Source organism: Phallusia mammillata, chromosome 4, assembly GCF_965637545.1.
Source record: "Phallusia mammillata chromosome 4, kaPhaMamm4.hap1.1, whole genome shotgun sequence".
Classification (NCBI taxonomy): Eukaryota; Metazoa; Chordata; class Ascidiacea; order Phlebobranchia; family Ascidiidae; genus Phallusia; species Phallusia mammillata.
Genome location: NC_137255.1, coordinates 2,024,714 through 2,156,685, shown reverse-complemented (window position 1 = coordinate 2,156,685; position 131,972 = coordinate 2,024,714). Strand labels below are relative to the sequence as shown.

Here is a 131,972-nt window from a genome sequence, read left to right as displayed (position 1 = left end):
GGTCCCCCCACACACATATATTTTGAGTTTGTAACAGGAAGAATGGCGCATGCATAAGCTAGGTAAGAATTTGAATTACACAGATGATATTTGACGTATTTTATTAAATCTTTATAAACTTTTGTTTTGTAACAGTCACAGATTTGTTTTTTTGAATTATGATTTTTAATCCGCACATAGCGTTCCCATGCACCATTAATTTTCTACATATCAACAATACGATTGCTTAGCTGGGTTTTTATGTCCAAAACCTGTTCTGAAACAGTTTTATTAACGTATTATTATTATCTTTCAGTTTGAGAAGTCATGGTACACAGGTGTAACAAATCGTGCTGCGTTGTTGCTCTTCGTTTCAAAACACGAACAAGTAAAGCCGTTAAAAATTTTCAGGATTTGGGGGCTGTGGTGAACCGAAGGATCAAACAGGATCAAAACTCGCATGGGACCATCTTTAGACCAATATCTATAATGTGTGTAAATTTGAAAAAGTTTGAAGTTTAATAAGTTTACACCACAATACTAGAAGGGTGGCTTAGCACATTTTGTCATTGCCTATACACTATAACCTATTTTAAAACATTCATATATTTCCTCTGCTTATTTTATATTGGGTCCCACATTATCCAGCGTCTTTTATAACCTTAGTTGTTTCTGCAGGCAAAAACTCATGGGTCCCCACACATGCAAAGTTAAAAATAATGCATTTCAAGAGATAACCATGAGAAAGTCGGGTGTTGTAAGGTAAAACACAGTGATCAGCACTGGGCTTAAATAATAATACTATGAAACCACAATAATTCAATCAATAGTACTACAAAATTTGAGCCCAATCCGCCAATGTTTAAAGGTTTGACCACTAGAGGTGTTTTGAGCAACAACCATTAATGCTTCTGACTACATAAGGCTGTTAACAACACCCTAACTGCCATGCCACAAAAACGTTCAACAAGCAACCCACAAACACAAGTAACACACAACTGGTGGCCCTTGTAACACTATTGGGCCACATAAATCTTTCGTTTGTGGTGCCCAATAACATACAAATACGTTTTACACTTTGGGGGCTAGTGGGGTGAATGTTGGGGATACAGGGTTGAACACAACAATCAACACCTATAAATGGCCTCTTCTTCAAGCTATCAAAATTTCAGCCCATTCCGACACTGTTTAAAACCTCACCCATTTTAAGGGGTTAACAGGGTAAATACTGGGGTTATCAACACAAACAAAGTGGGAAGCACATCTACATAACTATCTTTACCATATGTGTAAGTTTCATCCGAATCCATTCAACATTTGATGGCAAAAGGAGGCGGACAAACTTTGTGGGGTAAAAAAACATTTTAGGGGGCTAGCGGGGTAAGTACTGGGGTTATCAACACAAACAAAGTGGGATGCACATCTACATAACTATATCTACCATCTGCGCAAATTTCACCCAAATCCATCATACATTTGATGGAAAAAAGAGTCGGACAAACTATGGGTGAAAAAAAAAACATTTTAGGGGGCTAGCGGGATAAATAGTGGGGTTATCATCACAAACCAAGTGGGATGCACATCTACATAACTACATCTACCATCTGTGCAAATTTCACCCAAATCCATTAAACATTTGTTGGAAAAACGAGTCGGACAAACTTTGGGTGAAAAAAAAACATTTTAGGGGGCTAGCGGGGTAAATAGTGGGGTTATCAACACAAACAAAGTGGGATGCACATCTACATAACTATACCTACCATCTGTGTAAGTTTCATCTAAATTCATTAAACATTTGATGGCAAAACGAGTCGGACAAACTTTGGGGTAAAAGGGGGCTAGCGGGGTAAATACTGGGGTTATCAACAAAAACATAGTGGGATGCACATCTACATAACTATATCTACCATCTGTGTAAATTTCATCGAAATCCACCAAACATTTCATGGAAAAACGAGTCGGACAAACTTTGGGGAGAAAAAAAAGAAGAAAAAAAACAAAAAAAAACAAAAACAATTTGAGTAAAATCAATATGTGTCCCCTTCAGGGAAGGGGACCCATAATAATAATTGAGGCAATTTTCGTTGGTAATAAGCAGAAAAAACACGCTTAACGCTTTAAATGTGCGTTCGTAAAAGATTCGGTTTCGGCCGAATCGCAACAAATTATTCGGCCAAAACCGAATCTTTGGAAAAGTGGCTGATTTGGCCGAATAAATCGGTACATCTCTATTAAAAACCCCTAACTGCATGGCGCAAAACGTTCACCAAGCAACCCACATACAAGAGTGACATACAACTGGTTGCCCTTGTAACACCATTGCACAACAGAATTCTTTCGTTTGTGGTGCCCAGTAACATACAAATACGTTTTACACTTTGAGGGCTACTGGGGTAAATAATGGGGTTAACAGGGCTGAACACAACAATCGACACATACAAATGGCATATTCTACAAGCTATCCAAGTTTCCAATTCCATCACTGTTTCAATACTCACCCATTTTAAGGGGTTAACGGAGTAAATAATTGGGTTAACAAGACAAACAAAGTGGGATGTACATCTACATAACTATATCTACCATCTGAGTAAGTTTAATCTAAGTCCATCAAACATTTGATGGCAAAAGAAGTCGGACAAACTTTGGGAAGAAAATTTTTTTTAGGGGGCTAGCGAGGTAAATACTCGAGTTATCATGACAAACAAAGTGGTAAGCACATCTACATAACTATATCTACCATCTGAGTAAGTTTTGGCCAAATCCATCAAACATTTGATGGCAAAACGAGTCAGACAAACTTTGGGAAGAAAAAAAAACAATTTAGGGGGCTAGCGGATTAAATACCGGGGTTATCAAGACAAACAAAGTGGGGTGTACATATACATAACTATATCTACCATCTGCTTAAGTTTCGGCCAAATCCAACAAACATTTGATGGCAAAACAAGTCTGACAAACTTTGAGAAGGAGCAAAAAGAAAAAAAACACATTTTGGTAAAATCAATATGTGTCCCATTCAGAGAAGGGGACCCTCAATTAATCACCGACAAGACATTGCAAAACACATTATATAAAGAAAATCGCTAATGCATAGCAAACGCTGTTAAAGCACTTTCTGACAAGTTTGACACTGATGCCCAAACTGAAAATAAACATGTGAATGTAATACAACATGTTAAATTGCCGGCAACGCATTTCTAACCACTGAAAAGACCACCCAGTACAACATGTGTTCTTGCCCAGTGGTTCCAAACCTTTTTACACTGAGGGAATGGTAAAATGTTTCAAAAAATTCCACAGAACGGCAACAAAAGATCGCAGTGAATACAACAGATATTTGTAAGCTTTTTGTTCACCAAAGTTGTCGTTGCGCAACATAATGCAAGATTTAGTCATAGCTTTATGTATCTATGACAAAAATTACAACCAAACCACAGTCAACTCTAAACGCCAATCCATTTACATACAATATCAATGTTAGTGCGATGTTTGCTGTTGTTTTACTCCCAGTATCAATCTCATCTCAAAAGTGAAGAATAGCTATGTTTTACAAAAAAATGTTGAATGCTGGATGCAGTTTATGACAAAACAATCATAAATGCCCCAAAAGCTTTATAAAACAATTTTCCTGATATCAACGCTGGAGAGGGACCCCAGCTTTACAGCCAAGGTATAATGAGTTACGCAGGTACCAATAACTTTGCAATAGGCCTACTTATCATTCCAATTTTTAAAAGTAGCTTGGAATAAATATGTATTTGGCGACCGGCAAAAGATTTACATGGACCAGCACTGGTGGGTTGAAAACCACTGTTCTAGCCTTCTACCAGAGACCATCCACTCTACATTGAATTGCACAATCCTAAACCAGTAAATCACTCCCTTGGGACTTCTGTGCAAAAGTATTGCTGTAAGGTTTAGTTAGCGTACACTAATTATTGAGTTAAAATTATAAATACTAAACAAGGAACCCACTACAAACAGTAGTACCATTTAAAACTTTCATGTTTTAGGGGCTGTGGATCAACCACTGGGTCATTCGAGGTAAAACTAGGTAGGATCAAAATAGGATAAGTAACTAACAAGTGTGTAAATTTGAATAAGTTTACATCACTCTGCTTGTAGACAAAATGCATCAAACAAACCAGCAGCAGACAAAACAAAATATGGACAAAACAATATGCGGAGCATATTTCGTTCAAACACTATTTATTACTACAAACAACTTACTTGTGAATGGATTCGACCTTTGCTACCAGGACATTCCCCACATATTTTTTTCCAAATCCTTCAATAAGTCCTGGTAAAAAAACAAGAATATGGTTAATTTGCAAATCTCTAACATACTGAGTTTACTTTAAACATCTCCAGTAATTATTTTAATTGACACAGAGTGTTTAATAGAAGCTGATGTTTTGCATTATTTTAACAAAACAATCAGTTTTGACTAGCCCCCTATGTGACAGACAAAAACATTTTCACAATATAGAACAATTTTTCAGCATTGAGCATCCCCATCTCCCCACTAATGTGTTAAATTGAATTGTGATTGAAGAAACAAAAAACGGCTGCAATAAATATTTGAATCTATAAAAAAAATGGGATCATATGCAAGACTATCGATATACTACAGCAGGGGTTGACAATCTTTTTCATGCATCATGCTAACTTAATCAAAAATCTGTTTGATTGCCAACTTTTTTGTGTTTAACATAAGATCTTATTTTAGCCCTAGAGACTTTTTGATACTGCAGTTTCATTGGGTTATCCTAAGGTTGTCATTTTGGTTTTAGAGGCTGGAAACCGCATTACCTAAAAGAGCTAATCAAGTTACATGTATAAAAATGTGTTTCTATGAGTAACATACAAATTCTTTCACTTAATAATGTGATTTTTTAAATTCAAGACCAACCAATTTAAAGTGTCTCTAATTACCCGTCTAATTTTTATTAATTTCTTGGATACATTTATGGTCCTCTGTAAGTAAGAAAGTAAATGTTTTGCTGCTTTCGTTAGACACTGGATAAAAAACCGTGGGGTTAAATTACTGTAAATAAACATAAATGTGTAACAGTCTGCACTAGATCAAGTCGGAGCAACAACACCTGTTATCAACAGTTACTACATTTATCAGTCACATTTTTTACCAGACCATAAACATGGACAAATCATACAACAGTCAGCCAGTCCTTTAGAAACTCAGCTTCAGCCATCTTAAAAAGTGACCCGAAGGTCTCAGACAACTTCTGCATAAGCCTCACCAGACTGACACATATACACAAAAAGTTATGTTTACAACAGTCAGCTGACAAGGATTAGAACAAGTTGGGTTCCAAATGTGACAAAGCCACAATATTTTGGGTAACCTTTCCTTGACTGCACCAGGCCAGCAACAGAATTGGCTAACAATACAATCATCAGCTAAATGTCACAGGGTCATTGCTCGTCTTAATAAGTCCTCCGAGAAGTTCAGCCAAGGTCTGTCCCTGCAACATCAACTGACACAAGCATTATGCATCACAACAATACATGCCTCCTCCAATCAGCCAACAAGAAATGTAAACTTAGCATCAACCAAGAAAAGCGTCCTTTTTCAGGGTCTTAACTAAGCCACACTCAAGTTGACATCAAACCCGAATTGCAACAATGGGGCAAACCAACCACAATTATTCACATCAGCATGCATACCTCATGCACCACTACACAAGCAGGCGTAAGAGCAGACTATCTTAGTCTAACACAGATTATTGACCAAAAAAAGAAAAAAAATGGGAAGACAAGCATTGTCAGAATGAAACCAAGTTCTTGATGTCCTTCTTCCATATATGTTTCTGTAACAAACAAAAAAACGCTGTATGTTTTGTCAAAAAGGGCAGGATGTCATGTGCTTTTGCACCATCTCGGTTTTCTCGGATGGGAACAAAAACATTGAGGCTTGCCATTGTTAAACATAAACAAAAACCATGCATTTCAAAATGGACAACTGACATATTTTTTCTCATAACTCTTGTAATGTTTTTTCGCATGTATTCTCTTTTTAGAGTGTAAAAGAGAATCGTATGCAAGCCGGCAAGAGGATATTAGTGCCTCTATTTAGCTGTGTATGGCATTTGTTATATGTTAGGTTTAGGATTGGTTGCATTAAAAGTGAGCATAGACTAACAGATTACCAAGCCTTTGTTGATGCCCTGTGTTTGTATAGTCATAAATGTGTTGTAATCAGATAGTCTGCCATTTTTGCCCTGTGTGTTATATCGTTACTCATTTATCAAAATTAGATGGTAGTGTGTAAATAGGTTGTATGCATTTGGAGGTATTGCCCTGCTAAAATTGTTTAACTTTAATTTAAACTGAAACTAGAAGGGTGACTTAGCACATATTGCCCTTGTTTCAGCCAAAATAAGCAAACATTTGATGGCAAAACAAGTCGGACAAACTTTGGGAAGAAAAATACCCATTTTAGGGGACTGGCGGGGTAAATACAGGGGTCATCAACAAAAACAAAAGGGGGTGCACATCTACATAACAGTATCTACCATCTGTGTAAATTTCCTCCAAATCCATTAAACATTTGATGGCGAAACATTTAAGGACAAACTTCGGGGGAAAAATACCCTGGGCCTAGCAGGGTAAATATTGGGGTTATCAACAAAAACAAAGTGGGATGCACATCTACATAACTACATCTACCATCTGTGTAAATTTCAGCCAAATCCATCAAACATTTGATGGAAAAACGAGTCAGACAAACTTTGGGAAGAAAAAAAAACAAAGAAAAAAACAAAACGATTTGAGTAAAATCAATATGTGTCCCCTTCAGGGAAGGGGACCCATAATTTACCAATTCTTGGGGTCGAGTGGGGTATATAATATTGTGGCAAAATCAACAAACTGTTTTTTTTACAAATTTACCTATTTTAGGGGGCTAACAGGGTAAATACAAGAGCTACAGAGTCGAACCAAACAAAATGGCAAATCTATATGACCATAAGTCCAACAAACATTTCATGCCAAACGTGCATGGACAAACTTTAGGAGGAAAAAGGAAACCCATAGTTGCAACATTGTTTCATTAACAACAATAAAATGTTTGTGACAAAAAAACGAAAGTTGGATGTCTCATTTAACAATTTATAAACTAGAAGCGTAGTTTAGCATATATTGCCATTGCAGATACACTGTGACCCATATCTTAAATGGGTCCCACATTTTGCATTGCACATGCACTATACCCTATTTTAAAACATTAATATATTTCCTATGCTTATTTTATTTTGGGTCCCATATCGTTTTTTATAACCTTAGTTGTTTCAGGCAGAAACTCATGGGTCCCCACACATGCAAAGTTGAAAATAATGCATTTCAAGAGATAACCATGAGAAAGTCAGATGTTGTAATGTAAAACAAAGTGATCAGCACTGGGCTTAAATAATAATACTATGTAGAATACAAACTACACAAACCAGATTCACCCCAGATATTGTTTTGAAGTAAGTCTTATTTAAGTTCTTTTTTAAAGAAACGAGCAAATAGTGGCATAACGGAATAAAACAAAAATATACACACCTATGAATAGCAAATCTAGCTGTCCAATTTTTATTTAATTTGAACATTGTTAAAAGAGTCGAATATTTTAAGGGCCAGTTGTTTAAATTGTGGTGCTACAGGGAAAAAAACAACTATTGAGGACTTAAAATAGTATGTTCAATAAACTTGGCAAATTTCATTTAATTCCGACGTTTTTATTAAATTCACTTATTTTAGGGGACTGGTGGAGAAAATGTTGGACCTACAGGGTAAAACACATCAATCGAAACCTCAAATAGCATAATCTACATGCTACCCACATTTTAGCCAATTCTGAAACTGTTTGAAAACTCACCCATTTAAGGGTCTAGCGGGGTAAAGACTGGGGTTATTAGAACAAACAAGGTGGGATGCACAATAACATAACTTAATTTACCATCTGTGTAAGTTTCAGCCAAATCTATCAAACATTTGATGGAAAACGAGTCGGACAAACTTTTAGGAAAAAACATTTTAGGGGGCTAGCGGGGTAAATACTGGGGTTATCAACACAAACAAAGGGGGGTGCACATATACATAACTATATGTACCAAGTATATCTAGCATCTGTGTAAGTTTTATCCTAATCCATCAAACATTTAATAGCAAAACAAGTGGGACAAACTTTGGAGAAAAAAGCAAAAGCAAATTTGAGTAAAATCAATGTGTGTCCACTTCAGGGAAGGGGACCCATAATGACATGTTCTACAAGCTGTTAAAACTTATATCCATTTCAGGGACTAATGGCGTAAATGTGGGTCATAAGGGGGTAAAACACAACAATACTAACAAAATGACAGAAAACCACAAGGCTTTTTGCTGACTCCTGTTATCACATCATACAATAATACATTAACTTTTGGGTTTAGGAAATCTACGTGAGATTTTTTAACAGGAACTTGAAACAGTGTTTGCTTATATTATTAGTTTAAACACTAGTTATTACGACAGACAACCTACTGCTAATGGATTCAACCTTTGCTACCAGGACTTTCACAACTTTCAGATTTTCACATTTTTCATATAGTCCTGTTGAAAAACAAATGATTTATTTACAAATCTCCAACATATTTTTGAATATATAGTGTAATCAACCCAGTAGTTGCTTTAATTAACACAGAGCAAGAAAAAATGTGACTGATAAATGTAGTAACTGTTGATAACAGGTGTTGTTGCTCCGACTTGATCTAGTGCAGACTGTTACACATTTATGTTTATTTACAGTAATTTAACCCCACGGTTTTTTATCCAGTGTCTAACGAAAGCAGCAAAACATTTACTTTCTTACTTACAGAGGACCATAAATGTATCCAAGAAATTAATAAAAATTAGACGGGTAATTAGAGACACTTTAAATTGGTTGGTCTTGAATTTAAAAAATCACATTATTAAGTGAAAGAATTTGTATGTTACTCATAGAAACACATTTTTATACATGTAACTTGATTAGCTCTTTTAGGTAATGCGGTTTCCAGCCTCTAAAACCAAAATGACAACCTTAGGATAACCCAATGAAACTGCAGTATCAAAAAGTCTCTAGGGCTAAAATAAGATCTTATGTTAAACACAAAAAAGTTGGCAATCAAACAGATTTTTGATTAAGTTAGCATGATGCATGAAAAAGATTGTCAACCCCTGCTGTAGTATATCGATAGTCTTGCATATGATCCCATTTTTTTTATAGATTCAAATATTTATTGCAGCCGTTTTTTGTTTCTTCAATCACAATTCAATTTAAGATACTCAGTATTTAAGAATACATATCCTAAATATTACCTGGATGATCTGAAAAATGCTTTTTATTTAGTTCATTATTCTTATGGAATGTTAAGATAAACACACTGATTTGAAAAGCTATGAAACATCTGATATTTAGCAAAAAAAAAATATACAAGTTTCAACAATCCATTTACTACTATTATATTACTCAATGCATGCATCAATCGGTAAAACTGCAAATGTTATTAAACTTATTATCACCAACTTGCACAAAGAAAAATCTGAAGCAACAAGCCACTCTCTCCAGTCCAGAAAGTTCGAGTGCAAAGCGCGCAAAATTGCCAACAAAACGTGCGGAGTCGTGACCAGATGTAACTCCCACACAGACATCTTAAAAAAGTGTGGAGATAATCTTTAACTCTAACAAATGATATTTTATATTCGGCACTTTTATTCTTAAATCAATTTTACGGAAAAATTCACTTCTTTTATATTTAACTACATTTGCGATCAATCTTTGAGACCTAGTAAACCAACATGAAACAAAAACGGCAACGTACAAACCCAGTTTGCTCTTGGTTGGTTACTTTAAATCTCTGTTTTCCAACCTTTATTCACGAATTTCTCACTTAACAATTCAAAACCTTTTCATTCCTAGCTTACATAGTAGATGCTAAACCTTAAAAAGATCATTCAGAATTGGGTCTTTTTATCAACATTACAGGTTCCACTCCCAGAGCCAATGCGCCTGCTTACAAACCACATGTTATAATTAATATAAAGTAAATACACTGCACAACTAATATATCTGGGCTGTTTACAACATATTTATGACGTAGCATCTTAGAGGCATAGTTTTTATTTCCTAGGGCGGCCATTTTTATCACTGATTTGAAGTAGTAGGCTATCTTATCAAGCATAACCAACAAAACTTAACTAGCAAAATTGTATTCTGTTTGAATTTGTATTGGCAAAAAGAACGGTGACACAAAAAACAAACAAAGGCAACACAAAAATAGGAATTTCATTCAATTTCGACATTGTTTAAAAATTCATGCATTTTAGTGGGCTAGTGGGCTGTTGAAGCTATAGAGTGAAACTTAACAATCGATACCTAAAAATGGCATAATCTACTAGCTGTCCAAACTTCATCCAATTTCGACATTGTTTACAAATTTCAACCAGTTTATGCAAGTTTTATTTAACCATTTTATGATTTACAAAGTAGATTTGTGTTGTTCATTCGTTGACAATTTGCGATAAATGTAAATTTGAAGGACCAAAAAAGGGAAATCGCCTGAAAGGTTTGAATTTAAAAACTGAAAGAAATGATTTTTCTAGTATAGCATGTAATATAAAACAATGCATATACGAGTATATTGATGAAATTATAAAGACATCATTAGAAGCATGATGTTAGCACACACAAAATTTTATTATTTTTTACTAGTGAGGTAAATAGCAATAGCTGTAAAGTAAAACTTATAGCTTGATATTTGTGGCACAATTTTTTTTTAAATAGCTTGATATCAGAATGATATTGGAACAAAAAATATTTAAATTGCAACAACAGTTGCCTCACAAACTGGTTTCTGAGTTTTAAAAGCAGTTGTCCAAACGTCTGCAGTTGAATCATAAACTTGAACAGAGTTCCGACTTTCTTCTCCACTAGACCTGAAAACAAATATGCTCAAAAAAAAATTGCTAAACAGAAAAAAGTCTTAAATAATTAGTCTTAAAAATTTGGAAACAACTAAAAATAGTAAAACAAAGAAGAACATGCAACAGGGGACTGGAGAAGCTTAATTGTTTGTTTGATTTTCTTAGCAAGCTAATACAAGCGTTTATTAGGATCCAGTAAAGTCCAATTGGAAAATGGTAATTATCAAATGTTGTCTTTTGTGGATCTGAAAAAAACGTTCCTGGATATTTGTAACTATGCTTATGATGTATTTTCATAATCTTGGGCTTTCTCTAATCTCACCCTCCGACCACAAAGATTTTGTTTCCAACCACACAAGCAGATGTAAGGTAGCGAGCATACTGAAGTGATGCAACATTCGCCCATCTGCCAATTGTTGGATTAAATCGCTCAACTGTTGTTCCACCACCATTACCACCTATTTCAATAGTATATGAGCATAATATATGTGATACAAAAGCATTTCATTTTAAACTCAACTCATTCCAGTATTCAAACTAAAGCTGGCTAGCTGTACCTATTTTCATACCTATTGCATAGATGTTTCCATCTAATTCAACACATGTCAAGCCCTTTCTTGCTTGATTGAGAGGTGCAATCTCATTCCAAACACCACTCCTCATATCATAACGTTCACAAGAAGATAATCGTTTGCTGCGCTGAGAACCTCCAATGCTGTATAGAAAACCTGCAGTAATGTGAACATGCTTTGCATGGACATAAATGTTTTACAGTTACTACTACAGCATGAGCTCAATTGTGACTTTGGCACATATTTATTAGATTTATTTGTTTATATTTATATACACATATTTATTTGAGTACATTGTAATATTATAGAAATAAATAACATAGTTTCAATCTTAGCCTTGCATTCCTATAACCACACTATTATTGTTGCATGATAATTATTAAAAAATACAAATTTTATTACACATTACGTGTTTTAAAAGTGTGACCCATGCCTTTTTGGTGGTCTTATGTATGGCGACAAACTGCTGTCAATAACTTAATGTCAATATATGAAATTCGGTTTGAAACAAATATATTTCATGTCAAAATGCTTGTTGCGTATTTTTCTAAAACATTCAAAAATAGAATGGGTTACAACACTTTTTTAGTTTGGCCGGTTGTCCATGACCCGAAACAAGTTGAGAACCACAGCAACATTACAAAAACTTATAATTTACCATTGCAAACAACAGTCCCATGTTCATCTCTGGCATTAATCATGTTCTCTATCTTTATCCACATGTTGTGGTGCACAGAAAACCTTTCACAACTAGATAATCTTCCACTGTTCCAACCACCAGTAACATAAATGTGATCTGAAAAAGTACATACAAACCGTTTCAAACTTCTTTTTGTGCTCGGACATGACTTTTGTTGGTTCTATTTTTAAAGGTTACGTTTGTTTATTCATGAAGCAAAGCATGACCTAAGAAATACCATATTTTGCTACTCTGTCCTACAGTCACTAAAATTTACTATTTAACAACATTAGATTTTTTTGCAGTTGAAAAGGTGTAAACATTGGTATTTTACTGCAAAACATGTCAGCTTTAAATATCGGTTATCAGCCTACTTGCCTACCAATAATAATCATAATCAGTGTCGGTATCTGTCTTAAAAACCGATACTGATCTAATTCTAATATTTACTTTTAAAATAACATGATGAACAACTTCCACGAGCTGTTAACATATTTGACATAAAACTCCATCTTGTTGGTTCATTTAAGTCCAACATTTCACAAGTTTCCACTGGGTAATCATCATACCCTCCCACTACATAAACTTTTCTTCCAACTTTCACTGAGGTTGCGTCACTTCGACCATGATTGAGATTCTATAAAGGTATTTCAGCATTAAAAAAAGTCATCAATCCATCTTTTATTTTATAACATTCGATCTTTTACCTGTAGATGCGCCTTATTGCTTGATAAAAATTAAGCACATTTTATGAAAACTGTTACAACGTATGTTTTGCAGACCATGTCTGCCTTCGCCTTTTAAGTCATGTAACACATACTATGTTGTATTAGGTATTATAGACATACAAAATAAAGACCAGAAGCTTTTTATGAATGTTTTGTCAGCTAAAAACATGAACGGCAAAGTTAATGGTCCCTACCACTAAAACAATGACAAGCAGCTTTTAACACAAGGTAAAGTTGTAAATATTGTAAGTCTAAGTCTATTATGCAGCAACAACCCAACGCTTACTGGCAAATATGTTTTTTGTTTGGTTATGACATCATAAACAATACAATCATCACTTGATTCCTGTCCACCAACAATCAGCAATTTGTCTGTGTAAGAACCTGAAACACAAAAGGTGAAAACTTGTGAAACTCAATAAATTACAAGTAGGGTTGGCCAGATACCTATTTTATTTATATCAGATACTAACACCCTATATTTCACACAAATGGTACCGCACTCCGATCCGACACATGATACTATATTGACTACATGCAATAATGCATTATTCAATTTAAATATCTCGTTCATTTATTTGGCAGGGCTTCTCGATCAACACAAAGAAAATTGTAATAAAAATTTTGTAACTAGTTTGTAATCAGATTCTTGAGCTGATGTTACAGCCACTTTTAAATGTTGTTGTGTAGGTTTGTATCAGCTATTGCAAAACAGTGTTTAGTGTTTGTATGGCACTGTTATGACCTTAACTTGTTCCAAGGTGGCTTCTGTTGAGATGCAATAACTTAACAAAACATAGGCTATGTCGGACAAGTAAATCGCTTATAGTTTTCTGTTTTAAATGTATATTTTTACAAAAATAGTTTAACAGCAATGGTTGTAAAACAGCTGATTCAAGAAATCATTTTTTCAGTGTGTCTCAGATGTCTCAGAGACAAACAGTAAACATCCTAACTAGATGAAGGTGTTTAAATGCAACTGAGTCAAAAGTCTGTATCAAGTGATGTTTTGGAAAACATTGTGCAGAATTGACAGACTCAAGCATGTTTTCGTTGTTTGTAAAGGTATCAGTGTTGAAAAAAAAACTAGCTAAAGTACAACATTTTGTTTACTAAGAATAGCAATTAACAAAAATGCCCAAACTAATTTTTAGCTCACCTATTGCATAATATTTTATGTAACTTTTAACCAATTCAGATAATTAATGTAAACTAATACATAGCATACTTACATGCTGAATGGGAAGAAGTTGGTGCATGCTGAAGATATTTCGGGGATAACACAGGGTTTGGCTGACTTGGTGAGGCAAAGCTCTGAAAAAAATAAAGTTTTCCGTTTAACAAAAGTAATTGGCAGCACTATTTTGCAAAACTGTTCCCAATAAACACAAATTTATTCTGATAATAGCACCCAATTTTTCTGAAAAAAAAACTATATAAAAACTAGAAGCATTCATTTATATTTGATTAAATATGATACGAATGGATGATTTTTCAAATATATATATGAAATAATGCCCTTCTGACAAATGTATTTCTTTCACCAATGTTTGAACGTCCTATTTAGGTTGCCTTCATGACACTCCCAAAGAAAAAAAAACTGCTCCAGAAGAAAAACTGCAATGTTTATGAACAAGAATGGGGTGTTGCCAACAGCAATGGCCAATCAGGCAACGTCACTAGGCCAAACAACAGATTATGACCTTCGGGAATTTAACTACACAAAAATAATATTTCTAGCATAGCATGTGCTCAGTTGCCTTTGCACACTAGTCAGAAACATGTGTGGGAATCATAGGTAATTGAGTAGAATACAGATGTTATCTCTCCATGGCTGTCTACCAAGAGTTTTATCTAAGTGCATTCAGCATATCATGTCAGTAGGAGCATAAAGTGAAAAAGCGTAAAATCATAATATGCCTCTTTAGGAAACGGACTTCCAAAACCAAAAACAACTAGCAAAAAGGTTAACTTTCCAACTAATAATTAAAGAGGCAACTGAATTCTGTTAGGGGCCATAGTAGTATGTTAAAGGGTTGATCTAAACCAGGGGTGGGCAAACTGCGGCCCGGCAAAGGATTTCATGCGGCCCGCCAAGTGTTGGGAAATTTTAGAGAATGTTAAATAAGAGAATGTTACCGAGCAACGCTGAATAGTATTATAACCACAGGCGTAGTTTTTAAAAACTACCGGGGTTGTTTACGTGCTTTAACCTGTTATTTCTGCCACGTTATCATGCACATATTCACTTAAAACAATTTCTTCGTTCGATAAAAGAAAAAGCTATTCACGTTTTTAAATGCAGCCCACTTTGCACTGTTGACGCCAAAATTTGGTCACTTTAGATCAAGTTTAGGTCGTTGCAGTACATTGCAAACAGACATTAAACACGGCTTTAGAATCGTTAACACAGACCACACCACACTTAAGAAGGATACTAAAAGCGGCTCACTTTGTTTAATGTTGGCGCAAGGAATTTATTAACAAAAAAACGTAGTGTAGCCTATGTTGCAATAAATGCTTGTTTATTTTGAAACAATTACAAATGTAACGTTTCAACCAATGTTTGTGCAAACAAAGTGACAACAAACGTATTTCCACATAGCTGAAAATATACTATGTTAATATTTTGGGGTAAATCAGGGGTGCACAACCTGCTGTACGGCCACATGCAGCTGCGGAGATGAGTTTGTGCGGCCGTGACAATGTATATTAAAATACATGTACAGGCTGCCATGACGTAACTAAATCTATATTGCCAAATATTTCGGTTTTCAAACAGCCAAAAACAGATTTCGTGAGACAAAAAAAGATTACCAGGCTAAGAACCACATACGTCAGGCTTTTTTAACCACTTATTGTGTGCAAACAATGCGAAAAAACAGGCACCACAATCGTCACAATACCGATCATGACGTCATAAACAACTAGCTCTGTTCAGCTAAACTTATGCACCAAGTTAGAAATTATTAATATGAGGATTTTAAACAGCTTTGAATCGTGTATATAGTGATATAAACCCAATTCTTTACACTAGTTATTTAAGAAAAACAAGCAAACAATTGGTGGCTGTTGGTAAAATACTATGCGGCCCAATAAGATTAGGAACTTTTGAATGCGGCCCTTTCACTGAAAAGTTTGCCCACCCCTGATCTAAACAATGATTTTATGACACTTAGTTTTGATCTTGTTATTTAAAATATGTAGAAAATACTTTATGGAAAAATGGGAACCTATTTTGAGCACATAGACTAAGTCAATACTTACTGAATAAGTAGGCAAGTCACTGTCTTGAACTGAACTCGAAATTTCACCTGCAGAAAAGAAAAATCATTGTGCACTCATAGTTATGGTGAGTTTATAATCAGGTTGGAAAGGTAGAATAGTCAATATGAGGTTAATTTGATCACTAGTGTGCAGTACAACAAACAATGTTTTGACAAGCCTGTAATTCTTACCACCAGTAGGAGAATCTAATCGAGTTTTTAACAAATTGTCCACAAGATAGTTGGAACAGACCACATTGTTCCTTACCAAACTCTGTAATAAACATTTTTTTTATTTCAACCAATGTTTTAAAATGTTGTGGAAAAAATGCTGGTAATATTTGTACGTGCAAGTACAAGTTTGTGGCAAAATTTTTATTTACTGCATATTGCCACTTATTAAAAAAATCAAAGTGAAAAGTAAAGGGTGACCGTTGATTATTCCACATACACTATGAGTCAGGGGTGAGAAACCTGCAGCCCAAAGGCCGCATACAGCCTTTTGGGGGTAGTAAGTGCGGCCTTTGATGTCAAATTCTCTTTAAAGACCTAAAAAATACAAAAGACCATTATGTAAACAAAACAGTTTGGAAACCACTATTTCAAATCTGAGAAATAGACAATATGACCTACACAAGTGTCGACAAAATGTTGGGTAGCCTTCATGAATCAAAAGGTTCCCCACCCCTGCTATAAGTCATTAAAAAATGGTTAAGATTTCAAGTTTAAAAATTTCTACCTCTTTGGATGCTTCAGTTAGAAACTGAGTGCTTGTCAAGGATAGATCAATTTGTAAGAAAAGATTTGCAAAAAATTCCTCACGTTGTAAAGGATTATGATTCACCCATTTCAAAATTCCAGTAAAAACAGCCTCCTCACACCCCTGCAATCATTTTTTATCTTTATTAAACAAATAGCCATAGCTAATGTTGTCCCTTGCAAGTAAAGCAACAAACATTGTGTCATATTTCCTAACTGTCATGAGTATGGGTTAAAAAGTTTATTTAACGCGCAAGTATAAACTAATTCTGACCAACGAAAAGCCTACAATTGTATACTGTAAAGCAAGCTTGTTTGTTACCCACTGTGCATTGAGCTGTAAATCAGTGAATCACTCCCCTGGGACCAGAGCAATATAGCGGTAAACTCCATCAGAAGATTTAGTAAACATTTTAACACATATTTGGGGCTGTATGGATGACCACTTGATAAATTTGGCTAACATTATATCAAACGAGTAACCCTCTGTTCAAAATTTCAGTACATTAGGTTATGGATTTCTGGCCTAAAACTAAAACTGATTATTTGTGGGTTTAAGGGTTGAATCCAATAAAAAGTTAGAAAATTCTTTAGAACACTTTACACTGCACCAACCGACAAAGCATGTCTCTTAGATTCTGAAACTCCTAGATTATGTTCTGTAGTCATTAGAGCCAATTCAATAAAAAATACGTTTTGGGAGCCTGTGGGTGAACTGCTGGGTCATTCGGGGTCAAACTTCAGAAGGATAAAATCTGGATTAATAACTAACATCTATCCAAATTTCAATAAATTTTAAGCAGTCTTTCTTGACCAAACTAGCGTTACAAACCAGCATTAGACAGGAAAAAAATAGGGACAAAAACAATATGTCCCTTTCGTGGCCCATAACTAGGGGGCCCATAACTAGCATACATGATGCCAGTTCGCTTGATTTATGCTTTCAACAGCATGACTTCACTACCATTTTGACACTTTCTTATTAAAAAATTGGTCAGTGCAATTGTCACATAGAGATTATCAAACTGGTGAACAAATTGCAATGCAATTATATAAGTGATGTAATTATCAGCATTCATCTATGTGGAGTTGGTTTTATATTTTCACATTTGATGATTGAGAAATGTCTTCTATTTAAATATCTACAAACAGACTTAGTTGCAAGACAAGACTTTTATAAAATCCATCATACCTTGTTTCTCAGCTTGGTAACAGCAGACACATCATCAGCATCAAGTTGCAAAAATTCTTCTTGTTGAACAACTTGTGCAAAGCATGTTGTAATTTTCTGGTTTGTTTCAACAAACACTTCATCCAAATTGTATCGTTCAGCATATGCTCGAAGTTTCAAGCAATTGTCAGCAGATACAAGTGCATGCAGAGCTGTTTTGCAAATTTCTTTCAGAGCTAAAAAGTAAAATGTAAATATCCTTGTCTGATATTACCTTTGACAACTTTTTCAAACCTTCTAGTTCGGTGTATTCTGCATCATCCAAGATGTCTGTAACATTTTTCTCAGTTATTTCAATTCTACCAGAGTAAATGAACTCAATAAGATTTGCCAGTCGCTGATGTGGAATCTGGAGCATCTTAACAATGCCTTCATATTTCTCTTTCATCTGAAAGGCAGGTAATTGCATTCAGTATACGTACATATTAAAGAAAGTTTTTTTTCACCTCAATAGTGAACATCTTTTTAAAATACTTTGAAACAAGCATCATAATGTTTTTGTGAACAGGAAATTTTTTTCCTCCAGATTCCAGCACTAAATCACAAGTAGATTCCTCTGAATTGCGATCCCTGAAAAGGCAATCATCAGGGAAAAGGCAATCAGAAAACTTACAGCAAATGTTGCTTTATGAATTCTTTAATTTTTTTGTTAAACTAATAACATAGTGCAAACATGGACAGTGTGTGGATATTCTGTGCCCTAACAACTAATTTGGAGTGATATTTTTTGGGCTAAGCCAATTAAATGCAGTATGAGATGTTAAGAAATAAACTTTAATAAACCGATATTGCCAGTGCATAAACATGTAAATACTATCTTACTCGCAAATTTGCTTATACTTGGTGACAGTCAAAGTTACATCAAGTCATCAAAGCTAGTTATGATGTCACAATATGTTTGTGATATGATGACTGCTGTGAACACTCATTAGTGGCAGGAAATGACGTTCGTGTGTGGGAGCGTTACTATATGTAATAAAGTGGAGTGGTTCATAAGGTAACATACCGCAAAACATGATTGTGGCTTTAACACTTAAACAAAGAATTATAAATTAATTTTACATGTTCAATTTTGCAAAAACAACAAATGGGCATTGTAGCATTGACAGGTAATATACACACAAGTGTTGCTGCTATAATTCAACGTTTCTGGCAGAAGGATATGAATCACTACATGTAACAATAAATTACAAACTTCCAATTAATTAATTAATTAAGTAAAATTCTACATTGATATGCCACAAGTTGCTTTGACCCAATAAACTTAAGTAAAATCAAAATGGGTTTCCCCATGCACTTTTGAAAAACAAAAAGATTTTCGCTTTGCTTGCTTTGCACCTGCTTAAATAAAAAAATACCCTTGTCACTAAAAGAACACACATCCGGAATTTACAAATTTGAAACTGTGTCAGAAAATATTGTGTGGCAGCATAGCTATTTTCAAATGGCTGCCATTACACAGGTTGTAAGCTTCACAGCAATGAGAAATGTAAACAAATTCAAAAAACTTACTCTGCAATGAGTTTTCCCAACCAAGCATAATGCTCCGTGGTTTCACCACCAGGTTTGGCCATCGTTTTATTAATTGAAAAAAAATCAAACCCTGACTCTTGTAAAATAAAATAAAAGATAGTTAAATTGTCTATGACAGTGTTTCTTAAAATAGGAGTCACAATACCATAACAGTCGAGTTAGTAAGCTTGAAAATTCTTTACTTAAAGCTACAACTAAGATGAATACAAGAAGGCAGGCAACAGTGATTGTAATCAGACTTTCGGCTGTTTCTCCACTGAGCCTGTGTAGCTCAGTTGGTAGAGCGTGAGTCCACGAAAGACTCCTATTGTGGGTTCGAATCCCACCGCAGGCTAGATTTTTCTAGCCTATGCTTTGCCATATGTCAATGCTTGGGAGACAGCTGATTCGGTATAATGCCTTCAATAGGCCTGGCGTACTGTGAACTTAATGCTACAACAAACATGTTACTTTTTCGACGTTTGTTTTTATAGCTCATTTTTCAGTTGTTAGTAAACTGACACTGTTACTTAACATAAACCTGATAGAACTAACAGTATTAATATTGTTGTGACTTTAATTTGATTGTTAGCTTCCAAGTGTTGTCAAAAAAAAAACAATCATTTATCAAACTAAGTAATTTTGATGAACACTGAGAATAGTAAATAACAATAACAACAAAGCAACATAATCAGGCTGGTTAAAATTGTCAGAAAAATATTTCAACACAGAACTAATGTTGACTCCATAAATCTGTTTTTCTTTTTCATACAACAAACAACATTATGAAGGCAGGATGCTGTTAAACATGACAGAGAAGCAATTACATGATTCAAACATCACATAAACATCACAAGTCAGCAATTACATGATTCAAACATCACATATTTGTATCATATATTAAAAAAGTGTTGTAACAGAATTTTGTCGGTGTTTGTAACAGAAAACCCGCTTAAATGCGCTGACGAGTTAAGGCCCGTTTACACTATGCGTATCGCGCTCGCTCAGACCTGCGTAAGTTTGTTTGTTTCATTTTTTCTGTCTGGTCTTGCGCTTGACTGATTTCGGGCGGTCAAGTCTCGTAGAAATGAGCGAGCGATCGCCTGCCGAGCGTTTTTCTGCGTATCAAGCTGCTTGAACCTGCGCAAACGGTTTGCGTTATCGCTGTGTGCGGGTTTGTGAATTGAAAAAGTTGGCTCATTTGCCAAAAATAAATGATGACACGCTATTTGCCTTCAATTTAAGTATTTATTACATGGTTATGATTGCATGTTATGTTTTATTGTGTTTAAATATTGTAATTAAGTGCATTTAAAATGTACATTTACCCTAGCACAGCGGACTACATGTCATAGAAACATGAAAATGAGATAAACATGCCACCAATCTATACAACAACATCCAGAACAATCCTGTATGATAAACAAGATGCAAAATCATGTTTACTAACAAAATATGATTTAATTTAGAATGATACAAAGCTTTTTCGATATAAAATAAGTAACAATAAATTTATGTTGTGATTTATAATCATCGACAGTGGCTGTGATCTAAAAAAGACGTCTAGTATATTATTTAGTAAGCTTAGGTACGCACCGATAATCGCAGTGTAAACGGAAGGGGTCGCAAGGTAAGGTTAGGTTAGGCGCCGCTAAACATAGTGTAAACGGGCCTTAACGTTACTAACTTAGAAAAATACTTACGTGCAGCATCTAAAGTGGCTAAACAAAAATAAGTCTGGTTGCGAATCCAGCAAACATTTAGCAACCTTTTTCGTAAACTTTGCTTATATTTTTCAAACAAAAATCAAATACAGCATTTTTGCTACTTCAGTTTGTTTGCAGTTATGTAAATAGAATTTTAATCTGCCCTTGAATCTTGATCCACAAAACATCTTTGTTTAGCGAAATTGGCGTCACAGCGCTCATTGGATTGCACGTTGGGAATCCCCTTCATAAAAATCGAATTCCTGCCGTACGATCGAAAATGCGTTCTTTCCAGTTTTGTAGCCAAAGCAACAAACTTGTATAAATTCAGTTTGTAAGCTACACTAATTAAAATTGTGTTTGACAAATTCAATTTAGCATTAAAATCACATAAACTACCGATTTATTCTTAGGTGCAAAAATGTTTTTCTTTTTATGAGTTTAATTTTGTCATTCTTTTCAAAATTGCTGTCTGGGACAGATTCTCACACCGTTGATGATCTTGAGTCTTTTGAAAGTCACTTTTGCACTTTTGTGATTATCCTGTAGTGCAGCGGTTCTTAACCTTTTTTTGTCCACGCCCCCCTAAGGTGTTTGTCGGGCACTTCACGCCCCCTTGAAACAGGCAAAAAACGACAGTATTTTCGAACACATGCAGCAATGGAACTTCCAGATATCTCCGTTGCCTATGTTGTAAACAAGGGATCACCTAATTACTGCCCAGGGGCGTTACATGTGCAAACATTCATTATACATTTCAGTAATAATTTTCCCTTGTCTAACAGGATTACAAGGCATAAGTCAGTGGTGGCCAAACTACAGCCCGCGGGCCGCATCCGGCCCCCAGTCCTGTTTCATCCGGCCCACCAAACACATTGCCTGGTTTTTTTGCAAGCACCATATTTACCACTGTGAACAAGCAGTGCAACAGCGCTGGCTGCTACGAGCACTAGCTTGTGGCAATCGTTGTTATTTTTGGAATAAATGCCCAAGATCGTGTTATTTAGGCCTACCATACGTCCTCTTTTTGGAGGACATGTCCTCCTTTTTCACAAAAAACAAGTTGTCCTCCGAAGAGAAGAAAAAGTGCCCAAATGTCCTACTTTTTAAGGAATTTCTGTATTACCGAATACAAAAGTAACAATCATGCCTTTGGAAACAGCCAAATGTACATCTTCAGCTGATTTTTTTAAATACAGGTGGATTTTGCATATTTTGGGAATAAAAGCTTTAAACTTTATTCAAACTTTAATTTAATATCATCTAATTTCTAAAGCTTTTATTTTTGGTGGGCCTTAAAGTATGTTTTCATGTCCTATTTAACAATGTGTCCTCCATTTGGGGGATGGAAATATGGTAGGCCTAGTGTTATTTATTGTTATTCTACTACAATAATATATATTTTAATAAAAATGGCAACCAGTTACGACAAATTTTTCGTAAATCTTATTTAATCCGGCCCTTCAGTGGCAATGGCTGTGCAATCCTCCACGCCTCAGCGACGTTCAACGACACCCATACAGGGTTTTTTAAGGTTTGGTTTGGGTGACCGCTAAGTAGTTTTAAGAGACCGCAAGTGTTTCATTTAAATTTGCAAGTCCAAATTTTGGGAAACCGCTGGAGAAATCAACACTGCCCTGTTGAACGTAAGTTCGCACCTAAAGTTTATGCGAGAACATATTAAAAATACACTGCTTCACGTGCACAAGAAACGTATCGTCAGAAAACAACGTAAGATTGCATTTCTCAGAATTACACAGACCACCAACATTTCGGGTTAGGCCTACGCTACAGTTGTTTAACGTGAGAAGCTAAACTTATTGTGTTTGTAACATAAAACTTTTGCAACATAACTTTGGGTTATAATACAGCTAAAGGGCGTTAATAATTAATATGCGAGAACATATTAAATTGTTGTATTTTGCTTTCAACTTCAAACCTTACTTTGCAAACACGACTTTTGGGATTGCAACGGATTTTGGAGAGTGCAACCAAGGGACGTTCTGGGGAATAAGCGATCGTCTTTATCAGGTTCAATGAAACGTTTCGTTCTTTTCTCTTCCACGGTCTGGTGGCAATCACTGTCATGTCACGTTACGTGGAAACTCGAGTTTCGTTGCAGGTGCAACTTATCTTGAGTTGTCAGTCGCCGTTGCGCTAGAGTTGAGAACAACAGAAAGTTGACACAGGTTAAAATTGGGTGTTTTTAGTGTTAGTAGTGTGCGATTTAACCTGAACCAGCAAAACAGAACATAACACAAATGTTGTGAGCATATAATAACGAATTAAAGATGAAGTATAGCCTAGGGCACAAAAACATAAAACTGATGTTAGAATATCCTTCAACGCAAAGTTTATTCCGGTGTGAATTAAGTGTCCTATAGAAAACGTTTTTTTTTACGATGAAAATTGTATGGCGATGAAAATAATTCCGTAATGAAAAAAATAAAATAAAAAAGCAATCTTCGGAGTCTCTCTGATTCTTAGGTTATAGAATTCACAAAAAATATGTTCCATGGTTGGAAACGCAGTAACAGTGTCTGAAAAACAAGGAAGTAAGTTTACGGTACTACCGGAGGTAAAAATCCAGGCTATTTACACTTGTACAAGTAAGTTTAAGTATTTAGGGCTGACAAATTAGGTAGTGTTAACACAAAGCATGCGTAATAGATTTTTTTCTTGACGGGGTTCGAACCCAGGACACTCCTGGAAACGGCTCCTGATCAGTTTTTTTCAATGTCTGTATATGGGTCAGGCGCGCCAGACAATTCGGCAATATATAGATGACATAGGGTATGAATTGTCGAAACTGCGAAAGCCAACTGGTAGAAGGTCATACGCTCCGGCAGACAAGACAAAGAGGGGCATGCCCCTTCTTGAAAGTTTAATGTCCTGCAAATTTAACAAAGGCTATTTTGGCGAAAAAACTTATGAAAAAAGGTGTCATGCTCTAGATCAGAGGCCACCTTACTTTTTTCACGGCGGAATAGATAACACTTAAAATGACACGCGTTTTTTTGCTAAATATTTGTAGTTTTTTAAGGCCGGTCCGTGATTAAATTTAAGGTTCAAAACCAGCCAACAGAGCAAAAAAGATTGCCGACCCTTGCTATTGGGTTACCAAACGTCGGAATTTTGACGTAAAGTCTGTAGCCGGAATGCTAGCGTCTTGTAACCTAACCCTCAGTGATTTTCACAATTCTTTTTCTTTTTTTCATGCGAGGCCCATAGCTTACATGCCCTTACGTAGCGACGTTTCAAAACTGTGGCCCGCAAAGCGCTTTTAGGAGACCAGCAAAAGTACAGCCTTATTCAGAGTCACACAGTACTGTTGTCAAATGGTAAAAATTGTGCAGAATATTAAAGAGTCTCCTTCACTGGCAATGCATATTTATGACCTTACAATTAACAAAAGAAAGGCATTTTTGCGCACAATAATGAAGGTTAGTCTTGTCTGTGATGTAACAAACTGTCTAAGGACCATTTTATGAGTCCTTTGAATTTAGGTGGACTTAATCCTAATGTTGTTACGGGAATACTTTGCAGTAAAGTAACTTTTATCGGGCTTTATTTTTTTAACTCAAGCTTTATTTTTAATATTTTATTTTTTTGAGATACCTATATGTTAAAACCAAATACTTTCGTGGGCCGTATGAAATAACGTCGCAGGACGGACCTATTCCGCGGGTGGTGGTTTAATGACCCCTCCTCCAAGTAACGGATCTCTAAACAAGCTAGTTATCTGCCTATTTACATATCTGGTGTTAATTCTACAACCTTTCCTGTTTTTCTATATGTTTAAAAAAAACATAATGCGTGATAGACGCGTGGCTACATGGTTTTTTTACATCGTAGATTTTAATTGTACAGTGTATAATGTATGCATATTTATACATTATTTTTTGATTTCGTAGGTATGTGTGAAAATTTTTTGCCCCAGGTTACGGGTAGCAATTGGGATCGAAAACTAATAATGTGAGATTGTCGAAATACAATGTCTAAGGCTAAGCAGTCAGGGGTCAAATTCATAAACCCGTTTGTAAGTCTGTGCTTATATCCTACGTGAGCACAAGCAAAACTCCACATTTTCATATATGGTGCCCTATAAAAAGGAAAACCTAGTTCATTGTGTTCACGCAAGTCAGTCTGCGGTTCAAATTTCGGTGCTAATTTTAACAATAGAGTATTAAAGCGCTGAGTAATATCAGACAAGGAAATACCAGCTAGGGTTTAGTTAACGTGGCAGTTAAACTCTAATCTCTTAAATAGTGCAACATGACACTTTCGTTCATTCCCAACGAGTTACTTGGTGTTTTTGCATCGTGAAAGGTGAAGAGTCCCTGTCTGTTAATAATGAAAAAAAGCAAGAAACCAGTATAGTTAAATTTGATTGTAAAGCTTAAGTATTTTTTTATTTTGAAACAAAATGTGTGCCTCTTCCACTATAATGATAATGCTTAATGACGATAATAACGGCCCAAACAAACGAAAGAGTCAGATGTCACTGATAACGGCATCAGCATTTAATAAAACATGCCGCTTTATACGTCTATGTAGGTCGTTATGTTCGTCATTAAACTTATGAACATATCCAGTATAGTGTTCCGATTGTAATGCTATTTCACAAAAAAATGGAGTTCCGTTGGGTAGACTGCAACAACATGTTATTAAACACAGTTTGATTGCGCCAATGCTGATTATTCAATGTGTCAAGGATTTTTACCTCATATGGGGTAACACTAAACAGCTTTTTGGTACACCAAGTATTTAACATATAACAGTAGAAAACCTTGTAATGTGTATGTGTTATTATAAACAAAAGTGTAGAACAGGCAGTTTGAAAATTGCAAGATGCAGAAAATGTGCTGATCAAAGGGACACTATTTTGCCAAATAACACATGAAATGGGTTCGAATTTAACAGACAAACAGAAAAGTATTGATTTTTCACTGAAAGCAAACATATTTGAGACTAACCTGTTTGTCATTTGGTTATCACCAATCCTTTGCAGGGAAGTATCAGTTTTTGGTCAAATCAAAATTCATCAGACTGAAAAGAAGCAAATCTAAAATCAGAATAAAAGTAAATTTATAACAAAACATCTGTTTTGAACAGTGGTGGCAACATAGAGTAGTTATGTTCTGCACCATAAAATAAAGAACTTTGATGTGACAGGCAATAACGAGAAGGCACCCTTAATATTAACACTATAGTCACAGATACTGATTTGCAAGAAAAAGTGTTAGAAAATTATCAAACCTCTGTTAATAAAAAAACATGGAGTATGATGGTGATGCAGCTTCACATACCGATAATGTTGATCTCAGCAATTCTATAAATGACAGTGAGTTACCATTTTTTATGGATTATTATTAACCAATAGAGTAAGTAAATTTATTACAAGTAATTACTTAAAAAGACAGACCAAATAAATGAAACAATCTGCAAAATGAAACACAACAAGGGTTTTATTACAGAACAAATATTTTTAAAGAAAGCAGAAACACATGGGTAAACACATTCTTTTAATTTGAATCAGTAGTACCTAGATATTAATATAGAAGTGACATGCTACAATTAAATAACAGGGGTCACAACATATGTACTTTTACTGTTTAAAATAAAAGGCCCCTTTTTGTTGTCATATTAAAAGTCATATTCAAGATATATCTCATAATTCGGTTGTTGCACTTAACATTGGCAGTGTTTGTCTATTTCATGACAGACTCTCGTCAAAACATATGCGCTCCAACAACATTAGTTGGTTTGAAACCATAATCAGATGAAACAGAGTTTAAGTAATTTGCCTCAGAGAATAGCTACATGTAAGATGTAATGAGTTTTCCCTCAAGCCTTTTGTCCATAGTTTAATGGGGTGACAAAATAACATTTTTTCTAAAAACCTGAAAAAATCAATGCCCATGGTAGTACTGTACCATTGATAATATGAGTTGAAAAAGCACTTCTTTAAAAAGCGAATTGTCATGTTGTATAAAAAAAAATAAAACAAGGTCTTTGCTTATCAAATTGATTACTTGATGTTAATATATTGTTAGGTTATCACCAGTGGTAGGATTCAATTTTTTTATCAGCTGGTTCTATCCCGAAAGTCGTATTTTTCAGCCAGTTAATGTTAACCAGTTCGCTGATCTCATAAAATTTCAGGAGACAGTTCTATAGATCAGGTGCGAACCGGCTGAATTCCACCTCTGGTTATAACTATAAATACTTGATTGACAAATAAACAAATGTTGGAGTTATGTTATTGAAAGGATATGGCACACAGCTTACTTTTTTTAAAAAAAAATATACAGATGTGATAATGAAGATCAATAAGCGCTGGACGGCAGCACTGGAAAAATTTGGCCTATACAAAAGCAAATTGAAAAATACAATAATGGAAGTGTTGCAAGTTTTGTTCGACTGCCACAAACAAGGAGCAACAGTTTTGGTAAACTAATTTTTATTTTCACAAAATGTTAATTAAATGCACCTTAGAAAAAACATTATAGTCAGTAGCATTTTTTCCTATTACATAATAAGTTGGCCTACAATTTTTTCTTAAAGGTAAAAAACAGAACCTTGATCCTACATATAAAAGCGACATAACATTTGTTTTTAGGAAGGATTAAATCGTTACGTTTTTCTGTTTGAATGCATTTATTTATACTATTACCACATTCGTTTTCTGTTAGATTTAACCTTAGATTGTTTTATGAGGTCGTACTTATCTTTTGATGCTTTTATAATACTTGTTTTACTTTTTCATCAACTGTTAACAAATCACAAAAGAAGCATTGGGTATTTTATATTCTTCATTATTTTTACAGACTGACAGCAAAATTATTGAGTTGTCATTGATCATGGTTTACAATTGTTCATGGACAGACAGCAATGAAACATACAACCAGCAGAACACCATTGAACCAGTAAAATGGTTCATCAAAAATGCGAAAAGAATGGTAAGGGTGCGAAAAAAAAGGTTTGTTTTTTGGGGAATAAACCACCAACAAATTACTAGTTTTTGTAGAAAATTCTCCTTGTTTCAAATATTATCATTAACAACATCAGCCTAAAACATATTTTCCAACTTAATGTAATGCACAAACTGTTACTAAAGCATGCTTCACCAAACAGCTAGAAATACACATGTCACTAAACTTTTGACTTAACTTATATTTGTAGATTGAAACAACTTTGTTGGTCACACTACCACATGCACTTGACAACATAGATGAAAGTCACATAGGTGAAGAAGAAATACTTTTTCTACTTACTGAGGTAAGAAGGACAACACAACAAGAAGTGACCTTTGAAACAATTTTAAATGTTTTGTTTAGATCATTACTGGGGCACTTTGCAATGATGATCTTGGACAAAATAACAGTTTTTCAGCAAAGGAACTTGTTTTTGATTTGACCAAACTCGCCAACAAGGACACAAACAGCAAACTTATCTTGCAAAGGGGAGCAGTGCCAAAACTGATGACACTAATCAAGACAGGTATCACCAGATGTGTTTTGATTAAACACAACAGCAGAGTTTAAAACATGTTGCAGTGACCTAAACCATTACATATTTTTCAACCAACCCTTTTTAATCAAACAGGCAATATGGAAGAACAGACCATAGCAGTGAACTGCATCTGGGCTTTGTCATTTGTTGAGAAGAATAAAGCAAAACTAAAAGAAGATGAAGAATTTATTAAGAAACTTGAAGCATTGACAAATCACAGTGACAAGTTTGTGTACCTAGTGATAGTAAAATAATCCTGTTTTTAATTTTAAAATCATTGAAAACTTATTTTTTAACTACTTCATTTCATCACATTACAATAATTGTTTTTAAAGAGAGCTTAAAAATGCTGCATCTGGTGCATCATGGCAGCTAGTAGAGGGGGACAAGAAAAAACAAAACTCGGTAATGAAAGTTACCTAGAACAAAAACTGGACATAATTGAAATAACTTTTTTGTATAGGAGAAAGAAGAACCAAGACATTTAATGTTGAGTTACACCTGGAAAAACCAACCCATGGTCTTAAAGGTGGGTTTAAAAATATACTTTAATAATGAATGATAATTAATAAATATGCACCATCAGAAGCAATATGGGACCATTAATATATATTAATAACTTGCAACTAACAACAGCATCTGAACATTTTACACACTAAAAGCCTTAATGCAGAACCAATGTAAGTTTCTCAAGCAAATGTATTATGCAAAGGCTTAATGACTCTTAATTGGACTGAGAATCAATCAATAGCAAAACTTAATGCCAGATTTACTAAAAAATTATCAAAACACAACATTACAACCAAATGCTGCACATTACAACATACAGTATTTCCAACTCAATCTCAGTGACTAAATACACATTCAGTTGAATCGGCATTTCTTTAGACCTGGTCTAATATTGAATATTCATGTCCATACTTCAAACGAATGCCAATATGACAACTAAACTGATTTTAACAATAAAGATCAACATGGAGTTGCAGTTCCATTGTTACAAAGTTTGGATTGACACTAAAGATATGTCAGGTGATATTATGCAGGCAATGGCTAAAGCAGTGGAACATGCAGGTGTTGTCATTATTTGCATGTCAAAGGCATATCAGGAAAGTAAATTCTGCAGGTAAGAGGATGTGTTTAAACATGTTAAAAATAGGGTAGTATAAAATAAATTTAGCGATCTAACTTATACAGCAAAATACAACTCAGGAACAACAGAAACAAACTCGAGTTCAATTAAAGTAATAAATCCTAAACACTGCAGTTTGCTTTTAATCATTATACAAATTCATTGGCCCTTTGAATACTAACAATGGTTGGCAAAAATATGTTCCTTTAAGCTAAAAGATGTATAAAACACAATATTTCGGAAGTTTTACTTTTACCTATGTATTTTTATTTAGATCAGAGGCAGAATATGCATTTAATTTGGGAAAACCAATTATCCCACTCAAAATGGAAGACTTTACACCTAGCGGTTGGCTGGGTAAGAATTATTTCACTGTTAACACATGGACCAACAATATTATGTTGCTGAAAAACCAATGATGGAAATTATCACATCAAGAATATATTCCTATTCAGGTTTCATCACAGCTGGAAAACTGTACATAAAATTCACCGACATGAATGAGTTCAAAGAGTCCATGCTAGAGCTTATCAAGGAAATAAAAACCAAAATTTAAAAATTGTGAAAAAAGCAGATGTAAAGGTAGAATAACGTCTTTTAACTTGGAAATAAAATATGTCAGGTAGTGTAAAATCCTAATAAAACTTGATTAACAGTCAATTACACAAAATACCGTTTATAACATTAATGGGAAATACAGAAACAACAAACTAAATGCATCTTTTATGTTGAATTGGTAATATCCTCTGTGTTTTCTTACTTCTATTTTGTTTAGTAATTATGCGGCAGTTTTTAAAGTGTACATGACTAAGCACATAATATTGCACTTTTTTGTTTCAGTTTTGGTCACTAATGAAGATCATTGAAGGTGAAACGTCCATTTTTCAATAAAAAATTGAAACTGCTTTTTACAAACACATTAGATAGTGTCTTAATTATCATCTGTAACATATTTGATATACGATATCACTAGTGTACATATACCTGATGCACAATAAACAAGAAAAAAATACAGTTTGTCTGGCAAACTTAACTAATCAACACCCAATCAGAACAGCACTTAACATGAAAAGGTTAAATGTGTTAGTTACAATAAAAGGAAAGTCACACTTTAAATCAACTTTCTTACCTTACTTATGACATCTCCGTTATGTCTAAGTCTAAATCAAACTTTATGTAACAGCACCAACACCATTGAATTTTTATTCACATTCATTCAACCTTTCAAACTACAGCTTCTAACTGCAGTAAGTTGAAAAACACACTGAGTTAATCAGGCCCTCTTTTAGGTTAAAACAGAAAAAGCGATGGTACTAAATACCACATTCCACTGAGTGTGACAACATGACATTGCACTTATACAGCACGTTATCAAATGGTAAGCAGTTTTAATGGACACAAATATTCTTTGCACAAATTATTTGTTTGCAGACATTAAAAGCACTGACAGATAGAGCTATTTGAGGTGTGATGAAGATTTGTAATTAAAGTTACACTATAATCTGGTCTCATTTACCCTTGTTGGGGCTTGTATTTACACACTCTACACCCCATGTGGTATACTAAGCGGTAGCGTGCGGTAACACGGCATATTTAGTACCACCATAGAAAAAGTGAGCACTGTTTTAACCCTTTCAAGGGATCTGTTAAGGTGATTCCAAACAATGAATTAATTCTACTACTATCCAAAGTCACATATCACAACACTGACCTGTTTTCCTGCCTAAGATTCTAATTGGCTCACGTAACCAGTACCAGTCTCAGACTGTTCGCAAGGAGTCAAGCACACACCATAAGAAACATGACTCAACAAAAAACTATTGGGGGGGGGGGAAACGTGATTAAGCAAAAACGATCTTGATAAAGCTAATTGGCTTGCAGGTTATCTGCTTATAAAACAATGCAAAATATTAGTTCTTTTAAATATGGCAACCACGCATTTAAAGACGTTTTATATATTTTTGATCTCTGCCAAAAAAGTGTTGCTCTGCAAATATTTCAAATTGTTTCCAAACTTTAACAGCGCTGTTTCATTTGTAATGAATGTCCAGGTGTAGCAGTTAATTTAATATTACAACACAATGTTTATGCAATGCCACAAACACTTTTGTTATTCAGGTTATTTGTTTGACATGTAAAGAATCGCTTCTGTTTTAGAGTTGGCTTTGTTTTGCTGACAAAGAATCGCGTTTGTTGTTTTTCGAGTTAAGGTTGTTTCGCTTACAATCGAATAACTGCAACAGAACAGGGCCACAATAACAAGGTACCGACAGAACAGCTGAATCGACGTCAGCAGTTTTAAAGAAACTTGTGCTTTTGAAGCCAGAAAACGAAAGCGCTGCGTCCCAACGGTCGAGCTTCTATAGAAGCACAAAGAGCCTGGGAGAATTCGCCCAGACTTGATGCATAGTTTCTATAAATATAGTACCCAAAGAACGTCGGTTGGACCAGTAATTACCAACACCCGGATAACAACCACTCCGGCGGGTGTCGCTAAAGGTACGCTGTATCCCAGCAACATACTGTACGGTCCGTTGCCCACAGGGATTTTATAAGGTTCAAACTGAAGTTAGCACATATTTATATCAGGTTGTAGGCAATCCAGGCATGCTGTAGTGATATGAGAAGATATCGTACTGCTGTGTGAACCATGTCCAACCCATCAGATGTTGTTAGTAGTTTATTTTGTGTGTTTTGTCAAATCGCAAAGATAAATTCAGCTTTTAATCAATATGGTATTTAGTTGCTAGACTTTGAAGCACACAAAATCTGCTGTGATGTTCAACGTGCAGAGGCGGGAAGGGGTGGATTTTGAAGAGTATTTGTTGGAAGACATGAAAATGGAGAATTTGTTGCAATTAAATGCTTTCCTGTGAATGGTGGTGAACAAGAACAAGCAACAATAAAAAAGTTGTATGTACCACGTAATGTTTTAAACCAGGGCTATATATTTTTCCTAAAGATTTAGATACTTATGCTAAAAGTTGTACAGGTCTTGTTTATGAACAACAAAATGCAATATATTTCAACAAATCAATGAGTAAACATGCATGTTTTTAAAATCACAAGAGTTTCTCTGTAATTTTTCTGACCAATTGCTATCAAAAAACTTATGTTGTAGTTGACTTGTAATTGAATAAAAATAATGAAAAAAAAATTTTGAAATAAAATTGTAGCAAGCCTCCATCTCTGTGAATAAACCTAAATTGTTTTGCAGAAGTCTGCATTCACCACCCTAAAAATGCAGATGTGACTGTTTTACTTTAAATACTATTAACCTCTGTTGTTAGGGTCCATCATGAATTTGACATGCTGCTTCGATCAAGTCATAAAAACATAGCCGATGTTTTAGGGCTTACAAAATGGCGTGGAGCTATGGGAATTGTAATGCGCTTTTACAAAGGCGGAAATCTGCGAGTGTTGGTTCTTAATGACTACATTCCTCTTGGACTACCCTTGATACTTCGAATGGCTCATGAAACAGTAACTGGGGTTGCTCACATTCACTATTGTGGATCAGACAAACGCTTAATTCATGGAGATATGAAACTAGAAAATATACTCCTCACAGAAGATTTGCACGTAAAAATCACAGACTTTGGTTGCGCTAAGTTGGCCAATTTTACTGGTTCAACTGCCACACAAAATAATGATCCACAAGAAAAACAACCAATGACATTGTATTATGCAGCTCCAGAAAAATTCCAGGGTGCAAAACCAAAGAAAGAGCAAGATGTGTTCAGTTGTGCAATTATTTTTTATGTAATGTTATGTCGTGATTTACCATATTCATCAGAGAGAATATTTTGGGAAATGATTCGAAATAGGATCCGTCCAAGTTGTGAAGCAATCCAGGAAATGAAAAACATATGCAGTGACAATGACAGAGCTATAGTTCAAGTGATGGAGAGAATGATGACTAGATGCTGGGAACAGGACCCAGGAAACCGACCAGACATACTTGTGGTTCAAGATGAATTTCAACAACATCTTGCCACACAAGACCCAGCAGTGATTTCACAACAAGTTACCGCTGCTGTTGAGAAAATGGTTATCAATGATCCTGAGACTGAACACAATCCAACTGTTCCACTTAACCAGTTCAACCTCATCACTGGAGAGTGTCACAATGAAAGCATCCAGCCACAGGTTCAGCCAGTGGGAAATCTGCAACATTATTTTCGGTCTCAACGTAAGCAGATATAAAATGTTTAGTAAGAAAGAAAATTACACGATTTTTTTGTAGATGTATTACTATTTGTTTTATAAAACAATATTCCCAGATTAAGCTGCTTTGGATTAGTGTGACAGATTGATAATGCAATCTATACAATATTAAAATCTTGTGCCAAGAAAGTAGACCAACAAGTCATTAAAACTTACTTATTTATGTCAGCAAAAGATTAGTTTTTAAAACCTCCATGAGAGTTGTAGGTTTTAGTCACATAATGGTATTAATCCGATCAAGCAACAATGGACATTTATTATAAAGTGGAGGCAACAAAAATGCATGAAAGGTTTTTTAAAATAACGCTGTAATTGTCTTTTCTGGTAAAAATTAACTTTTGCCATTGTTAAGTCAATGAGTGTCATTGTTTGCTTGTTTGCACAGCACAGCTGTTACTGTACCCTAGGTAAATATCTGGATTGTCAGCAACACACTTTCAGTTTAAAAGATCACACATGTACAATATATTTTGGTATATTTTCTTTTTTTGGCATACATTTTTTCATGCATTTTGATGTGTTATGCCTGTAACAAAAAAATGTAGTCTAATGTTATTATTTTTCAACATTGTTTAAACTAATTTCTGTCAATATTCTGTACAGAGCAAAGTTCCTCGACTAAACCAGCTTCCAGTCAGTCAAACATTACTGCACCAAAAACAGAGATTGATGGTAAGAGAAGTTAGTTAATTTTTGATGACCTCAATTTGACGAAGACTGGTCTTGGCTAATAACTATAGGCATTTAAATTGCTATTTTTAAGCTGAAGGGCCTGAAAGAATCCAACCACTCTGTGCTGAGCCGATAGAAAATCCATCAGAGCATTCACAACATCCAGGTAAGTTTAAACAAGATTGCAGAAGGCTTTAAACTTTTCCAGGTAAGTTTAAACAAGATTAAACAAAGGCTTTAAACTTTGACCGTACAAGTCACTTGTGTCGCTTTGTGACGAGAATACTTAAATATATGCATATATACCGGTAAAACCATAAAAATATATTTACATCAGGAAAAATACTTATGATTGGTGGAACTGGTTCGGAGCGTGATTGTGTGAAGTATGACATCACAACAAAAGAGCATCAACACTTACCAGTAAGAATAATTTGTCGAAGACTTGCCTTGTATGCCAATATTACCACAAGCAGTTGAAGCACCAATATTACCACAAGTAGTAAAACATTAACAGAGCAGTTGAAGTGTGTATACCATGTGTTCTTAATTTAATTGTAATAATCAATAACACAAGATATAAAACCCCTAAAAATAGTAACTTCTATGTGACAAAACTTTGCAGAAATTAAACATAGAAAGAACAGGATTTACTTCAGTGAAAGTTGGAGACATTGTTTATGCCTTTGGTGGAAATAATGAAGCTGCACGAAAAAGTTGTGAAATGTTGAACTCTGATGGACAGTGGCAGATGCTAGATGATATGTTGGAAGCTCGTGAGAATGCTGCATCAGCAGTTATTGGAAGTAAGTGGATTAGGGTCATCACAACCAATTAAATAGTCTTGTAAAAGTATTCTGCTGCAATTTTTAAAATTAGCTTGTTTAAGCCACTTTGCTATTCTACAGTTTTAAGCCATGTGAAAAATACATATGTTGCTGTAGCCTCACCAATCAAGCAACACAAACAAAAACTGTGTTCTGTTTTGTTTGGAGTTCTAGTGCAAAAGTAAGCAAACATGAATTTTTTAGACATCATTTATGTATCTGGTGGAAGAGGTAATGACCAACTTTCATCGTGTGAAGCTTACGATGTCAACACAAACCAGAGGTATAAAATTCCTGACATGTTGGAAATGAGATCAGACCATGGAATGTGTTCAATTGAAAGTAAGAATGTTACTTGTCACTGAACAAACAATAAATTAATAAAAAATGTAGCTTTTATACCATGTTACACAAATTTGCATTTTAACATCAATTTCACAATAATATTTCCCAATATAGGTTTGGGTTGTTACAAAATATGTCATGTGAACTATTTTTAATAATCTGAATTATCATTTTACACAATTATGTTCTTAGATTCACTTTATTGTGTCAGTGGGACAAACAACAAAATCTGTGAACATTTTGATACAAGAGCTGGAAAGTGGAATTTGATTCCACCAATGAATCATGGACCAACGCATGGTTTATCTTGTGTTGCATTGAATGGAAAGATTTATGTCACAGGTAATCATTTGCAAATGCTTAGGACCCTAGTTTGGTTTCTACAGAAGTAATTTTATCTTATTGGGACAAGTTTATTTTATTTAAAAAAAAAACTGTCAACAGGCGCTGATCTATGTGTTTACCATAAAAAAATTCAGTATCATTTTTGCAACAACCGACACAGAGTTTTTAAAATCTGTCTTTGAATGACAGATCATAGACAAACAAGTTTGTTAATGTCTATATATGAATGAACCAGTGTTTTAAACCGGAACCAAACAAAACAGAATGATATGATGATTTGTTTTATGTAACTTATTTATACCTTGAAATTTCAAGCGAGATAAAATAAAAATTTTGTTTTGTACTATTTTTTAGTTTTTATTTATTTTTTCAGCACTTTGTTTTAAATCAAAATTAATTTATTACATATCGGTATATTGGTCCGTTTTGGTGTGAAACTGTATTGGCAGTTAACTGCATGAACAAAATACTATTCAGGAGCAATAATGTTTTTCCAACAGGTGGAACAGTGACTCAGGCAGCACACCATGAATGCTTCGATCCAGCTGCCCAAAAATGGTTCACGCTTGAACCAATTAACAATGGCAGAGTATATCATGGCGCTTGTGTGGTCAATGGCAAGATTTATGTTGCCGGTGGAAACAATTTTCTGCGGTATGCTTTATGGAATTCTACCATCACTTAATTTTTGGCAGCCGAAGGACACTGCCTGCCTCACTAAACTGTAAATTGGCTAGTTAAATTTTGTTTATTTAGCTTTTTGAAAGCTTCTGCAATTGCCAACTCTGTCTCCTTAAACAATCAATATATTTCTTCAAATGTTTACTGAACAAAACCCAAACACATTAAAATATGTCATTTTATGCATTAGTTCGGCATTATTTTTTTTGGGATCCAACGTAACTATCTAGAAACACTCCCTCCCAATAATGAGTTCTTATGAAATCGCAACCTACCCCAGTTTCATTTGTATAAAGTTACCATCGTTATTACTTATGTATGCAGGATTATAATTTTTACATGAACATATTTTTCTATGTAGGACCCTCAACTCGGTCGAGGTTTATAGCCCAACACAAAATTCTTGGAGACATTCGTTCAAATTGGAAACACCTGTTCATTACCACACAGTTGTGGCTTTATGGACTCCAACAAACTAGATTCAAGGAAACGAAAACATTGACGAAACAAAGTTGGGCTGTGGCTCCTGAGAAAATCTAATCGTAATAATACAAAACTTAACATTTGCGAACTAGATGTCGAAAACGAGCCAAATTGGGCGAAAACCACCACCGTGGCAACACTGTGAATTTTACTTTTTGTGATTTGTGGTGCTTGAAGCTTTTGTTCAATCACTGAAGTTTGAACTAAACATATGCAATCGAACTATGCAGCGTAAGCACTATTTAGCTGAAATTGTGATTATTGTTGGAGTGTGAATAAATAGCAAACTGTGATTGTAGTGATATACACAGTTTTAGGTTAATATTTTTTTATGAAAATCTAATTTGAAATACTATGTTACAACCCACTTAAAAAGTGGATGTCTTACAAGTAGGTATAGATAAAAAAAAAGCTAAATACAAGGTATTGTTTGATTTTTTAACGCCCTTTTAGTCTAAAACTTTGATTGTACATTTTTATGATGGAAAAACATTTTGACATGGCCACGCGATTACACTAAACAATAACAAAGCTAGAAATAGCTGCACAAAAAAGTGCATGGCACAATTAGTGGATTATGACTGAAATAGTGGCATTTGTGATGTATTATGAAGCGTTATGTGATGGAAATGATAGACAAAAGTTTTAGAAGGCATGCAAAGGAAAAAGTGTAGAATGTTAGGAAAATGCTAACAGTTGGGGTTATTCTGGTTTAGGTGAGAATTTGTAATCAAAACGATATTGTGATCCGCTGTAGCTCAAAGAAGGTATATTAAGCAGTACCATGTAGTGTTTTGTACCACCCATCATAAGGGTCCTTGCAATACTTTGAACTTGTTCATTATTTTGCAGGTAGATTATGAAAACTAATTTTGATTTTGTGATTTGCTGCACACCAAAAAAAAAAACAGCAAGAGCTAAATCTACTACTTTTTGATTTACACTAAATAAACCAATATTTTTTGGGGTTGTGTTTGGGTTATTTTGAATCAAACACACTCACAAAAAAAACAATTGATCATTATTTAACAGAATTAGTGAACACAATTATCAAACACTTAAGTTTTATGATTTTTCAGAGCACATTTTCTGATTGCTAAGTGAGAAAATTTTCTGCAGTTTGTTCACAGGTAAGTATTTTGTTCATGATGTGCAGCAAAAATTCGACTGAAAGCACCACTTCGCACAAACTTTGAAGTCGCCACTATTGGCACAGGGGTTAAAACGGTTCATTCTTGAGCATCATTTCCTCTGCTACTTTCTGCAAATTGCGCTTTCTTTTAAAAATGTGGGGTTGTTGTCAAAGCTTTGACTACTTTATAAGCCACATACAAATTAAAATGTATTTCTACATCAACAACAATTGTTATCTGTATATGCTAGCAATCGCGCATTGAATAAAATTTACCATGCTTTTTAAGAAAAATTATTCACACAAATTCGGCGTTAAAGATGCTGAATTTACTACTCAATTGAAGAACCGAGTTTGGAGCTTAATAAGTCCTAGCAAATAATAATATTTGGGTTAGGTTAGAGCAGGGGTGTCCAACCCGTGGCCCGCAGGAAGGTTCTGAGTGGCCCGCGCGGTGTTTTCAAAACGACTTATTTTATCAACGTAATCGCCAACGTAATTTATGGCGAACTTTCATGCCGAAAAAATGGCATTTATTGTGTGCTTTATTTCTTTGTTAATACAGTAATACACAGCTGTAAAACTTACACTTTTATTGCATCACAATGCACATTGTTACGCATCCCAATTTCTACATTGTTACGTCACAATCTTACTCGTGCTTTAAAAGTCAGTCGTAATATTTTTTGATTTATTGGGGTACATCTGATATCAGAGGTTTGGCAAAACATGTTTAGCAGTGAATTATCTAGTCAAAAGAAACAGAATATTCATAGAAAGGTGGACATCCGACTTTAAATCCCCCTGTGCACGTAATCAGTAATTTCTGACAGCCAAATGAGAAACTCGCTTCCCATTGTTACATCGTCCATCTCACTGAATATTGTTAAACTTATTAGAGAAAAACAGTGCCAAACTTCACATGTAAATGTCGACGCATAGAAAAAACTTTGTTGACTTCACTATATCTTGGTGAGTTTATTGTTCTTATAATTGTAAAGATCTAAGATTAGAATTTCGGTGTGAGGATTTTAATTAGAAATTATAAGACACTCATTTGTAAGATTACAAATTAGCAGTAAACAGTCAAGTGGCCCGCGCAATCATTTGTAAACCGCATGTGGCCCTTTGGCCAAAAAGGTTGGACACCCCTGGGCTAGAGACATTTTTGCAGATCTATCAGCATGCTAAAAGCACCGTCAGCATACGTTTGTCTTTTTTATCGCCTTCGTGAGTGAGACGAGTTAGCCCGACAATTGCTCAGGATTTACCCGAAAAAATACCCTTTGTGAAGCAAAATTACATACAATGAAATAATGTTACGTCATTCTGCAGTTTCGCACATGCTTGGTTTAGTTGTTCACAAAGCATTCAACCTAGAAATTCCAGAACAATTGTTGGGCGAAAGTCCCTTGTCCTCTTATATTTTACCCCGATCCCGCAACGGCTTTAGTCGGCTTAGTTCGAGCAGCAAAGTCCCTTCGCACATCGACATGTCTAGCAGGCCTGTGTTAAATGAAGTTTGCCGTTACATTATTGCAGACTGACGACATGTTCATGTTACATTTCATTCGTTTCGTTGGTATGTTGAATTGTAACCTTTGCGCTTCATAACGTCTTAACGTTGCGCAGCTATTTCCGGCTTGGTGATTGTTTGAGTGCTATTGTGTCGTTACCTTTTCTTTCACCAAGCGAAATAAACTCAACTCAACCGCTTAATTAGGATCTCCTTGAATTAAGTTCAATGGCCTTTAAAATATTTGATTTGACAAAAAACACGGTACAAGATCATGAAGTCATGACATAATGGAACCATGACACATTAGGTAAGACAGTGCGTTTCGCCCTTTTGAGACCAAAACACAATCGCCGTGTTGGCAAGTGCTCATATTACGACATTCCGTTTTTTTGGTAACAGACTTAAAAGCCATGCTTTACTAAACATATTCGATTCAAAGACGCTATGCAACATCTTCACAACAATTCCGTTTAAGTTGAAACAAAAATTCGCAACACCATACATTATTGTAACAGGCACCGTGTTATTTAATGCTAATTCGTGCAGGTTCGCCTTTCGCTTTACAGCTACGCGTTTTCCTTTTACTCTCTGCGTTTTTATACGGCCTGGTGACCTCATAATCCCCATCGCGACACGAATGCGAAAAAATGTTCCTCTTTTCTTCAGTTGTAATGTGTAGGGGAAATCTTAGTATGGTTTTACTGTCTGTTCGACTTTTACTTGGGCAGTGATTTTCATTAACGCTGTAGATCAGAACAGATAGAATCTGCTATAAAAATCATGTTTTTCTGGCACTAAGTTTATGTCGAGTGTTAAACCGGACGCATATAACTTGGTGATAGTTTTATCCTAAAAATACAAAAAGGCGTGTTTGGTGCGCAGTAAAAAAACGTTTTTCTGAACAGTAAATATTAACAAACTTGACACACATATTTCTACGTTACATTTTGTACAGCAAAATACGAAAAGAAAACAACATTTTTTGCTGGTCTAAAGTCGAGACTGCCTTTAACTGCCGTAAGCAACCAAGAGCATTTAGCATAGACCAGCAAAGTACAAAAGGTGAGAATTTTATTATGGGGTAATTCCCAAACTGAAAAGGTCGTGATCAGTGTTGTTATGGTTGCAGTTTTCTCGCCCAAACCGGCTGGTTTCTGAACTCAAGTTGCGGGTTATAGGCGGGATGTCAAAAAAGTGATTTTTCGTTATTTAACATGCCTGGGTCACTGCAAGCGGTTGAATGGCGATAACATTGGAAACTGGCGGTTTTTAAAAATTTAAACTGACAATGCGGGTAGTGATGATTTTGCATTTACTCACGTCCACAACAAATAAACACTGCCAAACAAACGACATTTATTCAAAGTGTGCTAGACTTGTTACTAAAAATTTTCCTTAAATTACTGTTTACAGAGAAAGTTAATTGGATTCCATATGCCAAGACGATCAGCTGTGCGGTCCACTCCTTGGTCAGGCACCTTTCACATCGTAAGCAATCGTTGAACTTTAGTTTAATGGCAGGTTTAAAATGTCACTTAAAATCCAATATGATTTAGCTTCGGGATTATGAAGCCCACAAAATCTTGTGTGATGCTGTTCGAGCTGAAGCCGGCCGAGGTGGTTTTGGAAAAGTTTTCATTGGAAAGCATAAATCTGCAGGATTTGTTGCAATTAAGTGTTTTTGCGTGAATGGTGGTGAACAAGAACAAAGGGCAATAAAGAAAATGTAAGTTCCAGTTAAATAGAAGCCGAAACAATAATATCTCTGATGAATAAAACAAATAAAACTACCTAAGAACTTGTGCAAATAAAACACATAATAGTGCATACATTTCAACAATTACTGTTGTCTTCATCAATGAAGGTTGTCAACTAAACTTGAAATGGGGATTAAAAACGTAAATGCAAGATTTATAATGTTCCTGTTGTTATTTAGGGTTCACCGGGAATACGACTTGCTGCTTCAGTCGCGTCATGAAAACATTGCTGATGTTTTTGGACTCACAAAATGGCGTGGAGCGATTGGGATCGTAATGCGCTACTACGAAGGTGGAAGTTTAAGGTTTTTGCTTTTTAACCCCGACATTCTACTTGGCATGTCTCTGCTGCTTCGACTGGTACATGAAATATCAGCTGGGGTTACATACATTCACAATTGTGGGGCCAAAAAACGCTTAGTTCATGGAGATATGAAACCAGATAACATTCTCCTCACTGTTGATTTGCATGCCAAGATTGCAGACTTTGGTTGCGCTGCATTGGCCAATTTTACAACTTCAAACGCAGTACAGGAAGACAACCAACAGAAAACACAGGCAATGACTTTGTACTATGCTGCCCCAGAAAAGCTCTTTGGAGCTCTCCCGAAGAAGGAACATGATGTGTTCAGCTGTGGTGTGATTTACTATGTCACTTTATTTCGAGTCATTCCATATCCATCAGTAGGAAGCTTCTGGCACATGATCAAAAATGAGATTCGACCAAACTGTGAAGCAATCCAGGAAATAAAAAACAGATGCAGTGACAATGACAAGCCAATTGTTGAATTGATGGAAAGAATGATGACCAGATGCTGGGAGCAAAACCCAGCTCAACGTCCCAACATGCTGGATGTTCGAGATGAATTCCAACAACATCTTGCCACACAAGACCCAGCAGTGATTTTACGACAAGTTACTGATGCTGTCAAGGAAATGAAAATTAGGCATCCTGCAGCTGAACACAATCCAACTGTTCCACTTCACGGGCTTAATCCTGCCACTGGAGAGTTTCATAGTGTTCGTTTGGGAGAAAATCCTCGAGAATACCAAGGTGAACTTATTTTTTTGCACTGGGCTTAATTAACCCCAATCTATTTTTTAATGTCATTTTTTGCGAGTACTGTACATACAAATCAATGAATTATTTAGGGTTAAGTAGTGCAAGAAATAAATTATGTACAAGCTTAAATGCATCCAACCCGGAGAAGTAGTTGATTTAATCTATGCTCACATTTGTTTAGGGGAAAATTCCTCAGTTGAAGAAACCAGACAGTCAAACATCACTGCACCTCGAAGTAAAGAATCAGCTTCCGGCCAGTCAAACACCACTGAACCCAGAACTGAAGAACCAGCTTCCAGTCAGTCAAACATCGCTGCACCGCGAACTGAAGAACCAGCTTCCAGTCAGTCAAACATCACTGCACCGCAAACTAAAGAACCAGCTTCCAACCAGTCAAACATCACTGCACCGCGAAGAACAGAACCAGCTTCCAGTCAGTCAAACATCACTGCACCAAGGACTGAAGAACCAGCTTTCAGCCGGTCGAACATCACTGCACTGCGAACTAAAGAACCAGCTTCCGGCCAGTCAAACACCACTGCACCCAGAACTGAAGAACCAGCTTCCAGTCAGTCAAACATCGCTGCACCGCAAACTGAAGAACCAGTTTCCAGCCAGTCAAACATCACTGCACCGCGAAGTAGAGAACCAGCTTCCAGCCAGTCAAACATCACTGCACCGCGAAGTACAGAACCAGCTTCCAGTCAGTCAAACATCACTGCACCAAGGACTGAAGAACCAGCTTCCAGCCAGTCGAACATCACTGCACCGCAAAGTACAGAACCAGCTTCCAGCCAGTCAAACATCACGGCACCGCGAACCAAAAAACCAGCTTCCAGTCAGGCAAACATCACTGCACCAAGGACTGAAGAACCAGCTTCCAGCCAGTCGAACATCACTGCACTGCGAACTAAAGAACCAGCTTCCAGCCAGTCAAACATCACTGCACCAAGGACCGTAGAACCAGCTTCCAGCCAGTCAAACATCACTGCATCAAGAAGAGAAGAACCAGTTTCCAGCCAGTCGAACATCACTGCACCGCGAAGTACAGGACCACCATCCAACCAGTCAAACACCACTGCACCGCAAACTGAAGAACCAGCATCCAGCCAGTCAAACATCACTGCATCAAGAACTAAGAAAAGAAATGGTAACAAGTTTATTTTTTTTACAAACACAGTTTTGAAAAAATGCCTAAAGTTGCCAAAAATGTAGCAGTGGTATCATACATTAACGATCTTATTTTCTAATTACAGTTTCTAACATGGCCAAACCATCTCCCAAACCGATAGATGAAATCCTACCAGAGATTTTACAACATCAACGTAAGTTTAAACAAGTGCTCAGTTCCCTTATGTAAGTTTGTATAACACTAACAAAATTTGTTTTCTGAAACATTAGGTCTAAAATACCACAAAATACTTGTTATGGTGGAAAACATGCTGTTTCAATATTTAATCTTAAAAGATTATTGTGTATTTAAAGCCTGTCAATTGAGCTTTTTAAAACCGTTTTTTCTGGGTATTGCAGGGGCACAACCAAGCAGCAGTGCAAAGCAATGTGGTTCTACCCGAGGAAGGAAAGAAAGTTTCAAAAATATCCAAAAGTTTTGTAAGTCCAATCAATACACTTTCAAATGCCTAAACTAAAAGCCTTGTCATGCTTTTGTTTGTTCGCTAAAAAATAAACACATGTCAAAATTTACAGGGGAAAATCCATCACCTGAACCAGCTTCCAGTCAGTCAAACATCACTGCACTGCGCACTGATGAATCAGTTGCAAGCCAGTCAAACATCACTGCCAAAAAAACTTTGGAGAGAAAGGGTAAAATGGGTATTTTTTGGTACCATTCCAGTCACCTCTCAGCCAGCCCTGAATTGATGTAAAGCAGTGTTTATTTTTTCTACTTTAAAAGCCAGTTGATTAAAAAAAAAAACACTTGAAACACTAGGGGTCTTTCGGTTTACAAAGGCAACCTAATATTTTATATTTGTTACATTTTATGAATTTGGTACAGTAAAGGCTGCTATTGTTGTCCTAAAGGCGGCAGGTTTGTGTCTAGACTGGAACAAACTTATAATGAGATAATTAAGGATGGTGCCAAGATGCCATTTGATCTACATTAGGTTGTAGGTTTAAAGTGACAATGTTAACAAAACATTTAATCAAAACAATAACTTACATGGGCATTAATTGAAAAAATTTGCAAGGCAAGGGATTCAGCACCCACATTCAGAACTATGGTTGTTGGTATTGTAAAAAAGATAGGCTTTAAAACTTTGCTGTAAGCTTTTTAAGTTGATAAACAAGGGCATTAAGAAGCACTGCTTTATACTTTTAGTTTTTCGTTGTTTGATTGGCTAACATATACTAATACATACAGAGGAAAATCACTCACCTGGATCAGATTCCAGCCATTCAAACACCCCTGCAACAAAAATTGAGAAAAAAGGTATGGAAACCATTTTTTTCTTTATTTACAGAGTGACATAAAGTTATTTTCCATCTACAGTGAATAGAAGAATCCGAGTTCAGCAACAGGATCGTCAAAGAAAACATTCATCAGGGCATTCACAACGTCAAGGTGAGTTAAAAACTGAAAGTTGTGTAAGTCAAAATGTAAAATGAGTTTACTTTTACTGTTCAAACTTGGTTAACTATTTTTATTTGGTACAGAATGAAATACCAGAAATTTAGCACATTTTAGTTCAAACCTTTACCCCTCCCAAAGTCGTGTTTACCCACAATGCACCAACCTCACTTTCTTGTTGGCCCCAGTCAAATAATGCCTTATGATAGACGGTCTAGCTCCAGCGCGTTCAACCATTATGCACCAATTGTGCCCTTCACTGTTTAGTACTCCATAACGTTTTAACGTTGCGCAGCTATTTCGGTTTGGTGATTGTTTTAGTGCAATTGTGTCGCAATGCTCACCAAGTGAAATAAACTCCTATCATCTCACTTCCATTAAGTCCACCACAAAAACACACTGGATGTCCACTAATGGGGCAAGAGGTTGAAGAGCACTGATTTATACCCGGATGTTTTAACAGAGAAACTCCTTGTTATTGGTGGGGGAGATTCAGAAAAAGATTGTGTGAAGTATGATGTAACAGCAAAGAAATATCAACATTTGCCAGTAAGTTTGCAAATGTTAAAACAAGCTCACTGTGAAACGTTGGAACAAAAATACAATTGCCACGAGAGCTCTAGAAAGTTGATTATGGTGCCGGAATTATCTCTCAACAAATAAACATACCAATGATTTACTAGCAATTTTTAGACTTTTTTCACGACATTGTTTGTATTCAACACAACAGTACCATGAAAAGCTAATGTGCAATGAGCGGTGAATGTATACTTGTATAAGATGCTTACCCTGTTTGATAAAAACTTTACAGAAACTGAAGCATGGAAGATGGGGATTGGCCTCGGCAAAAGTTGGGGACAATATTTATGCCTATGGTGGGTTTAATAAAGCTGCAGAGAAAAGTTGTGAAATGTTAAATTTGGCAACAAATGAGGAATGGCAATTGGTGCAAAATATGATGGAAGCTCGATGGAATGCGGCATCAGCAGTTATTGGAAGTAAGTGGGTTTGGTCCAACACAACAAACTATATCATACATACACAAGCATCAGACAAACAAGTTAATGTGCAAAACTTCTCTTAAACGTGGTTATCTGCCTCAAAACAGTGTTTTGTGCGGAACTGTTTTAAACAAGATTACAAACATATTTAGCACACTTTGTACCACTTGTAACCAACTTTGAGCAGAAAAATATGTTTTTAGACAACATTTGTGTAACTGGTGGATGGAATAGTGGAGAACTTTCATCAGGTGAAGTTTATGATTCGAACAGAGACATATGGAACAAAATCTCAGACATGATAATGAAAAGATCAAGACATGGAATGTGTTCAATTGCAAGTAAGAAAGTTTTTCAAAAATTTTGTAAATAAACTTGCAGCTTATATGTATATCGCTACTTTAAACATGTAACTAAAGTGTATTTTATTGATTTTACAGGGAGTGTTTTTTGCTAAGGGTATTATTGGTTGTGTATTTTCATGTTTTTTATTTTATGTTTTAAAAATCACTGTCATCTATTTAATCTTAACCTTTTTTTAAAAGGTTATTTTTCAAATGCAAAATTCTGTGTGACATGAGACAAAATAAAACACACAAATCTCAAAATACAGATAAACTACAACAAATATTTCTTAAATGAACCCCAGATACACCCATGTGGATTTAATTCACAAAACATTTTTCTGTCAACTATACATGGAAGTTTGTACCAGTTTACTTCAGTATCTCACACAAACCTGTTTGTAGATTCACTTTACTGTGTTGGTGGGACTGAGGACAACTCCTGTGAGCATTTTGATGTAAGAAGCAGAAAGTGGAATTTGATTCCACCAATGATCCATCGTGTAACATATGGTTTATCTTGTGTTGCATTGAATGGAAAGATTTATGTCACAGGTAATCATGTTCAAATATTTATGACTTGAAGTCAACCCTATTTCTGTTTAAAGGAATAACAGTTTTAAAAAATGCCAGAATGAACAAAAACTGATGCACACAACATCATCACCATAAAATACCAAATTAACATTATCTCAAAAACTTTAATTTCACAAGAATAATTGAAATGTTTTCTCATAAAAACACATTTTAATGTGAGTTTTTCTATGTGTGCTTTTGTTTCCAATAGTGAAATACATAAACAAGTATGTTTGTGTGTATGTTCGAACACTATGACCCTAATTCGATTCCTGGTAATTTGTTTGGTCAGATTTTCCAACAGTGGAAGGAACACTAATGTTTAAATTCTTCACAGGAGGTGGTCAACATATTTTTTCACCAACACCATCAGCATATCATGAATGTTATGATCCAACTGCTCACAAATGGAGAACTGTGGCACCTTTGGCCACTGGACGTGCATATCATGGAGCTTGTGTGATTAATGAAAATATTTATGTTGCGGGTGGATCGAAATCTGGGTAATAGTTATAATAGGTTTTGAAATTGTGTCTCCACATTTGATTTTAAACAAAAAGCCCTACCAACCCCATCGAGTGGTCATTGGGATTGTTTAATGCCAAAACTAATTATGACCCAAGCAGCTGCTCCCCACCCCTCAAATCCAAATACAATTGCCTAAAAAAATTCTGCAATGTAATCCAAGGATTCAGTTGTTTTTTACCCTATGGTAGTCAGCCCATTACCCACTGCAGTTTGATTGATCCAGCTTATGTCATTTGGTTTCTCTGCATAGAGATATCATAACATTAAATAATTTGTGATACTCCAAACCCATATTCTTTGACATGAGCTGTATATGAAACAATAGAAGGGAGATTTAATGATGTTTCTATGTTTCTTGATGTTTCTAATTTTATATTTTACACTGGGTTTCACCATTTCAAATTTTTTTAACCGTGGTTAATCTTGCAGCCAGAAACATATGTGTCAAAACACTTGCTAAGTTACCAACTGTCTGATTTATAAGACACAAAAGAGGGAGCACCAGGGCTGTAGGGTCAGACAGAGAAATGATCTAATCTGAATTGAAAGAATACATATTGAGTGCTTATAGCAAACGGATGTACTTTTTGGTGTAATAGAGTGCCAACAAAGCCTAGTGATGCACCATGTTTTTATAAAACATTTGGGGCTGCATGAACAGGAATGCAAAATTGTAAAGTATAGGTATAGAAGGAGTTCTACTGGGTTAGACCGTATGCATATAGTAGGTGTTTTCTATGTCGCTTTCACATAAAGTTATTTTAGTTAACTTCTGCATTAAGTCTTTTTTTCAATTTTATAACATAAGGATGTTTTGTTGTACAGGGATGGTTTGAGTTCAGTTGAAGTTTACGACCCCACTGAGGATTCTTGGACACATTTGTTTGACTTAAAGAAACCTGTTCGTTACCACACAGTTGTTGCTTTGTAAACAACAACGGATACAACAGACCTTAACAAACTTGTCAACAAACTATTGACAAATAAACATAATTTTTAATGTGCGACCAAGTTCTTTTAACAGAGAAGTTTCCCACTGAAGCTCACTAAGGCTAGTGGTTTAACCAACATTGCCCTTTGTTTTGATTATCTCATGCTTAAACCTCACCCACTCATGTAAGAGCCAGCCACATAAAGTTTTTTTAGATGTAGTTGCAGGGCTTTTATCACAATGCACTATTTTATCCTGTACTTTGTTGCTTTTTGAATGTCGCATTGTTTAACAGTTATTTCCAGTTTGGTCGCAAAGGTTATACAGTTGTTTCTAGCTTGGTGAAATAAATTAACACAAGCAAATTAGAATTGTGAACATTATTGTACTTCTAGCAGTTTGATGTGCACTTCCAGTATGGGTTGGTACTATTACACTTTTTTGAATTTGTTTAAATGTCAAAATATTTTTTGGTCTCAATTGATTTGTAGGGACAGCAATGCACAACTTTAGTTACCTATTTATCATAAATGTAAACCTAAATCATAAAGGAAAAAGAGAAAACAACATGTACTAACTATAAAAAGGCAGACCTCGTACAAGTATAGATTTATTGTGGCCAACAGGATCAGATTTAACAAACTAGATGGTTGTAAAACTAACATGACTCAGAAAACTTAATACTCAACACATTTTTGTAGCACATGATTTGTTGTAGTGAACACAAAATCTAATCCCACCTCTTTGCTTGCATGCTACCAGTGCTCCTACACTTCCTCTAAGCCTCTTAGTCACTGTGTTGTTTTCCTGACATAACCTTTGGAAGAGGAAATGTAGCTTGTGTTGCTACTCTGCATCATTGGACATAGCATTTGTAAAAAAAATGTCTAGTGTCTGCTGACTGATCAGCTGATAATGTGTAACATAATTTTTAAAATAAAAAATAAAATAAAAGTAAAACAAACTTTTTGGGGCCATAGTTTTACTGAAGAACTTTTAAAACCTGGAAGTTAAAATGTATTGTTTGTTACATTAACGAATATCTGTAAGTTAATATAATATGGACAATAAAAGAAATGTACATTTCAGTGGTGAAAGTCAACAAACCAATACAGGTGATGTTGATCAAAAAACAATTGAAAGTAAGTTTCTGTTTTTGAATGATCTAAATGCATTTTATTGTTTTTGCAAAACAAAACACACTTTAATGCCATTAAAACTGACTAATTCCAATGTCTGGGAACTAACAGTAAGGAAGCTTGTTACAGTTATATGTATTAATTTGCTTCCATTGATATGATGTAACGTATATGTCCAGGTGGTTTCTATATTAATTAATGTTAACCCCTTTTCTATACTACACACAGGGGGAGGCCCATCACATCTGGCTTACATTGAGTTGAACGACACTGGAACAAAAGCTGTGGAAGAAAAAGGTGAAAACTTATCGATTGATCCCTTCTCAAAGATTTCAAACAAAGTGATTTTTTCTTACTATAGTTCTAAAGCGCATAACCTCGCTGTGTGCAGCTGAGTTAATAGCAAGTTAATAAATATTTTCAATTCTAACAACTGAAAAACATTTAAAACACTATAAACTTCTGCTAATTATTCTTAAAGCTGTGCCAGCGAATATCAAGAATTACTGGGAGATGGCACTGCAAGACTTAGACAAGGACAAACAGGAACACAAAATGGGGAAGACAATAAAAAAAGCATTACCAGCTTTACATGATTACTTTATACAACATGGAGTAACAGTAAGAAGAATAGTATTCATGTGCATTTCGATGATTTTTTGGATTCCCAAACCATGCAATTACCAGAGTTTCTTCCCGGGATATATCCAGAAAAATTGAATGCTTTTTTAGTTGCACTCTTCAACCAGGGGTGCGACATCCACAGAGTTTCCGTAAATTAAAGGGTTCCCCAAGGTTTCTTGTAACAACTCAAACAGGAATGATAAATAGTACTGTTGTTGCAAACAGTACAACAGTGTTAGAACCCACGTTATAGCTCTCCAGTTGGTAAAAATCTGGCAATTTGTAAAATGCCAAGATGACCGATTAGTTATAGCGCCATCGACTTGTGTCACAAGGTTGTGGGTTCTAATCCTATCTCGGTAACTTTGTTTCCCTGAGCAAGAAACTTGAGCGGCATTGCTCCAACCCAGTGGTTTATGATGGGTTGAACTAAATTGGACTCACCAACTAAATCGAAAACTGACTTCACTTTTGAAAAAGGTTTTTAATTTTATAAAAGAATTAACTAAAAAATATTCAATTAACTTATAACATAACAGGCAGCTCGACAGTGGCCTCATGAACATATTGCATTTATGCTTTGCCGGCCCACTAAAAATGAAACACACAAACTAATATTATAAATTTAACAAAAGTCGAATAAAATACTGAGATTTCCCGAGATTGAGGTTTTTTGTCCCGGAATCCCTGGATAAGCCAAAGTGGCAAATTTGAGAAACCCTAGTAATTACCCAGGTTAACACAGTGGTTCCCAAACTTTTTGCTGTTTGTATATTGCAGAAAAGAAAGGCACTTGGGGATTATTTGGCGATTAATAGTGCAACTGAGCTGATTAAAGTCTATCTTGAGATTTTCCAACAAGAGCTTGGGGAAGAAAATTTTAACCGGAAGTTAGTTTTTATAGTTCTTTCAACGAACTAAAAAATAGAAAGAAATTGTTTTTTTCAATCTAGAACTTCGATGGAGGACTTTGAACTACTTCTCTCAGTTGTAACAAGTGGTACAGATTCAAGCACAACTTTTTCGGAGGCATTAGCAAGTTGTGGAGTTTTGCAAATACTGACCAGTTTTCTCAAAACAACATTCAACAAAAACCCGATCACCATAGTAATTTCGTTGCTTATTGTTATGGCTATAACATGTTAAATCCTTCAAATCTGCATTGCAGGATTTTTAATCTTATGTTGCACACATGTAGAAATAATTGGTCAATTTTTTTGTGGTTTTTTAGTTGTCTTAAAGAATACAAAAAAGCAAACAAAGACATTTACAATATGTTTCACAAACTTTTATCAAGACCAGTCCACAATAGTTGAACAACTTTGTTACCTTTTGAAGTTTTTACTTTGGATTGAAGTTTGATGGCATTTAAACTTTTTTGGTCCACAGACTGAGGGTAAAATTGTTGAGTTACTGTTTGCCAACCTCTACAACTGTTCATGGTCAAGCAGCAACAAAATATACTACGAGCAAGAAACTGTCGAACTGGTTGGATGGTATGCAACAGAGGCAATAGAAATGGTAAAGCGAGCGAACTCTATTTACAATATACAATTACGTTTTTATACCAACAAGCTATATTTCACAAAACAAGATGTTGTAAACCAAATGTATTTTGTTACTGCCAGTAGTATGCTGATGTGCAAAAAAATTAATAACAAATGGTTTTTGACATTTTTTGACTTATTTCAGAACAACAAAAAGTCTACTTTTGCTTCACTCATATTAGCACATATCTATGAAGACAAAAATAATGCACCTAAAGCCGAAGAAGAAGTAATTTATCACCTAATTAAAGTACGGTGAATTTGTTTACAACAAATCATTTTTCTGTGGTGACTGGTGATGTTAATTCCACATAAAATACAAATCAGAAATACCAAACTTAGATACTGTCAGAGGCAATTGGTCAAGGTGGTTTTCATCGCAAAGATGGTTTTTCAGCTCGAGAATTGGCTAAGGGTTTGACTAAACTTGCCAACAATGACACAAACAGTCAGTTCATTCTGCAAAGTGGTGCACTGCCCGAACTGATAAAACTGATTGATGAAGGTAACAAATTATCTGCTTTTTTTAAACACCATGATATTTATTTTAAGTAACAGCAGCAGTATATTTAACAAAGATTTATAAATGTTTTTTTAACAGGTGATGTAGAAGAAAAAACTATTGCGGTGAATTGCATCTGGGCTTTGTCATTTGTCAAGGAAAACATTACAAAGATCAATAAACATACAGATGCCATTGAGAAACTGAAAGCTTTGACAGGCAACAGTAACAAGTTTGTGTGCTGTATAATTGTTTGTAAAACAATCACGACAAATACCAAACAAAATTGATTCCTAAATGTTAAGAAAAACACAAAAAATGATTTTAAATATTGAAATATTCGACTCTAATCACCATGTGTAGATATGATCCCCTAAATCAGTTGTCCTCAACTGGTGGTCTTTGTGGGTCCAAAAGGACGTCCACTATACTTGTTGATAAACTGGAGATAGCTTTATATTACACATTAAAAGATCAAAGTGTTAGCTGTGAATAATTTATGTCCGTTCTTAAAATTCCGTTTTGAACAAACATATTTTGGGTTAAAATGCTTGTTGTGTATGCTTACCTTACTCTAAACTGGGAAATGAAATGGTCCACAACATTCTTGTAATTAGGCTGGTGGTCCATGGCCTGAAATGAGTGCAGAACCACTGCCCTAATATAGCAACCCTAATTACAACACCAATATATTTTTAAAGAGATCTAAAAAAGGAGGCGGTGGGTGCATTGTGGCAGTTGAGAGAAGCTTACAACAACAAGCTAGATTTGGTGACAAAGGTTAAGATAAAAATACCAGACAATATTCTAATGGGTGTTTTTTTTTAGAAGAAAAATGTGAAACCACGACATATAATGTTGAGCTATAACTGGAAAAATAAATCGACCGTCATAAAGGTAGGATGATAAAAAAATAATTGTGCTTTTTAAAAGAATAAAAATATAAAATTGCGTGTTAAAATTATAACCACTAGACACTATTAGAATTTTTATGTCGACATGTTTTTCAGGTTATCACAAACTGTAGATTATTATTATTAGTCACAAGAAAAAGAATGGCAAGTTAAAATTACTTTGAAGCAAAATTGTCTCGACTGTTTGCAAAAATTGCAAAAGAACCATATTTAAATCTATGTAGTAAACCAAATGCTAAACAAAGTCTATGTAAACAAGTTTTTCAAGCCGTTGTTACAGGATATAGCCTTATGGACACCACTTTCTGTTCAAAATAATACAGCTTAAAATTTGGTGTAAAAAAATGTATAAAAAAATGTAATTTATAAATAGAAATATGCAGACCCACTGGTGGCTATTGGTGAAATAAAGACCTGCGGTCAGTCAAAAAAACCTGTGCTATAGTATAACCAGAACAATTATCGTTTCATAAACAAATTTACATCAGTTGACCTTTATATCCATATGGTTCATGAGAAGATTTACCCTCCAACTTTCAACTGAAAGTTTTAATGTGTAGTATTTGACCAATATTTGACAAGCATTTGACCAGTCAATTGACTAGCCTTTATTCAAATGGTCAAATACCCAACGCCACCTGCAACACAGCAACACAGCTAAAATATTAAAACAAACATATTTTCTGTAAAGATTAAAGATAGACTACAAGACCATGGATACAACGTTTGGATTGACATTGAAGATATGTCAGGTGATATTATGCAGGCCATGGCTGAAGCAGTGGAACAAGCAGGAATTGTGATCATTTGCATGTCGCAAGGATACAAGGAAAGTCAAAACTGCAAGTAAGTACATGTGCAATCAATGTTGATAAACTAGTAATCAAGTACAAAAGCTTACAAGAAGAACTTTTTAATAAGATATAATGTGTTTTGACCTATTGTCACACATAAAAAAATCGCAAATGTAACCAGTTTTAAGTTGCAGACAAAAATAACTATTTTGTAAGATTTTAAGTTAAATTTTTTTTTTGTAAGTTTAGATCAGAGGCCACATATGCCCGCGAGTTGAAAAAAACAATTGTCCCACTTAAAATGGAAGAATTTAGACCTGATGGTTGGCTTGGTAAGTAATTCTCAAACTGTGTATCATGGCAAACTAGTGCGACATTATAGGTTTCCTAGTGTGCAGCAAAATATTAGTGCTCAACTTTTAATTCATGGTTGAAATGCCCATGGACAAAATGTGGGTGTGAAAATACTATAACCTCATTTCAATGTGGTTGTTACCCAAATCAATATCACGGCATTGAGTTAAGTCATATGCTAGGCTTGTGAATCCTGCAACCAGGCAAACAGTGGTGTTACTACCACAAGAGGGTTGTGTTGCAATATGATCTAGTTCTGGGTTTTAAAGTTTCTTCTGCAATCGTGGGAGCCTGTAAAAGCATTACTGATCTTTTGTCTGTGATGGAACAAACTATGATTCTTAAAAATAATAGTGTATTAATAGCTTTTTAGCTCCAAGGATTCTGTTGTATAACAGAGAAGGCCTGCTTTATATGGAGTTGAGTGAGTAAAAGATTTGGTTTTGGCCAAACCACAACAAAATATTGAGCCAAAACTAAATCTTCTCAAAAAAGTGGATTCTGTTAAATAAATTACACAAGCCAAAGCTTTTGGTACACCACTACTAAACAACAGAAATCACAATATATCATTTAAAAAAAACATGTTTATATTTAGGCTTACTTGCAGCCGGGAAACTCTACATAAAATTTACTGACATCGATATGTTCGAAGAATCAATGCAAAATCTCATCAAGGAAATTAAGAACAGAATTTAAAAGCCTTAAAAAGGCAATCAAAAAAGTATCATAAAACTTTTTACCTTTACTGAAATGAGTTAGGTTAAAACAAATTGAATTAAAACATTGTTTGTATGAAGTCTGTTTGTCAAAATAGAGGAAAACTGGATATTTTCTTTGCTTAGTTCACATTTGACACCTCAAAACAAATAACCACAACAAACAGTGAAAATGTGATCATGTTGCTGTATTTCCAATAATATGTATAACTGTTCGAAGTTGAACTACAGAATCATGTTCACTAATGATTGCCTTTCTAAATTGTATTATACACTCCATACAAAACTATGTTTACCAAAACTATATTAAGTAGACGTCTGTCTATTTATAATTCTGCTGTGCACCCCTATTCACTCCACATTGCATGTTTTTGTTTAGGTCACAAATCAAAAGTATACATGGCAAAGCACCTTTTTCCTTCCATTAATGATATCCAATTTTTTTAACCATTACATCAGTGGTTTCCCAACTTTCCTAGTGGTATCCGAACACCCCACGCACACAAATCGCTTATTCTGACATAAATGATTATTACTTAAAACCGGGTTGCATATCACTTGCTATGCTGGTGCAAAATTAGGACACTTTTGTAAATGAAATGTTTTGTCTTGAATTATTTTGTCATAACTAAAATAAAAAGATTATGCGCTCACCATCAAACTAGTTTCCAGAGAATTAGGAGGTACTGCAAGTGCAAAAAGCACATTGAATGTATTAAATTTTTAATTTTTTTAGTACAAAGATGAAGCTAAAACATAATTTATGAAATATTGTGTCAAATGACACACTTTAATCCTTGCATTAAATAGATTGCCCATAAGTGTGCAGAGCTCTTCAGTGTACTACATTTTCAGAATGTAACAATTGTTTGATTTAAAATACTTATTTCTAAGCATGGGTAGTATGTGGTGATGTAACCTTAAAGTGGCACGCGACTACAGAAAGGTTGGGTATCACTGCATTATATTAAGAAGTACCGTTTTGTGTTTTAATCTGTAGATTTTTTGCCTATATAATTTGTTTTTTATTGTCATTAGTGCGTGTTGCATGACAAAATCTTATCTGTCACAGTAAGTGTTTTAATCAGTAGAAGTTTTTGTCATTATTATAATTATTGTAAGTTATCATCACCACTATACATAAACTCGTTGACATGTCACAATAAACAAGAACTTTTATACTTTGTTTAGCATACTCAATTAGTAAAGAACAAACCAAGGGTTACTAATAAACATAGGTTAATGCATTAGCCTTGTAAAAAGAGAAGGTGACAATTTAAACCATCACAACATCCTAAGTACTGTCATCTACGAAAGTCCTGTCAGCGCTAAAATTCATCCAGTACAAATTTAGGGATTCTAACAATTGAGCTATTACTGAGGCGAAGCAAAAATAACTCAGCAAAAATAACAAAAACATGACTCAGCAAAAAAACATTCTTTTTCAAAAAACGTCAGCAAGCTGCCTGGTGGACAGGTTTGCACTAAATAAGAACAATGGAATTGCAGAATTATAAACCTATACAATCACAAAGTTAACAACAAACAAAAAATGGATGAGCTTGTGTTGCAATAGTGTAAAAAACACACATTTGCAATACACATGTAATTTGACTGTTGCGAAATATGCGTAGTGCTATATACTGCTCTGTTTACTAATGTACACACGGTTCGAAACGAGTTAAAGCCAGTGTTGTTTAGCAAACAACATTACAAAATACAAGATTGCGATCAACATCTTCACAAACCAATGTCTTTTACCGCATCAATACCTTTTGCGAAAATTTTAGATTGTATTGAAACGGACACGTTAGAATAACATTATGACGTCATAACCCTCCTCCGCAACATAGCGTGACGTCACATGTGACAAAAATACCTGGCGCGTGCAATGGGAACAATGAAAAACGATCTTAGTCATGGAATCTGTTGATTTTCGGTCATTGATTCGACATTATTGTTGCCTTCCGTAGTGCGCGTGGCAAAAACAACAAAAACATAGAGAATCAATTTCTGGTTTCCTCGTAATTCGATTTATCTTTCATGGGTAAATAGTGTAGAGATGAAATATGTTGCTATATGTGCTTACTGCTTACTCTTGTTTTGAGGTTAAGTATTTGAACCGAATAAGTGTCAAAAGTAGTGATAAAAACACTTATAAGTTATGTGTCGATTGGTCGCCTTATGTATAACATACGACTTCATTTTGTCAAAAATTTGAAGTTGATCGTATAAGTAATGTCAGGTCAGGGCTCGAACCACCGAATTAGAAAACCAATAATTTCTTACGAATGTTGTTTTAACTTTAACTGTTGCAGTAACATAAAATGATGTTGGTTTAGCGTTTAGGCTACTCAGTGATTTGAAAGTTATTTTTAGAAAATTTTATTGGGGTCATGAAATAACATTAGTTTTTCTGCTACGGCCTTCCTTCATCCAGGTCAGTAGGAGATCTAATTAGGCCAAGCTATAGATTGCTGTATACATTAAATCTTTTGTAGCAATGGTTGTGTGGCTTTAGTTGTATAAGAACTGAATCTCTAGCAAGGAGATTAATATCATCTCAAAGTAAACTTTGGTGTGTGGGTTCCGTCTGGGGTTAACTAAACAGAAAACAAGCTCGGTTAGTTCGCTTTGGCTTGGAGCTATTTTAGAGGTTAGCAAATATTTTGGGTAGTTTTGTACAGAAAAACTGCCTAGTTTGTTGGGGTACCATTTCTTTAAGATAAGCTAGATTGATGCTAAAGCACGACGTTATATTTCAGTGATTAGTTCATTAACGACAACAAAATAAAACAAACTTACCAACTAAATTATTAAATAAAATTTTTAAACGCAGTGGTGGGATTCAGCCGGTTCGCACCAGTTCTATAGAACCGTCTCACGAAATTTTATGAGTTTAGCGAACCGGTTAGCATTTGCTGGACATTTTTGTAACATAACCGGCTGAAAAAAAACGGAATCCCACCACTGGTCAAACGTAATATAGCACTTTAAGGCATAACCCAGTTGTTTTCTAAAAACATAACTAAACAAACCGATTGAAAACGTGATGTTGCAATTTCGTGTATAGTGCAGTATCATGCAAGTTTGCACTTGTTAGCTAGAAAACGCTGTTAAACAAACGTAATAGGAAGGACAAATTGACACTTAGTTAATTATTGCTCGATAAATGTTTTGATTTCACATTCGACAAACTGTCAATTGGTAGCCCACTATGCCCATTGACAAAAGCTTAGTTTGTTGCGCAAGCAATATAAATCGCACTATCGTGTACATCGTCACCACGAAGTCAATCGCTGCGCAACATTGCAAAGTAGCATAGGCAGAACGTTATACAGGCATATTTAGATATTGAGGCTCACAAGTACTTTTTAAGTGTCTGATGTAACTTTACACCTAATTATTTATGTGCTGTTAATCGCAAATGATAATTGTAAAAGTTTTCTGATATAAACCACATAAAACACGATTTAAAATATTGGGTTTTTCTTAATGCACTTTGTTTAAAGGTCTTCGCTCTGGTATAAGGTTAGGTTTAAAGATAAAACTATCTGGTGTGTTTGAGTCGTCACCGGTACGGGCGGTCTGCTTCAGGTTCCGAATAAGCATATCTAAACTGAGCGATGAAAAACACTGCAGAGCCTGAGGGCTGATTTTGCTGATTAAAACTTTTCTCTCATGCGACTTAGCATCGGAAGTCGCTTACTTTGTTCTTGATTTTTGGAGTTGAACCAGAAAAGATTTAAATGTAAGAATTCTTGTTAAGTGAAAGAGCAGCAAATGATAGACTTCGTTTAAACAAGTTGGACTGCTTTGAAGAAAGGCCTACGTTATCAAATTCTCAAGTTTCATGTTCATTTGTGATATTTTGGTTATCTTATGGAGTGAAAACCTAAACGGGATTATGTTGTTTGTGTCAGACTGTGTTGATGTGAGATTGTTTGGAACAATTTTGCAGCCTAAAAAGCTCGTAGAATAACTGTGTGTTGGGAAAACAACATTTTCTACTTGCGTTTACATTTATTTATTTTTGCTACGCGAAAAAGCTACAAACTTGAAATAGTCAATAGAAATGAACCTCATAGTACGCCAGGCCTGTTAAAGGCGTTGTACCCAATCAGCTGGTCTCTCAAGCATTCCCAGATGGCAAGGCACAGGCTAGGAAATTCATCTCAAAAATGAACCTATCAGACAATATTTTACCGTTATGTTTCCGGTGGTAAAATTTATTGTTTAATTTGCCTATTGTTGCAAAGCCTGGGTCTACTTTTTCAAAGCAACGTTAGATTTTTTAGCCGACCACTGTGTCTCATACATTCTAGATCGTTTGTCAATCCACACGGCGAATCACCACTTTTACAGCCTCGTATAAAATCTGTCGAACAATTAAGATTCGCGACGTCTCTAATCTACCGGTCGCTTCTCCCGCATCACTTCAGTGACGTCACAATGGATAAGCGCGAGCGTCAAATCGATTAAAGTTGGACGGCGAAATTTTTGTCGAGCCACAAAGCCAGATTGTCGACTGAAGGACTTTTGTGCTCTGCTCGCTTTTGCCACTTGTGACGATTTTCGAGTGCCCCGTGACATAGAAAAGCGAAATTTCCCAACCCTTGGGCTTCGCTACTGTTCAATAGAGAGTTCGTGAGATAGCAGGCAGGTCAATGAGATTTAAGTTAGGTTCTACAAGTTTTTTGGAGCTAAAAGAAATTATTAAACTTCAAAGATTAAAGCAGATGTTCTCAAACTTTTTTCCTCGTTCTTGATAGATTTCGGAGATAAAAAATTAGCTCTTTAAGTTACTTTAAAATTTTATTTGCTTATATTTTTTGTTTCATTTTTATCCTCGGTTGGCGGGCAACGCCTAAATGCGTTATGCACACAATGAGTCCGCCATCGAGCTGCCTGTTTTATTGCAAGTCCGTTCATCACTTTTTATTTGTTTTTGTCATCTTAGGCAGTTGGTGACGTTAATTTGGTTTAACCCATCAGGAACCACTGGGTTGGAGCAATGCCGCTTAAGTTTCTTGCTCAGGGAAAACACAAGAGACCGAGATAGGATTAGAACACACTACCTTGTGAACACAAGGCGGTTACGCTAACCACTCGGCCATCTTGGCGATTTACGCGTAAAAAATATCGTTTGTGTGCAAGTTTATCAACGGCAAAGAACTTCTGATTTAAAGTTTAACATTTCAAAGCGTGCTATATGTTGGCTTTTATTAAGAGCAAAGATCCGCAAATACTTTTGGGTGCGACTTAACAAAAAGTATTCCGAAGGTTTCGTGGTCCAAACAACGCAACTAAGTGAAGCCACTTTTTTTAATTAAAACAAATATAAGAACTGCGTTTAACAAAAATCGCGTTCCAATTACGGAAAGCTAAACTTTCGCTGCCAATTTTTGCTGCAAACTCAGCAATCAGCACGCATTAAAATGGCATATACCATTCGCAAAATTCTGGGGACACAACAAACCTTCCCAAGCCAAAGTATGTTTTTGTGATGCAACCCACTATTTGCAGACCCTGGATTTCAGAGCAGCCGCCGTTATTTTATTACGCTTTCTTTAAGCTGAGAGCGCAACGAATTTGACAGTTGCCCTTGAACTCCTTGAGGGTTTCAAATAAAACCAGTTTAAACCGCGAAGTTTGATTGCTTAACGTTGAGGCGTAAAGGTTTTGAGTTGGTGTTTGTTTACAAACCTTAATTAAAACCAAATGCTTTGATCGATATACATTTAGTAAATTTAAGCATTTATTTTTGTTTTCCGGTATTAATTAGCAGTAAACTTATTGACATGTATTAACTTTGAATAGGGGAAAAAGATTCAACCGGAATTCTATTAATTTGTTGGAATAATTCTCACAAAAACGAGATAACTGAAATAAAAACTTTCTCGGGTTGCATTATTTGCTCAAGAGCAAGAATAAAGCTTCCCGCCCTTTTCACCACCAAGGTCAAGATGACCTCTAACCACACGCGGTTCTCACATTCGGTGAACAACCTTCGATTTTGCTCACGGGTCTCAGCACTAAAACAGGATCGCTCAAAAAGTCTCACGGTTGCAAATAGCAACCAGCAGAGGAGGAGCGCTTTTGCCAAGGCGACGAAGCCAGAGGGATCTGGTGGGAGGAGCATAAATCTGCCTCCCGTGGATGTAGGGAAGACTAACTCCTCAGTTGGAGGGAAGAACTGCTTTGCTGTCGATCTTCTGCAGCTGGCAAATGGATGCGAAAACCGAAAGTTTAGACCAGGAGGAGAAAGAACGGGAGGAGTGAGAGCAAGAGTGGGACAGAAATCAGGTAAAGGGTCTTTGCTGTGTAAACAAAAAATTGCAAACGTTAAGTGCATATGCGTTAGCTTTAAAATATCGGGTCAAAAAGCGACAGGAATTTAATAAGTTGATACACTTATCCTTAACAAGAGGTTAAAAGTCCTATCGTTGAAAAAATTCTTGACATACTTCAACCCTCTATATTTGTAAATACCCCCTGCCGAAAAAGTTGACACAAAACTTTTAAATTTAATCTCAAACGGAAAAAGACGCTTAACACAACTTTACACGAAACCCATTAACTGTTGAATGTTGTGTTTACACAGCGGGACATAGTTCTGACAGTTCATTCGGACGCCGAAGCCGACTTCCAAGGCCTTCATTCCAGGCTAGTGTCGCCAGTGCCCCTGAATCGTGTCGCAAACAATTGAACGCGACATCAAAGAACTTTCCGCGGCGAAAGAGCGACAAAATTCAAGAATCCGAAACCGATTTTGCAAAATCATGGCCTCTCGCGCCGCATGGAGGCGGTAAAGACAATGGGAGGTTGCCTCTGATTGGCGGAAACGACAGAAAGTTGTCCGACCAATATCTCATGAAGAGCAGGAACGAAGACCTTCTCGGAGGAATCGCAAAGTTTAATCAAGCAAAGGCTTTTCGGATGAGACAAAGCGAAAAAAGGCGGCAAGCAGATGAGACAAAGGTATAGACCCAAAAGGCCTAAATTTCTACCCGAAAAAATTAACCCAATCTTGATTTTAAAAAGCAATAATTTTAAAGAAAACGCTTTAAATTCCAGAATCCGGTTTAGCCGCGCGAACACTCTATGACGTCACAGTGTGTTTACACAAAAGATTAGTTCTCCGAGTTGGCTATTGTGTCGCGCGCTTTTTCGACTAACTTGTTATTGTGCAAAATCCGCGTTAAATTCGATCCGCCGCTTAAAGCAGTAGACTCCGTCGAAAGTTCTAACGCGAAGCGACGATTTGTCAATTTTAATCGGATGGCCTTGCTTCCCTTTTCTAAATCCTCATTCAAACTTTTTGTGCGTGCAAATTGGTGACAACTTTGCTGAGAGGGACTTTGCTGTGGTTTTAACTAGTGATGTGCTGAAACCGCCTTAAAAGGTCGGACCGGAGCCGAACATTCGGCCGAACCTATAAACACATTTCTGATGGATGTTTTAAACTATATAAGTTACCTTTATCATGCAGGTTAACTCATTCATGACACTTATTCCTCCACATCATAATACTTTTGCACAGCAATGAAAAATCGCAAGTTATAATGTACAGGAATTGCAATGAGGCATATATATCGACGTCCTCATTAAAAAATAAATACGAAGTTAGGTCTGGGGTTGAACATCCGCCATTTTTTGTCCGTTAAGAGTTTTATAAAACTTTAAAATATCACGTGTGCGGTGATAAATGTAGCGAACGATTTTCTGTTTTTTTTTCCTTAATATAACCGTATGTTCACCTTGTATTACGTTTTCTTTCCCTACTGCTGGTAAAGTCTGCGAGAGAATTAAACTACTGGAGTAGGCTACATGTCATATTTGTAAAGAAATTAAATAGCAAATACTTGCAATATAAGCTTTGCAAGGTAATACGTTTTACATGCAAAAAACAGTTGTTTGGGCATTGTCAGCCAGTTTTTCTGCCTTTATTGTCCAGTGGTGGTATCATTTAGGTTTGATTAGGCACGGCCATCTATTCGCTAACCTACGTTTAAAACAAAAAACGCCGTTTTCAGGCTAACTATCATACTTGTTTCAAATTTATTGATTGGGGACTTCTGTTTAACACAAACAAACATCATTGCAGAATCACGTGGATCGTAACCACAATGACGTCACTTCGTCACCGAGGGTCGTCATGGAAACGCTGACAGACCTAAAAATATCCGGAAGGGGAGGACTGGAAGTCGGCACCAGCGCTAATTTATCCCCAAACAAAGGACCACATGCAGAGTCGACAGACAGCTCATCGGATTTAACTACTGTCACGGCTGAAAGCACACGTGTCCATCCGGATGATGGCGCAGGAGAGCCGGGTGAAGAATCGGATGAGAGAGAGGAATTGGACCGAAAATGCATTCAGTGGCTGGAAGACGTTGCCAGGGAACGAACACAAAATCCTGAAAAAGTTTTTCTACCCCACTTGCTGATGTCATGATGATGCAGCAAATTCGCACCGGTTGCTATGATTGCAGAAGCACAGAAAGTTTGCTGTTCCAGTTTGGAGCGTTTACCAGAGGTCATAAAGTTCACGTTAATTGGGAAGAATGACTTTTGTTTATTTCACCAGTGTTGCCAAAAAAGTTCCACGATATCCTATCACTTTTTGCACTTAATTAAATCATTTTAAACAACAAGTTTTGCAACATTTTTGTCAAAAAAACTTGTGACAAAAAATGCGCGAAATGCATGTGTGTTTTTTGTGTGAACTTTTTTCCAATTTTGTACATTATGGTGGTTGTGCTTTTGTATTTATACTGTCATAGTTTCATTACTTTTTGTTTATGACATACACAAGTTACAGTATGAGCTGATGCCCATTGCAAAACTATTCGTCAAAAATGAATTTGTTTGCAAACAAGTCCTGATTTTAATTGCACTTCTCATAAAATCACACTTAAAATTGGAAACAGCAGCAACTGGCTCAATTAAAAAAATACAAATACTTGCAAAAACCAATAGACAAAAATCAAGTTTAGTACACAATATTATTAAAATATGCGTTTTTAAATTTCTCTAAAACAAAAATTTTACTTACTATAAAGTCGTCAGAGCAAATACAAATTACTTGAATTAGTACAAACCTTAATTTTTGCAACACTTTTCTGCCACATTGCCACATAATAACCGAGCAATTTCAAAAAATAATCTCAATCCCTGCCCACCATGTGGGTTTCTGCCGGTCGGTCAACCCTGTAAATACTTTCCGCTGGGTAATAATACCCCACATATTCAATTTCATCGGGGGTTATGTCCGTGTGGTAATGACCCCCTGATTTGTTAACCAAACTGTATCCGTGACTGTGTTCAACACGAAGATCAAGACCACAATCCTCTGTGATAAATGTCGACATACAAACAAAAGGTGCACTGAAAAAGAAAAAGCAGGTGTTAGTTAAAATAAGCTTTAAATTTTTTTAACCAGGACTGTAGTGCCCCCTTGTGTTAATTTCTTAACAGTAGACTAGCGATACACATACGGTCTTACAATGCCTATTTTAACAAAAGAACTGAGCACAAAAATGTTTTTAAACGAGAACAAAAACAGTTCAGAAGCCTTGTTCCAAACAGACAGACACAGATACTTGTTAAATTTGACTTAATTCGCCAGGCGAAATCTTAGCATCACAACTGCGCTAAAATATTCACCAGGCCGGAAATAGCTGCGCAATGTTTAGACGTTAAAAAGCACGGCAAAGTTGAGGGTACAGTTGGTGGAGGGATGGTAAAGGCGCTGCAGCTACATCAGGTATAATTCAATTTTTGAAATATGTGATGAAAAAGAAAAAAAATGTTCGCATTGAAGTGTTTAAACTTGCAGAATTTTACGTTCATGTTTACATTGAAATAACAGAGTTTAAAGCAAAAAACTCTCATATTATGCACTTACCCTACTTGGTAGAAATTGAGCCAGTTTTCGACATCCTTATCTGTCTCGAGTGGATTTTCACTGAAATCTGGCATCACATGAATTTTAATTTTTCCTTCCTTAACGAGAAATGTGCCTCCCAATCCAACTGGCTTATTTTGTCCATAATGAGCTTTCAGAGCATTTCTCATGCAACCAACGAGATCCTTTTGTCCTGAAAAACAACAACATCTTATGTATGTTACCAAAGTGAGTTTTTAACCTGGCTTCCTAATGTGTATGACGAATATGTATCATGAGTTTCCTCTAATAAATAAAAGCAAAAACATGCTTTGATTAATGGGTTAGAGGCATAAGGAGTTATGTGGATAATTCTTTCGGCAAGTAACCTAGGCATTTAATCGACCTACTGGCCAATACGAATAGCATATTTGTACGATGCTCTTTAGGTTAGTGCGCTTGTATTCGATTGCATGCTTTTTCTACCCTACAGTTTGTGCAACTTACAATCAATTAATTACAGTAGGCAAAATAAGGAGGTACACAATATCAGGTGAAATTCAAGCACCTTTTCTAGCCTTGGCATGCACCTCCAACACTTTGCCTTGCTTCCCTTCCGACGCATAGAGATTTGCCATCAAACAACATTCACTACTTGAATTGTGGTCATGTTCATAACTTTCCAACACATAATCACCATTTTGAGGGTTCACCTTTGCAATATGAGTAAGATTGTTCTTTTCATTACCACCACCTTTAAAACACACATAAAATCAGTTATTGGAGTATTACTTGTTAAAGTTTTATAATCCCATACATAACAGTATAAAACAAGTAATATAACCAATTTCAATAAAATAAACTATTCTGCTAAGTTTAATTAACAATCTGGTTATTTGCAAATTCTGTTTTAACCTGTTAGTTCACAAAACATCTTTTAATTAACATTTAGAAAAAGGCTTGGCAAGTTAGAGTTACTTTTATTCAGAATTATTTGAAATGGTAAAAATATAACAAAGCAATAATAAATAGTTTACCTTGCAATTTTGCATCAAAACGAACAGAAAAAAATAAGAGCATGTTATAAATATAAACATGCATAAATATATATACCTGTGCACCTTATGTTGGGAATTAATTCACAATTGACACCAACAACATGTTTCGAGCCGGCACCAGCACCAAGCAGAAGACCACCTGGAAGGTCAATTCTTTTCGAAATATTCTAAAAGGATTTACTATGGCTTTTTGTAAACAGTACTTATTTAGAGAACATAGCACACAGCATTTTTTTAAATGTGTCTTATTTTCAAACCTTTTTGATGCTTTGCTCAAAACACAACTTTTTAGGTAATCTTAAACAGAGAAAACAGATGCACTTGCTGTTAAGGTTTACAAAAAATAGCCCCACCCCATTAGGGTTTAAAGCAGGGGTGGGGAACCTACTTAGTACTGCGGGCCGCATGAATTGCACAACATTTTCGGGCGGGCCAAATATTTTTTTTTTCAAATTCCATGTAATAATACCCTAAGCACACAAGTGATTTTTTATTTCATCGCTCCAGATTTGATTTTTTCTTTGCTGTTACTTGTTTGTAACAAACAAGGCATACAGGTTTATCACTTAATTCGACTAAAATCTGTCCATTTCTTCTGGAACACCCTAGCTCCATTATACCGAATATATTTTATGTAACAATTTAAGGATCTACGCTAATAGCTCTAATCAATTTAAAACCAACACCACATGGCAAATGATTTGTTACAAGGGGAGACAATCGGAATCGAGTGACTGTTACGTCACAAATACAGCAAGTGGTTGAATATGTGGCAATTTTAATAAGTTTGGCGTCAAATGTGGAAATGTAGAAGTCTTTTCAAGTAAATATTTGTACATAAACATTTTATTTTTTATGCTGTACTTTAACAAAATTATGACGCGGGCCACATTAAAAAGGCAAGCGGGCCGCATGCGGCCCGCGGGCCGCAGGTTCCCCACCCCTGGTTTAAAGCGATACTGATAATTTTTAACAACATTCAATTCAAACTGGATCGAATGAAATTAGATGGTAACTACCTGCAATTCATAGACTTTATCCTTATATTGTGACAGAGGTATTAAATTCGGGACACCACCAACATCAGCTAATCTGGATTTGCCACATATTCCTGGAGCAGCCAGGCCATAAGGGGCTTTGCTGAGATCAGGACAATCCACAACTTGACAAGATGCCTCCTTGTAGTTCTCCTTTAGTCCTGTTGCAATAACTTCTGCAAGTTCTTCCAAAGGGGGAACGTGTAATGCCTGAGACTGAACGGGCATTGAACGAAGTGGGTCGCCTTTCATGTCACACATTTTTACAAAATATCTTCTACAAATGCTTAAAATCGACTTATCCCTGGTACGTTTTTACTAAATCGAATTCCGCATTGATTGACCTTTGACTTTTGCGACGATCGGCAATCTGCAAAAAACACGTGAAAAAAAATCAGTTTATCCAAAGCGTTGCTGTAAAAAAAACTATGTGACAACTACAAATGGTTGAAATCAACAATTTTCTTCTATTTCTTATGAGCATCTTGAAAATGTTTCAAACTTGTGCAAAGGTCTTGGTAAAATACTTTATAAAACAATGACTTACTTAGGTACACAAGACACGGACTTAATTAGTAGCTTTAGTAAAAAACAAATTGCCAGCGATACATTATATTTTACTGATAATGACAAATTTGTATGAAAGGCAATTTGTTTTTTACTAATGGTTTTTGAATATATTCTGTTAGCTTGTTGTGAATGCTTGCTTTATCCTTACTTAACAGTAGACTGGTCCACGATAGTCATTTAATTGAACTGGTGCTCCATGGCCTGAAACGAGTTGAGAACCACTGGACTGCCTGATGTGTTTGTCCTCAGGTAACCTCGGTTCCGCTTGACTGCCTGTCAAAACGTTCAGGAGTAACCGGAGTTGTTTGCTTGAGACAGCGCTGCAAGGAAAGAAGTACTTCGGCAAATAGGTTTTCCGCCGATCAAGAAAAAAGGCAGACACCAAGACTTACTCCCGTCAATTGTTTGTCAATCAAAGACTTCCAACAATTGTTTTGGGTGAATTCAAAGCGTAGGATTGGATGTAAATTATCTTGTTGAATTAAATTACAGTTAAAGTATAGTTCAAAGCGTATTTAATGATTTTGTAGTGAGTAGTATTGCGCAAGTCAATATGTTTGGATTTTGGCGTAGTTACTAGATGCAGATTTGCTTTTGTGTTGTATTTGGAGACTTAATATTTTATCAAACTATGATGTATTTAATAAAATGGTTTGCCTAGTAGTTTTGACAGTACTTTTAACACGGTTGCAACTCGATTCAACAAAACCATACAAGTGTATAGAATTATTACGAACATTTTGTTTAGGTTTCGTCAACGTTTTGTACAAACGTCACATTCTAGTGTGGAAGAATAATTTTATAATGAAGCTCAATGTCATAACGCTTGCCTTGGCACTGCTGATCGGTGTCTGCCGGAGTTCACCCATCGAAAGACCGCAAGAAAGCGAAGAAAATTCTGAGGTTTGTCTGAAAACGCCACAGTTGTTTATTTTACCAACGCTGTTCGCCCGTAAACCAAATAGACACTGCTAGCGTTGTAACGCAGGTTTAAAAACTTTACTTTAAGATTTAAATTTCCTCAATATTATTGTTTTCATAAAAATCTTATGTGATTTGTCAACAGCTTGAAAGACGGCATCACCACCACCATCACCATCGTCACGACGACGGCGCTTCTGTGGAAAATGTTCCGAGCGATTTAGACGCGGAGATTGCAAAATTAAGAAGATTGGATGCGATAATTGGAAAAGTGGAAGAGGCAGCAATGTCCAGCGTCGCATTGGATGTACCGCTTTCGTCCGATGACATTACGGAACTGACCCGGATAACTGCGGTAGATGAACCTTCGTTGGAAGAGTTTAGGTGCGTTTACGACATAAACGAGGACCTAACATTTTAGGGTTTTGTTAAGGGATTTTAATCATTATAATTTATAAGTCAATTCCACTTTTTAACCTAGAAGACTTGACGATTTTTTGAAGTAAACAGTTCTTTTCTACCAAAATGAGGAAAATAGGGGCTTGGTAATTCAAATTACGACAAGTTCCTTTGATATTAGAGGCCCGCTTTAGTGCATTGCTGCAAAATTCTTTTGTATAAATTTCCCCTGTACGTATTTATTTTTTTATTTGGAAAATGAACTTGCAAGTAAACAAATAAACCCGAAGAAATACTTCCACCATACAAGAGCCGCAGTGTTCTATATACTTAACATTTCAAACGACCATTTGAAAATCTTTTGTGTCAGAGGAATTGACATGTGTCATATGAAACGATATTTCAACACTGATATTGTTATTTCCAGACATGTTGCTCTTCCCTACAAATTCCGACGATACGACTTAAACAACGATGGTTTTGTGACGCCGCTTGAACTAGCTGACTCCACGGGAACCATGTTAGAAGACAGCGAGGAACCGTTCAACCGCGCAGATACCAACGGTAAAGTTATGTATAATAACTTTAGCTTGAATTGAGTTAATTTCGCTTGGTGGAAGACAACATGGCTACACAATTGCCTTAAAACAGTCAACAAGTCAAAAATAGCTGCAAAACGTTGAAACGTTATGGAGCGCAAACCGTTTGAATAGCGATTCACTATTGGCTTTTAGACGTGAAAAACAAAACGATATATTTTGCCCCTTAAACCACACAATTTGTGCTTTCTGTGAAAATGCTGACCTACCTTGAAGAAACAATGTTTTTACGTTACCAGTAAGTTATCGCGAACAGACAAGACAACATTTTTTGGTTGGATAATCACTTTACCGCGTTGAAACATAATTTTCCACGCACCTGTGTCACAAAATGTCACAGTCGACATTACGCCCTTATCGTCACACCGAGTGAAACAATTACAAGATATGATATCGTTATCGTAACGCTGCGGGGCTCATTGTGAGTGAATTTGACGTTTTAATGTTTTTTTGAAAATTTTGGTGAACACTGGTTTGAATGATAAAATGAAAACTTGTTCCGAAATATTTCACTCTGCTTTAAAAGCATTATTAGACTGCAATTTGTCAAAAGGTAGTGTTTCAATGCCCATTGGCAAGAAAATGAGTCGAAATTGTGGCGCAGGCCAAATTATAATTATGTTTACTTTCAAAATGCACACAATTTACTACAAGAACCTTTCTTGATGTCTATATTTGTGATAATACGAAGGAATAACTCAAAAAACGCATTTATCAATATGTACAGCACACAAAAGAATCAACGCAAGGCTCAAATTTACAAAACGTGCCTTAAATCAATATTTGAATTTGTTCGGTGCATTGTGCTTCACTCATGACCAGCCGAGCATGACGAGCATTCGAAAAACCACACAACAACAAGATTAGGCCGCAACTTTGGCCATAGGTCAAGTATTCACTGAACAAGTTTATCGATACAGACTTAACCTATAGCTTTCGCGTTTTAGCTGTTCATATTTGGCCACGATCGAAGTGCTTGTGGTATGTGCGCGTTTCCTCAAACCAAGTTCACTCCGAAAAAGGCGGCGATGTTACTGCCATTGATCGTGCATGTGGTTTTCCACCCTTGACTGTAAAAAACCCGGCTTGTGTGTTTTTAATACTTGGAAAATACTTATGTTAAATAGCTGATTTTGCAAGTAGTTTTGCAAGCTTATGTAAATGTCAAAAGTTGTTTCTTTAACAACAAAACACGAAAACGTTTTACCACAAAAACATTTAAAGTGGCTTGATAGAGTTGTGTTGTAAAGTACAAATGTGAGTTTAACTTTCGTGGAGATAAAAGCATAACCTAAATTTGTCCAAGGCTAAAGTTTTGCTGTTGCGTTATAAATAAGTTTATTTGCTAATTGTAAAGTTTGGCGCTGTCAAATTTATTTTAAAAAACAAACTTAATTTGTGTAAAATAACTGGAAAGCAAAATAGAGGAATAAAGACAAAACTGTACTGTAATGAATAACAAAAACACAAAATTTTACTTGTTGTTCCAACTAATAGTTAGACTCTTCGGTCAGGTGTAAGAAGTTCAACGCCAATGTAAACATTAAAGGGCACAATATTTATGCGGCATATTTCTCCCTCGTATTATTCCACCGCCTTATAGGGAATCGGTTCTTCAGTTTTGCGTCAACAAAGTTGGGCTGTGAGATTTTGTGCTGCGTCGGTCTAAGCCAGCTTTACAGACCCAGCGATGCGTAACGCACTTTGTGACGTCACGTTTCAAGCAATTATGTTCTGTTGTTGTTGTTGGTTGTTTTTGAAGTGAGTTGTGTGTTTGGATTGGTGATAAGATCAAGATCCGATGGCTGTCTGTTTGGATTTAAACGTGTTTGACCGTACAAAACTAATGACTTTGTTGTGTTCTGTGTGGTCAATTGAAAAGATTTTGGCTAAAATCTGAAACAGGACTTTAAACAATGGTTTTGGATACGATACTTTAAGAGTGGCTACAGTGGTCGCATTAAGCTGGTTAAGGTAGCTCGCTTAAAGTAGATGTTTGACTTGTTGATTCTCGATTGGTCTTTGCTCAATTTCATTTAGATTTTCTCATAAACCATCCAGTCCTGCGCTCTTTACGCATCTCCTGGCCTACGACGATTGAAAACGTGACATAAAAAACAACCAAATCGTGTACTTGGCAGTATCTGACGCAATGGAAGCAGTGGCGTAGCCAGGGAGGGGCCAAAGGGGCCATGGCCCCTCCCAAATTTTCAAAGTTGTACATTGATAAACTTTAATTTAGTGTAGTTTCGTCCCTCATCATTGTGGTTTCGTCTCTTAACTATCAAAGGAATATATAAATTACTAAAAATGACTTTTGTCACCAAATTGTAAGCCGAAATCCATGCTTTTCATAGTTATGCAGACATGAAATAAATAAAGCGTTTGGCTGTAGTTACGTGTTTGGTAAAAGCACGCCGAGCGTTAGCAAAAAGTTGTGTAAGACAACAAATTATTTGGCCCCTCCCAAAATTTTTGGCTGCCTACGTCACTGATTGGAAGCGCTGACTCAGAAATATCAGCTTAATTTACGCATACACAAATATGATGAGTCATTTTCTGGCAAGGTTAATGCAAAAAAACCTGTTGTTGCAAATGTTCGTCCATGAGACACCATCCGTCACACAGAACAACAATCGGCCACTGTGACGCACAATGCACCGCCTTGTGACATCACAGAAGGCGCTTGCGCGTGCGTTACCTCATTTTCGGAAATAGCGGTCAGTAAATAAACTTCACTATCCATAGGTTAAAGGAAAACCCCATAAATATGTTTACTTTGCCAGGAAGTTCAATCCTTCCTTGTTCTTGATATAACCCTCAAACCATTAGTCTCATAAAACCCAATATAACTTGATTTGTTCCCTTTTACAGTTTTAAAGTTATTGCCTGGTCCCCTTAATAATGGAAAAAAATCGTTTCACCTTTAAACCGAGACCCTTGCGGTGTAACAATTACCTGCTTGTGACGAAACAATGCCACCTTTGTTACGCAATGGCTTATAGTAAGGCCCACCCTGTTTATAGTAGATTACCAAAAATCCTTAGTTCGTAATGACCGGTGTTATTGCCTTTGCTGCTCAAGTAAATATTTCATTGTATTTCGCTGTCGTATAAACTTACTTTGACCTCTTGAAGTCTATTTATTTTGTAATTTATTCTTAGGACCATCGTAAAAAGCTTTTATTGCGTACTTTCAATCATTAAGTATGCTTAACAGGCAGGAAACACAAAATTTTGCCATTCCCATGCAATTTACAAAACATTTCCTTTGTAAATTGGTCCGTAAATGGTTGTTTATGGTCTTTGTACGGCGTATGAACTGCTGTTGTTTGTTTTCCCACAAGTTTGATAAAATCATGAGTCTCATAGGGCTTTGTATGTCTGGTAGTGCGTATAGTGTGTACATATACGTCAAGTTCAAAATAGGATTGCATTCCGTCGAAACAAACCTAAAATTTATGCATTAAGTTTCTTAAAAAGGCACCAAATATCGTTTCTTAAAAGTGGTGACAGTTTTGTAGAATGGTTTAGATTTTAAACTTCATTGCCCGTGTTGTTGCTTTTTTGAGTAATTCATGCTTTAAGTTATCCACCAGACTACCAGCCCTCCGTTTTTCAACTTGATTTGATCATTTGAACTTAATTGTCCAAGCGAAACACATCCAAAGTGCGGTTGCATGACACCAATACATACTAGTTAAAGGCGTCCGTTTCAATTCTCAACTCTGGCAGCATTCGCAGACAAACCGGACGTGAATAGCTGTCAGGAAGTTTTCCTCCAAGTTGCATAAGGCTTTGAAAGGAAACCGTGTCTCTGGTACTTGGCATTCAAATTTCCAGGATGTTTATGTATTGAACTGCGTGCGTTGCTTGCGTATTCACTGCTCCAACAAGTTTATGCTTTGATGGGGTTCATTAGTTCCCTAGAAAGTTTTCCTGGGATCCAAAACTGATTTCTAATAAACCTACACCCCAAAATGCCAACTTTTGCAGTTAAAATAATATGTATGCTTGCAATTACGTGGTAATTTTTAAGATACCAATTACCAGTGCTATGGTGATGTGTTGTAAATTTTTTTAAACAGACGAAATTTCTTCAGAACATACGGAAAGATAGTAACCGACTTTTAGCGTCTTGACTGTTGCCTGAAAACTAAGTCGTTATATTTTGCTTTGAAGTTCAGGTCTTGTGGTTTACAAAGCGCATTTTTGTGGCTTAGCTTTACTTAGAGGTCGTTTTAATGTCATTTGCCAAACGTTTTTAGAGGAAAAAATTCAAATTGCCGTCTATGGTGTATAAGATGTCGTTTTCCCCAGAGTAAATGGACATTTAAACTTAAATGCCGTTTAAAGCAAACATTAAGGTTAGGTCCAATTTACTCCAAAGATTTTGCGTTCGTTCTTGAAATCCAGAATTGTTCCATATATAGGATTTTTTACGTTGTAATATCGTTTAGTGCCTATCAAATAGATTTTCTAATTTTTCTTGAACCCTCTTTGCACACTATATTGTATAAACTGTGCGATTGGTGGTTTTATACTTTCCCTGAAGTAAATTTGCGTTGAAAAAGTCAAAAAATAGTCCGTTTTATCTGCAGACAGGGCACAATTATCGACTTTTTAAATGGTTTTGTCATTGAAGCTGCTCAATTTATACCATTCGGACGAAAAAAAATTTGGGAGGCTAGTTGGGTAAATGTTGGGGCTAGACCAAAGTTATTAAGCCGTATAGGGTATTATAGCCATCCAGTTTGTTCATTTTGTGTCCTGCTGCTGTTTCCGGTTTTTAAACAACGTATTACCACGCGCATTGTTATTGGTCAAATTTGGACTAAAATTGACGGGCGATTAACCCGAATGTATCTGTGTTTGAAATGAGCGTAACCCGTGGTCATCTCACGACCATCGTCCGTAAGCTTTTGTTTACGAAATTCGTTGTAGCGTTTCCGCGAAACCAGCTCACAAGGTTAAAGGTCACGAGCGCTGGACTTAAACTGCTCGTTCTACGAAAATGGTGATCGGTCGAAGTAATGACTTCAACTGACCAGGTCATCAGAAAATTAAAGTTTGTAAACTGTATGAAATTCACGTTTTTCACTTACATACATAGCATTGTAATGGTTTGGGCTGTTCTTCGCTTCGTTTTTTTTACATGTCACAAACACTAAAAAACGAAACAAACAGATTGTGTTTTTACCTACCACGTTCATTTTGGGGTAAAACGCAAGGTGTTGTGGAAAAAGTTTCTTTACATATTGTAACAAAGCATAATTTTATCATTTTGGTTCCCGTTAAACACTGTTAAAATAAAAACTAGCTTTGTTGTACGCATGTAAACTGCTTCTCAGATTGCAAACATTTTAACTTTGAAAACCGGAACTAATTCCTTTTTCATGGTTGACAAATAAAGTCTAAGATTTATTTGTCGTTAAGGTGGAGACAAAAAGCTTTTGTCTGTTTCCTAATCTACAGAAAATCTTTTACTTCTATCACAACCCCATCTATTCCGACCGCAGCGTTTGATTTCATTGTCGTAGATATAATCTGCGCTCACCCGATAGAAATACGATCGTGGATTTGTGTAAGCTTGACACAATGGGGGCCAAGTTACAACAGTAATGTAAAATGGTGCTGCTTTTAACCAAACCATATTTGGCAGAAATGAATATCAAAATAAAGAACCTAGACTACAATACTGCTAAATATGTACATGTCAGTTAAACCACATCACTAAACACTATTGAAACCAGTGTTTCATACCGGAACGGAACGTTGTACCGGAACGAAATAAATAATTTGTGGCTTAAATACCGGAACGAAATACCGAAATAAAAAATATTCAAAATACCGGAACGGAACGAAATACCGTTATTTTTTATTCCGGTATTTCGTTCTGGACATTTGACATGAAACAATTGCTGAAAATTTCGCGCCGTTAAGCTATGATAAAAAATTAGCCCCTGCAATTTACATCCGTTTGACCACCATTGACAAATGTTATGTGACGTAACAACTACCGACAATAATTCTTGTGTGTTGCAACTTTTTTTCTTTTTTCACTTAATAGTTGTAAAGACAACAAAGAAATGTTCTTTTATTAAGACCGAAAAACCGAAAAATACCGTTATAAATTTATTTCGGTCAGACCGGAACGAAATGAAAATATCGGTCCAGAACGAAATAAATAATTTGCTCAGAACGAATAACGTTATTTGGTTTCGTTCCGTTCTGGTATGAAACACTGATTAAAACAATAACTAGTATTGTTTTAAACTAAAGTTAAACTAAAGACTATATAAGTGTGCTTAAAATGCAATTCAATTCTTTGCGATGACTTAAAATATATATACATAATCATTTAGAACGCGTTTGTGTGCAGTTTTGAATGATTGTAGAATTATAGACCCCAATCGGACCTCATTCATTTGACAAGTACCATTTGTTTTTTGTCAATATAGTTGAAAACTAATGCAACCTGGTTCAACTTACTGTGATACAAAGCAAACGGCTGAATCACAGACCGCTGTACCTGTTTAAGATCGAGTTAGTACTTGTTGATGCAGGAGATTTCCGAAGTGCTTTTCTCCCATACAAATTACCCACATGTCAATCACTCTTACATTGGGCGCGTTTTAATGTTCACAACTCATGTAGTACTTCTTGGTTTGTAAGGTATGCTGTCATTTTAACCAACATATGTTTCCGTCGTAACTCGGATTTACGAAAAAGCGAAGGTGTGTCAGTGGATAAGTTGTTTAATAGGACGTGAACACATATGTGTTTTGAGTTAGTTTGCTTGGTGAAAGATAACATAGCGACACAATTGCACTAAAACAATCACCAAGCCTGAGCTTTTGCTACCTTAAAACGTTATGGAGCGAAAAAACAGTTTCGAAAAAATAATAAACAATTGTTCAAATATGGCTGTTTTGGGTCAATTGGGTTAAAATCACGCGCACAAATAGTCATCTGAATTAGTTTTTTTTCGCTGATTTTGTTTCCCTTAAAAGTTTGACTTTTAATCCGCAAATGACGTCAGCTTTTATGGCGTCATAATGCAATATCTTCCTGTGTAATTTAGTTGTCGCAGTTGCTGTAAAATTGACCTACATTTAAAAACTAGCATGTTTTGACTGATACGGCCTACCTTAGTAAACATGTTTTTACCAAGGACATTTGCATTCTCTGCGCCTAAACACGTTTTCTACGTCAGTATTACGTCACAGCAACACGTGTTTACATGCAGCTATAGCAAGGCCGCTTAATTTCATAGTAAACACAAACAAGGAAGTTTAGTGGTTTGGCATTTACGCCTGTTTTGGCTTTGCACATGTATAAAGCGGGATTAACTAGCTTTGCGTAATCAGCTGTTATAGTTGTTGCTAAAATGCTTAGCATGTCTTTAGGATCAATTTTTTTAGAAATCAGAAGTTTTGACATAACATATGAATTTTTTATATTGTTTTTAAACAATCTCTGTTTACGCTTAAAAGCGTTATGTCAATGTGGATTAATCTCAATGACGATGGTTTGTGAAAAGGTCACTAACATAGCACAAAATTTATTTGCCAAGAAAAACATAGGTCAAAATTTTACCTTCCAACCAAGCAAAATGGAGACCTTAGTATTATTACATCCATGAAGTTTAACAAGTTTCTGTCTTTACAAAAAGCCTCCTATTTTTAATAAACGTGGATGTTTTGACGCCAAGTAAACCGCAGTGACCTTGGGTAACCCCAAAATCGTGAAGTGCGTAAATTTAATGCGCACCAATGGCTTTTTTAATTTCTCCTTCTGCACTGGCAAATACCAAGTACCACCTTTGTACCACAAACATGAGTTCACTGGGAAACAGCTATAAACGAAATTTGTTGAGTAAATGTTAACTCACAACTAAGTGTAAATGTGGTCGATTTGATATTTACTATTGAAAAGGTTGAAGCGTTGGAATTTGTACCGAAATAAAATGACGGTGTACAAGTAGCTCTTAAAGTTTTAATAACAAAAGTTTTGGGCTACTTTTTAACATTTCTATTAAGTTTAGTCGAATACCAAATATGGTAAAAAAAACATTGCATATGTGCGCAGGTCTACTGCGCATGCGCAAACAGGGAGTGCAACTACAACTTAATAAAAACTTTATTTGTTTTAGACGATGGACTTTTAACGGAGGAAGAACTACATAATGCGCCTTGGGTTTTTGCGATGGGCCAAAACGCTCACTGAGGTCATCCTGGAACGGACCAATCAAGGCTTCGCATCTGGTCAGCTGACCTACCTTCACACCAAATCGCTCTTTGTAAAGCGCAAGGTCGCCCTCACGTGGAAATAAACTATTTTCATTTTTATGTCTATTTTTTGCGCTTTTAGCTGTTTATAGCCACCATGACGTCACTATTATGACGTTTTTTTGCGTTTTATGGTTCCTTTCTTAAGCCCAACCTATTGTTTTACCTTTCTAAGTTTCATAAGTGTTTTTCAGACTTGTCATAAAACGACGCCAATTTAAAATATGTTTGTAAGACCGTTGTCACATAGAGATATGTAATAGCAGTGTAGCTGCACCGTTCGACACATAAATGTTACAAAGCTATTTCCGACTTTTTAGTAGAAGATTTCGGTGCCATACATTTCCCATTCGTGGGTTTAAACAAACTAAGCAATAAAGACGAAATAGTGTTGCATATGGTCTTAAATTAGTAAAAAAGAAATTTCTGAGCAACTTGTGTCATTGCTATAATGGTTTTGGCACAATTCAGATGAAGTGACATATTTTTTTTGTCATGACGTCATAAAAAATTCGAGCATGACAACATTTGAAAATTTTTAAACCATGACAAAAAGATAGTGTTGGTCGACACATACATACACATCTACACCTACGTGTATATATTTATCTGTTTTGTTTTCACAACGCTTCCTGTCTTGCAATCATATTTCTGTGTGCTGCCAACAATTTTGTCAACATTTAAAATTTAAAAAATTCCAAAAACCAGTTTTAATGTTGAAAAGGTAACCAAAAGCAATCCTTCACTGGCACAAGAAACAACAAATATGAAATAAACTAAACTCATAATTTTCAAGTATCTTTGCGCCATTTTTTAGTTAAAGTGCTGTTTTCTCCCTTGCTTTCCCATTTGAAATGTAATAATAAACAGCGCCCATAGACTGCATTGTGAATTTCAGCAAAAGACCGTGTAAAGGATTGTCTGCAATCTCTAGCTCCCTCACGTGCTAACATTAATACAAATGTCCGAAAAAGGTGAAATTTTAATTGGCTGTACAGAAATCATAGGTACAAGTCACAGTTAAACAAAACTTCATATTTTGGGTGCCCACAGTTTCATTTATTGTAAATCTTAATTTTAGTGGGTGAACTAAATTGATTTGGCATGTGAAAAAAAAACAAAAATTGGGAAGAAAATATTAAATTAGTTAATCTGCATAATAATATGGTAACTTTATTAGGTAATTGCACAAAAACAAAATTTTCTAATCAATCAGTTTTGGAAACTAAAACGCCGCATTTGAACAACAAATCAATAAAAAAATCAAAATTTAGAAAGTAGCTTTTGCCAACAAATTCTATAATATTATTAGGCTGCATAAAAACAAAAAAGAGAAACATTTCTTCTGTATGTTTCATTGTTTTCAGTATTTGAAATCATTATTAAACAACAAATGTAAATTGAAACTTAATCATACTATTTCAAAATTTAATGAAACAATAAAACTTTTTATGAAACAACAAATATTTTGCAACACACACTTTTATCTAATACCTTGAGCTTGTTGAAAAGGGTTTTAACCTAAATGATGTACATTATACAAAGTCAAAATCCATAACCCAATGCTCAAATTGGGATTCCAAACAAGCTTTGTACAGTTAACTCCATCAAAACAAAATTGTTCCTTATATTTGACTGCACAAAGCCAGTTAGTTAACCCTAAAAGTCTATCAGACATCAATCGCTTTAAACCGAAATGGAGCCTTCTCTAAAGGATGTTTTGCCGATGAGCACATTAACTAATACAGGAAGTTTATCATTCTTAGCCACCTTCTGAGCTTTCTGCAAAGTCGAATCAATATCGTCACCTCTTCCCAGCAATAAGCCTTTACCACCATAACCGTCACCCACTGTGTGGTAATCTGCAAATTGAAAAATAAAATGTGAAACAAAATGTCATGTATGTTGTTAGTTAGCCCAATAAAGACAGTTTTTAAAAGGTAAATTTTTAAAATGCGAAACATATAGCCATGTATGTTGTTTGTTAACACAACATGGACCAGTCTAATCGTTATGGAAACAATATTTTAGGCCAAACTAATAAACACAAAAGTGCTTAAAAGCTGAAATTTCACAAAAAGAAACTTTTATGGCCAATGTTCTTCCATTGCCTGCTGTAACAAAGAAGTGAAAAGCAACCAAAATCCTATATTTCAACCAACTACAGTTTAGGCCAGGGGTGGGCAACCTTTGTCTCTGTGGGGCTAAATACATTTGCCAAAATTAGATTGCGGGCCGCACCTTTATATAACACAAGGTGATTTTACTTCGTTGCATACCAAAAATTTCACATTTGATTCTAGCAGCATATTGTCTGGTCGCAGAAAAATAGCACCGGGCGCACTAATCTGCTCAAAGAATATAATATTTGGACTCCTTTGCCAGTACATTTGAAACCCAAAAGCGCCTCTGTGGGCCGCACAACGTTGATCAATGGGCCGCATGTGGCCCTCGGGCCGCAGGTTGCCCATCCCTGGTTTAGGCTATACACACTGCAGAAAGTCGGCAGTTTACCAACTGCGATATATATGCAAAACTTAAATGTGTCTTTAACCTGTAGCAAACACACACATGTATACATATAAAGTATTACCTGTGAATGCCAGTTGACATGCAACACTACTTCCAAACATGGGAACCTGCTCCCTTTCAATCTGAGTCCAACCAGCGTCATTACCAACAAGTGCAATTATAGGAAGCTAAACAAATAACAAGTGTTACTAAGCTCAAGTTACATCACACAAAAACGGTCGAAACAATGTCATTCTTGGTAAATTAGTGTTCTACAACATTGCATGGTCAAAATGTTTGTATGTGAAGTAATTTATTTTTGTGGAAACTTTCATTTGTTGAAAATTTAGCCAACACATTAAAGAAAATACTACATATTTTTTATCTGTCATACCATTTATGAAAAGGTTATTTAACAAACTGACTAGCTCCATAAAAATACTACCAAATCATACCTTGTGTCTGGTAAATGTGTCAAACTCAGCAACACTATATCCAAGACTTCCGTCACCATAAATTACCCAAACTTCAGACTCAGGGCAAACCAGTTTTGCACCCAGAGCAAAACCCCCTCCAACACCGAGCGTCCCAAATGCACCAGGATCAAGCCACCTAATCATATTGTTAGTGTGTTATGCCTTTGTTCCATAAATGTTACATACATTTTGTAACTTTGTGTGGCAGTTTTAATCTTAATTGAGTTTATTTTGCTTGGTAAACAAAAACACAGTGACACAGTTACACCAAATTGATAACCAAGTGGAAAATAGCTGCACACATATAAAACAATAAGGAACAAAAAAGAGGAAGCCCAATTGGTGGATAATGGCTGAACGTGCTGCAGCTACACCGTATTATTAAGCATTATAAGGCGGGAGCTCACAAGAAAGTGAGGTTGGTGTGTTTTAAATAACCCACTCTGAAGGTGGGACTTTGGGACAAACAATTAAGGGAATGTAAAAACTAACCACCCATGCTGGGGAATTTAAGCAAAACTGATTAAATTCAACAAATAGTTTACATTTTTTTAACTTTTGTAACAAATGTGTTTATGCTGCCCTCATAACTTTGGGGGGTGGGTTTGTTCACAAACACAATCGCTCAATAAGGTAAAGATGGCCATTTTTATTAGACGTAGTTACTGATTAATCAGAATAATGCTCCCTCACCTAAGTGGACCACGTGGACGAACAACATACGCAGCTGTACCGACAAAATCACCACCATCTGCAACCAGAATACTGTTGTCAGGCAGAATCTCCTCAAGTTGCTGCAAAACCTGTCAATGTGTCAAATAAATGGTTTTATGTTGCATATACAAACAGTAAAAATTAAATGCGGAATATTAGTCAACATTAGAGTATCTTAGGAAATACTTGATTAATCAAATATTTCAGTTGATTTAAAGCTTTGCAAAATGGTTATGCGATTCATTAGCCTTGTTCTTTAAGGCGTAAATGAGTTCATAAACTTTTTCATATTTGTTGTCACATGTTTCTTAGATAAAAAATTCCAACCTTGATAGGGTTAAGATGAATCTTAGTTGGTTGTTGAGCCAATTCCTTGTTTAATTTCTCTTTCTTAATGTCACCTAAAAAGAAGACAAAATGTCAGCCAAAGAAAACCTATTGTGTTTGCCAAACAAGTGGAAAATAGTTTGTATGCAATTTTTACTTTGTCCAAGTTGTTCAATCCAGTCTTGAGAGCAAGAAAAGCCTTTTCCAATTTGTTCCGCTAGCGCCACCACAAGGCTGCCCACGTCAGCTTGAATAGCCACTGTAGGGCGCCAAAACATATCTGTGTTTTTGTACAGTTGCTCCTAATCAGATAAATAGTGTAAAATATTTATCAGTGACTTGACAAATACATAAACAAAACACATTTGTGTTGGTGTACAGTCGCTTCTAATAATCACATTAAAAAAAGTTGAATGCATCTTGACTGGACAAATAAAAAGAAAAAAAAGAACGGCTCAGCATTCACCTTGTTTCTGTTGATTGCGATAATTTTAGCTTTTTTGGGCAAAACTTTTCCATAACCCAGTCTAAAGTCACAAACATTTCCAGCCAGAATGACCAAATCTGCTTCCTGTAAAAAAATTATTCAACACTTGTTAAAACATAGTAACAATATTCCTGTTACAATACCCCAAAACTGCTGAAACATGATTTTATTCAACAACGCAACAAAAAATGTGAAATCAAATGTTGTTCTTATAGTTTCAAGGAAGTTATATAATTAACAGCGATTTGTTTCTAAATTTAAATTTTTGTTAAGGAATTGAGTCCTAAAAATGCATGAGTACAGTTATTATGGTTTAGACAAGTAAATCAAGGTTCAACTAGAAGGGTGGCTCAGCACATATTGCCATTGCACATACACTATAACCTATTTTGAAACATTAATATATTCCCTACATTTATTTTATGATGGGTCCCATGTCACCCACTGTCTTTTATGACCTTGGTTGTTTCTGCAAGCAGAAACTCATGGGTCCCCCAGACACGCAAAGTTAAGAACAATGCATTTCAAGAGATAACCATCAGTCAGTTTGGTGTTTCAAAAAACACTGTGGTCAGTTATTGGCTTAAATAATCATGATATTAACCATGTAAACTATGCAAATCTAATTCAATTCACACATTGTCCTATTTAGTGTTCTATTTATAGGAAAGAAGGGGTAAATAGTGGCAAAATATAGTAAAACACAACAATCGACACCTATAAATAGCAAATTCTACAAGCTGTCCAAATTTTATTTAATTCCGACACTGTTTAAAAAACTCACCCATTTTAGGGGGCTGGTTGGGTAAATGTTCAAGTTATAGGGTGAAACTTAACAATCAACACCTAAAAATGACATAATCTACTAACTATCCAAATTGCATCCAATTCCGACATTGTTTACAAATTTTACCCATTTTAGGGGTACATGGGGTATATGGTCGGGCTACAGAGTAAAACACAACATTTGACATCTATAAATGGCACATTCTACAAGCTATACAATTTTTAGCCAAATCCGACACTGTTCAAACATTTCACCCATTTTAGGGGGCTAGAGGGTGAATATTGGGTCTACAGGGTTAAACACAACAATTGACACCTACAAATGACAAATTCTACAAGCTGTCAGAATTTCAGTTAATTCTGCACTTGTTTAAAAAAAATCACCCATTTTAGGGGGTTAGTGGGGTAACTGATGGGGTTCAACACCCAAAAGTATAAAATATAAAACCGCAATGACCCAATCAACATTAAAGTAAAATTTTATCCAAATCGGCCAATGTTTAAAATTCTGACCGCTAGAGGTGTTATCAACAACAATCGTTAAGGCTTCTGACGTCACACGGCTGTTAACACCCCTCCAACTGGTATGTGCAAAAACGTCCACCAAGTAATGCACAAACACAAGTACAATGTGTTCTGTTGCCCATACAGTATTATACTGTTACACCACAGAAATCTTTCGTTTGTGGTGCGCAGCAACATACAATAACGTTTTAGATTTTTGGGGCTAGCGGGGTAAATACTGGGGCTATCAAGTCAAACGAAGCAGATGGCACATCTACTTGCCCATATCTACCACCTGTAAAAGTTTCATCCAAATCCATCAAAGATTTCATGCCAAAAGTGCATGGACAAACTTTACCGGAGAAAAAAACAAAAAACATAGTGAAATCAAGATGTGTCCCCTTCAGGGAACCATAATAAAAGCTTGGATAACCAGGTTTTTTTTTAACACAGGTGGTCAAAATACGATTAGAACCCAGAACCTTATGGACACAAGACAGCAGTTGCAATAACCACTCACACACCTTGGTGTTTGTGTTGGTTAACCAAATGGTAATGCACTATTTTGCGCCGTTTTTTAGTTTAATAAAAATTCAACCTGTATTAATTAAACCATCACACCTTTAAAGCAGCTCTTCTGTTTTGCCTGATATGAAGAGGAGAATTTCTTCCCAGTAATCCTCGAGACATTCCCCCTAAAAATATTTATTCCCAAGTCAGGTCTTGCTGATCAATACTTTGTTATTTATCATTACGAGAAGCCTTTACCAAGGAAACATGGGATTCCGATTTTCTCAACAGCTGCTTGTAGATCTTTTGCAGCCACTGGAGGCAGCAAAGCTTGACTTCCGAACACAAATAACGGTTTCTTAGCACGTGTCAACAGCTCAACACAACTTTGAATCTGCAAACATAAAAACTATTTTTAAGAAAAGAAGAATGTTAGCAATTTTTTAACCCTATTTAAAACCTTTTTGTCTCGTGTAAATTGCTAAGAATTGTGAAATAAAGCACAATCAAGATATATTTATACACGAGTGTATGTGATTTTAGCTGCAAATTATTTAATTGAAAAAAATATTTAAATTTATTTCAGTCTCAACACTTAGCTGCTGTGTTATGCCGCATGCTGTGATGTTTGATACTATTGTTTTATAATACTTGTGTTATGATATACCAGTTGAAAAAGACATAAGAAGTAACATGCTTTAAATACAGTACTTACAAACAGACCTGGCAGTAAACATGCACACTAGGAAACAAACCTGGTCTGCAGTGGCTTTTGGGACTCGAACTGGTAACGGACTCATGTCGCGCTCTTCAAACGCACCAGCAAACAGGTTGCAGAGGTAATTGTTTAAATACCAGTTCACTATGCGATGCCGAAGAGTTTTTCCTACAAGTGTAAGTTACTAAGTTTAAGCTACCAGCAATTTTGTTATGACTCCACCATATTTGCAACATAAATATGATAATGTTCTGGCTTGTTTTTCACATAATAATTTTAACCATTGGGGTCTTAAAAAATGTAGTACAGAACAATTTGGGCGTTTGAAATCTGGTTAGTTTATTAGCATGGGGATAGTAAATCCCATCCATGGTCAATTATTAGAAAATTTGTCCGACTGGTTAACTGCATAAAAAACAAATTTATGTGATAAACGGTATTTGACTGTGTAGGAAAGAATGTAAATAGTGACAACTCAGTTAACTATAAATGTTACTCACCAGCGCCACCTGATGCTCCTATTTCCTTTTGTACCAGGTTGTAAGGATAAAGTGTATCAATGGGAAATTCAACAAATACAGGACCTAAAAATAAACTCAAAATATTATAAGCATCACGTTTACTAGCACTATGTCTGCAATAGTAGCTACAAATTTTTGTACATATGATTTGCATAATGGTAATTAACAATTATAATTCTATCTCACATTATTTCAGCAGTTGTTTCCCTAAGATAACTGTTACTGAGCAGAAGATAATATACAAGCATTTTGTTTTGTTTCTGCATCCAAACATCAATAGTAAACGCATTTTTTTCACAGCAATACACAAAAATACATTGCAGAAATAGTCATGCAACGTGAAATTCAGATGCAATTAAGCATGTTTTGTGTCAAAGAGAGTTTTTGAGAAACACTTTGTTAGCAAGTGAGTTAGTTATTGGCTACAGGTTAGTGCATAATGACTACATGGAAGAAAATTGGCCTGAGGATTAAACAGGGCTGTGACATTATATCGTTAATCGCTAGAATGAACACAACACTTTTATAGCAAATATAAGACATAGCAAATTCACCTGGTGTGCCAGATTGTGCTTGAGCAATAGCTTGCTGCAATGTTGGGACGATATCCCGAACTCTTGTTACAGTGGCAGTGAACTTACACAATGGCTTAAACAACGACATCTGGTCAATGTCTTGCAATGCTCCCCGACCTAAAAAAACACAGCAAAGATAATGCCAGAAAAGCAAATTATTTCAGTTAAATGCATACTCTGTTTTGCTACATACTGAATCTTAACTGTAGTTTTATCCACAGTGCACCAGGCAAATTTAAAGGCATTAAACCAAATCCAGCTAGCCATTGCCATGTGGCAAGGCAATAGGTAGAAAAACCAAGCCTGTGATGGGATTCTAATCCACAAGTGAAGACTTTCCGAGACTAATGCTCTACTAACTGAGCTACACAGGTTTTTTTGGTCGCCCTGTCAAAAATCAAATGACATGCATCACCTTTAAACAGGTATGCCATAATCACTGGTCTGTATAAAACCTGACAGTTATGAATTTATTTTCATAACATATTATCAAGTAACATTCTGGGAAATCAGTAAACAGAGGTTGAAAATTGCATATGTGACATAATAAACACATTTGAACACAGAAACAAAGTTTACCTTTTAATATTGATGCTGCTGCTCCACCCATTAGCAATATTGGTGACTCTGCCATTTGTGCATTTTTCACAGCAGTGACAGTGTTAGTCAAACCTGGACCTGCTGTTACTGCAGCTACCCCAATTTTACCTGCAAACAGATATGGTATGACTTGCACCACAGACTTTTATAACATTTGCATTTACAAATCTATCAATAATTTTTATCTATGTTTTATTGTATTTGTATCTATTAGTCATTTCATATCATATCGACTAACTTTTTGTATATTTTGGGCACACCAGGCTATACTGCAGGGTACACTGGTTAACTGACATGCAATTTGCACAATTGTGTTTTCTTGAAAAAGTTGTGTACATGTCCATATTTGTTGGTAGTAAAAAAACTTAACTAATGTACAAGCACATGTGCTTAAAAAGAGAGAAAAAAACAATCACCTGACAAACGTGCGACAGCATCAGCTGCAAAAACTGCTGTGACTTCATGACGTGTGTCAACAATCCTAATGCCAAGCTTTTCTGATGCAACAAGGATCGGAGAAATGTGCCCGCCAGTGAGAGTAAAAAGAAATTCGACTCCGTGAGCTTTCAGAGTATCTGCCACTAATTCTCCACCATGGCTTCTTGAATGAATGTCGACCTGTAAATAAAAAATGACTTCAGTTTAACCTGATTTCCAATGGCCAAAGTGGGTAACATTTCACTACAGAAGAATAAATAATCCCGTTAATTCATTTAAAACTACAGCTGTTTTATAGCTCTGTCATAATCCACCAATTGTGCCATGCACTAATTAGTGTTCCACAACATTTTAACGCTGCACATATATTTTCTGGCTTGGTGATTTTTCAATGCATTATGTCACTATGTTTTTTTCACCAAGAGAAATAAACTTAACTCAACTATGATAAGCACCAAAATTGCAATGCATAAGACATACAAAAATCGAACTGCCATTAGTTACTCATGATCTTATAGCCAACATACCTTGTGGAAGAACTGGTATATTATACCGAATTTTCTTAGAAACCAAGTAGCCAAGAACAGCAATCCTCCAATTACAAACAATACAAGATTTTGATACAACAATTCGTGGATTAAGCCATCTAGGAGGTCAGTCATGGCGGCAACTTAGTTACCTGATCTAATACTGCGACAATTTTAACGCTACCTCGCGATTTTAGAGATAACAGACGTGTTGCAATCCCGAAAAACACGCCAGTTTTCTTCTAAAACTTGATGGACTTTGGTCAGAAAACGTTGTTGTCATGTGCTCAGTCATGCATAAAAATCGCCACGCCTCATTGATTAAAATAAAACTCGATTTTGTTTTGTTTTAACAAACACATATTTGTAAAGTTTGCTAATTTTTTTACTAAAAATAAATAAAATTATTCCTGTTGTTTGATTTGGGATAAGATTATCTATAGCCAAGTGTTTAGATTCTCGTCACGGTGTTGGTAGCTCTACCAGGCACCATAGCCAAGTGTTTAACCATAGACTGCTTATAGTTGTCTATGGTTTAACACACTCGCCTGATGCTCGCAGGGTTATTGGTTCTAATCACATCTCTATGTAATAAGTTTTTTTTTTCTGAGCAAGAATTTTTAGCAGCATTGGGTTAACCTAGCTGAATTTGATCAATTGATAATATTCACCATGTCAAAATAACAATGATCCAATGGAATTGCACTGAGACAATGAAACTTTTATTCATTAAAGAAACACAAAAAGTACAATACATGTATTTAAAAAAAGTAAAACATTGAAGCGTTCCACCATCATGACTTTTTAATGATTTTTACAAATCTTGGATTTCCAAATATATCTTCACGCATTTCAACAAAAGCAAATTGTTCTGGTAAAATATTCGGAATAATTTTGGGATGAGAATCATCTACTTCCAGCCAAATCCAACTGAAAAAGGAAACAAACAAAAAATTTGACTTTTTTGCATTAGTTTGTGTTGTCACTCACCCTCCAGGTTTTAAGACAGATTTTGATGCATCCAGAATTTTTCTAACTACATCCAAGCCATCATATCCACCATGTAGTGCTAAATGACTTTCATTTCTAAAATGCAAAAGTTGTGTATATGCAGTGGTGGGATTCAGCCAGTCCGCACCGGTTCTTTAGAACCGTCTTACAAAATTAAATGAGGTCAGCAAACCGGTTAGCATTACTGATTACTATCAATGAACTTTTTGTAACAGAACCGCCTGAAAAATGTGACTTTGTGATAGAACCGGCTGACAAAAAATTTGAATTTCACCACTGTGTATATGAAATCAAAACATGTCAACATACTGTACAACAAAACCAGTTTTAAACTCTTAGTTGGCTTACTGGTATATTTCTGCTTGTAGATCACCCATTTCCTTTGATGGAATATACGGTGGGTTACTTACTATTCCATCAAACATTTGGTTGGTTGGTAATAATGCAATATCTGTGTGAATTGCTTGCATCTAAACAAAAACATTTGGTTGGTTGGTAATAATGCAATATCTGTGTGAATTGCTTGCATCTAAACAAAAAAATTAAAGGTGCATTTCGTTGCTAATAAAACACAACCATGCATAAGTCTATTGAGCCTCATGAACAGTTCAATGTGATTTTTTTTAAATCAGTGATTTGGTTTCCAAGCTGCTATGATTTGATTAGGTTTTGTACAGCATCCACACCCCACCTATATTTAGAAAATATATTTGCGCAACGCTTATTTCACGATTTTTTTAAGATTCAGAGCAACCCTACAACTACTTTCATTATTACAGTACGTTTTCTGGCATCATAAAATATGTGTGTCACATAAAGCACATTGGAAAGAATTTATTGTGCACTGCTAGTGATACATGAATCATAGTTTGAGAACCAATGGTTTAAATTAAACATAATCTTACTTTTGTTTGGTTAACGTCAACCAACATCATGTTTTCTTTTGTAAGATTCACAGCAGATTGATTACAATCAATACATGTAAAGTTAATATCTGTTTTGTTGGATTTTATTTTTTCTGACTTTATCACAGCAAGGCTTATTGCTCCAGAACCACAACCAACTTCAAGAAGATGTAAAACACTGGTGGCTGAATTTGTCAAAATTTCATCTGAGACGAATTGAACAAGGTCCTGTAGATAAGGTAACAGTAGTAAGACGTGCTAAAGATTTTAACACTCTACATTCAGCTGGGATGAACATACAATCATAACTGGGATCAGCATACACATGTTCATGCAAACTGGCTATCACAGCACACTCATATCTAAATGATAGTACGCCAGGTCTTTTAACGGTGTCATACCACATCAATGGGGTCTCCCAAGCATAGATCCTAAGTAGGTTGGTGCTGTACCAACTGAGCTATATGCAGGGTTGCCATCGACTTGAAACCAAAAATAAGGACAACCGAAAAACAAATTTTTTATACGAAACAAAATGAAACGTTTTTGAACAAATCTTTGCATTTTAGAGCCATGACATATCATATGCAATATTTTGGCCAGAAGCAATCTGTTCCAGCAACCCCTTGTGCATAGAAAAAATTTTTTGTACACCTCACAACAGACTGAGTTCTAGGTTTACTTTTACTCGAGCAGGGATTTGACTAGTAATTTGAATAAGGATGTAAAAGCCAAAAAGAAGGACATTTCTTAGAAATAAAGACAATGAACTTTTCTAAGACATAGACCTTCAAAATAAGGACAAATCTTAGAAATAAGGACGGTATGGCAACCCTGGCTATATGGGCTTGGTGGTGAGACTGTCAAAAGTCAAATCAAGCACTGTTGCTTGCCCAGTATGCTGACATGTGGATTCGGTACAACACCTTCAATAGGCCTGGCGTACTATAAGCACTTTACATTTTCAGACTTCTGTTACGGACTAACCAGTCTTAAATGGTTTTATTGAAAAAGAGAAGTACTAATATACCTCTGTTTCTGGGCGTGGAATAAAAACTGGAGGTCTCATCTTTAACGTCAAGCCAGAGAAGTCCCATTCTTTAATAATGTATTGTATGGGAATTTTCTGAAGCCTCTTCCTTGCCAAATTATCGATCAATTTTATTTGCTGGTGTGTAAGTGGTTGCTGCTTTTCATGGCTATCCAATTCCACAAACTAATCAGATAATAATGTTAATTGACTTAAATGGGTATTTTGATTTTAACATTATAAACAAGTGTCAACAAACAAATAAAATGCATAAGTGATTTTCGTATAGTATAACCTTAGTTCAACCAGATTCTTCACCTAATTTGGACAATACTTGAGGAATAAATGATTTGTAATGTAGTACGCCTTTAACTAATCGACATTGGTTAATCCAGATCTTCATCTAATTCAGACAATTTTTTTGATCCAAACGAGTGAGCATTAACCGAGGTTGCTGTATCAAGATGGGTAAAATCTTTAATAAAAAAACTAAAAACAGAGATGTATGAAATGACATAATTCATATTATGTACCATTTTTTTGTTCAGGACATGTGCAACGATAAGTGCAGCTGACGTTTCAGGCTCCAGGACTTTGTTTGAAGAAAATTGGTTTGTCCAGTGTTTTAACTTGGACAATGCAGTTTCTTTTAAATTGTCTTTGGCAAGATGTCTTAAGAAACGCAGTGAGACATTTTGTAACATTTTAAAATTAAATGAAGTTTTTGTTCTAAAAATAAAAAGGTATTCAAGGAATTAGTGTTTTTTCAAGTATCAGTTCATTTGGGGAAATAAGTTTGACGCTGTTGGAAGAGCATTCAACAAATTCATCTCCTTCATCTAAACAAATTAAAATAAACAAGAAATTAGGTTTCTGTTATTACTTTAAAAGCAGTATAAAGTGTTAACTATACAATATAATAACCTGAACAACTATACAAATATGTATCTTTAGAGGTATTTTGAGCAACGTTATGCCATAAAGATGTTAAATGCCCATAAAAATATTGCTGGTGATGGTATCAGTATTTGCCAAAATGTCATTTTTAAATGTTTTTGGGTCGATGTATTCTTTAAGGCTTAATTCAACTAGAATTTTTTTAAACATACTATTACATTCGACTAAGTTTATCACTATTGATAAACTTTTTAGAATTTTTTGCAGTTTAAGTCACAACAACAGCATACCTTCATCAGATGATAAAAATATGTCATTTTTGTTTGTTCTGTCGGCCTTAGCAAGAAGCCTGGATACTGGTGTATCCATTAATTTTGGCCTGTACCCAGGAAATTTAATTCTGAAACATAAAAGTGTAGCTTGCTTTGCATTTAGAGCTATTTGAAACAGTTCCAACCAGGATTGCAGAGTTGGAGTCAATATAGTCACACTTTTTAAGGTTTAATAGGATTAATTTTACAACTATAGTGGTCTGTGTAGTCAGACTCATGAAACTTTTAGCAACTTTTATTTTCTGCCAGTTTTATTGAAGAACAATGATAAAGTGTGCAGAACATAAAGGATTTGTTTTGTTTGGAGTCAAATTGTGTTTTCAAAGGGGAGGGTAGAAGTCTTTATCTGAGTTTACAATCCTGGCAGCAACATACCTGTTTTTATAGTATGGGTAGCAATCAATGTTGTATGAAGCCATGTTGAAAGCAACAGCATGTGGAGTGTGACTTCGTGTCCAGGTCGATGGCTTTAAATTGATGAGATTCTGAAACAATGCAATTTGCTTTAGGTCAGTGTTTCTCAATTTTTTACCAAGAAACTGCAGGGATGAAGATGGCCCCTCAACATACTTTTTACTATTTTTAAACAATATCAAAGTATTGGTTGCGTATGTAATGAGGTAAGTTCAATAACTTTAGCCCTTATAATATAATCATGTTATGATTTCAAACACCCCTGAGGTGCCACCAGTTGGAACCACTGTCTTGGACTTATATAGCAAGCTAATGTGAAAGTTTATTTTACAACTGACCATGTTAGATAGTGAGGGGTTATCCATATGCATGATTGCTGAAGGAAGTTGTTGACTTGAATAAGACTTTGATGGGATTAAAACTTCCAGGTTCTCGTCTGGATCATAATCTATGTTAAAACCCTAAAAGAAAAGTAATTTTTAAGCTGAGTTGTATGATTTATCATTGTTCACTTCATAGAACAGGGGCGGGCAAACCTAGCATACATGCATGCATGCTAAGATTAGACAATGTATTTGTTGATATAACTATTGCACTTAATGTTTTTAGTTTTTTATGATGTGATAGTCTTTAAAAGCGAGGCTTTTTGCATTAATCTGCCTGTCTTCTATTTACTGCTTAAATCAGAGAGTACAAACCACTACAGCACACAAAAACGTTGGCATGCATGGCCAGCACATTCTTATCATAACAGATTAAACATAGAAAGGTTGCTGACCTCTGGCATAGACCTACCTTGTTAGACTTTCTATTCAACTGTGTGTTTCTTTGTGTGAGGGCTAGGGTGTTGCTATCATCCGAATCTGAGCTTTCTGCCTGTAAAACATCAAAGCAAGAAATACTTTGATTTTGCATTAAGCTATGCAGGCCCCTGAAGTATGCGTTTCCCACCATCTAATGCATTAAAAAAACTGTCATTTTTGTGCTTCAATACCCTTTCCAACACTGGTTTTGTATGTTAGCAGAGCATGAATATGCAAATTAAATGTTTGAGTCAGTTTGTGCAACTGCTCGGCCGAGTCAAAAACAGCGATGTGCGGTTCCAAACATATACTCAGTTTTTGGCTCGACCCATCCCTAGTACCAACCATATAACTTTTAATAAAATTTCACCAATATATATGTAATTTTATTTCATACCTGCAAAAATTGCTTTTTCGAACGAGACGTCTTCTTCTTTTTTGGAGAAAGAACCTTTTTAGTTCGATCTAAACCACTGTCAGCTCTTTTTCTGTGTTTCTAAACAAAAGTAAAAACTGCGAATCAATCATGTACAAAAGTTGTTGCTACAAACCAAAAAAACTTTTGGAAAATGTACCGTATATACTCGGCGATAGGTCGGACTATTAGTTTTGCGTTAAAAAAGTGTAATTTAGAGTTGACTCGCACATAGGTCGCACTGAAAATATAGGGATTTAAAAGGCCCTTTCCCTAGCTTTTTTGCATAAATAACTGGTGCAATTGGTTGTTTTTCAGCATTGAGCTGCATTGCATTGAAACTGCAAAACTATGTTTTCTCAACAAAGCGGGAAAATCCAACGCACGCTGAGCCGTCGCATCTGCGTGTGCGCTCATGAAACTGTCTCGCATTGGTATGTGCGTACACGGGCGCATGCACCCGTATTCGATAGCACATTTCCACTACAATTCGCGTCTAACGCGCACCCTTAACTTTTTATTGAAAATTAGTGTAAAATTTTGCGCGTTATACTTGAACAATAACGTTATATCCGCCCAATAAGCCGACCGGAAAATACGGTACTTGCAATAGCCGAAAACCTTCAATTTTGTTCCGAATTGGTGGCGATTTGCACTTATGTCAAGCGGATAGGTCGCACCTATATTTTTTTTAAAAATATAAGGAAAAAAGTTGCGACCTATCCGCAAGTATATACGGTAAGGATTTTTTTGCATGTACTTGGTTTTAACTTGTTTTGTTTATTCAAGGGAAACACTGTAGGTAAGGTATGAATGCAAGAAATCTCTTGTATTTGAAAGCAATTTCTTTGAATTTAAATAGAGTAATGATAATAATGTTTGGGTCTAGTTCATGTGCTTCTGCTACCTCAAAGTGGCATAAATCGTGTTTAAGTTGTTTTTTATAAAGACGTTATTGATTTTATAAGTAGGTCATAAAACACATCAAAAGTCCAGAAGAGTCACTAAAAAAATAATTAGTACCTTCAACTTTTTGGATTTCTTTTTACGAGGAGGCTCATAGTCAGGATCTTTTATACAGCTCTGGTGAAAACAAAAATCGAGAGTATTATTTTGTTTCATTATTATGTACATTGCATTATGCTCACAAAGAGTCACCAAGCTGCTCATTACAAGTCCAATAAATTTATATTTTCTTATATTTTAAGCTTAGGAAGTTGGCAACAACAATTTATTTCAACCCCTCAGATTCCACTGGCAAGTGGGCCTAGACAGGAATAGAAACCATCAACTATGTGATCACAATGCATTGCACTAACCACTCAGCCAACTTGATGATTATTTATCTTGGTATATACCACAAACTGAGACCTACTTGACTTGTTGAATCCATTTCAGTAGTATCCATGCTTTCTGATCCTTTTCTTTTTGGCATCTTATTCACCAGTTTTATTTAAAACTTCTAACAGATGCCACAGCAATGAAGCAAAATATCCTGGACCTAATTATAAAAAGAAAAAACGGATGAAGTCAATTCAACAATAAAGATCACATGTTGGAAATAAATGTAAAGATCACAATAAAAATTAACACAAACTGTACAAATTATTTTGTGTACAAATCATGAAAGAAATAAACACACAAAATCCACATTTTAACAACAAATTAATCTTTTTTGCAACAATTCTGGTAATTATTAAAATTTTTTTATACATACGATTGTAAACAAACACACAAAAATCATATCACATTGATTTAACAATAAACAATGTTAGTCGGTCTTTTCTGCAACAATCTCGTTACTTTGCATAGGTAGGTTTTCAGCTTCCGAAACAATTTCAGAACAATTGAAACATTTAAAAGTTCCTTCGCTTAGAAGTTTTACTTGCACACAGTAGTGGCAAAAAATTAAACATTTGCAAATTGAAATGCATGGATAAATTGGCAGCTTTTTGCATATTGCACATTCCTTTGCATTGCAGCTGTCTGTTTGATCCGGTGGCTGAAAAATTGCTCCTTTTATTCGGTTTACAACTTTTCGAACATTTAGAAAAGAGATAAAATGAACGAGAGAATTTGCAGCAGCATACATCAAGATTTCACGTCCGAGAGTCTGAAAAGTTATTTCTCGTTGGGTATTTTTTTCTGCATAAACAGTTTTTAGTCCAAGAATTCGCAAAGCAATGGTCGGAAAAATTCCGCGATAAATGAACATCAACCAATTGCAAAGAAATAAGAACTGTGACAACTTCTCAAGTTTCTGAAATTTTGAATTGTTAAACTTGCTTGAGTGTTTTGCCAAAAGTGTCTGCACAAATCGAAGTACAGTTAAAATTCTAATTTTTCTCGCCGAAGCTTCCAAACCACTGGCTTCAACATATTTAACTCCAAGAATAGCTTGCCCAACTGACACTTTTGCAGTCCATAAGGTGTAATACAAGTTTAATCCTTGTATCAATGGATTCAAAACTGTTTCCAAAATATTTCGTCCAAAAAAATCGTATTTAAAACACTTGTTAACTTGAGTAGACAAGATTTCTTCAACGCTATCGTCCAGTTCTTTAACATCCAACTGCACCACGCGCAATGCAATGTCGTCTTCAGAGTTCATTTTAACATTAAACTGCTGAAGTATCAATCAATTTACTACATTTTAAACGCATTTGTTTTGCAGCAAAACAACTAATTACCACATGTCGGATTACTCAAACATGCAAGATTACTCAAGCGAGCATATTTTTTGATTCATTTTATGACGTAATATTTATTTGTGATCTCTATGTGGCTCGAAATCACACGCTAAAAGCGAATACAAGCACAAGCGAAAAGTTTGTCCTATTTTTTTGATTGACTGATTTTGACTCACAGCGCATTGCTTGAAAGACAAGTAAACCAAAGAAGTAAGATTATTTTTTTTACTTTGTTTAGAAGCAATATCCAACGTACGAATTACCTATTATTATTTTAGTTTGAGAAATGTCGAAGGTTTTACTGAAAACTTCAGTTAACGGTTTGAGATTCTTCAATGGTTCAAAAAGTGTGGTAAGTTTTGTCCTATATAGATTTAATGCAGTTGTTTAACAGGTGTTTTTGCAAATAATAACAGTTTTTCCTAGTGCATGTTTGTGACATTTTTATTCTGTTTTGTGTGAGGTATGAATTTGCGACTTGTATACTATACATATAGGTTTATTAGTTCTGTTTTTTCTGTAGCAAGGTCAAAGCTCAAATGCATAATAAATCAACAGAACAGCTTTTAAACTCTGGATGAAATACTTGTTTTAATGTAAAATTTAGATAAAGTTTTCTGATTCTGGTGCGATAGATTTTCAACGCACTAAAACAAGTTAATTATAAACAAGCAGCAAACGGTTTAATCCTTAATAGAGTTTGCATTTGTTTTTTGCTTGAATTTTACAGTCATCAGTGAGGGCTGCATCAACACTTACCACATCAAATGACATCAAAAGTCCGAACTCATCAAGAAAGTTTGCATTGTACGGAGGTCGACACACTGTAACTATGATTCCTGGTGATGGAATTGGACCAGAAGTTATGCAGGGTGTCAAGCAAGTTTTCTTATGTGCTGGTAAATATTTCATAGTAGTAATAGCAAAAACACATTATAAGTTACAGCTCTTAAATATTTTATTCAATAGCTTTTAGTGTTTAACTTACCGCCTGTTTTGGTATTATTAAGGTACTCATATGTTTTTTTCCTAAACCACAGTAAACAGAGTGTAGCATTATTTTGTTTGTTATCTTTTGTTTTTGTGTGAATGCCGTGTTTCTTATTTTCTTGGTAGTTTTTTTTTGTAGCATTGTTGGACCTAATAGTACGAAAAATGGTAAAAAGTAATTTGTAAATCTTCTGAGCATAACATCGCAAAGTCTTTAGTCCAAACATTTTTTAAACTAAGTGTCTAGTTTACTAGATTCCTGAGCAGGGAGTTATGTTAACTTGATTAATACACATAGTGTTCAGTTAATTTAAACTTGCTTAATCTGATAAAGGTGTCCCGGTTGACTTTGAGGAAGTGAATGTGACAAGCGAAAACTTTACGTCTGGTGTTTGTGAAGATGCAATTACATCTATCATGAGAAACGAGGTTGCTATTAAAGGTAAATAAGATCGTATTATTATCACAATTTAAGTACATGTAGATTTTATTGTTAGTACAGACAAATCGAATAATTGCAAAATACATGCAATTGCATAGGTTTATTTTGTTGATTTTAATAAACAATTGGAATATATTTTTTATTTTAGGTAATGTAGAAACGAATCCTGATATACTTGATCATGATCAAAAGTCAGCCAACATCACCTTAAGGTAAGATATAGTGTTAGTCATATTATAAGAATTAGAGACTTTTTTTTGCAAAAGTTGAGGCTTTTTTTCCCTATAAGTATTAAAGTTCATATCCTCTCAAAACATATGTTGGCCACCTATCCAGCGCGATAAATGTTCCCAACAGGACAGTGTTCAAAGTATGAAAGAAAAAACGATAAACACGCTTGTTGCTCTACTCCTTATTTGTTTAAGAAAAAGTGTGTGTATGTATGTAAGCAAAATTAAATGTTGGTTTTTAGGCTAAATTTGTATTCAAAAGTTTCAAAGCTAGGAGTGTCCAATTGTTATTGGTTTTCTTTATTTTAAATTTTCTCCTCAACTCTACAGAACTCGATTGGAGCTTTTTGCCAACGTCATTAAAGTTAAAAGTGTGAAGGGTGTGAAAACGAGACATGACGACATTGATATAAGAATCATTCGTGAAAACACTGAAGGGGAATATTCTAATTTGGAACATGAAGTAAGTTATGACAGGCCACAAGAACAGTTCAACTAAATATTTATATATATATATAAGTCTACTTTTTCGCAAAACTATACCAAAATTTGTTAATATAGAAGCATTGAGCCAATACATGATAAGCTGCAGACAGTGCCCACTGTATAAGCTATTGCTGCAAGGCATAGTATTGAGTTTATAGAGCTCTTCTGGCAATTGTAGTTCTATTCTGACAACGCATGCGTTGTGATGATGCGTTGTTGATGTGCTTGCGTTGAATTTTTTCCTTTGTTTATCGTGCACTGAACTACGTGCATTCAGTGTTACCAACCCTGATGAAGGCAATCTGTATAGGACGTTGAAACGTCGGAATAAAAATACTTGCCAGAAGAGCTCTATAAACTTGATTGCCCACTGTTTTGACCTACAAGACACCATCAGTGCTGTTGGTGGCGAGAGATCGGCTGTGTGAGCTAATGTAGCCCCTTAATGGCACTCTAGTTTGTTGAAAGCAAGCTGAAATTCCATGCCTCACCAACCTGTTTGATGCCACAAATGGGCAATAGTGACAGAAATTTGGCAAACCAAGTGATTTTGGCGCTGTGACCTTATAGATCAGGGGTTCCCAAACTTTTTTGGTCTGTGGCCCAAATGTCTATTTAATAGCGATTCGTGGCCCACCACGTGCTGTAAATTTGGGCACAAACAAAAAAATAACTCAAAAACAGGCAAAATTTTCCAGAAATTTATTTTTAATGAGATACATGCTCCTGAAATTTGGCTACAAGATTCAGAATTCTTTGCAAAAATTACGTTTTTCAAACCAAAGCACATAACATCTACAGTATTACAAAACAGTAGAATCTATTCAAATGGCTCGGTGGCCCATTGAAGATGTCTTGGTGGCCCACTACTGGGCCATGGCCCACAGTTTGGGAACCACTGTTATAGATTGAAGCAGTGTGCACTGTCTGCAGCTTAATGTACCTAAATTGTTTTTAAATATAGACTATTGCCTGAAGTATTGATTTACCACTGCTAAAACCATACAGCATTTCATTATTATTAGTTATTGATTTTACAAAATGATTATGGTATGTTGTTCCAAACACATCAGAGCATTCCTGGTGTTGTCGAAAGTTTAAAGATAATAACTGCGGAGAAATCATTAAGAATTGCAAGATTTGCTTTCAACTATACAAAGAGAAATGGCCGAAAGAAGGTCACTGCTGTACACAAAGCTAATATCATGTAAGTAGGCGTTTAAGGTTTATTTCCAAATATATCCAATGCTTAGACTGTAAATCATTATTACAATTGCCTTGTTTCATGACAGATAACAGATAAAATTGTCTTTAGGCTGGACCAAATTTTAAATCAGCAATTTTTTTGTTTTGTTTCTTCTAGGAAAATGGGAGATGGTTTGTTTCTTCAATGTTGTCGAGAAACTGCAAAGGATTTTCCTGAAATTGAATTTAATGATGTTATTGTGGATAACGCAACAATGCAAATGGTGTCTAACCCCTGGCAGTTTGATGTGATGGTTATGCCAAATTTGTATGGAAATATCATTGGTAGGTTTAATTTATTAAAATAATTGCAGAATTGTTATAATTTGTGTTTCTTTTGCAGGAAATATTTGCTGTGGACTTGTTGGGGGGCCAGGGATTGTGGCTGGTGCCAATATTGGGTCCAAATACCGAGTGTTTGAGACGGTAAGTAGACATAATCAACAAAGACTGGACAATCTGTTATGTCATAAGTTAAAAGTTTCATACCCAACATACAACCTCAGATAAGGATGTTGCACCTTTTTTTGAAAAAAAAGCCATAAGCATTCAGTAAGCTTTTGCCTATGATATAACATGCTGTTACGCAATTTTTGGACATTGAAAAGGTGTAAAGTGTAGGTTGTGGTAGAGATTGTTGATGATAATGTATTTTATCACATTTTAGGCCACCAGAAACACAGGCAAAAGCATTGCAGGGCTGAACATTGCAAATCCGTCTGCCATAATTTTTTCTAGTGCTCTCATGCTGAAATACATTGGGTGAGTTAACAGGATGAAATTATATTTATTGATAAAATACATAAAGTTATGAGCATTTGTCAAAACTGCATTTTTCATCATAAACCCCAATGCTCCAGCATTGTCATTAGTTGAAAACTTACAGGCCTAACGTTAAGATTAAAATTGACAAAATTTTACTGTGCTATTTTAGCTGTTGGCCACTAATTCTAGTTTTACTAAACTTACAATTATTTTCATATGTTATGCAGGTTACACAAATATGCATCACTGATCAACCAAGCACTTGTGGACACACTAGAAACAGACAGGGTAAGTGGAAAATTTGTTTTTGTTATCCACTTCTATAACATTACGTGTATGTGTACAATTTGGTGGTGACATTTTCTTGTCGTTGTCTTCTATTTTAGACAGTAATAAATTTTTGTCGGTTGATTATATGCAACCGTCTCATTGGGCTTAGTTTGTTGATTATCTAACTTTGGTATTTGTTGTGTACTTTCTGTAAAGGGGGTCCCTCAACTTAACTAAGAATTTAGATTTTTTGTCAGCGGGTTCTATCACAAAAGTCATATTTTTCAGCCGGTTCTATCACAAAAGTCATATTTTTCAGCCGGTTCTGTTACGAAAAGTCCATTGATCTCGCCACTAGTACTGACAATTATGCGCATGACAAACACTCTATTTTCAAATATATACACATGCTTAATCTTGGTCACCAAACATACTGAGATTTTCTTTTGGCAGATTCACACTCCTGATCTTGGGGGAAATTATCACACAAGTGACGTTATCGATTCGGTTTGCCGCCGTGTGGAGACGCAGGCCATGAAAGTGCGTTATGACCAAACACCGCACAAACAACCCGGATGGTGACGTCATAAGCCTACCATGATGGCGTCACAAACAGAGACCATACAAATTTCCGAATATTTAAAATAACTATCCCTTTGAAGTAATAATTTGTTCATTTGCTTGCTGTTTTCCAATTTGTACATGTTTTTTCACTTTTCTGTATTACACTGCTAGTTTAAAGTGATCATACGATTTATTTTTGTTTCTTGGTCTTCTGAATTCTGAAAAAGTTCGAACACATCATCATAGTGCAAAAAGTCATTTTCTGCTTCAACCTTTCACTTTATTTCTGTTTGTGTTCATTGTTTATCAACATTTTTGTCTGCTTTCTTTACGTGCTCGCTTGTATAAACTGCTTTTTTATTTATTGCGTTACATAATGATGTGTCGCGTCTTATTGAGATCATAGTTATTTAATATTTGTTTGCACGTTTTGAATAAATTCGTTGTTTTTGTCAAAGATGATGCTTTGTAATAAACGGTCGTATATATATGGATGTGGTAAGCCAGTGACTATATAGTTTAAGTCGTGAGAAGCGGTTATAGCTCGTTTTAAAAGTAATTCCAAGTGTAGTTAAAAAACAATCTGTAGCTACAGCGACATGCCACTCGGCACAATTTAAGAAAAAGTAGTTTTTGCTAAGTATAGTTTTTGCTCATTCAACTTACTCATACAACGGGAACGGAAATAACCGATTGATTCATTTTTAACTTTATTACAATAATTTTGTTTAAGTGTGAAAAGCAATAGAAACTAATCGTAACACAAATTACAAGGCCGGTGTAGCAAAATGTGTTTTAGGCGGGAAAACCTGCAAAGTTTCTTTACCTTGGCGATTTTACGACGACCAAGTTTTTTAAAAATATTTATTATGTCCAAATTATTACGGAAATTTAAGATTATCTAGAGAGTGTTGATTTGAAGTTAATCAGGCGACTGTGTAAGAAAACAACCCATTTTGCGAAAATAAAAATAGTTTCGAAATGTTGAAAATTTTAAAACAGCAGTTGCTTCAGTTGTAAAGAATTGTTACTTAGAAGTATTGCGTCAAAATAAATGCTAGAATATAACAATGGAACATATGATAAAATACATATTTTATTTACGTTTTGTAATGTATGTTATGCATTATAGATGACAACTTATGTAACATTTTAAAAAATATGCTGACCATCTTTTGCCACTGCATACAGGAAAAACTCACAGTGCAGAAAAGGTTTTAGAGTTGTCTTAAAGATTTGACTTTTCTCAACTAACTGTGTTTAATGCTTCGACAAAAAGCATCAGTTCCATGGGTTTGGTGATCTGTATGTGCTTCTCAATATAATGGTAGAAATACTCTGGTGCTTCTAGTCTCATATTCTTCAAGAAAATCAGTGTTCTTCCATCAATGTTTCGAAGTTTTGACCTAAACGAGGTAAATTACATATGTTTTGTTTTAGTGTTATAGCTAGTACCTTTTAGTACCAAAAATGACAGTTAAAACTGAAATATATCTTATTTATTAAGTTACTTACGCTTTGATTCCATACGCATTTGCCCAATCACAAACATCATCACAACTCCATAATTTTGCAGTTGTTTGGTCTGAAGCGTCAGCAGCACCAACATATAATCTTTCATCATCAAACCTCATATGTTGCATCCCCTGACCCTGAAGCTAAGGTTAGCAAGAAAGGTGTTTAATTTCTTGTTTAATTTAACTCAAAAAGTCCAATGAACCTAAACCCTGTTTCAGTTGGCACACAAAGAGATTTGCATACTCTTTTCAATTCGACCTGGGTTGAATGTGTAGAATAAACAATATAAATTCTACATCACCAAGCCAGCATATTTTTGAAACCAGCACGGTTAGCAATTCCAAAATACTGTTCGAGGCATGAGTTTTAGCAAAAAACTACTCACAAGCCACCTGAAAGGCGTGTTGAAAACCAGTGCTCTAAACAGAATAATTATGTCAATGTCATAGAAATTCTAAGATATCGGGCAGATATCTTTGGCTTGGTGAGCCAGTACTTAATGTGATTCCAAGACTTGTTTGGATGCATATATTAAATGATTGCAATAATCCTGCTTTTGATTGGTTTTAAAAAGTGGCTTGAAACCATTCGCTTTTGTCTAAAACTGTTTCTCATTTGTGCCTATTGTTTGTTTACTATTTTTAATCCGAAAGTAAAATGTTTAAATCATTTTACCAGCAGTTTTCCTTTGTCACCAAGTTCCTTCAAAAGTTTTGTGAAACTTGTATCAAACTGTTCATGTTTAGAAAAGTCAAAATATAATTTTGCTCCAAGGATAGCTCCTGCAAATCATGGAACATAAGAAAAATGCTGAATAACAGCTTTTACAAAGCACCTACCTAACCAACCATCAGGTGAGTAACCACTTTCAATCTGCAGGGGAATTATTTCTTTTTGTAGTTTGTAAGCATACTCTCCTTCAGTTCTATAAGTAGAATGATTATACAATGGTTAAAATGGAGTTCGTCTACATATTTTGCTTTTGTTACCCTCGCAAATGTTGTTTTTGTATTGTTTGTTAGGTACCACCACACCCCAGTAATGTGCTACGCAGGTTTTGGAAAACATTTCTGCAAGGCTGTGCTTGCAAAAATTGAGTAAAACATTCTATTCAAAAGGTGAATTTGAAAGTTTGAGTAAGTAAGGCTATTACTTGTTGCATTTTCGGCTGTTTTTATGTATTCTTGAAAGTATTGTGTTACAAAACATGTTTGTTATTCTAATCTAAACACTAGTTGCCATTTAATAACCTCTTTAATCTAAACTAAAAATTTTATTTTTTATAGTTATATAGTTAATATCTTGATCTTATAAATGACTTTACCCAAACCATAACCTTTGCATACCTGCAGTTTGGACTGTCCTTGTATTTCTGTGACATGCAAATGAGCACAACAGCTGATTCTTCAACTGCGTCTGCCATCGCTTGCAAGGTACTTCCCCCCATACGATCCACATCCATCCAAACATTGTAACCGTGGGATTCAAGCTTTTCTTTAATCTGGATAAGTTTGGTAAGTGTGATTTTTTTGGGGTTGTATTTGGGTTATTTTTTGTAGGGTTGGCAAGCCGGTCAATTGACCGGTCAAATACGGTCAATTGACCAGTCAATTGACAGCACTTTATTTAACCGGTCAAATACTATTTTTAATTTTAAAAATCAAATGTGTTAAATTTTTTTGTACTTGCTTTTGGTTGTTGGAAAGGGTAAATTATTTCTAATAACCCTCAGATAGAACAGTTTAGGGCATACTTTTGTATTAATAAGTGCTTTTAAAGCCAATATAGATGTGTTCTGTTCATTTAAAATAAATAGCAAAACAATTAGGAGATACTTTTGATTTGAAATTATGATCTGATTTACGTCATGGCAAACTTTGCAAGGTTTACAATGCAATTAAAAAACATGGATCACTTCTAGTTTATTTAATAAAAAACGTTTTATTTTAATAAAAATCGAGTGTGATATGTCCATGGGGGAAAGTTAGTTCATTAGTATTTACTTGGACATTTTTGTAAATGTTGCACATGTTTATTGACAGATAAAAAAATCTAAGCTATTTATAGCATCTGTGTAAACTTGTAGGTCTACAGTCCTTTTTTCTATAGTTGATCCAAAAATTGTTTGTAGCTATTAGCTTATAATTGCCCTGAATAGATTTTTTTGGATAAGTTCCAGGTCAGTACTGATTGGGATAAAGTACGTACATTTTAAGCTTTTGTATATTCCTTTTTTGTCATGAATAGAGATGTGACAACAGCGTAACAGCATAAATTACGACTTTAAGCAGGATAAGCGAGTTTTACAGTTAAATCTCAGTCAAAATTAGACTTTAATATGATGTATATAGAATATAATGAGAATTCAGTTCACAAATGTGATTACTGAATGAAAATTACAGGCACACAGGTGGGGCCATTGATGAAATGAAGCATGCAATGCAGTCGGAGTAGTCTGTAATATAATATAAACTGAATATTTCCCATTTCACAAACAAATTTATATGAGTTGAAACCTCCATCTCCACTACTTATGGTTTAGAAGAAGATTTAACTTCAACTTTAAACTTAAATTGCATTTTGATGGTGTGTATGGTATTTGACCGATATTTGACCTATTTGACAAGTATTTGACCGGTCAATTGACCAGATTTTATTTGACCGGTCAAATGCCCAACCCTAATTTTTTGGTATAATAACTCACATTGCTTTAATATTTAGATTGTTGTAGTTTTTACATTTATCTCACAGTTTACTGTCTGCAGCTTATGATTTATTGGCTTGAAGCTTCTACATGCCACAGTTTAGTTTTAATGCTGCTCTTTGCAATATACCTCAACTTCTAGCTTTAAAAATGTGAGAGTAAATAAGGTTTCAGATTTGACGTAACAAACAGTATCCTAAAAAAGTATTTCTGCTCTTTTAAATTTTTGGATTAGGCACTGCTTATTTGCTCTATGTTTTTTTTGCAAGTGCTTTTTCGCATGTTAGCGCATAGAGCTATACTTACATACCCTTAGTATTATGTGTTGATTGTCCCAGGAATAGCTGAGCATGACATGTGCCTCATTGATGTCTTGTTCCTATTAAAACACCTGGTTAAGTTGAATTACATTTTGGTATTTTTACAGTCGGATTATTTTCTCACTGTTAATGTTGAGTCATTGCTGTGTAAGACCCACAAAACACCATTTGCAGATTCTTTGAGTTTTCTGAAACAATAGTTGTTTTATAAATATTAACATTTTTTTTTAAATTGTAAATGTCATGCACCATTTGTGTGTTTGGTACAAATACACAATCAAGGTGTTGAATTAATTTAGTTCTTTTAGAAAAAAATGTTGCTTGCAGAAATCCATGTCTAGTTGCAGTATTCTTTATGATTTCTCTTTGCATTATTTTTTATTTTGTCAACATACTATCATTAAATTATTGATACTGCTCCGTGGAACACTCGGGTTTGATTGATCACAGACTAAAAGGCACTGGGAATACTTACGATTTTTCCTCTGCTTTGGAAAACTCTGCAAGCAGTTCTTGGAGTTTTTCATTGCTTTTAAACTTTTCTTGGTTGTTGCTGGTAAACGACAATGCCCAGATTGCATTGGTTGCTGTAGTTTTCTCATTTTCAGTTCCTACATACAAATTGTAAGTTTAAACTAACCTACATCAGTTGTTATCAATTGACCTTCGACCGCACGTATATGATTTATTGGGTTTTAAAGTGCTGCTTTCAAGTGTAAAGCAAAATAATATTTGGATGAGTCGAGTTTTTACTTGGTGAAACACACCATAGCGACATAGCTGTATTAAGGTCACTGCCCTGTAAAAACAAAAGTGACTTTGGAAATATTTGAAGCAATATTTATTTGGGATCTCATAGCCACTGGGCATTTGGGGTCTAATGAATGTATTGTACAAGGTATATAATGATTCAAAACAAATCCTACCTGTTTCCATCATAACTAACAAGCTGTCGAGGATTCCGCTTTCCACTATTGCGTCACTATTTTTGTTGTTACTTGCAAGTTTGGATATTCCCTCAACTAATTCTTCAGCTGAGAAACCTTGTGCTGATCTATGACGTTTTCTCACCAAGGCGCCTTTTAACGTCTGTTAGTTGCATAGGAAATATGAGTCAGTTCTGTGGTAAATGTTTCTTAGTAAATGTAAACCTTAGGTCCAACACACCTTTCGTCCAAAAAACAAATTAAATAAACAAATATAGCAATTGACATTTGGGAGTTTTATTTGTTGTCTCTTTGTAACTGTGTAATTCATCCTAGATAGGCCACATGAGGTTTAAAATACACAATTCTAGTGACAACTGTCACAATTCCACAAGCATTGAAATCAACGCAATCATGTTTTTAGACTTTAAGTTTTCTGGCAAATTTGACGTTAAGTGTCAACTCACTTTTTGTAGCCATTTAATAATGGAGTTGTCTGCCATGATGATCTCATTGTTCTTTTCATCGATGGTGTTGGCTAATATCAACATGCCTGATGCAATAGTTGTAATCTAAAATGAGAAAAAATGTTATGCCTATTAAAGTGTTTGTATTTGTTGAGTTAAACTCTTTTTATTCCAAAGTCTTTCTACTTGACTGACTGTGTACTGACAATTTTTAACCAAAAGATGGACTACAGTTAAGATTTTTTTGTACAGAAAGTGATTACAGGAATCTACTTCGCCAAAATTTAAAAAAAAGTTAAACATTTGTTACCAAGGTTTTAAGGTTGCCAACAGGTAATGAAATATTTTTGTGTGCATACAATGTCAAAATACTCATTTCGGCCTAAATGTATTTCCATGTTTGGTTGTTAAAAGTTTGGCATTACGAACCACATATATACCTTTATACCAAGTTCTTTGCCATTTTGAACAATCCATGCAATGGTGCTCATTCCCTTCCCAGCTCTGTAATATTTACCATTGTTGGGTGGTTTGCTACAGTTCAGAAGAAGCAACATTATCATGTTAATTTCTTGTTGGATTGGCTGTAAATGAGAAATCAACAACAAGCTGTAAGCAATAGATTTGTTTAATGTTTTCATGCATGCCCCACACCAACAATAATGTGAAAATATTCTATGATCAGTCGATTTCCATGGACAGGTTTTGCATTTGATGCAATTGTAGTTCTTTGGTTTTTCTACATTGAAAATCAAACCACCATTTTGAGATTGTTTCTTTAGTAGTTTAGTTTGTTTTAGTAGTTCATTTAGGGATTTTAATCCAGTTCAAGCTTCTTTTTTATTTGGCGTTTTGAATGAAAAAAGTGCTGTTATTTTTAATCATGTAAAGTCAAATGAAAAATTTCTGGACTAAGTATTAAACCATTTGCTCACTGTAATTGTTTCTTTTGTAGTTTGCTCATCAGCTATTAGTTGTAAAAGTTTCAATAGGATTGTAACCAATTGTCGTTTTCCAAGTTCCTCTGCCAGAAGAGTACTAGCATCAGTGAATTTTACCAAAACATTCATCAGGGTTAAGAACAGTGAGTCATCCACTCTGTAATATGTTCTGTCATTTAACTGGTCATGTATTGGCTTGACCCTGGCCAAATGATTGGTTTGACCAGCATCTAACGATGTTATAGAGTTTCCTGGCCAACTTTGTTTCTCAGAATTGGCTTGTGATGGTGGATAAGTTCAGTTAAGTTTATTTTGCTGGGCAAAGGTATTTGTATAAGAGCGGGCGTGAATTTGTCAGGACCCACGACCTGTTTAAAAGAACTACCAGTGCAAGCGGTAAGCGAGTTTATGAAATCAAAGAGAAGTAGGCAGTTCAACGACGGATTCTTAATGAGATGTACTCATTAGGGCTTGTTGTGATCACAAAGGATAAAATTAAAACAAAAAACAGCACATGTGCAACCCTATACCTGTCCTCTCCCTTTTCCGGAAACTTGGAACCGTTTGACGTCAGCAGAATGACGTAGTCGAAGATTGTTCCTACGGCACTGTCGAGTTGGGATAAAGCGTCTCCCATCTTGACCCGGTGTTTATGCTGGAAATGTTTTTTTTTTAGGTAAAGATAAAGATCACTTCTGGTTTTGTGCGAAAAAAAACTATGTTGGTTGTGGATTTGTGTCGGTTTGCAAGTGAATGTTTTGATAAGTGTATTTATTAGTCCTTTCCATGTATGGACCAGAGTTGTGAGTGGTTGGGTTTAGTTGCACAAGACCTGGTTTAATTCGAAGCTGAGCTAACTTCATATTCGGCCACGTATGTGCAGTAATTTCACCTTTTATAATACTGCACCTAATTCAGTCACTATTTGAAAAATCTTCATACAACTTCAGTATGTACAATCTTAGTTCTAAATTAAAACTTGGATGCTTCAATCAATTAATTTACCACATATCTTGTGTAGTAGCTTTGTAGCATTTTGGGAAACTTGTTAGAATCATTTTCAACGTGTCCATTCTTTTTGTCGCGTTTGAATTGTTGCTGAAAACAATCCGCAAATGACGGCAGTTTTTCCACAGTCAACTTTTTTGCCACTTTTTCAGCTGAACAAGTAACAAAACAAACTAAAGAAATCAATTTTGTACAAAAACTCCGAAACAAAACTTAACATTACAAAATTATACGTGTTGTACGTTATTAACTGCACTATTTTCGAGTGAATGATTGCAATAAATGTACCACCTTCGTTTTGGACTGAATTCTCTGTTTCGGGGGTTGCCCCAGTTGCTATGGACGAACCGCTTCCCATTGTCACGTCACAATTGCGTTTCGTTCCACGTCGTTGAGTTGCCAACTAATCAAAAATCATTTTTATGAAATACCAGCTGCAACATGTAATAACGAGACGTTGACAAATGACACAACTGCGCAAAATAATAATAATACTCAGTGAAATGTACTGGGTTATGACAAATTGAACACTATCGAAATTAAAACTTAACTTACACAACAGTATCTAGTTGTATATTTTCGTGAAACCACATTGGTCGTGTTTCTATTACTTAAAGTGTATATTATAGGTTGCATATTTAACGTATGTAAGTTCTACAGAACATTTCTTTTATTATAAACTTCTTTTAATCTAACTTGCATCCTATTCTTTCTGTAGTACGACCAAACGTTTTGAACTACCTCTTTTGTTAATGCCTTGTCTAGTTAAGTAACTAACCAGGCGTCGAAAAACAATCCTTGATGACACACAGAGTATATATTTTTGAGGGGCAAAGTTCCATATGCTTGTAAAACAAAATTATAACACTTTTTTCCATGTTTTACGCATTGCCTCTGAAAAGCCGGTTTAGCGCATACAACCAGCAACGCTACAGACTTTCCAAGCGCAGCTGCCTTACTACGGTTGTCGCTAACCCACCAGGTAAACAGAAACCAAACCCAATTATTTTGCGAACAAAACAGGTCTGACAGCGCACAATAGGCTGTGTGACGTATGAGATCGCACGGTAACCGGCTGCACCATTTACCGAATCCAACCGACTTGGTGATAGTATAGACTCGTTATATGTGACAGTATAGACTCATTACATGCTTTTCGATAATGCCCCAAAACAAGAAACATGTAAGTTTATTTCGCTTGTTGAAAGCCAATCACATCGGACACTTAGTTCAAAAACCTATTGGTTAAAAAATCACCTTATCGTGGATTTGAGTAAACTGCGCAATTGCTGATTGGCTCTCATATTAAACAGGGACCGTTTTTGCCTAATCATTTAATTAACAGTTTGTCGTTGAACGTCCGAACAAGTATCGACCATCCGTGCAGGTTAAAAACTAAATGTTGTCAATTGCAAAGGCAATGGAAAAGTTTTGCTTAAACCACGGAAGTAAAAGCTTTATCACTGTACCAAAATACCATTAACTTTACTAGACAGCGGGCCACAGCTCTATATAACACAAGTTGTGTTTACTTTGATGCGAACCAAACACGTTTGTACGGAGTTAGCAACCACCAATAAAATTGGGAAGTGATTCTTACTACATTGTTAGGTGCCGGCGAAAAAATAGCACCGGGTGCCTTGATCAGCTCAGAAACAAAATTTGAATTAAAATTACTCGCTAACAAACCCTAATAACGAAAGGCCGCATTTAGCCGCGGATTTTAGGTGACACACCTTTGTCTAAAAAAATTATTAAAACGTTGGTTTTTTCTTCTCTCGAAGTTGAAACACGTTTGTATTGGGTTAACAGCCACCGATACGATAGGGCAGTGCTCTTCAACCTTTTTCCCCGTTGTACACCTTTTACAATTTTTGAGCAACTTTGTATACCCTACACATAGCAATTTATAAATGTGCACAGAAAGTAGCAGTCTACCAGTAGGTACTTGCCTGGTCGCGTGAATTATTGTTATACAAGGCCAGGAGTACACAACCTGTGGCCGTGAACATGTAAACTGAAATATTTGGATTTGCAAAACTTGTTTGAGGGGCTGGAAAAAATATTAACAGCCCAGAAGCCGCATGTTTGAGACTTTTAGTAAGCCTATTATGGGTAAACAATGCGAAAACAGGCATCAATACCGTCACAGTTTAGATGGTGACGTTATAAACAGTAAAGTCTAATCCCTAGACTGTTCTACGTAAGCTAGAAATTAAATTGGCTATCAGGCACTGTTAATAAAGATTTACGATGCGGCCGTCACAGTGCACCTCCTGTGCTACGTCCAGGAAATTTAGCATACAAAAGTGTGTAAACGTAAGAAGTTGATTTAATGGCTGGCTTGTTGCTGCATTCTTTCAGCGATTTGGACATGTCGTGTGGTGTTGACTTGTTCAGATGTGGTGTGGTGTTACGTGTTCTCAAATTTTTGTATTCGCAATCCTTTACTCCAAGAATAGAAAAAGTAAAATTTCAGAAAGTACATTGTTCAACCTTAACAGATACTCCAGGTATGTGTTTATTTGCTTCATAATTCACATTATTGACGCAACAATCCCAACCTGACGCAATAATATTTACAACAAGCAGGTCAGTCTCACATAGGTCACCATGCTATGTCTTCCTGCATTTCATAAAAATAGCGATGTTTAGTAACACTGACCTCCGCTGTATTCCCTTCGTATACCTTTCTTCAGTCGTATACCCTAGTTTTAATGTGGTATACACTTGGGTATACAGTATACCCGGTTGAAGAGCACTGCGATAGGGCAGTGATTCTAACTACATTTAGGTGCTGGGCAAAAATAGCACGGGACGCGTTAATAAGCTCAGAAACAAAATTGGAAATAAAATTACTCGCTAACACTGCACTGAAATAGTTTTACGGACCACACAACCCAAATTCAAAAGGCCTCATTTGACCCGCGGGTATCAGGTGGCACACGTTTGTCTAATAAGTTAGAAATCCTTGTTTTGTTTCTGCTCTCTAAATCAAGAGTTGTTGATACAAAATACAACTTCCTGTTTTGTTATAGCAAGTAAATTCAACTCTTCGGGCAACTTTTTTACATTGCCTTACCTGTGAATCTGGCGAATTTGTTTCGAAAAAAATAGTTACACTTCTAAAATCATTTATTTTCAATTAAATTGGGTACATCAGTAAGGAATATGACCTAAAGTCATCAACAGAATGCTACAGAATAAAACACATCATCAAAATGCTACAGAATAAAACACATCATCAAAATGCTACAGAATAAAACACATCATCAAAATGCTACAGAATAAAACACATCAACAAAATGCTACAGAATAAAACACATCATCAAAATGCTACAGAATAAAACACATCATCAAAATGCTACAGAATAAAACACATCAACAAAATGCTACAGAATAAAACACATCAACAAAATGCTACAGAATAAAACACATCAACAAAATGCTACAGAATAAAACACATCATCAAAATGCTACAGAATAAAACACATCAACAAAATGCTACAGAATAAAACACATCATCAAAATGCTACAGAATAAAACACATCATCAAAATGCTACAGAATAAAACACATCAACAAAATGCTACAGAATAAAACACATCAACAAAATGCTACAGAAAAGAACACAGAACTTCAGGGTGTGTTTAAAATAAACTATGTACAGTCAAGATCTTTTAATGCCTTTGTAAAAAGCATCAGATCTTTTGAACTTTCGATTCCGAGCTGTTCTTTGATGTGACTGTAGAAAACCTGTGGTGTCTCGGTTTTCAGTGTTTGCAGAAATCGAAGCGTTTCTCCGTCAAGGTCACTGACTTGTGACCTACACAGAGCACGATTTTGAATTTAGTGTGGTTGGACGTATTTGGGGTTAAAGTTGATACCGACAATAAATAACTAAGGAGAAAACAAAGAATTTGCACGTTAGTTAAGGGTTTTTATAGTTGGTATGTTTTTCTCCTCGTTCCTAGTGAAAAAAATAATTTAGAAATCAATTGCAGCCTTGGAACACAACTTTTGGGTTGTTTATTTGCAGCCAAGTGGAGGGTCCTAATAATCAGTGAGTCGAACCAGAACTGAACCCGATCCGCGAACCGGTCTGAGCTGTTTATTTCATTAAACCCGAACCGCTAACTACAATTTCCTAAAAACACGAACCGGAGTTTAACCCTATTTTGTTAAAAAATACGAATGAAAAAACAACGAATGAAAGGTGTCACGCAGTGCACTTTCAAAATGATTTTGGAACTTGATAAAGCCGTGTAGATGATGGTCAGTTTAAAAACCGCAATACCTATTGTAGCCCCCCCCCCCCCCCCCCTCCCAAGTCGTGGTTGCAATATCTTTTTTTAAACAGCATCTTTAATGAGCTGCAGATTCCTACTTTCGTGTGCCAAAATTGATCTTGGCAAACAAAAAGTTCACTTAAATATTCATCGTTTCGTATATGGAGTCCGCTTTGACAAAACCCGACATTTGTGAACAACGCAAAAAAGTTTCTCACGAATTTATTTCATGCTGCTCGGCCCATCGTTGAACTTCCTCCGATGTCATATTTACCATCGAACTGGAACTCGGTATTGGTTGCGGGTTGTTTGTTTTTCGTCGTTTTGCAGGAGGTTGCTGTGAATAACATATAATTTTGCTACGATTGTCATTTTTAAATGTGTTGTTGTTTTGCCAAAAAGTTGATGAATTAATCTACCTCGCCGACTTCTTTTTTCTTTCCCAAAAGTGTTTCAATTTCCTTTACCAGTTCCTGTACGGATGCTTGAAACTCACCAATGTCGGTGAAACTTATACGGAACTTATCGCTTATCAGTATGCCTAAAAAAGGTTTGACACTTAACTCGGCTGATAAGTGCTATGTCGAGCGTTTTATTTGTGTGATTCTCACCTAGCCAACCATCGAGTTCGAGGTTTTCCATTTTGAGTGGAATAATTGTTTTGCTCAAATTGTATGCATATGTTGCCTCTGTTCTAGATTTAAAGCCAAGATTGTCATAAAAAAAATTATTTCAAACCTAAACACGACACAGCTGCATTTTTTTATTTACGTGTTTTTTATTCAACTTTTTTATGTGGACATTTAACGTGAAGTAGCATGCATCCACATTTTATTTGAATGTTTAAGCACATGTGTTTACTTGCAGTTTTGACTTTCCTTGTATCCTTGCGACATGCAAATAATCACAATCGCTGATTGTTGCACTGCTTCAGCCATTGCCTGCATTATATCGCCTGACATATCTTCAATGTCAATCCAAACATTGTAACCACGGTCTTGCAGTTTTTTTTTGATCTTTACAAAATATCTTTGTTTTAAAATTGGATGCTTTGTAGGAATTGTATTGATTGGGATTGAGGTTAAAATCTTTTTTGCTTGTTTCGGTTCCTGTGATTCGAATTTAGGCCCAAAACAAAGTCGGTGATAATTGTCTTTTAGTCACCTATTTCGGCTTACCTTTTTCACTGTTGGTTGGTTGTCCCAGCAATAACTCAACATTAAATTGTTCGGTTGTAAGTTTTTTTCCTGGATAAAGAAAAAAGTGATAACGCCTAGTTTGGTTTTTGTAGACTTTTATTACCAATTCTTGTTTTTTGTTGTATTTTGCGTTTCTTAGCTGCCACAATGCACCAGAAGCCGCTCTTTTAAGCTCTCTTAAAACAATAAATCAAAGTACTGAACTGTCATTAAACAAACATGGAAGTCGAATATTAGTAAAATATCAGTTGCAGTTTCGATATTTATTAGTTATTGCACTGATTTAAAACTACATGGAACAAACTTGTTTTTGTGGCTGGTTAACGTTTCAAGTTTTTCAATGACTTTTTGTTCTGTAATTTCCTTAATGTTTTCTTTGACAAACGACAAAGCCCAGATGCAATTCACAGCTATAGTTTGTCCTTCCTCGTCACCTGGAAAAGTTAATAAAGTTGGGAACAGGGCGATAGTTTTATCTCAGGAACCACTACTGTTATTTTTTAAGGCTAATGTTTTGCGACTAATACAAATACATTTGCGTTGCGTTACCCTTTTTAATTAGCTCCATCAGTTTGGGCAGCGCTTTGCTCTGTAGGATTACCGCGCTGTTCGTGTCGTTATTTGCTAGTTTGGTCAATCCAAGAACTACTTCTTTAGCTGTGAAGCCTACTTTAGAACGAAGATTATTATCGTTGTTAAGTGCGTCAGTCAAGATCTAAGTACAATAACATGGTTTGTTTGTTAATTAACTTCAAACTTTATACAGCTCATATCACCACAGTGTTTTTTTTACCGTTATTAGAAAAGAAATGATATGTTTCTCGGCTAGCGGACTTTTGTTCGTGTCGTCAAGGATATGTGCTAATGTAAGCAAAGCACAAGTGGAATTTGTGTCAATCTGCAAAAGGGTCGCAAAGAGTAAGTAAAAACGAACGTTTTGTAAAATACACCTGCAATTATGTTTTAAATCATGAGTTCCATATAAAGATTTTGAAACTTTTCACTACACAGTTTTATGTCAACCACCTGTGTTTTTGATTTTTTGGCGTACAATCCAAGCACTTCAACGGTTTTTGCCGTGTAGCATGTTTTGTTGCTGCCAGACATCGAACAGTTGTAAAGGATGGTCAGCGAATGCATGACAATCCTGCCATCGGTCTGTTGAGTAACAGCGTAGTGCAAAATCAGTGAGCAAAAAATACTATAGGAATGATACTTTGTTTTTGTCGAAGGTTGTTTCGTATTTTTCGAGGAATCCCGTCAGTGTCTGTAAAACTCCACAACTAGCTATCGCCTCCGATAAGGCTGTGCTCGAATCAGTGTACATCATGATGACAGAAAGCAGTGTTTCAAGATCCGCCATGCAAGTTCTAAAATGAACTATAATGAATTGATTTTTGTATTTAAGTTTATGATGCATAAACACTTGCAACATTTCTTTCTTTTCGAGCTGCTGCTGCAGATTGTTGAGATGTCCCTTCATGAGCTGTGCTGCGCTATTTTGTGCCAAATAATCTCCAACTGTCTTTTGATGCTTAATCAAAAAAGGAGCGTTTTAGTGGGAGGGGAGTTAAGCAGGCGTTGTTATGCAAGATACTTGCTGCCGTTATTTAAATATTAAGATTTCAAATACACAATTATTGTTGTCTTTTTATGACATAAAAAAAACTAGATTGCCGTTTGTAATAATCTAATTGCGGTTTGTTTGTTTTTAAATAACTGCCTTTAGTTTACTGTTATCGATTACAACTAAGGTCAAAGATAAATAAAAAGCATTCCAGTTATTACCGAAACTATTGTACATGGTTGCTTGTGGTAGTCATACAAAACGTTCAACACATTCTTCAGCTCCAACTTGTCCCCATCAACGTTTTCCAGTGCTGCATTCCAGCTATTCGTAATTTCTCGTGGCACATCTACAAATCAAGTTTTACGAAAGTGAAGTATATTTCAGTTTATGGTTGACTTTGCCTGGGATTATAAACGCAGAGTAAAATAGCTTTCTTGTTTACTAGCCACCGAAGATATACTATCTTTTTTTAACAAGCCAACATGTGGATAGTGTATATATATTGTAATCATAGGCGTCGATTTTTTAGCATATATTTTCATGTGTGGGGTAGCAAACTTGCTGAAGTCAAGTGGTTCGTTGTTACGGTGTAGCTTGTTATCGCTGATAATGCTTAAAGACGTGCTTTACCACGTATATTTGTCAAAGTCACGTCACAAGTCGTCCAGCTAGTTATGATGTCTTTATAGATTTGTGATATAATGACTGCTGTGAACATACTGAATAGCGGCGGGAAAAATCTTGTGCTGGCGAGTGTTGTGCAAAACGAATAGGCGTTGTAGTTTTGACAGGTAATTTAAGCAAACGGGTGGTTGCTCTATCTGAAGGAAATTGATTACTACATGTAACAATAACATGATGAACTGCCAATTAACATTTAGCATACATAATAACGTCAAAATTGACACTGTAACGTCTTAAACCTTGTTTAGGCTTGCTCCGGGGGGCTCTGGTAGCAAACTTAACGACAACCGGTGGCAAGTGTAGCGCAAAATGGGTTTCCCCATGCGTTGTTTACAAGCGACAAGAACTTCGGGTCGCTTGCTTTGCACGTGCTCGAAATAAACCGACTATTAGAAAGAGCGCATATGAATGAAAGAAACGCATATGTGTAATGCACAAACATAAACATGGCCAGGCAAATTCTGGGGTGGCAGAATAGCTATTTTATAATGGCTGCCAGCCCAGAAGATTTATGTGGGAGGCCACCACCACAGCCACCCCAAGAATCGACACCTATGATTGTAATGAACCAAACTGGTCAAGGATTGTGTTTTTGTCTGATCCTTTGTGTTACCTGTAGTTTGGTCGTCGTTGTAACATGTTCCCAGAGTTAAAAAAAAACAATGCCCTTTGTCTGACAAGCGCAATGTGTGTTGTCTTAAATAACAAACTCACAATACACTCATAAAACACCACGGCTGCTCTTCTTTTTAAGAAGACAGTGGTTGGAGTTTGGGTATTTTCAATTTAAAATGTCATTATCACGCAATGGCCTTTACAGGTAACTGATAGGTTGTTTTTTTTGTCACGATTTTCCCTCAGGTGCTCTTTTGTTGAGTAAAGGGTGGTTCTACAACTGCCCTTTTTAATGCAAATTATGATTGATATTTGTGTACTGTATAAAAAACTTTGTGTTGTATAAGCACCAAAAAACACAGCTTAGTCATCACATTTTTTTCGGTAGTGTTTTTCAACCTTTCTCTTAGTCGGCCCTTCCAACAAGTTCTCGCATCCATTCTGTATTTTTTCGAAAGTGGTTGTTATTGTGGTTTATGATATTTAGGCATTCTTGCACCTACTCGAATGATACCTAGTTTTACAATTAAGCTAAGTTTTTCAAACGTAACCTATAGAATTTATGATCAACCAGTGAAACAAGCACTCAGCAACAATATGTGTTTTGCATGGCAAAAGTGCGATGAAGCCCATGCAAACGTGGAAAATTTTTGTTTTCGTCCTAATTTATTGTCATTTGTTGTTAAAACTCCATGATTAATTTTGACCTAATATCTTAAGCAAGACTTTAACGCAAAGAAAAACCAAAAAAAAAGAATTATTTGATACATATTCAACCGTTTAAAACAGCTTACCCATCGGTGTCGGTGAGACAGTTTCCTTGGTTTAAAAAATTTATAACTTATTGATTAAAATTGGTATACACATAACCTAATTTCTGAAAGTGTTAGGTTTGCAAATAAAATTCATTCTGTTATCTGTTTCATTTTCAACTTTGCGAAAGCGTCGACACTAATAGCTTAAAATTTTGTGACCTTGCTTACGATGTCAAAATCACAAAATGCGGAACCACTGGCCAAAAGCAACCAAAGCGTTTTGACAACGAAAGACAAACTAAGTTGAAATGTCAATGATTGTGTTCTTGAACAATAGAACAAAACATGATAATTGAACAAAACATGATATTGTGTTTTCTCTACTGACGCCACCTCTGTTTCACCTCTGACACAACAAACTGAACTAAATGTAATTCTATTACACCCGACGAAGGACTAAACAAAACGGCTAGGTATATTAAACACGCCGATTTTAATAAACAGCCATGAATTCAATAGTTTTCAAGCTAATAAAACAATTGTAAAACGTAAAACGCTCCGATCGTAGATTCATATCCGACAGTACTCCAGATTTTGTTTTTGATTTCTGAGTTTTTCTGAATAAACATGCATTTGGTGAAGATTTTGTATGGTTTATTCTGCATACAATATCATTATTAAATGAGATTGTGTTGAACTAGTAAATATAAAGAAAAGTAAAACATTTGTATCTTGTGCACAATTCTGTACTTGCAAATGATTAGCCACATCGTGCAATTCCGTAAACATAGTTTGATATACAAAAAATTTTGGGATACAAATTGGTGTTTGGTTATATTAGCCCACTATTTGTTCTGGTATCTAAAAAGCTTACCTTTTTTGAAACAGTCTTACATCTTGACGTGCAAGCGGTTTCCATACTTAAGTCAGTACACCAATAAAACTCAACGCACAAAACAAACATATTTAAAAAATATGTATTACCGAACTTCCGACAACGAGTACAGACAAGAATTGTTCAATATAAAACCTGTGTCATTGACAGGACAAACAAATCTTGTTTGATCCGTGTTTTTGACACATAAAACAAGTGTAACTGGATCACGAACAAGTGATGAACTTATACACTGATATTAATTTACACTGAGAAAAGTAATGTATGATGCTGTTTTGTTGTTAAGGCTGTATGTCCACTGTTGTAGTTTACCTGCAGACATTTTTTTGCCAAAACTTTCAAAGCAGTCGAATTCAGTCATTGTGGTGCTTTAGTCGTTTTGTTGAACTTCATAGCCACATTGATTCCAAATAAACAAAGTTTTGTTTGCTGTTTAGTTTGTTTGACACTGTACAGCCCTGCTATGTTGAATAAACAATATGTACAAAATAAACCTTTTTAAAGCAAAAGGTTTCGGAATTTAGAATCGACAGTAGTCACCTCTACCCACCTAAATTGTGCTAAATAATTAAAGCAAGTATTGAAATGACAAGTTAGTTTTATCTATTGCTTTTATTTCTAAACCGACTCATAGCGTGCGCTAAATATGAATAAAATGAGTGCATTCACTTTGTTCCGATGGGTATCCCTTGAAATACCCTTGATTACAGTGTAGGCTTGTGTGTTTTTAACGTTGACTTTGCTCAATACTTTGTGCCTTTGTTTGGCTTGGTACAGGCTTTGTCGGATTTCCATACCAACTTCAAGAGTCGTTTACCTTCCCACGCATGTAAGGAATAGGTTTCAAATTTTAATGGACGTTTTAAATTACATTTCATTGTAAACACGCTTTACTGGTCCAGCAAAGTCACAAATAAAGTGTAGGGGTACACAACCTGCGGCCACAGAGACGTGTTTATGCAGCAATGTGTATGAACATGTGTATTAAAATATATGCCCTGGCGGCCGTGACGTAAATAGAACTCTTTTGCTAAATATTTGCATTTCAAAACCGCTCTATATAGATTTTTTGGGTGTGGAAATAATGTTACAAGTCTAGTAGCAAAGTGCATACGACTTGTTTGTTCGCCTATTATGTGCAGACAATGCAAAAAACACGCACCACAAGCGTCACAATACAGATGAACGTCATGAATAGTTAACGTTGATCGTCATTTCGGTCTGTGCATTAAGTTAGAAATTAGTCTGGGATTTCCGGCGCCGTTAGATGGCACATATGTATGAGACAAAACTATTTCTCTACATCAGTAATTTTGAAACAAAAACAAGAAGACAATCGACAGCCGTTGGTGAAATGAGGATCTGCGATGCGGTCGTCATAGCGAAAAGGTTGTGCACCCTGCTAGAGCAATAAACATCGTGTTTCAAACTCTCGTACTTCACTGCATTTTAACACCTTGTCATCTCTACCAAACCCAAGCTTTCATCAGTAAAATATGCATTTTGTATGTAATTGCGCACACATTATGCATGGTTTGTAGCAAATGCCCTGCCATCGGATATACGTCGTAACTTCGCATTCGTTCTTAGGCAACATTTCGTTTTTATATTTCTAAAAATGACCTTTGTCCGTAAGTATATACATGTAGTCGGGACTTTTTTATTTATTTTTTTGTACAATTTTATTATCTTAGGTTTTGTTACAACCACAAACCGCAGTAAACAGGCACATTTTGGGACAATTTTGTGCATGAAAAATGGTAACACCGCATTTTAGATCGGACTTTTGCTTCGTCAAATGAATAAGCATATATACAACACAAAAAAATATTAGTAATCAAGCAAGTTTACGTTCAGATTTTACAATGTACGCAATCGTATTTACTGCTACGAAATAATACATGTAACCAAGTACCTTCTTTACACAAACGCTTCGACGCTTTCATTGCCTAAATAAGCCTAAATTTCTTGCAACGAAACATGAGTTTTGTAGATTTCAATTTTTCCTCGCCATCCCATGCTGGCCATCTTGTCTCGGCAGTGCCATTGTTATCATCATTGCAAATATTTCTATGCCATTCTTCATTTAACCACCATCCTCCCTGCTTGTACCACCAGCCAGCCTCCTTTGGGTCACTGCCCGGGCAGTCTGGGTCTCTTCTGAAAAATATAGTAACGAATATTATTGCGTTTTTAGTGTAAGACTGTTTAGAGCAGCGGTTTCCAACTTTTTTCGGCGAAATCCTTTCCTAACAATTCGAAATATTTTTATACCTACTTAATATAGTAGATGCTAAATCATACAAAGTTCATTTAAAATTGGGTATTTTATCAACTTCACTTATTATATTATTAAAGCTGAAGTGTCTATTTTCATGCACAAAGAAAATTAAATTCCTCCCCTCAAGTTTCAAAATTCCTCCCAGGTTAAGGTCACTGGTTTAGAGTGATAAATTTTTAGGTTTTTTTGAAATTTGATAAATTTAAAAAAAAAAAAAAACTTTTCTGGTCAGGTTAGGGTAAATTTGAATGACAATGTCGCGTTGGTTAAAATAACTTTCTGGCCCGTTTTCTGCTGTGATTTGGCAAACAACTATTTTTGGTCGTCTTTAAATGACCTTTGAAGCGACGTAAATCTGCGTCAAGCCAGCTAACTGTTTTTTAGGAAAATATTTTTTATTTGGAAAGTATATTTGCTTGATATAACTTAGCAAGATTGGGTTTCTTTTAATTCGAATTTTCTGTATTGTTTTACTTACAGATCAATGTTATCCTTTACGTTGAACTCTATTCCGCTGCCACTGTCTGGTGAAGTTTCATCCGAAGAAGAAAAACCCTTGATACATAGCCTGTAGTTTTGACACTGGGATAAAACTCGGAAACAACTGTTCAAAAACAAGGTAACATTATTACAAGATATGTTGGTGTCATACAGAAACATTGCCTTCCTAGCTTGACCACACTTCTATGTAATGCAGGTTAAACGTATTTAGGCTAATTTTTTGTTTAACTTGGTTGCATTGAAAGCTGTTTTGGTTACAACCTTAAGGAGTAGGAGTCGTATCAAAATCAAAAAAGCTCGATTCGGGATCTTATCACTACTAGTTGTTATGTTGTATTGTTGTCACCTGAAATCAGCGTTGGTTTTATTGTCATCAAAATCTACGAGTTCGGCACGAAGTTTGCACTCGGAACATTTGAAGTCATTTGTTATTTGATGAACATTTTTGAGACCTGTTAGAAAGTTAATTATAAGACTTGATTTTTCTCAGGTAGCAGCGTTTTTTACTTACCCCACCAAAATTCTCCATTCAGATGTACGTCCCCGAATCCTTTTTTATATTTTCTCCAGTTTTTCTGAAAGTCTAAACTCCCGTTTAAACGTTGCTGGAATACCTAAATATTGCAAAATAACAATAATTCTATAAAGAAACAGACATTGCGTGAAACAATATTGCAATAAAGTGCTGATTAAGTCCTCTGTAAACCAAAAAACAACGTTTACACGAACGGTAGTTTGAGAAGCTTAGGGCATGTAGCCATTCGCTTCCAGGCCAACGTGTTAATTCAGACTCTTAGGTATCCGTCTTCCATAAATTTACCTATAGCCGTTAATGGTTAATTAATTTGTGCAGTATCGTCTACGCGTTTGGGTTTCGGAATGAAAGTGTTTTTTTTCCTAACATAATCTACCAGCATCGAGGGCATTTTTTAAGATGGCAACAACTAAGAGTTCAACAAGATTTTTCTTAAAAAGTCGTGTCTTCAACTGTTACATTTATTGTCCACTTTTATGTTACACTTACCAACCACCCCTTGCTGCAAACAGCTTCCCCCACCTCCGATATAAAGTTCATGGTCAAATTTTTCTCCCAGCATATTGTCGAATCTAAAATCAGAATTTTGCAAAAGTCAGTACAAGTCTGTATGGTTTGATGTGAGGTAGGCAATAGATTTTCGCCTACAAGACTCTGGGTTTTTTAATGAAAACTTTACGAATTGTCTTTAAGCAACGTAGAACAGTATCGTCAAAAAGTGTTCGTGTTTTTATCGTTAAAATAAAACACCTAAATAACAGTAAAAATACTTAAAAAGAACCACAAGGTTATGCCACCAACAATACAACAACAAACTTACTGAAACGGCGGCAAAATTTTCCAGAAAAGCCCGGGGAACAAATGCAGGAGTATTCACCATCTTTGTGTACGCACGTGCCATTATTTTCACACTGAACTGCAGGACACTCATCCATACCTGAAATCATAAATGAATGTTTTAAAGGTAAGATCAGAAATGCAGCTGACACTATGTGTAGGTTCGACAGAAATATTCCCCAATTCCGTCCTCACATGTGCTGTTGTTTCCGCATTTATTGTTCTTGCAGTCGTCGACATATGCTGGAAAACATACACAGTTTTTGGACGAAATTCATCCAATGCTTCACTGCACAAAAATTCTTGAAACGTCGAGTTAGGCTGTAATTAACTAAAAAGCTGTCCTTGCCTTTAGTTCTTAGGGCCTGATCCAAGAAATGTAAAAACGAATTTCGCATTAATTGAAGGTGAACTTCAACAAGACGTTTTGTAAACATTGCCCATTTGACATCGCCGACCCCTAAAGCATATGTTTATGCTGTTTCGAAGTACGTTAAAAAAACGTTTGAATTATCATAAAATAATTTTAAATGTATATTATACACATAAAGATATCCATCTTAACTCTAGCCTTAATATTTCAAAAATGAACAAACGTTTAAAATACACGTTCATTATTTTCATGGCCGAAGTTATGGTGAAATCTTTAATGTGCATAATACGTGCTTCTTACTTCCCACAAAGAAATTTCATCTTTAGAAAGCAAATAGTAGCTTACCTTCAAAAGTGAATGAGGCATTAGATGCACCAGAATTTCTGCTTGTAATCCCATTAGCATTCGATCCTCCATAAGACTTCAAACCTCTCACGTTGTAAAATGTCACATTTCCACCTTTTTGTGCTAAAGCAAGTTTATAGTTTTCAACACAAACCAGAATCTAAATATATACCACAATATTTTAAACCTGAACGAAGCGTTTACTTAATTAGGCCTAAAAGTTTAATTTTAGGAATGTTTAAAACAACTATATTTTTTTGCAATTAAGTCATATAATGGAGGTCTGTTTTTTTATTCTAGTTAGGCCCGAACAGATTATTAATGTAGGTTATATTTGCTAATCCTTGTAATTTATTAACTGAATTACCATTGATTAAGACCACTTTTGTTTGACTAACATTGTTTATCAAAGAAAAAATTAATTCAAGAAACAAAATTGACACCAATAACTTCAACTATGGTCACTTGCGTTTAACCAACCATTGTACACCAAAAAAAAACTTCCCAACAATGTTTTACAAACAAGTCATTAACCCCTCCAAAAACCACCTGGCTCAAATTTCCAACTACCTTTTGACCCGACAACCAACCTGTGAGTTTTCCGGCATGCACAGCCGCGCGACACACTGATGAGTTGGAAGTGTAAATGACCGACCCATAGATCTCTTCCTTGTCACATTGAGCCGGACATGTAACCTCTGTGACTGAGGAAGACGACTTCCCTTGTGTTGAACATGTCACTAAAAATCCATTTCATGAAAGGGTAAAAACTGCCTTTGAAGGTCAATTACCAAAATCTGCTGAATTGACAAGTGTTTTTTTGCAGTGCTTTACGAATATATAGGGTTTACAGTCTCTTAACAAACTCATAGGTAGTACCCTAAGGGTTCGTGAATACCAAAGTTTAAAAGCTGGTAGAAATGCCTATTCAAAATTAGTAGTTAACAAAAAAATCCTTTTTAACATCTTTTATAACATTTAGTTTGTGCTTTTTTTCTGTTTTTTTTTTTTTATTAAAGAAATGCACATAATATATTTAAACCATTTTTTCAATCCTAAAGTCAACCCCTACTATACAGCAAAATTGAATCCGTTGCGGTGAAACCACATTTTTGTGAGCTTCTGATGTAAATAATGATTTTTCTACCGTGTAATTTTTAAAGATCAACCTACTGTCAAATGAATAGAAATCTCCATCACTATTACAAGCTTCACTCGTCACAGCGTTCCGTTTACCATCACTGTAGTGTTTCCCAAGCTGTCCCGGACTTCGGTAAACCTTTACAAGTCCACCATCACCTGTGTTCAATAAGTTTTGGGTCTGGCTTTAAGTTCGAATAAGACTTGATTAGTGCCCTGACTTGGCCTAATTTTTATCGTAATTTTATCTTGATCATTGTAACTTTTGTGTGTAACTCGGCTTTTTTTTTGTTTAAATCGAGCTTGGGCCAGATTTTGGACTTGTACTGGCGGGTTCGGACCCGCCAGTACCGGATTAAGGGTCTGCTGGCCTGTAGGCACATTTAAGTGGCCAAAGTCAGGGTTGCCAACTAAAAAAATAGAATTATCAGTGTTGCCATCATTTAAAGTGGCCTGGATTTTTGAATGGCCTCTAGGCACGTGCCTACTTTGCCTAATGGGTAATCCAGCACTGGGGCCCGTTACTACTGTATACTTAATTGACACATAGTTGAAACCAGTGTGATCAACTAGAATCCTACATATTTTATTATTTGTGGGAAATACATATTATTACAGCAGTTTCAACAATCTCTTAATATATTTCAAGTGACCAGTTTAAGACTCGTCATCAAAATAAGAATGTTAAAGTGATAAACTCAGCTACAGCTTTTAGCAGCTTTCCTAATTATTCTCCGACTTTAATCATAGCTGAGTCAGGCCGGGTTTGAACTTGGGTTAAATATCACAGGTTTGATTCGGGCCTGGCTTCCTACTTGGTCATATTAATAAGTCGGAATTTCACTCTGGTAAATACAATTATTCGATCTAATGTGGACATTTTTTTCGATTCTGACTCAAGTCCGCATATGGCTCCAACACGGACAAACTCAACACACCATAATGCTTATGCAAGCTTTGGTTATTAAGAATATGGAAATTTTTGTCAGGTAAACTAATGGTAAAAAGCTTACCATCAATGCGTTGGTCGTGCATTGCAGCCAAACAAACCGGGCCTCTTGGGTAAATCTTGTTGCCACATAAAGTTGAATTCTGACGCCAGCACTTAGCAGGGCATATGAGAGTTGTAATGAAATGTTCGAGATCCGAAAACTCAGTGTCACAAGTCACTGTTAAAGCAAACAAAAAGTGAATTAGTTTGTGTTAAAATCCGTTCCTTTCTAGACTATTCTCCGGAATAGAGAATACAAAGTCATTTTATTTTGATTTTTGTTTGTTTTTTTCAAAAAAAATGGCGTCATTAGTATTTAGGGAAACGCCATTGTCAAGCGTTATTATAGTTTACTAGTAAATTACCTTATTTAATAACCTTTTTACCTAATTACGATTTAACTCAAAAATACATTATGGTTTGTTTTATCACCCATTCTGATTTTCTAACTCAAAGTACAAAATTGGAGCCGTTCAACCGCCACCAAAATAACATGTTTACAAACATGATACAACAGAAAGCACAATTACCACCACTATAATTTTTATATGAGTGTGTCGTGATCTCTGTCTGCATGGACGCTTCAGGGTTGATCCCAGTACGCGAAATTGAAATGTTAACGAATTAAATATTAAAAACCAGCTTACGACCCATTTAAAGCATAACGCATTCCGGCGTTGCCCGCCCACCAAGGATAAAAGTAAAACAAACAAACGAGCCTATATTGAAACAAATATCATTAACAACAACTTGGTTATCATACAAAATAATAATAAAAAAAATTCTTACCATTAAGTTGCTGACTGCATTGTACAAACATAATCTTTACCACGATAAGAACCAGCCACATTTTTGATCATTACGTTGGTAAAGCTTCTAGCAAACTGAAACGTTGTTTAAAGTGGCGGTACTTATGTACTTTCTGGTTGAACTAATCCTTTCATATAATTCCGAGTGTTTAAATTAAGAAAAGGTTCTGTGGCATTTCAAACTGACATTTACGTCATTGTTAAAGGGAGTTTTTTGCGGATATCCTTGATTTGAATGCATGGATGTCTATATTTTGCCCAATTTGATCGAAGAATGGTTTTCACTGTTTTTCAACTTAAAGCATAAATTTTTTTTCTAAAGAAAATGCAGCAATGTTTTTTCTCAATATTCGTAAAACTTAAATCTCTTATATTTTCTATGCGCAAAAATAAAGCATACAAACATTTCGCAATTAATATATCACATTAAGCGATAACATGTACAGCAATCGTATAAATATGTTTATTTTATTTCTTAAGCAAAGACTTAAAAAAGGTTGTTAAACAGTGTTTTATTTTTTTTTAATTGTCAAACATGAGAAAGTACAAAACCTAACTTTAAAATCTTAAATGTGATTTTCCGACAAATAAAAGTGAGATCTTTGTTAAATTAGTTTAAATCGTTTAAAGCATTGGTGAATAGCATGACATCTTTTGATTCTTCCACACCCAATTTCTCGTTAATGTGACGATAGAAAAATTCTGGTGCTTCGGATTTAAGCGATTTGAGGAACGAGAGAGTCTCGCCATCCAGTTTCGTGTAAGTTGATCTATTTAACAATAAAGATTGTATAATAACACATTAATATCAATTGAGTAACACCTGCTTCTAAAACAACGCAAACAAACACACAACTACATGGAGAGACTACCTAAACGTCTGCAAAAATAATATTCGCTACGCACTCTATGGCAGTTTGATTTTTCAAAAACAAACATTGCTCTGTGTAATTATGATTATTGTTTTTAGTTATCGTACTGTGAGCTTTCAATCATACATTTACGTATATCGAAGTACTAAGTTGGACATCAAAAGAAAATCTAAGTGTTCTTTGCATGATAAAGCCCCTACATCTACAATTCAGCTTTTATTTCGGTTGATTAACATAAATTTTAGGCCATTGTGGTTCTGTGCATGCAAAGGTGACATATTAATTTTAAACTGAAAAATCATTTGAAACAAAATAAAAATGGCATGGCTGTGTTTAAACGGTGGGTCGAGATTTTACCCCAATCTTTCGCCAAATAAACGAAAAATAGACATTGGATCTTTGATCCCCTTTAGAACTAGTAGCATTTTATTGCCTTTTATATAACACCACAACAAATGGAATTTTAATCCAATGGAAAGCCAAGTCAAACCAACCAAAATGCCATGCAAAGTAATTTTCGGTCACGAATACACTAAACTAGAAAAAATAATTTGAGCCAATAAACTTTTTAATTTCTTTAATTGGCTGTTTTTAAACCAGCCAAGCCGTTTTTCTTTGTCTGCATTACTCGAAGCTTACTGTTTTAGTCCGTGTCGTTTTGCCCATTCCTGAACTTCTTCTGTTGTCCACGAGTTTGGGGAATTATTTTGTGCAACAACCGTTGTTCCGCCTACTTGGGTCTAAAATCAATGTTACTACATCGTTAAGAAAACTTACATAATACGTGTCTAAATTACCTAGGTCCTAGATTGTTTGATTTTGATTAAAATACCTAAGTTGAAAGTAAAACATTATAGTGAATATATATTATTCTCAGAAAAGGCTGTAGTGTACCCTTCTTGTATTTTTTGGTCAATGCAAGTCCATGATGCTTTAAAATGAACAATTTTGCTTGGAATTTGTTAGGTATAATTTGTAAAAAGTTTGGTGAGAAGTAATTCAATAAAAAATTAAGCAAGTTAGTTTGTACCTGTGAAGATATCGCTCCACAAGCTTTCTTTCCCCTGTCGCCCAGTTCCCTTACAAGTTTTGGCATCACAATTGGTACGTCACTAAGCTGTGTGACGTCATGAATGAACTTCGAACCCAAAATCATCCCTGCATAAAAAAAATCCGCGGGTTGCCTTGACGATTCATAAAAGTCTTACCTAGCCAGCCGTTCGGAGAATATCCAGGCTCCACTCTTATGGGAATTATATCTTTTTGCAGTTTTTGAGCGTAGTGGCTTTCCATTCTACAAAGAAAATAGCTTCTGTGTGTGTAAAGAGGTGCTACATTAACGGAGTTGCTGATACATTTTTGCGAGGTAAAAATGTTTTGGCCATTTGCAACGTGGTTCGTTTTTAATCATTCATCACAAAGTTGTAAACAGGCCTGAAATTGGAGCCCGGACCCAAAAGTATTAGCCGGAAGCCCGGCCCGAACCTAAATCGTTTTTAGGAAGCCCGTTTAGGCCCGAAAGTTTGATTGATACATTAACAGGCGTATACATTAACACCTCGGAAAAGACCATTACAACCAACACAAGAATATACAATTGGTCTTAAACAAGTTTTAGGTCTGCTTGACATCAGGCCAGGTCCAGCAACTGGCAACTTAGCTGGTTACATTAATTTAAATAACTTTTAACACAGGGTGTATAGTCAGGTCCAAATCAATCCGTTTTTTGGAAAATCCAAGCCCTAACCCGGCCCGACTGGCAACTCTGATTCACCATGCGGTATTGTGGATTCAGATTACCTGCAGTTTGGACTGTCCTTGTATTTCTGTGACATGCAAATGAGCACAACTGCTGATTCTTCAACTGCGTCTGCCATCGCTTGATAGAGGTTTCCCCCCATTTGATCCATATCCATCCAAACATTGTAGCCGTGGGATTCAAGGTGGGTTTTAATCTAAGTAAATTTGAGCAATGGGACAAAGTTTTCGAGTGTTTAGAAAAGCAGTATGGTGTGTTGTACATTCGATTTGTGCATCAGGTACGCAAGAAAATTTTGTTTTACTGGTGAAGTGGAACTGTCTTTCTAACTAGTGATGCAACGAAGTTTCGTTTGGCCAAAATATTTTAGACGAATCTACAGTTTTTCAATGTTTCGGTTTTGGCCCGAACTTGTTTAAAATTTGTCCGAAACCAAACGTTTTGATTGCTTTAAATTGGCACCTTTTCTGCAAACCATTGGAAGTTTAGTAAAGCTTGCGCATTGTGGAAGTGATTTAAGGGTGATATAAACGAGTTCACTTGCATCAACAACACAAGGTTTAGTTAAAAACATTGATCAGAAAGAGGATTTAAGATTCGGCCTGATTTTATACGGCAGCGCAATGCAAAAACCATGTAGTCTAAAATTTCGTTGGTAATTAACCGCTTAGCTAAACAAAAAGCACCCCTTGCGGCAATAGAAGCATATTTTAACATAGGGTTCGAATAGAAATAACCTGTTTTATTAAAGTTTGGTGGGCCCAGGAATAGCTGAGCATCAAATGGGTTTTTTTCCTATTTTGGCTTGTTGCTTCTCCAAGCGGTTGAGTCGCCTTTGAAAAAAAGATTCCGCAATTAAATTAGGCTATTGCGGGGTAGTTTAAATAAATACGTTGCACTTACCGAACTAGATACTACATTAACAATCGATTCTGATTGGTTCTTGAGTAGCCACAACACACCGGACGCTGCTTCTCGCAGTTGCCTGTTGTTAATACCGTTGAAAAATGTTATACTGCTGCTATATCCTTACTTCTATTATAAGGCAGCTTATAACATAGTTTTGCCATAAAGCAGGCTTCTATGTTACGCCAATAGTACAGATAATTTACCCAGCAACATTATGTTTGTAAAATGCGCGGTAAGATAGAATATTAAAAATTAAGAGAAGCAACGAAGAACCAGCGTTGGAATTTTCACAAGGTTTTTGTTGTTTGAGACTGTTCAAGCGACCTATATTCGTAATTTTGGCATACTTCGTAAGGTGCAAGCAGTCTAATGCGCTGCGACAAATCAGATTTTGTAAATAGCGAGACTCCTTTAAGGTTAAAAAAATATAAAGACTCTTGTCGGTAAATGAAATAGATTTTTGCACCTGTCTCGATGGCTTTTTAGCTCTTTAAGTTTCTCAATAAGTTTTTCTTCGCCGTTGATTTTTCTGTTATTTTCTTTGACGAACGACAAGGCCCAGATGCAGTTTACAGCTATAGTTTGCTCTTCTACATCACCTGCAAATGAAAAAAAAAAACATTTTAAAAAATGAGTTTCGTTTTTACTTGCTTATCAAGTTTTCATTGCTTACCATTTTCAATTAACTCCATCAAGTAAGGCAGCGCTCCACTTTGTAAGATGAGCTTGCTGTTCTTGTTATTATTTGCGAGTTTGGTCAAACCAAGAGCGAGTTCTTTTGCTGTCGAGCCAGAGTTTGAGCGCAGACCAATGCGTTGCAAAGCGTTGTTCAAGTCCTAAGAACAAAACGAATCGAAAAATGCTTTTTGCGATAGCTGCTTTGGCACTGCCAAGAACACGCTGGCCACAACGCCGTAATACTAATAATTAAAATAGCACACTTATAAATAACGACAAAAGTTCAATGTATGTGGTAAAAAAGCCAACACACAAAAAACTTACCGAAGTGTAAACTTAAGGCTTTGATGATTATTCCAAGTTCGCGTTATTCCATCATAATATTGTTTATGTTTCATTATTTTTTTTGTCAAACACTCGACGGGTTTTGGGTAAAACAACTTTTTTTGACAGGATATTAACTTTTGTC

The 131,972-nt window shown here is 35.5% G+C and overlaps 19 protein-coding genes, 1 long non-coding RNA gene and 1 other non-coding gene across 21 annotated transcripts; 10 read left to right on the top strand and 11 right to left on the bottom strand.

Moving 5' to 3' along the window:
* Positions 1 to 5,377: 5,377 nt before the first annotated feature.
* LOC145222408 (uncharacterized) lies at positions 5,378 to 9,654 on the bottom strand. The gene is made up of 4 exons (XM_080088518.1): positions 9,530 to 9,654; positions 9,322 to 9,410; positions 8,506 to 8,574; positions 5,378 to 5,810 (listed from the first exon to the last, which is right to left on the bottom strand). Exons 1-4 carry the CDS (start codon positions 9,652 to 9,654, stop codon positions 5,704 to 5,706), a joined length of 390 nt encoding a protein of 129 aa, XP_079944644.1. The 3' UTR covers positions 5,378 to 5,703.
* Positions 9,655 to 10,765: 1,111 nt separating this feature from the next.
* LOC145224435 (kelch-like protein 12) lies at positions 10,766 to 26,702 on the bottom strand. The gene is made up of 17 exons (XM_080090922.1): positions 26,639 to 26,702; positions 26,356 to 26,444; positions 23,324 to 23,919; positions 19,674 to 19,770; positions 18,608 to 18,731; positions 18,396 to 18,549; positions 18,123 to 18,337; positions 16,911 to 17,054; positions 16,364 to 16,445; positions 16,173 to 16,219; positions 14,138 to 14,219; positions 13,192 to 13,289; positions 12,628 to 12,814; positions 12,157 to 12,294; positions 11,496 to 11,654; positions 11,249 to 11,384; positions 10,766 to 10,938 (listed from the first exon to the last, which is right to left on the bottom strand). Exons 4-17 carry the CDS (start codon positions 19,733 to 19,735, stop codon positions 10,821 to 10,823), a joined length of 1,746 nt encoding a protein of 581 aa, XP_079947048.1. The 5' UTR covers positions 19,736 to 19,770; positions 23,324 to 23,919; positions 26,356 to 26,444; positions 26,639 to 26,702; the 3' UTR covers positions 10,766 to 10,820.
* Trnas-cga (transfer RNA serine (anticodon CGA)) lies at positions 19,955 to 20,028 on the top strand. The gene has a single exon. It is a non-coding gene; the product is annotated as a tRNA-Ser (tRNA).
* On the top strand, positions 26,657 to 31,028 carry LOC145224436 (uncharacterized). The gene is made up of 12 exons (XM_080090923.1): positions 26,657 to 26,723; positions 27,694 to 27,830; positions 28,210 to 28,341; positions 28,565 to 28,660; positions 28,720 to 28,882; positions 28,988 to 29,120; positions 29,230 to 29,299; positions 29,358 to 29,423; positions 29,863 to 30,017; positions 30,298 to 30,380; positions 30,479 to 30,605; positions 30,864 to 31,028. The coding sequence occupies exons 1-11, from the start codon at positions 26,657 to 26,659 to the stop codon at positions 30,577 to 30,579; spliced, it is 1,203 nt and encodes a 400-aa protein (XP_079947049.1). The 3' UTR covers positions 30,580 to 30,605; positions 30,864 to 31,028.
* A 1,749-nt stretch (positions 31,029 to 32,777) lies between these two features.
* Positions 32,778 to 37,896, top strand: LOC145225251 (uncharacterized). The gene is made up of 10 exons (XM_080091938.1): positions 32,778 to 32,936; positions 33,314 to 34,215; positions 34,854 to 34,922; positions 35,014 to 35,088; positions 35,260 to 35,345; positions 35,548 to 35,728; positions 35,954 to 36,091; positions 36,287 to 36,436; positions 36,940 to 37,093; positions 37,482 to 37,896. The coding sequence occupies exons 2-10, from the start codon at positions 33,333 to 33,335 to the stop codon at positions 37,597 to 37,599; spliced, it is 1,854 nt and encodes a 617-aa protein (XP_079948064.1). The 5' UTR covers positions 32,778 to 32,936; positions 33,314 to 33,332; the 3' UTR covers positions 37,600 to 37,896.
* A 3,792-nt stretch (positions 37,897 to 41,688) lies between these two features.
* Positions 41,689 to 43,094, top strand: LOC145222407 (receptor-interacting serine/threonine-protein kinase 1-like). The gene is made up of 3 exons (XM_080088517.1): positions 41,689 to 41,742; positions 41,811 to 41,980; positions 42,191 to 43,094. The coding sequence occupies exons 1-3, from the start codon at positions 41,689 to 41,691 to the stop codon at positions 43,092 to 43,094; spliced, it is 1,128 nt and encodes a 375-aa protein (XP_079944643.1).
* A 2,350-nt stretch (positions 43,095 to 45,444) lies between these two features.
* On the top strand, positions 45,445 to 49,465 carry LOC145222405 (kelch-like protein 38; the record flags this gene model as incomplete). The annotated part of the gene is made up of 8 exons (XM_080088516.1): positions 45,445 to 45,526; positions 45,587 to 45,658; positions 46,128 to 46,213; positions 46,476 to 46,662; positions 46,869 to 47,006; positions 47,415 to 47,564; positions 47,923 to 48,088; positions 48,939 to 49,465. Coding segments are annotated over 8 exons (987 nt in total), but the record flags the coding sequence as incomplete, so codon positions are not given.
* Positions 49,466 to 50,091: 626 nt separating this feature from the next.
* On the top strand, positions 50,092 to 56,797 carry LOC145225047 (uncharacterized). The gene is made up of 14 exons (XM_080091689.1): positions 50,092 to 50,186; positions 50,412 to 50,480; positions 50,665 to 50,804; positions 51,588 to 51,697; positions 51,761 to 51,914; positions 52,197 to 52,328; positions 52,500 to 52,604; positions 52,697 to 52,859; positions 52,956 to 53,088; positions 53,558 to 53,627; positions 53,685 to 53,753; positions 54,462 to 54,616; positions 54,814 to 54,896; positions 55,517 to 56,797. Exons 1-14 carry the CDS (start codon positions 50,105 to 50,107, stop codon positions 55,615 to 55,617), a joined length of 1,566 nt encoding a protein of 521 aa, XP_079947815.1. The 5' UTR covers positions 50,092 to 50,104; the 3' UTR covers positions 55,618 to 56,797.
* Positions 56,798 to 60,458: 3,661 nt separating this feature from the next.
* On the top strand, positions 60,459 to 64,572 carry LOC145225053 (uncharacterized). The gene is made up of 3 exons (XM_080091695.1): positions 60,459 to 61,943; positions 62,242 to 62,618; positions 63,745 to 64,572. The coding sequence occupies exons 1-3, from the start codon at positions 61,604 to 61,606 to the stop codon at positions 64,093 to 64,095; spliced, it is 1,068 nt and encodes a 355-aa protein (XP_079947821.1). The 5' UTR covers positions 60,459 to 61,603; the 3' UTR covers positions 64,096 to 64,572.
* On the bottom strand, positions 63,680 to 68,502 carry LOC145225055 (beta-keto L-gulonate decarboxylase-like). Its single transcript, XM_080091696.1, has 6 exons — positions 68,340 to 68,502; positions 67,604 to 67,991; positions 66,640 to 66,751; positions 66,095 to 66,280; positions 65,548 to 65,740; positions 63,680 to 65,027 (listed from the first exon to the last, which is right to left on the bottom strand). The coding sequence occupies exons 2-6, from the start codon at positions 67,880 to 67,882 to the stop codon at positions 64,808 to 64,810; spliced, it is 990 nt and encodes a 329-aa protein (XP_079947822.1). The 5' UTR covers positions 67,883 to 67,991; positions 68,340 to 68,502; the 3' UTR covers positions 63,680 to 64,807.
* Positions 68,503 to 68,909: 407 nt separating this feature from the next.
* On the top strand, positions 68,910 to 79,280 carry LOC145225059 (uncharacterized). The gene is made up of 4 exons (XM_080091701.1): positions 68,910 to 69,094; positions 69,258 to 69,496; positions 69,939 to 70,075; positions 78,265 to 79,280. The coding sequence occupies exons 1-4, from the start codon at positions 68,996 to 68,998 to the stop codon at positions 78,336 to 78,338; spliced, it is 549 nt and encodes a 182-aa protein (XP_079947827.1). The 5' UTR covers positions 68,910 to 68,995; the 3' UTR covers positions 78,339 to 79,280.
* An 84-nt stretch (positions 79,281 to 79,364) lies between these two features.
* LOC145225045 (2-hydroxyacyl-CoA lyase 2-like) lies at positions 79,365 to 88,380 on the bottom strand. Its single transcript, XM_080091687.1, has 15 exons — positions 88,095 to 88,380; positions 87,546 to 87,747; positions 87,109 to 87,237; positions 86,509 to 86,646; positions 85,934 to 86,017; positions 85,471 to 85,601; positions 84,974 to 85,109; positions 84,827 to 84,900; positions 82,895 to 82,999; positions 82,586 to 82,730; positions 82,429 to 82,502; positions 82,081 to 82,190; positions 81,367 to 81,523; positions 80,994 to 81,099; positions 79,365 to 80,262 (listed from the first exon to the last, which is right to left on the bottom strand). The coding sequence occupies exons 1-15, from the start codon at positions 88,227 to 88,229 to the stop codon at positions 80,087 to 80,089; spliced, it is 1,902 nt and encodes a 633-aa protein (XP_079947813.1). The 5' UTR covers positions 88,230 to 88,380; the 3' UTR covers positions 79,365 to 80,086.
* Positions 88,381 to 88,794: 414 nt separating this feature from the next.
* On the bottom strand, positions 88,795 to 91,744 carry LOC145225066 (MTRF1L release factor glutamine methyltransferase-like). The gene is made up of 6 exons (XM_080091705.1): positions 91,574 to 91,744; positions 91,041 to 91,226; positions 90,011 to 90,238; positions 89,454 to 89,575; positions 89,085 to 89,180; positions 88,795 to 89,024 (listed from the first exon to the last, which is right to left on the bottom strand). Exons 1-6 carry the CDS (start codon positions 91,742 to 91,744, stop codon positions 88,889 to 88,891), a joined length of 939 nt encoding a protein of 312 aa, XP_079947831.1. The 3' UTR covers positions 88,795 to 88,888.
* A 43-nt stretch (positions 91,745 to 91,787) lies between these two features.
* LOC145225058 (uncharacterized) lies at positions 91,788 to 95,396 on the bottom strand. Its single transcript, XM_080091700.1, has 8 exons — positions 95,277 to 95,396; positions 94,925 to 94,984; positions 93,884 to 93,982; positions 93,479 to 93,559; positions 93,022 to 93,144; positions 92,645 to 92,754; positions 92,228 to 92,337; positions 91,788 to 91,879 (listed from the first exon to the last, which is right to left on the bottom strand). The coding sequence occupies exons 1-8, from the start codon at positions 95,334 to 95,336 to the stop codon at positions 91,788 to 91,790; spliced, it is 735 nt and encodes a 244-aa protein (XP_079947826.1). The 5' UTR covers positions 95,337 to 95,396.
* A 6-nt stretch (positions 95,397 to 95,402) lies between these two features.
* Positions 95,403 to 96,599, bottom strand: LOC145225056 (peroxisome biogenesis factor 2-like). Its single transcript, XM_080091697.1, has one exon. It carries the CDS (start codon positions 96,510 to 96,512, stop codon positions 95,673 to 95,675), a length of 840 nt encoding a protein of 279 aa, XP_079947823.1. The 5' UTR covers positions 96,513 to 96,599; the 3' UTR covers positions 95,403 to 95,672.
* A 137-nt stretch (positions 96,600 to 96,736) lies between these two features.
* LOC145225052 (isocitrate dehydrogenase [NAD] subunit gamma, mitochondrial-like) lies at positions 96,737 to 102,071 on the top strand. The gene is made up of 12 exons (XM_080091694.1): positions 96,737 to 96,801; positions 96,870 to 96,943; positions 97,322 to 97,490; positions 97,916 to 98,023; positions 98,172 to 98,235; positions 98,584 to 98,716; positions 99,813 to 99,946; positions 100,103 to 100,269; positions 100,328 to 100,410; positions 100,652 to 100,746; positions 100,977 to 101,037; positions 101,473 to 102,071. The coding sequence occupies exons 2-12, from the start codon at positions 96,878 to 96,880 to the stop codon at positions 101,599 to 101,601; spliced, it is 1,209 nt and encodes a 402-aa protein (XP_079947820.1). The 5' UTR covers positions 96,737 to 96,801; positions 96,870 to 96,877; the 3' UTR covers positions 101,602 to 102,071.
* A 758-nt stretch (positions 102,072 to 102,829) lies between these two features.
* Positions 102,830 to 108,096, bottom strand: LOC145225051 (uncharacterized). The gene is made up of 11 exons (XM_080091693.1): positions 107,959 to 108,096; positions 107,519 to 107,623; positions 107,052 to 107,214; positions 106,601 to 106,736; positions 106,250 to 106,313; positions 106,116 to 106,184; positions 104,448 to 104,602; positions 103,941 to 104,026; positions 103,777 to 103,883; positions 103,099 to 103,241; positions 102,830 to 102,989 (listed from the first exon to the last, which is right to left on the bottom strand). Exons 1-11 carry the CDS (start codon positions 108,079 to 108,081, stop codon positions 102,830 to 102,832), a joined length of 1,311 nt encoding a protein of 436 aa, XP_079947819.1. The 5' UTR covers positions 108,082 to 108,096.
* On the top strand, positions 102,938 to 122,298 carry LOC145225067 (uncharacterized). The gene is made up of 6 exons (XR_013859799.1): positions 102,938 to 102,998; positions 103,160 to 103,246; positions 103,780 to 103,955; positions 104,124 to 104,219; positions 104,454 to 104,615; positions 122,235 to 122,298. It is a non-coding gene; the product is annotated as an uncharacterized LOC145225067 (long non-coding RNA).
* Positions 121,154 to 123,393, bottom strand: LOC145225061 (ficolin-1-A-like). Its single transcript, XM_080091703.1, has 5 exons — positions 123,280 to 123,393; positions 122,767 to 122,869; positions 122,602 to 122,707; positions 122,233 to 122,358; positions 121,154 to 121,633 (listed from the first exon to the last, which is right to left on the bottom strand). The coding sequence occupies exons 1-5, from the start codon at positions 123,328 to 123,330 to the stop codon at positions 121,423 to 121,425; spliced, it is 597 nt and encodes a 198-aa protein (XP_079947829.1). The 5' UTR covers positions 123,331 to 123,393; the 3' UTR covers positions 121,154 to 121,422.
* Positions 123,394 to 123,778: 385 nt separating this feature from the next.
* On the bottom strand, positions 123,779 to 127,326 carry LOC145222404 (cysteine-rich secretory protein LCCL domain-containing 2-like). The gene is made up of 6 exons (XM_080088515.1): positions 127,266 to 127,326; positions 126,499 to 126,654; positions 125,519 to 125,644; positions 124,936 to 125,085; positions 124,346 to 124,468; positions 123,779 to 123,870 (listed from the first exon to the last, which is right to left on the bottom strand). Exons 1-6 carry the CDS (start codon positions 127,324 to 127,326, stop codon positions 123,779 to 123,781), a joined length of 708 nt encoding a protein of 235 aa, XP_079944641.1.
* Positions 127,327 to 127,800: 474 nt separating this feature from the next.
* On the bottom strand, positions 127,801 to 129,313 carry LOC145222402 (uncharacterized). Its single transcript, XM_080088514.1, has 3 exons — positions 129,188 to 129,313; positions 128,797 to 128,897; positions 127,801 to 128,055 (listed from the first exon to the last, which is right to left on the bottom strand). Exons 1-3 carry the CDS (start codon positions 129,311 to 129,313, stop codon positions 127,896 to 127,898), a joined length of 387 nt encoding a protein of 128 aa, XP_079944640.1. The 3' UTR covers positions 127,801 to 127,895.
* Between the last annotated feature and the right edge of the window lie 2,659 nt (positions 129,314 to 131,972).

Bases quoted from the DNA above. Each gene is read 5' to 3' on its own strand.
- LOC145225052 (XM_080091694.1), top strand. From the start codon at position 96,878: ATGTCGAAGGTTTTACTGAAAACTTCAGTTAACGGTTTGAGATTCTTC. The intron at 99,947-100,102 runs GTAAGTAGGCGT...TGTTTCTTCTAG, and splicing joins GTACACAAAGCTAATATCAT to GAAAATGGGAGATGGTTTGT. The intron at 100,747-100,976 runs GTGAGTTAACAG...TATGTTATGCAG, and splicing joins CTCATGCTGAAATACATTGG to GTTACACAAATATGCATCAC.
- LOC145222407 (XM_080088517.1), top strand. From the start codon at position 41,689: ATGCCAAGACGATCAGCTGTGCGGTCCACTCCTTGGTCAGGCACCTTT. The intron at 41,743-41,810 runs GTAAGCAATCGT...AATATGATTTAG, and splicing joins GGTCAGGCACCTTTCACATC to CTTCGGGATTATGAAGCCCA. The intron at 41,981-42,190 runs GTAAGTTCCAGT...GTTGTTATTTAG, and splicing joins CAAAGGGCAATAAAGAAAAT to GGTTCACCGGGAATACGACT.
- LOC145225251 (XM_080091938.1), top strand. From the start codon at position 33,333: ATGCTGCTTCGATCAAGTCATAAAAACATAGCCGATGTTTTAGGGCTT. The intron at 34,216-34,853 runs GTAAGCAGATAT...TATTCTGTACAG, and splicing joins ACATTATTTTCGGTCTCAAC to AGCAAAGTTCCTCGACTAAA. The intron at 35,346-35,547 runs GTAAGAATAATT...AAAACTTTGCAG, and splicing joins AAGAGCATCAACACTTACCA to AAATTAAACATAGAAAGAAC.
- LOC145225055 (XM_080091696.1), bottom strand. From the start codon at position 67,882: ATGTGTGACATGAAAGGCGACCCACTTCGTTCAATGCCCGTTCAGTCT. The intron at 66,752-67,603 runs GTAGTTACCATC...AAATCCTTTTAG, and splicing joins ATAAAGTCTATGAATTGCAG to AATATTTCGAAAAGAATTGA. The intron at 65,741-66,094 runs GTGCTTGAATTT...GTTGTTTTTCAG, and splicing joins GCATGCCAAGGCTAGAAAAG to GACAAAAGGATCTCGTTGGT.
- LOC145225047 (XM_080091689.1), top strand. From the start codon at position 50,105: ATGGACAATAAAAGAAATGTACATTTCAGTGGTGAAAGTCAACAAACC. The intron at 51,698-51,760 runs GTTAGTTTTTAT...TTTTCAATCTAG, and splicing joins GAAGAAAATTTTAACCGGAA to AACTTCGATGGAGGACTTTG. The intron at 54,617-54,813 runs GTAAGTACATGT...TTGTAAGTTTAG, and splicing joins AAGGAAAGTCAAAACTGCAA to ATCAGAGGCCACATATGCCC.
- LOC145225059 (XM_080091701.1), top strand. From the start codon at position 68,996: ATGAAGCTCAATGTCATAACGCTTGCCTTGGCACTGCTGATCGGTGTC. The intron at 69,095-69,257 runs GTTTGTCTGAAA...ATTTGTCAACAG, and splicing joins AAAGCGAAGAAAATTCTGAG to CTTGAAAGACGGCATCACCA. The intron at 69,497-69,938 runs GTGCGTTTACGA...TGTTATTTCCAG, and splicing joins CCTTCGTTGGAAGAGTTTAG to ACATGTTGCTCTTCCCTACA.
- LOC145225051 (XM_080091693.1), bottom strand. From the start codon at position 108,081: ATGATAATGTTGCTTCTTCTGAACTGTAGCAAACCACCCAACAATGGT. The intron at 106,185-106,249 runs GTGAGAAAATAA...GTGTTTTAATAG, and splicing joins GCAATGACTCAACATTAACA to GAACAAGACATCAATGAGGC. The intron at 104,027-104,447 runs GTATGCAAAGGT...TTCTACTTATAG, and splicing joins AAGGACAGTCCAAACTGCAG to AACTGAAGGAGAGTATGCTT.
- LOC145222404 (XM_080088515.1), bottom strand. From the start codon at position 127,326: ATGTGGCTGGTTCTTATCGTGGTAAAGATTATGTTTGTACAATGCAGT. The intron at 126,655-127,265 runs GTAAGAATTTTT...TTGCTTTAACAG, and splicing joins ATGCAGTCAGCAACTTAATG to TGACTTGTGACACTGAGTTT. The intron at 125,645-126,498 runs GTAAGCTTTTTA...TATTGAACACAG, and splicing joins GCACGACCAACGCATTGATG to GTGATGGTGGACTTGTAAAG.
- LOC145224436 (XM_080090923.1), top strand. From the start codon at position 26,657: ATGGAGTATGATGGTGATGCAGCTTCACATACCGATAATGTTGATCTC. The intron at 29,300-29,357 runs GTAATGAAAGTT...TTTTTTGTATAG, and splicing joins ACAAGAAAAAACAAAACTCG to GAGAAAGAAGAACCAAGACA. The intron at 30,018-30,297 runs GTAAGAGGATGT...ATTTTTATTTAG, and splicing joins CAGGAAAGTAAATTCTGCAG to ATCAGAGGCAGAATATGCAT.
- LOC145225045 (XM_080091687.1), bottom strand. From the start codon at position 88,229: ATGACTGACCTCCTAGATGGCTTAATCCACGAATTGTTGTATCAAAAT. The intron at 86,647-87,108 runs GTAAACTTTGTT...GTGTTTTTTTAG, and splicing joins AGCAGCATCAATATTAAAAG to GTCGGGGAGCATTGCAAGAC. The intron at 86,018-86,508 runs GTGAATTTGCTA...GTTTATTTTTAG, and splicing joins AGCACAATCTGGCACACCAG to GTCCTGTATTTGTTGAATTT.
- LOC145225061 (XM_080091703.1), bottom strand. From the start codon at position 123,330: ATGAACTTTATATCGGAGGTGGGGGAAGCTGTTTGCAGCAAGGGGTGG. The intron at 122,870-123,279 runs GTAAGTGTAACA...TGCAATATTTAG, and splicing joins TTTGCAGCAAGGGGTGGTTG to GTATTCCAGCAACGTTTAAA. The intron at 121,634-122,232 runs GTAAGTAAAACA...TATATTTTTCAG, and splicing joins GTAAAGGATAACATTGATCT to AAGAGACCCAGACTGCCCGG.
- LOC145225056 (XM_080091697.1), bottom strand. From the start codon at position 96,512: ATGAACTCTGAAGACGACATTGCATTGCGCGTGGTGCAGTTGGATGTT.
- LOC145225066 (XM_080091705.1), bottom strand. From the start codon at position 91,744: ATGTTACAAAATGTCTCACTGCGTTTCTTAAGACATCTTGCCAAAGAC. The intron at 91,227-91,573 runs GTACATAATATG...TTATCTGATTAG, and splicing joins ATGTCCTGAACAAAAAAATG to TTTGTGGAATTGGATAGCCA. The intron at 90,239-91,040 runs GTATATTAGTAC...CCTTATCTACAG, and splicing joins TTCCACGCCCAGAAACAGAG to GACCTTGTTCAATTCGTCTC.
- LOC145225058 (XM_080091700.1), bottom strand. From the start codon at position 95,336: ATGCCAAAAAGAAAAGGATCAGAAAGCATGGATACTACTGAAATGGAT. The intron at 93,983-94,924 runs GTACTAATTATT...ACTTTTGTTTAG, and splicing joins AGAAATCCAAAAAGTTGAAG to AAACACAGAAAAAGAGCTGA. The intron at 91,880-92,227 runs GTATGCTGTTGT...TAATTTGTTTAG, and splicing joins ATTTTTATCATCTGATGAAG to ATGAAGGAGATGAATTTGTT.
- LOC145224435 (XM_080090922.1), bottom strand. From the start codon at position 19,735: ATGGCCAAACCTGGTGGTGAAACCACGGAGCATTATGCTTGGTTGGGA. The intron at 18,732-19,673 runs GTAAGTTTTTTG...TTGCCTTTTCAG, and splicing joins TTGGGAAAACTCATTGCAGA to GGATCGCAATTCAGAGGAAT. The intron at 16,446-16,910 runs GTAGAAATTTTT...TGTTTATTACAG, and splicing joins TAACTGAAGCATCCAAAGAG to AGTTTGGTAAGGAACAATGT.
- LOC145222408 (XM_080088518.1), bottom strand. From the start codon at position 9,654: ATGTCTGTGTGGGAGTTACATCTGGTCACGACTCCGCACGTTTTGTTG. The intron at 9,411-9,529 runs GTTGGTGATAAT...GCTAAATATCAG, and splicing joins TCAGATTTTTCTTTGTGCAA to ATGTTTCATAGCTTTTCAAA. The intron at 8,575-9,321 runs GTAATATTTAGG...GTTTTTCAACAG, and splicing joins GCATTTTTCAGATCATCCAG to GACTATATGAAAAATGTGAA.
- LOC145222402 (XM_080088514.1), bottom strand. From the start codon at position 129,313: ATGATTTTGGGTTCGAAGTTCATTCATGACGTCACACAGCTTAGTGAC. The intron at 128,898-129,187 runs GTACAAACTAAC...CATTGATTTTAG, and splicing joins GTGGAGCGATATCTTCACAG to ACCCAAGTAGGCGGAACAAC. The intron at 128,056-128,796 runs GTAAGCTTCGAG...ATTGTTAAATAG, and splicing joins AAACGACACGGACTAAAACA to ATCAACTTACACGAAACTGG.
- LOC145225053 (XM_080091695.1), top strand. From the start codon at position 61,604: ATGACCTCTAACCACACGCGGTTCTCACATTCGGTGAACAACCTTCGA. The intron at 61,944-62,241 runs GTAAAGGGTCTT...GTGTTTACACAG, and splicing joins AAGAGTGGGACAGAAATCAG to CGGGACATAGTTCTGACAGT. The intron at 62,619-63,744 runs GTATAGACCCAA...ACATCATTGCAG, and splicing joins GGCAAGCAGATGAGACAAAG to AATCACGTGGATCGTAACCA.